Raw genomic sequence first — 136,234 nt, forward strand, 5'->3', positions numbered from 1 at the left:
CTGAGCCCAGGGGTTCAAGACCAGCCTGGGTAGTGAAACTTCAACTCTACAAAATATTTCAAAATCAGCCGGGTGTCGTGGCTCGCACCTGTGGTCCTGGCTACTCAGGAGGCTGAAGGGGGAGGATCACTTGAGCCGGGAAGTCTGAGGCTGCAGTGAGCTAGGATTACCCAGCACTCCAGTTTGGGTGACGGTGAAATCCAGTCATTTATACGTGCATACACACACACACACACGTGACACACAGAGAAAGCTGCAAGGTGCCTGTGTCGCTGCTCCCAAGAAATCCAAAATCCAGCTGGGCACATTTCCTCCGTCCCAGCAAGACCTGGCAACTCCTTCTGCGGGTCCCGACTGCCTCTGTGCTGACACCTCCACCCTCAGGGCCACACTGTCTTTTTATGAAATGTGGCAAGTGTTTGCAGCTGAACAGTTTAGTCTGCTTCCTGCCTGCTGATTTTTGGGGGCCCAAGAGCCTTTCATCACATCCCCTCTGCCTCAGTCCAAGCCAGCCGAGTTTCTGATGGTGTAAGAGCCCCTTGTGGTTCCCACAGGGCTTCACTGGATCCACAAGACCCAAGGCTCGTCCACAGACCTCCCACAGCTGTCCCTGCTTTCAGCAACTGCTTGGGTGACCCGGGGCATCCACCAGCCACAGGCTCGCCCTCCTCCAGGAGCTCTTGGTATGGCCGTTACTCCGAGCACACATTCCTGACAGTCAATCTCCTGACATCAGCATCTTCAGCTGAGAATTCCCGACGGCAGGGTGCTCACCCCTCTGCTAACGTCCTTCCCTCACTCAGTGGCCAACCTGAGCAGCGCAAGGGGCCCAGGCTGACCACCTGCGAGTGCTGCCCGCACATGGCAGCGGGACAGAGTGCAGCTGCACCTCTGCCCCCATGGACGGGGCTTTCCCTGGCTCCCGTTCCTTCCTTTCCCTCTGAGCTCCCACCTGCACCTTTAATCCCACATGTCCAAGGACGGGTGGGTCACAGCAGCTCTGACTCGTCTCAAAGCCCAGGCTGGTTCCTCCGAGCCCCTCGAGTCCCACTCGCCTCCATCCTTCTACCACCTGTTTAACAACATCACGGGCTTTTTCTATCACCCTCAAAATTCTTTCAGCCCAATTCCAAAGCCACTTCCACCTTTCTAGGTGTTTGCTACAGCAGCGCCTCATGCCTAGAACCAAAATCTGCCTTCATCTCCTGTTGCTGCAGTTGCCATGAACTTCGTGGCTGGAGTCAAAACGAACTTACCTCAAACGGACCTCACCGGGCTAGTCTGCAGGGCCGGTTCTTTCTGGGTGCCTTCCTTTCCCAGCTTCTAGGAGCTGCCTGCACTGCTGACTCAGGCCCTTCCCACGCCACGCTGTCTTCCTCCGCTGCCTCCCTGCTCAGTGCCCTTGGCTCTCCTGACAACACTGGGCCCATCCAGAAAACCTCCCCATCCTCAGGTCAGTGACCGGGAACCTGATTCCATCTGCAGCTTCCATCCTGCTGTGCTATCTAAGGAGACAGTCTCTTAGGATTAGGACACGGATCTCTTTTGGGGACCATCATTCTGTCTTTCAGAACACAGACCACAGACAGAAACTGAGTGAGCCATGGTTGCAGCTGGGGGTGAGGGCTGAGCCCTCAACACTGAGACCCCCCTCAGTGTACAGGCCTCCTGTTCACGGAGGGAAATGGAGGCAGAGGCAGGAAGGCTTGACCAGGACTCCAGGTCTTACAGCAAGAACCCATCCCAGTGGAGGACAGTGCACAGCACAGTCCCCTCAGCCCAGGAACGGGACAGGTCCACCACACAATGGCCTAGCAGCAGGCGCCCACAACGCCCAGCGCCCAGCGCCCAGCGCCAGCCCTCATCCCAGGCACCCTTCCCAAAGGAACTCATGCCCGTGACTCCCACGTGCCCTGGGGACTCTGCAGCTGCATCCTGATTGTGAGACCGGCACGAACGCGCGCCCTGGACACCTCCTAAGGCCGTCCCGCAGGCTCCACACATGTTCCATCTGAGGCTGCCTTGGAGGCTCCAGCTGGAATCCCGGTGTCCTCCTAGCCCCTTCAGCCCCAGTGGAGCTGGCCCCCAGCCCCCTGTGCCCCACAGCACTCTCAGTCCAATCTTCCACCCGGCCTCTGCTCGGCAGCCAGGCCCCAGGTTCGCCAACACACAGCGACCCAGGCTGTGTGCCCGGTTGGCTCCCTGTAGCCTCAGCCAGGAGCTCCCTGCACACCCCAGCCGGGGCCTCAGCCAGAGAGGGTGGCCCCACCAGGCCACCTGCCCCTGTTCTTGCCCTCCCTCGCTGGCGGACCTCCTTGCTACCTAGCCCAGCGCCGGTCCCTGCCTCAGACTCCTACACTCAGCCCCTTCAGTCAAGTTCTGTGGGTGTCCTGGGGCCTCCACTCGGGGTCCACGCAGAGCATCAGGAGACAAGGGCGGGTGGCACCCAGCAGGCCTCTCTCTGGGAACTGGGTTTGGCTCCAGGCACTGACTCACCATGCGGCCCAGGGTCACGGAGTCAGTGCGGGCCCTCGTGGGGAGGTGGTGGAGCAGGCGGTGAAGGCCTTAGGGTACGCGTGGATGTCGGATGAGATGCCCCCAGCTGACTCCAGCCATGTTCTGAGAAGCCCAGAGGCTGTCAGCTTTCGGGGTGGGAGGCAGAGACACGGCAGGGGAAGGGTCTCTGACCTGCAGCTTGGTCCCTGGGAAAGCCAAGAAGGGGCCTGTTGGCCACAGCTGCATCATGCAGGCTGAGCCCGAGGCCAGGGGAGCACCACGACCTGGGCAGGCCCCACTAGCTAAGGGGCGGGGGACGGACTGCCCGAGGTCACTGTGCAGCAGGCGCCATCGGCAGGGGCCCACAGTCCTGAGGTCTGAACCAACCAGGCCCTGACCCTGGAAGCCCTCTCTTCCCACTTCTCAGCCCACTCAGGTCTTGATAAGCTCCAGGCTTCAGCTTAGGGCCCCCCTCCCTGCAGCACGTGCCCACCCACTCCCAGGCTGAGGACACAAACCTGCTTGCCCCTGGGCCACGCTGTCCCGGCCAGGAATGGCCCCTGCGGCAGAGCCACTGTTTCAGGCTGGCCCAGAGCCCTCTGGAGAAGATGTCCCCAGCTTACTGCAACCACACTTGAGGGTCCCCGCCACCAGCATGGGGAGAGGCGGGGGGCTGAGGCAGCTGGGGAGAGTGAGTGACACGGGGTATGTGCTGCCTCCATGGCACCTGCAGGCTGGTTGTGGACCCTCGCAGGCAGTGAGGGGCAAGTCTGCTCCGACCCCCACTCTCGGGGCAGCCTCCGGGGTGCCTGCTCCTGGGGCTGCCCACCAAGCAAGTGGCCGGGCTGCCCACAGTGTGGGGGGGTCACCGAGACGCTGAGACGCACACAGGCTCTGACCTGAGAGAATTCTTTTTATTACGAGTGAACAGATGAACTAAGGTAAGCGGGTCTCAGCCTTCTGCTGGTGCAGCATCTCCACGCAGGGCCTCAGCCCCGTCCCGGCCTTGCCTGAGGACTGCACCATGGCCGTTCCTTGGGCATGGAGGAGGCAGCAGGAAGGGGTGACAGGAGCAGGAGCAGGTGCAGGGCACCCCACACCACAGGCCTCCCCCACCTCTGAGCTGCCAACAGCCAAGACTCCTGGCGAGGCCGGGAGAGGAGGGGCGAGAGGGAAGGAGGGTCTCTGTGAAAGCAAGCCCCACCCCCAGAGCAGAGCAGAGACCCAGGTCTGCAAATCACACCCTCCCCCCATGAGTTCCTCCTTTGAGGCCAGCAGCACCCGAGGGAGGGCAGGGGCTGCACGGAGACCAGAGAAAGGAAAACCCCACAGAAGAAAACTCAAAGCATCAGTCCTATGCGTGTCTGCTGAACGAGTGAACGGGCCCAAAGGCTCTTCTCTACAAACGGCACGCATCCATCCGACAGGGCCACAGGACACGGCTGGGGCCATCTGCGTCTGTGCAGCCCACAGCAGTGCAGCCCAGGGCCCTCTCAGACCTCACCACACGCGTGCCCAGCACATGTGTGCACACGCAGATGCAGGAGAGAACACACACCACCGTCTCTTTGCACACGTGCGCCCCTGTCCGGCCCGGGGGACTCATCTCTCCTTCACGTGGTTCTGTGCTCCCGGGCCCCCGCTGCCGGCCCCATCCCCGCTGCCCCCACTGTGGACCCCGCCGGCCCCGCTGCATAGCACCTCGGTGAGGTCGTCCATGATGGCGGTCTCTTTGGGGTCCAGCAGGTTGAACTCCCGAGCAAAGAGGATGAAGTGGACGTAGAGCGTGTTCAAGTGTCCGTGCAGCTCCAGGGCCAGCGTCTCCTTGAAGTGGGCCCAGTAGATGTGCGCCAGCACGTGGAACAGGTGTCTGCAGATCTTCCTCACCAGGGACTCAAAGGAGCTGGGGAATTCTCTGCCTGGGGAAGGCCACCGTGTCACAAGCTGCAGACATCCCTTGGCCCCAACAGAGGCCAGGCCCCTGGCACCCAGCCTGGTGGGTCTGGTACCTGCCACCCACACCTTGACCCTGCCACCCTCAGGGCCTACAAAGCCCCAGCAGCAACAGCTTCTGCCCATCAGCAGGCACCACAGGGACTTGCCAACCCCGGATCTGGGCTGCTGAGACCTCCCTGCGAGCTCAGGCTCCGGAGGCTGCACCTGCCCCGAGGGCTGGGCACTCGTTGGGCCATCCTGGCCACCTCCTCAGAAAGGGGCCTGTGATCGGGCACTCGGGCCCCCATGTCTCCCTGATGGACACCTGGGGCCCTCTCCTGGGCCAGGACGGAGGTGGCGATGGTGGCACAGCCCTCTTCTCTTGTCCCCTGCCGTCCCTCTGGCAGCACGGGAGTGGCGTGGAGCCCCACTACATCCCACCAAAATCTGGACACAGGCTCGGCGGCTGATACCCAGCCCAGGCCCCCAGAAGCTGAACGGTGAGAGCAGCATGAGCGGCAGAAACCAAGAGGGGCCCAGTGCAGCCGCATGGCCCAGAGGGCCAGGGAGACGGCCCTTGGCCCTGGCTGGGCTGACCCCTGCCCAAGGGCTCCGGCCTCACCCCACAGCCCAGGTGGCTCCATGCTAAGCAGGGGCTGGGGTGGTGCAGCTGCTGCCCTCCGTGCCTCTGCCCCTCCCAGCACAGGGGCTTGGTCACTTGCAGACATGTCCTGAATGCTCCCTGCCCCGCCACGAGGATGACCGCCCAGTGCTGGGGGAGACGAACCGTATTTTGTGGGGAACACGTCCTCATCCGTCACCAGCTTCTGCACGGAGCTCATGACAAAGTCAACGTACTGCGGGGCTGTGCACTTGACCTTCTTCCCCCGCTCGTCATACCAGTAGTACTGTCTGTGGGGACAGAGACACGGTCAGGGCATGCACCCGCTGCACACCCACCCAGCCACTGGGTCCCACCTGCTCAGGTCATCTGCGGGCAGAGGCGGCGCCAGCAGCAGAGGTGTGGCAGACTCAGGTGTCTCCCTCCCTGGGCATGCACACTGTCCCCACACCCTGTCTGCGGGGACCACACTGCACTCCATGGAGGGGTCTGCCTGCACTGACTTAGAACTACACCAGGATCACGCTGGGGACCCTGCCAGCCACATGGCTGTACACGTGTGTGATTAAATGAAAGGGGTCATCTTCATTTTCTCCGCTTCTATATAACTTCAGTTGTATTCGTTTACACAAGTGCGTGCTGCTGTTTTTCTGTTGTATTTTAAAGGCACAGTCTCCTTCTCTTCCCAGGAAGCTGTGCTGTGGCTCGTCAGCCAGGCCCCACCCTTTGGGAGAGCCCTGCTCTGACTGCCAGAAGCCAAGCCCCTCTCCGGGGAAACCAGAGGAGGGCAGTGGTCTCTGTGGGCACCTGCAGTTAACAGCCTGGCCAGGACAGGGACCTAGCCCCTGAAGGCCCAACCCGAGGCCCCCCTCTTGCCCCTGTACACCGGGCGGCCAGTCCTCATGTGAGACTCGTGGCCCCAGAGCAGGCTGGAGTGTCCTAGGGACATGGACACCCTGGGTTTGCCTCTTACTGTTGGGTCCAACCATGACAACAAAGGTGTGCTCTAGTTCATGTAAATATAAGGTGACCCCCAGTCCCTAACACCCCTCCTCCCCCAGCACAACACCAAGACCCAGGGCACCCACCTGGCGGCCACCACCCCTCTCCCCCCGCCACGGTGCTGGGTCTCAGTCCTCCAAGGCCATGCCCACAGTGACTGCCCCTGCAGGCCTGAACCAGGGCACGTTGGGGCCGATGCCGCAGCCCCACCCACAGGCAGTGGAGAGGGCTGTGGTGGGAGTGCTTACACCTGAGACACGGCCAACACTATGAGTCGGGGTTTCCTCCCTGAGAGTCAGCTCCCAGCTCACCACAGGTGGGAATGGACTACACAGCACAGAACAGTACTGGCCACTGAGCAAACGCCCCCTCCACACCATGGCCACAACCACCATAGCCTCCACTGCCCCAGCTAGACCGACGGGCAGTCTCCCAGTACCAGGCTCCACATGAACCGCTCCCACTCTCCTCATCCAGCCACGGTTCCTCTTGGAATGGCCCTGGGTGGGGCAGTGCTGAAAAGGATGGACCCAGGCTCCACTCCGGAGGCCGCTCTTCTCTTGGCCAGCTCCAAACATCGTACCCTGGGTTCCAGAGCCCACCAAGCACCTGGGGAGACGGCCCGAGGGCTGAGACAGGGCCACTGGGGGCTCGCCCACTTCCCGCGTAGCCAGAGAAGCCATCCTCCCAGCTGGACACAGGGCCTCCAGTGTCTCTGGGCACAGGGCCTCCAGTGTCTCTGGACACCCCTCTGCTGTGTCCAAGACGCCCCTCAGCCTGTGCACTGCAGGTTCCAGGGGGAGTCACCAGTTACCAAGAGGCTAGAGGATGACACTGCAAGCCCTGCATGCTGGCACCCCGCCCTCTGCAAGAGGAACAGCTACGAGGCCACCTCCCAGCACCACCAGGGCCCTAGGACAACCCCCTCCCAGCACCCACCTCCAGAACGCAAACCAGGAGCTCTCATGTGTGCCCTGTGCAGGGTTGAGTCAGGCCACCCGAAGGGGAGGTGCGGCCCCAAAATGGACAGGCCATGAGGATGGGGATGCAGTGCCCACACCTGCCTCTCAGGTGCCGTCCTCCCCCTGGGGCAGCTCTGCATGACCTTCGCGCCCACCTGCCCAGGCTGCAGGCCTCACCGTGGGCATCGCCACCAGGCTGTCAGACCCTCTGAGAATGCAGAGACAACAGTCCTTTCAGCATCTGCTCCTTGAGAACGATGTAGAGGACGCATGTCCTGGGGTTCCCAGATGGTGTAGGGGAGGCCCAGCCCCTAAGGGCCAGGCTGAGGCCCATGTTTCCAGAGCGAGGACCCAGCCAGGATGGCCCAGCACTCTGCAGGAGTCAGACACTGGCTCCAGGGACCCTGACACCGCAAGCTGACATCTGATGCACCTGGCCACAGGTGTGCGACAGGTCTCAAAACAGTGGAGGTTAGAGACGGAAACCCTTTTCCATGATGCAAACCCAGAGAAAGCAGTAACTCAGGGACACTGTGGATTGTCCCATCTGTTCTGAAAGATGGAACACCACTGTTTCCTGTACTTTTTGAATTATCAGTAAACCGTTTCTGGTATATAGTTCTAAGAATTTTATCCACACGTGGACTCACGCATTCATAACCACCATCAGGACACGCAGCGGCTTACGTGGCCCCTCACACCTGTGCTGCTGTGCCCCCAGCACCCCGGGGATGGCCCCTCAGGAATGGGCCGCAGGAAGGAATTGCACCGTGCAGATCCTCCCGATCTGGGTCCCTCTTGCACGGAGGCCCCTGGGATGCAGTCACGTGGCAGACGTGTCGGAAGTCCACGGCTCCTCACTGCCCAGACACCGCCCCTGCAGAGACGGACATGGCGTGCTCATCTATTCACCTGTGTCCCTGCCAGCAGAACAGAGTCCCAGGTGGCCACATCCTGGCCAGCACCAGTGTCCCGACCAGCATGTGGGCAGGTGGACATGGGTCTGCCCATGGTTTCAGCTTGCCTTTCTCTAATTGCTAACAACACAGGATTGCCCCAGCTGCCATCCTTATACCCTCTTTCTGCTCATTTCTTTTGCTGACAGTTGACTGGACTGTTTTGTTTTCTTACTGCTGAGTTGTGTATCTTCTTTATGTATTCTGGATATCAGTCCTTTGTGGGATGTGTGATTTGCAAATATTTTCTCTCCCAGCCTGGAGTTTGTCTTCTTTCTCTTAAAAGTGTCTTGAAGCAAAAGTTCTGACTTTTGCTGCCTAGTGTCAGGTCATAAGAATTTCCTATGGTTTCTTCCAAAAGCTTTGTAGTTTTAGATGTTTGCATGAGGCATGAGGGTTAGGTCAGTGTTTGGTTTTTGACACAAATGACTGCTTTTCCCAGCAGCATTTGTTGAACAGACTATCCTTTCTCCCTTAAATTTATTTTGCTCTTTGTCAAAACTCTGAGGGCCCCGTTTGTGTGGGGCTGTCTCCGGACTCTCCATCCACACGTTTGTGTGGGGCTGTCTCCGGACTCTCCATCCACACGTTTGTGTGGGGCTGTCTCTGGACTCTCCATCCACACGTTTGTGTGGGGCTATCTCCGGACTCTCCATCCACACGTTTGTGTGGGGGCTATCTCTGGACTCTACTGTGTTCCATGGAGCTCTGTATCCGTTCCTTCAACACTGCACACTGTCTTAATTACTAGAGTTTCACAGTAAGTCTCAAAAGTGTGAGATTCCTCTTATTTTTTCAAAATCATTGTAGCTATTTCAGTTAATTTGTCCCTCCATATAAATTTTAGAACTAACTGGTCTATACTTGAACTCTGCTGGGATTTGGATTGAGACTGCACTAAATCAACAGATCAGTTTGGGGGAGAATTTGCGTTCAGAGTCATCTTCCAGGTGATAAGCGCAGTGCGTCTCTCCATTTACGTAGACCTTCGATTTTCTGTAACAGCATTTCGTAGTTTCCAGGGTGCAGATCCTGGGAATGTCTTGTTAAGTTTATAACTAAGGATCTCATTATTTTTGGAGCTATTATAAATGGTATTTTAAATATTAATTTCAGTTTTCAATTTCACATTGCTAATATCCAGACCTATGACTGATTTGTGTGTGTTGACCTCGCTAAATTTATTATTATTTGCTACAATCCTTGAGGTTTTCCCAATCACACTATGTGTGCACAGGGATACAGCAATCCCCCCCCATCCACAGGGGATGCACTGCAAGACCCCCAGGGGATGCCTGAAGCCACAGAGAGCACCAAACCCTATATATGCTGCGCTTTCTCCTATACATACATTACTAAGATAAAGACAGGCAGATTTGATTGATTGACTGAGATAGGGTCTCGCTATGTTGCTAAGTTAGTCTCGAACTCCTGAAGTGATCCGCCGCCTCAGCCTCCTGAGTAGCCAGGATTACAGGTGTGAGCCACCACACCCAGTGTAATTTATAAACTGAGGACAATCAGTTGCAGTGAGTGGCTGGGGTCGCATCTCAGGGGGTCCCTTGCTAGTCTCCTGCAGGCTCAATGGCAACACGCTGCTGTTCCCATCCTCTCACCTTCTCCACCCACAGATCCAAGTATTCAACACGCACTGTGGCTGTCACTTTTGCAATTTCAGGTGTAGCAGCGAAATTAACGTGACTTTTTTCCCCTTTTTCACAATTTCATAAAGAAGAGATTTGTTCTTACCTTAGATCTTAGCAACCTCACACACAATCTGTTTCTTTCTACTCAGGAACTTACGCCTTTTCATCTTTAGGTCAAGGAAGCGCTTTCTGTCTTCCCTTTGGCATATCTGAATTGCCAGCATCACGCTCTTGCGCTTTGGGCCGCCTCACGTCAAATAAGGGCAACCTGAGCATGAGCACCCTGGCACTGCGGCAGTGGATCTGCACGGGGGCCGAGGCACAGCTGGGCCGAGGGAGGAGGAGGCACGCCTGGAGCAGGACGGGAGACCGCATCACGCCGCTCAGAACAGCATGCAGTTGAAAACTTATTAACTGTTTATTTCGGGAATTTTCCATCTACTATTTTCAGACCATAGTTGACCGTGGGTAACTGAAACTGTAGATAAGAGGGGCCTATTGTTTTATTTATTTTCCAATTTGGATGCCTTTTATTCTTTCTTCTTACCTTATGGCACTACCTATCTTAGGCGAGTTCTGGTATACTGCGCTTTCCAAAGAGTTGGTCCATTTAACTCAAGCCATAGAATTCAGGTGCACAGAGGGGTTTTTTTTGCAATACTTCCGTATTATCCTTTTAACATCCACTGGGTCTACAGTGATACTCCTCTTTACATCCACAGGGTTTAGTGACACTCACTCCTTTTTATTGATCATTGCATCTTCTCTCTTATCTTTGTACCTACTAAAGGTTTACCAATTGATTACCTTTCCAAGTCATCACATTTTGATTTCACTCATTTCCCCTGTTGTTTTCAAAATCAATCTCAGTGCTTTCTGTTCTTATTTACTTTCTTCTCCTTGATTTTGACTTACTTTGCTCTTTTTCTAGTTTAAGTTGGAAACTTAGATTACTGAAAGTCGTCTTCTTTTTCTAAGAAAGCATTTAATCCCATAAATCCCCTCTAGGCACTGCTTGAGTTATGTCTCACAAATTCTGACATGCTGTATTTTCCTGTGTACAGTTTGTTAAAATTTTTTCTTGAGGCATCCTCTCGGACCCATAGATTACTCAGAATTGTGTTAGTCTGCAAGTGTTTGGAGACTTTCCTGTTCTCTATTACTGATTTCTAGTTTAACTCCACCATGGTTAGAAAACTTACTTCGTATAGTTTTGATTTTTTAAAATTTGTTAAAGGCTCTTTTGTGACAGGTACGCTCCATTTTGGTGGCTAATCTTTGTGAAGTTGAAAAGATGGGTGTTCTGCTGTTGAGGCTGCAGTGTGTGTGTGTCATTTCAATCCAGCCGACTGGTGGGGTCATCGGGCTCCAGGCTCTCGCTGAGTTTGTCCATGAGGCTCTATCACTGAGAGGAGGGCTGCAATCCCCGGCTATCATGTGATTTCTACCCGTGTCTCCGTGCCGTTCAGTCCGTCTGTGTGCTTTGTGTGGAAAGCCCTGTTGTCTGGTGCACACACATTTATGGCAGGATTTCTTCAAGAGCTGCTCCTTTTCTAAATAGATAACCTTCTTATTCCTGGTCACTTCCTTCCTCGGAGTCTCCTTTGGCACTGACATAGCCACTTCTGCTTCCTTCTGATGTGTGTTTTCTCAGCACATCTTCTGTCCTCTTACTTCTCACCTGCCTGCACCACAGCACCTAGAGTGATGCGACATACAGGATGCTTATGCCCCACATTCCTATGTTGAAAGCTTAACCCCAGACGCAAGGGTATCTGGAGATGGGGCCTTTGGGAGGTGATGAGGTTGCAAGGGCAGAACGCTCATGAACGGAACTGGTGGCTCCGTCGCCCTGCCTTCCTTCCAGCAAGAAGACGCTGTCTGTGGACAGGAAAGAGACCCTCACCAGATACTGAATCTGGCTAATCAGACCCAGTGACGTGGTCAGTGTCCCCTTCCTGGTCCACAGTGGATCTTCACCTTGGACTTTCAGCTTCCAGAACTGCAAGAAATAAGATTCTGTTGTTCACAAGCCACCTAGCCTATCGTGTTTCGTGACAGCATCCCGAATGAAATACGACAAATGAGCTTCTTGTAGACACCAGAGAGTTGGTTCATTTTAAAAATCCATTCTCATAAGCTGCCCAGTCCCATCTGTCGATCTGTTAGCATTTAGGTTTTCCACTATTTGCTGTTTGTTGCCTCTGTTTCTCATTCCTTATGGTATTTCTTCTTTCCTGCTTTCTCTTGGGCCACTGAAATGTTTTTGTATTTCATTTAAATTTACCTATTCTGATTCTGAGTGCGTCTCTTCACATAAGCTCTGCAAGGCCTGCTCAAAGGGCTGTAACATGCACGTCAACCCCACATGCTCTCCATTGCACCCACACATGTGCTTCCACTGGAGCATAGCAGCTCTCTTGCCCACAGCCCCACAGGCCCCACGGCCACCACAGGCCCCACGGCCGCCACAGCCCCACCGCCGCCACAGGCCCCACAGCCGCCCTGGGAACGGCACTGCACAGACCCCACGGCCGCCCTGGGAACGGCACTGCACAGGCCCCACGGCCGCCCTGGGAACGGCACTGCACAGGCCCCACGGCCGCCCTGGGAACGGCACTGCACAGGCCCCACGGCCGCCCTGGGAATGGCACTGCACAGGCGCTGCCGGACACTGCTCTTGTCTTCTCGCACCATCACTGGCGTCTCCACAAATACTCAGTGGGAGGAGGCCCTCCTGTTGGGAGAACTCTGCAGGGAGCCTCTGGAACAGGTCTGCTGGCTGTGAGGGCTCTTGGTTTTGAGTGACTTTGGACACTGGCTGGATGCGGAATTCTGGGATGACCTTTCTTTTCTCCCCACACTGGAAGATGTGTGGGGCTTCCTTCTTCCTTCTGGCCTCCCAGGTTTCTAACAAGTGCCACGGTCATTCACTGCGGCATCTCGTCAGTACCAGGCCACCGCCGTCTGACTGCTGACAGAGGATGGCTGCCAAGGGCTTTTTCTTTGCCCCCAGTTCTCAGCATTTGGTTGCGTGCATCTGCACGTATCTGTGAGCCTTATTTGGGGTTTGCTTAGCTTCTTAAGTCTGCAGGTTTGTATCTTTGTGGGAAGTTCTCAGCCATTATTGCTGCAATGTGTTTCTGGCCCCGTCCCCTTTCTCCTCTCCCTAGGAGTCAGACATCAGCCTTTTTGGGACTGTCCTACAGGCCCCAGCAGGGAGGACACACGCCTCAATCCCAGGGCCCTCACACGACCCAGGCAGACTTGCTGGTCTTTTGGGTGGCAAGTGGCCCTGAGGCCCTCTGAGAAGTCTCCATGTTTCTCTTAGTTTGAGTGGATTTCTGTCCCTTGGTTTGAAAGGGTTCCTGGGAAGGCATTACATGCAATTAATTCACACACATCTACTACCATCATGATGCCAGCTCCAGATGAGAAGGACCAAGAGGCACATCTGGGTGGCCTAGGCCCTCCAAGGGGATGTAGGTCTGCCCAACACCACATCCTACACTCCTCCAAGAACCCCTTTTCCAAACAAACCCAGTACCACAAAACACGCAGGAGCAGAGCCTCTGGGAAGGGTGCCAGGACCCCCCTGCCCAGGAGCAGAGGTGCTGAGCCAGCGCTTGGCCACAGGTGGACACAAGGCTCTCGCGTAGCTCTCGGGTGCTGCCCTGCCACGTCAGGACCCATCTCCACGCCTGATCCACGGAGGCCACCGCTGTCTCACACTGAGCTTACTCCCCTCAAAGCCATAAGCACTGTCCCCATCTTCCTGGGCCATGCCTGGCTGTGACACCTCATTTTCCTGGGGAATTAAGAGAGTGAAGCCAGCTGTTGTCTGCACCTGCCCCAGTGTCACCCATAACCAAACCAAGCTGTGACCCATCATGGCCATGAGGGCAGGGCCCAGCAGGACTGAAGCCAAAGGGATGCCTGTCACCTGCCTGCGCAGAAGCTCTCCTTGGCTTCTTGAAGGCAGAACTCAGCTTTGTCTGGGGACCACATCTCCCTGTGCCAGGGCCAGGAAAGCCATGTCTGTGGGCAGGATGACTTTCAGGACGCACTCACAAGCACACGTTCTGTCCCTGACCTGTGTGCACTGACAACAACGGGACATCAGGGAAAAGCTTCCGCCCTCCTCAGCTGCATACGTCCCAGGCTAAGCCCAGCAGACCCAGTCTCCTCCTGCCTGCAGCCTCCAAGGCTGCCTTCAGCAACCCAGGCCTGGTGGCGCTCCTTCCTGTGCTACGCAAGTGGGGTGCTCAGGGCCACTAACCGACGCCCACTTACTGAGGAAATCAGGGTGCAGTGCTTCCAGGAGAGAGCTACCAGCACCAGGCATGTTGGACGGTCACGGAAAAGGCAGCTGAGCCCCCATGAAACGAATGGCCGAGCAAGGAGCTGTGGCCTGCCCAGCCCAGCCCTCACTGTCCCATCCAGAGCTATCACGGGAGCCAGCAGAGAAGGGCTCTCTGCAATCTTAGGGCATTCCTTCTGGAAACATCTCTGTCTCTAGAAACATAGCCCATCAACCCCCACCAGCTCCTGCACCTTCTGGGCCCCAGTGGGGACCCAGGTGGCTGGGCCACTGGCCCAGCCTGTGGCCTTTCAACAGGAAGATGGATGCCGTGGAGGGCCTGTGCCAAGACTTCTCAGGGTCTCCAGGTGAGAACGGAATCTGAGAGGACAGAAGCCTGGGGCAGCGGGGGCTCAGAGCCCACCGAGTCTCCCAAGAGAAAGCGGGCTGTAGCCAGGCAGCACTCACGTGTTGCACACGGCCATTGTCTGACACGTCTCTCCTGTGCAGAACTCCGAAATGGTGCTATACTGCAGGTTGATGTGGTGGAAAAACGTCGTGGCTAGAAGAGAAAAGGAGCCAGATGTGAAAAACACCAGAGCCGAGCCACCCCGTCCACCCCTGCTTCCAGCAACAGGTGCAGGAGCTCGGCTGGGTGAGCTCCGCCTGTCCACGGGCCACACTCTCCCCTCGCGGCAGGGGGCTGCTGAGCACCAGCCATGGGGGTCCTCCTTGAGGAGGGGCTTCGAGGAGGAGCAGGGAGGAGGGAAGGGGCCCGCCCCCAGGCCCCCGCGCACTGTTGCTGGCCAGCCACTCGTTAAGGTCAATCTCGCGGGGCAGCACCACCAGCTCCTTGAACTGGAAGTCGGTGATCCTGGCCTTGGTGTGCTCAGGCTCCAGGTAGGCTTTCCTCTCCTCCGCAGCAGGCTTCTTGCCATTGGGCTTGGCTTTGGACTTCCTGCCAAGAGAAGAGACATGGTGTGGTCTCTACGTGCCCATCAGACCCAGGGCCTGCCCATGGGGTCAGTTGTGGCCAGCGTAGGTGTACAGGGAGCTGCCGAGCCCATCGGGGCAACTCTGCCTCCCTGCCAGGCTCAAAGGACACCAACGGGACACCAACAGTGAGGCTGCTCCGCAGAGGGGCCAGTGGAGCTGCCTTGCATGGCGCCTCCTGGGAAGAAGGGCTGGCGCTCCCACTTGCCACACAGGCCCCTGCACAGAGGGCATCCTCACCCCTCACCACGTCCTCCAACCACAGAGGGGCCCAGGGTTTAGGGCCCCCAGCGCCCACCTTCCAGTTTTCCAGTGCTTTTGGAAGGAAAGGAGAAGCAAACCCTCTCACTCCTGGCTTCTTTTGAGTTGGCCAGCCTGTCCCTGCCCCTGACGCTGGTGGCCCCGGTGAAAACATACTGCAGAGCTTGTGCAGGGCACCTGCCTTCCTGGCTGGCCTGAGAGCACGGGGCCCCTGGCATCAGGCGGCAGCCTGGCCTGCAGCTCCAGTGTCCCTGTTGTCCACCAGGCCTGGGGAGGCCACAGGGTGATGAGGATGGGGGCCAAAGGTCTTTGCGGCAACCTGACCCTGTCCTTATTTTTTTCCTTTCTTGTTTTGAAAAGTTGCTAATGGTTTATTTAAGAGAAAGAGAAAGGAAAAATGCTCCCTGAATGCCAGGGAAATGTTTCCCTTTCAGCTTCTCACAGCAGATCTTCGCCTTAAAAGGCGACCAGTGCAGGCCTCTGGGGGCAGTGCTGGGAGCGGCCAGAGCCAGGCAGGGAGCAGGGGCAGGAGCAGGGGCAGGGGCAGGGCCCCTTGGCCCTGGCACTCCCACTCTGCCATCTCTCCAGAGCACAGGGCATGGGGTCTGAGGAAGAGGAAGCACAGGTGTGGACAGGCCACATGCAGCGTGGGCAGTCGGGGTCCTCACAGTACAGGGGTGGGATAGACAGGGACTTGAGCTTCCGTGTAGCCTGCAGCCCCTCGCCCCAGCACAGTGAGGCGCCCAGACTCCACACCAGCCTCTGCCAGCCACGCCCAGCGCGCCCACCACAGGGAAGGCTCTCCCCATGACGCTGGGCCTGGCCCTGACCACCGGCAGGTGGGCCTGCACCTCCCTGCCCTGTGCTCTCATAGCACACCACACCCCGCCTGGGCAAAGCCATCTCCCTGCTCTGTGTCTTAGGAGCTGTGTCAACTGGCAAGCTCCAGGTGGCAGTCACCTGGTGGTCACGCAGGGCTGCCAGCAGGAGCAGCTGTCAGCGCGCTCACTCTCAGGGTGTGCCCCAGGGCCCACTCAGGGAGGCTGCCCTACTGACAGTTCCTGCCCCCTTGCCAGCCTTCCAGGCTGGGGCTACCTTCCACCTCCGGTCCTCAGAGAGGGCTGGGCAGGGGCAGAGCCTGGAGACCTGGCTTCCCTCTCCCAGGCTCTGGCTGTGGTCAGGAGGTGGTGAGCAGCCGCAACTCCGGCACTGGCGCCTCAGCCTCCCTGCCTCTTCCCGTCCACACCTGCTCTCCTAGAACACAGAAGAAAAGTACGCACGAGGCCCTCCAGGCTGGGCCTCCCCAAGCTGCTCCCCCAGTTTCACCCTGTCCCCAGCACCCAGGGCTGGCCGGGCCCCGGAGCTTGGTGCAGTGTGAGACAAGCCTCCTGCAAGCCTACCTTCTTTGGACCCGGTCACTCATTCCCATGGGGCAGGTGGACGGGCACTGGCCCAAAGGTAGTAGGACCAAGGGGACGCACAGGACATGGCCTCTGCTCCAGGAATGGCTGTGCGGGCACCAACAGAGGGACTTCCACGGGAAAGCCCCGAACGCCTGGCAGCACCCACATCTCCCTGACCTCATGTGCCCTCCTTCCCAGAAGCGCAGGCTCTCAGCGAGGGCCCAGGCCCGGGCAGGAAGCAGTCATCCTGAGGCAGCCCATTGCTCGGTCCAAGCCAGCGGCAGCTGCCGAGGAGGCCTCAGAGCACACGACACCTCCATCACACCCTTCTCGTCCTTAGTCATTCTCGGCTTTGCCCAGTGGAGAAAACAACCCTGTGGCGCCCCCCGCAGGCTCACAGGCTCTGAAACAGGATCTGCACCGTCCAGGCCCAGAGGTCTGCCCAGTCACCGCCTCAGTGGCCCAGCTGCCCCTCACCCAGGGAAGTGCCGAGGCCCTGTGCCCTGCTCCCAGCTCCCCCTGTGCTGCTGGCTAGGAGCCCCGGGGCACAGAAAGACCAAGTCCTTGGATGTGGAGGGAGGACTGTGGGAGCAGGCCCTGGCCACAGGCAGGACAGAGATGGCGCTGAAGGGACCGGGGAGTGGACCCTGGACCTCAGCCCACCCACAGGGCTTCCGTGACCACTTGGAAGAAGCAGAAAGGCAGGTGCTGTGTGCACAGCCCCCAAAACAAAGTCCCTCACACTATTCCAACAGGTGGGCTCTGAGCCTGGGTCCTGCCTGGCAGGCACCATGCACTTGGGAGGGGCCGGGCCAGATGGAACCACCTCCCTCCTGCCTCCCACACACTCACCAGCCTCACCTCCCTCCTCCCTGCTCCAGATGCCCTGTCCTGCCCACCACAGGGGTCTACACCCTGCTTGTGGGCACCAGCTGCTGCTCTGCCAACTTGCCCATCTTACACCAGGCCTAGCAAACTTCCCCTGGTCCTTTAAGAGCCTGTCAAATGCCACCCTCCCCATTCTTGCCAGTGGTACCCATGACATTGTGCCAGTCGGCCTCCTTGGCACCCAGCACGTAACTGATCCCTACTGGGAAGTGAGGCAATCCCTGCTAGACACAAATTTGGTGGGCAAGGGAAGAGGCACAGGGAGGCATCAGAGCTGCTGGGCTCCCGTGGAAAACGCAGACAACCACACAGTCAACACACAAGGGGCCTCACCTTGCCCACAGCAGGTGCACACTGCTTCACAGGCAGGGGGAGCTGGGGAGTGGGCTGGGAGTCGCCCACTCCTCATCCACCCTAAGGGATGAGGACAGCACAACCGAGTGCCCTGCACCTGTGCCATGAGCGTCGACTTCATTATCACAGGGATGGAATCCTGGCCAGGCCCCACGGCCCACAGGAATGGGGTGCTCCAGGCTCAGAGACCCCCACTCGCCCAGAGCACGCTTGCTATGGAAGTCGAGCCTGTAGACCCTGAGGTGAGTGGGCAGCAGCAGGAGGTGGCCCTTGTCTGGCACTTCCCACCACAGGTCAACGCCAAGGGGTGGGGCAGGCACAAGCGGCCCAGAAATGCAAGTCCCCAAGCCCAGGCCTGGAAAATACGGTGACCAGGCGGTGTGTGGGGTGCAGGAGAGAGAAAGGCTCGCAGGCACCGCCTCTGAGGAGGGCGTGGTCCTTGGACCCCACTCAGCTGTCTGCACCGGGCCCCTCACGCTCCTTGGTTCGGGTGAATGTCAGTGCTGGTTGGTCCACCCAGAGCCTGAAAGTCAAGGGTCCCAGTGACCCCTTTCCCCAAGACCCGGCCAGGCAGAGCCCCCAGTAGCCACCCGGTACAGAGCCCGGGGCTCAGCACACCTTGCTGCCCAGGGTGCACGCCACGGGTGTCTCCTGTCACCCCAACATGCAGGGAGGGCACCACATGCTGGGGTGCTTGGCGCCACCCCCACCCCTACATTTCTGATGTGACCTTCTGGGTGTTGGGGGGGGGGCCTGAAAACTGCATTTCTAACACCGTGTTCTAACCTGAGTTCTCCCTGGGTGCTCATCCCACTTCTGTCACACAGCCTCAGGCTGAGCAGTGGGAAGGCCCCCCGGAGCCCCTGTCTATCTCTCAGCACAGCCTGCACTGCCCACAGGCTTTGGCCAGCTGTAAGCTGTGGAGTGTGGCTTCTTCTCTTCTGAGTTTAATTGTCTGCCCCCGCCCCCCCAAACAGGTCAGCAGCCCCAGACAAAGCGAGCTTTCACCAGCTTACTGTGCCCTCTGCAGAGAGGCCCATTGAGAAGGAAAAAGCCAAGATGGCACAAGGAACGCCCGCAGACATCCCAGACCAAACGTCCAAACAGGCAGGTGCTGCTGCTGTCCTAGAACCTCAGCCCCACGTGGCTGCCATACTCCACTGTGCCTCGGCCCCTCCATTCGTCCAGCTCCCAGCCAAGGTGGCTTCCTCATCGCTTCCTTTGAAACCTTCCTGAGCCCCAGGGAAGGGACTCCGCCCATCTTCCTTAGGGCCTGGCTGGGCTCTAGGCCTGCCTCTATGTCTCCTGTGGAGCTGCCTTCAGCATTTGGCCTCAGACACACAAGCACACACTGGCACAGGCACACACACACACATACACGCCAGTCCCCTCACACCACTGATGTCAGGCACCGTTCCTGCTTTGAACTCACGAGTACTGCCAACTTGCCCACACGTTTCCAACACCTCACAGTTTCACCTTAAGATAGGACATCCTCGGCAGGGTCACCGGCAGGCACCCTTGTGTCTACTTGTTGAGCCCTCCCTGTTGAATGCACAGGTGATCAGGAGACAGGGAAGGAGCCTATGAAGAGAAAGATGGAGCCGGGTGCCCAGGGACAGGCAGAGGCACGGAGATGCACACGGGTGCTGCAGGCCCCGGCCCTTGGAGGGCACGTCCAGCAGGCCACGCTTGCCTCACACCCCCACCAGGCAACCCCACCCGGGAGGACGTGCTCACTGCTGCAGCTGGCTGTGCCTGCCCTTCTCCCCCGGCCCCTCATGCCCACACACGGGTGCACGCTCCCACATACACGGGTGCACACTCCCACACACGCCCCTGCACACACCCGGCTGAGTGGTGTGGGCAGGGAGGCACCCCTGCAGCAGGTCAGAGAAAGTACAGGGGAGAAAAGTGTCAAAAATAGATTTTCCGGCAACATCCCTATGGCAGCCAGCACAAAAATAGGCACCCGGGAGCCCCATGCCACTTCTCTGGACAAGGCCACACAAGGACAGACTCCGGGTCACCTCTGCCTGGGTGGCTGAAGCCCCTGCCCAGGGCACAAACAGCCGCAGGCTGGGACAAAGACAGGCACACCTGCTGGCGGCTGAGGAACCACACCCTGCGGGCTGCGGGAGGACAAGGCAGGATCCTGTGCTGGCAAGGTGGGGTCAACCCCGAAGATCGAGGACATCAAGACCCGCTCCTCTCCCACAGAGCAACAGGAAGTGCAGGCGGCTAAGGAAAGCCCTACTGGGCAGGGCTCCAGAGCAAACCCGCCAGGCTGGCCCGGGACTGCACAGCCGCCTCTGCCCTGGACAGCTTGCGTGTGGCCCAGCACAGCTCGCTGCACAGCCGCTGGCCACACTGGGAGGGCAGCCATGGACACAGTCCGCCGCCTCCCCAACCTGACCTCCTGGGGGCAAGAACAGGGCAGACAGATGTGCTACACACCCCTCCCCCAGCCAGGCCGGCAGGTGTTACCTCAGCACTTTGCTGACGGCCTGAAGCACCATTTTGCAGCAGAGTCCAGTTTGCGGGGACTGGCTGGGCAGGGCTTGGTCTTCAGGGAGACTGCAGTGGTCTCCCAGCATGATGTGGGCGACGGGGAGGTGGGGAGGAGAAGCGGGGCGGGGTGCCGGCTGGCCAGCACTCGCAAATGCCTGCTGCCGGGCCCTCCAGCCTCTCGGCCCTCCACCCTCACTCCCCGGCCAATGGGACGCCTGGCGGAGACAAACAGCTGCTCCCTTTCCAGAGGCAAGGGCCGGCCAAGGCTGGTTAAATAAGGGAGCATCTGAGTCGGCCTTTTCAAAGTGGCATGGCTGTCAGAAAAGGCGGTGGGGGTGGGACCAGAAGGGAGGGGACAGGGCCGTCCTTGGCCTGCAAGAAGGACCCATCAGAGAGGTCCTGGGGTCCACCTCAAGGTCCTCTGGTGCCAAGTCCCCAGGAAAGGCCTTCTGAACACAGACAGCAGCTCTGCTGACGAGCTCCAGGTCGATGGCACTCCCCTCTCCCTTGTCCGGCCCAGCCCAGCCCAGTCAGTGCTCGGGCTGGGGACAGACAGATGGACAGACAGATGGGCCGCCCTGCCCTGCAGTGTGTACACAGCTGGAGGCACTCAAAGTGGCTTTCCTGCTGGATGGCCCCGGAGAGAGAAGGGGCTGACCAGCTTCTGCGGTGCCTGGACGGTGCTGGGCTGAGGCTGCTGCCAGCCAGGGCCACAGGGCACCCAGCCCAACAGAAATGCCCAGAGCAGCTCCCGACGGGGGCACACAGAGCGGCATGGCCCTGGCCTGCCTTCTGGCTGGTCTGCACACAGGAGACCACCACATCCCGAAAATGCAAACATCTGAGAGGGCAATGCTCTCTCCTCATCCTGAGTCAGCATGGACCCCACTGGCAGTGACAGCCCCCTGACAACACGGGGTCATCAGGAGCACCCCCCACCCGCATGGGAGCCATACTTCCTGTGCTTCCTGCCAATCAAGAGACCCCAGCATCTCCAGCCACTGCCCCTCAGCAGCCGTCCCAGCACCTCTATCGGTGTGAAGCCCTGCAGGAGCCAGGACACAGCCCGCGGTACCAGCTGCTGCGGGGAGCACAGAGCCATCAGGAAAGCAGCCAGGGCCGGCTCACCCCCATCAATACCAGCCCCCATGGGGGTTGTGGTGTCTGGACTGCACGCACACACACAGCCTGGGCGCACGGGGAGACAGCACACCGACCCAGCACAGACACGCTCTCCAGGAGCCACAGCAGGGGAGGCCGGCCCCCGCCTCCCTAAGCAGCAGCAGCAGCAGCAGCAGCAGGCCCAACAGGCTGCAGTTTCATTTTCCCCACTAGGCCAGTCCCTAAGCCACGCTCTGAGCAGTGCGGAACTGGTCTCTACAGAACAAACAGGCCGGTGAGGCTCAGGACGTCCATGTGCCTACGGGCCTTCCTCTGCCCTGGCAAGGCCATCCCACAGCCCTGTGGTGCCACACGCACCCAGGCACCGTGCTCACGGCTGCCAGTCTGCCCTCGGGGGCTCCACCAACAGCGGGGACACAGGTGCTGGCAGTCACAAAGCGGCAAAGGGAGCCACAGGAAGAGCGGGCTCCGGGCCTGGGGAGGCCCCCGTGAGTAGCAGGGCTGGGACCAGGAGGTGCATGACGCAGACCTGCCCACTCTCGGGAGGCATGGCCTGGACAGAGGAGGCCACGCAGAGGCCCAAGACAGGGAGAATGAGCTGCTGGGGGTTGGAGGGCAGAGCATAAAGGAAGCTGGGGATGGTAGAGGCTTCAGGCACAAGAAGCCAGGCAACCAGGCAAGGCAGTGGTGAGGGTGGCACGGGGGCGAGGGAACAGTCAGGACAAGGTGCCGGGTAGGGTGGGGGGAGCAGGCCAAGTGTGCCCAGTGGGTCTCGTCCAGGCAAGGCAGTGGTGAGGGTGGCACGGGGGCGGGGGAACAGTCAAGACAAGGTGCCCGGTAGGGTGGGGGAGCACGCCAAGCGTGCCCAGTGGGTCTGGTCAGCACACGACAGCTCTGTGGCTTATGCCACTGTCCCGAGAGGGCTGGGCTGGCACCAGAGGAACGTCCACATTCATCTGTGTTTGTTCACTGGGGGACACGTGCAGGGAGCAAGTATTCCTATTGATCAAAACTTAGGGAGTGGGGCAGGAGTGGGGGAGGGTGAGGGGCAGCTGAAACCCACAGACACTGAGCTACAGACACCGCACTGGGAAGAGGAGCAGACCCGGAGCAGGCTCTGCAGACTCCACGGGGAGCTGCCACAGAGGCCCGCAGGCCAGTGACGGGTGCCAGTGTGGCCTGGCCCCACCACCCCAGAAAAGGAAGAGCAAAAGCACCTTCCGGGCACAGCCAGGGCCAGGAGCTGGCCAGGAACAGAGAGCACAGGAGCGGGGCAGAGGCACCATGCAGGGGGGAGCGGACGCAACCAAGGCAGGACGGGGCAGGGGGCATGGGCCATGTGTCTGTGTCATAGGTTATTTTACCTTTAATAAGCTTTTAGTTTTAGAAAAGTGTTAGATTTACAAAGAACTGCAAACACAGAATCCCCATGGCCCCACACTCACTCTTCCTATTGCTAAACCTTACACTAGGATGGTCTGTTTGTTAACAATGAACAAATCCACGTTGACGCAGCAAGGTCCAAACTTGACTCGGATGTCTGGATCCATCCACTGCTCTCCTCAAGATGAAGCTGAGCTGTGGGTGTGGGTAGGAAGAGCACAGAGGAAAACGTCCCTCTCGTCGCCCCGTGCCCACGGCCTGTCCTGTCAGCACGGCTCATCGCGGGAGGTGCTCCCGATCTCCTGGCTGAGGTTGTGACTGTCAGGCCTCCCCATGCAAAGACACTCTCGTATTCCCCATCCCGCACTGCGCTCTCGAACAAAGCTGCTGCACGCAGCCCACACTGAAGGGGCGGAGAATACCCCTTACCACCCTGACGGAGGAGTAGCTACTGGAATTACTGGAAGTTTGGCACCAGAGAGCAGCCTCTTCTCGGTCACTCATTTATATATTCAGCCATTTGTTTATATTGGGATGAAGTCCTGGCTATTGAGGCTGCACTCCGAGCTAGAACACAACACTACTTTGTTTTGTGAATCACACTGTCTGTCCTCGGCCCTGGGGAGCTCCTGCCATCAGCTGCTGGGTCCCCTGACGTGCCCCCATCAACAGACTTTTCATTTTGGGGCATGTCCTGACTTCCTGGCACTGCAGGGCGCTCCAGGCTCCTCCTGCATTCACTGCCCCAGCCCGGGAATCAGCCCCTTCTCCAAGGAGCCCTGGTTCTTTTCATTAGAAAATATTAACAACTGGCCAGGCAGCCAGGCGTGGTGGCTCATGCCTGTAATCCCAGCACTTTGGGGGGCCAAGATGGGTGGATCACAAGGTCAGGAGATCGAGATCATCCTGGCTAACACAGTGAAACTCTGTCTCTACTAAAAATACAAACAAATTAGCCGAGCGTGGTGCTGGGCACCTGTAGTCCCAGCTACTCGGGAGGCTGAGGCAGGAGAATGGCGTGAACCCGGGAGGCGGAGCTTGTAGTGAGCTGAGATCGCGCCACTGCACTCCAGCCTGGGCGACAGAGCGAGACTCTGTCTCAAAAAAACAAAAAACAAAAAAAACCCCAAAAAACTGGCCAGGCATGGTGGCTCATGCCTGTAATCCCAGTATTTTGGGAGGCCAAGAAGGGACCATCACTTGAGCCCAAGAGTTTGAGACCAGCCCAGGCAATAAAGGGAGACCCCATCTCTACAAAAAATGTAAAAATTAGCCAGGCATGGTGGTGCGTGTCTGTGTTCCCAGCTACATGGGAGGCTGAGGCAGGAGGATCACTTGAGCCCAGGAGATTGAGGCTGCCGTGACCCATAATCACACCACTGCACTCCAGCCCGGGTAACGGAGCGAGACCCTGCCTCAAAAAAGTAATGAATGAATTCAAAACTGAGACCTGGTCAGGCACGTTGATTCACATCTGGAATCTCAAGAGCACTTCGAGAGGCCTAGGTAAGTGAATCGCTTGAGGCCAGGAGTTTCCGATCAGCCTGGGCAACACAGCAAGACCACCATTTCTAAAACAATTTTTTTTTAAAATTATCTGGGCATAGTGGCATGTGCCTGTTGTTTCAGCTACTAAGGAGCTGAAGTGAGAGGATCACTTGAGCCCCGGAGGTTGGTGGCTGCAGTGAACCATGACTACACCACCTCACTCCAGCCTAGGTCTACACAAACGAAAAACAAAAACACTAAGATCAGAGCACTGGGTGGGCTCGTTGCTAGCGGGTGTCACTGCTTCCAGGCCCTCTCAGCTGGAACACGGAGGCACATGTGTGTACACACATGCACTCATACGCCTCAATCTCCACCTACATGCGACATTTGTATCTACCAGCCCACCCCTGCAGCCATCACTGCCTGGACCACACTGGCCCCTCCACTTGCTCGTCTGTAGCCTCCCCTCCAACAAGGAGACTCCTGGAGGGCTTCGTGTTTTTAATTACTTTGTGAAAACAACAGTAGAAGGAGCTCAAAAGCTACGGAAGCAGCAAAGCAGTGCCCCCGGCACCCTCACAAAGGCACAGGGAAAGTGGGGTCACTTAAAAGCAAGCAGGAAACTTTCACAGTTGAGTCCAATGAAAATCAAGAATAGGCCAGGTGTGGTGGCTCACGCCTGTAATCCCAGCACTTTGGGAGGTGGAGGCGGGCGGATCACGAGGTCAGGAGATCGAGACCACCCTGGCTAACATGGTGAAACCCCGTCTCTACTAAAAATACAAAAAATTAGCCAGGCTGGTGGCGGGCACCTGTAGTCCCAGCTACTCGGGAGGCTAAGGCAGGAGAATGGCGTGAACCCGGGAGGCGGAGCTTACAGTGAGCCAAGATCGCGCCACTGCACTCCAGCCTGGGGGACAGAGCAAGACTCCATCTCAAGAAAAAAAAAAAAAGAAAGAAAATCAAGAAGAATAAAGAGGAGAGTAACACTCTCCCACTGACAATTAAAACATCCCAGAAAGACACACACATAACACAGACGAAGTCACACCACACAGACGATGACACACAACACAGACGAAGACATACACATAATACAGGCAGAGACACACAACACAGACGAAGACACACAACACAGACGAAGACATACACATAACACAGGCAGAGACACACAACACAGACGAAGACACACAACACAGACGAAGACACAACACACACAAAGACACACACATAACAGGTGAAGACACACAACACAGGTGAAGACATACAACACAGATGAAGACGCACAACACAGACGAAGACACACACATAACACAGACGAAGACACACAACACAGACGAAGACACACAACACAGACGAAGACACACAACACAGGTGAAGACACACAACACAGATGAAGGCACATAACACAGATGAAGACTACAACCCAATAAGACAATCAGGGAAACAAAGCAATTTAAGAAAATATTTGAGGCCAGGCGCAGTGGCTCATGCCTGTAATCCCAGCACTTTGGGAGGCTGAGGCAGGCAGATCACCTGAGGTCAGGAGTTCAAGACCAGCCTGGCCAACAAGGTGAAACTCTGTCTCTACTAAAAATACAAAAATTAGCTGGGCGTGGTGGCAGGCGCTTGTAATCCCAGCTGCTTGGGAGGCTGAGGCAGAAGAATCGCTTGAACCCGGGAGGCGGAGGTTGCAGTGAGCCGAGATTGCTCCACTGCGCTCCAGCCTGGGGGACAAGAGCAAGACTTCGTCTCAAAAAAGAAAAAAAAAAAAAAGAAAAGAAAAAAAATATTTGAAAAAAGAGGCAAAATAAGGATCAGGAATGAGAGGATAAACCATTTTTGAAATGAAGTCTAAATTAGAAAGAATACAAAAACCACCATGATGTCCAAGTAGAAGATGAGAAGGAAGAATTTCTTAAAATAATAAAGGAAAAAAGAGATTTCTGCTTCCACTCATGACAGAGTAACTGACACTGGACCTCACCTCCACTGTCAACAACTACAAACTGGGTAGAATATATGAAGTGCTTGGCTTCATACCCAGGATACTGCCGTGCAGGACGGTGGCCCCTGCGCACAGGCAATGACTGGGAACCTCCCGGGCTGCAGGTGGATGGTGAAACCACACGGGGCCTGCAGTCTGGAGAAGCTGAGGTGGCAGGGATGGAAGTCTCAAACTGCTGAGCTGTTGAAATCTGCAGGATGAGGAGGCAGTCAGGACAGAGCTGCACAGAGAAGGGACTCTAAAAACATCAACAGGGATCCAAGGAAGCCTCCGGACAAATAGCTGAGAGTGTCAGAGAGAACATCTGCAAGACCTGGCAGAGAACAGCTCTGGGAAGCGTGAGGTAGAGAGATTCTGGAGGCCACACAGGGCAGGAGACACTGTGTTCCCACACCCAGACTGGAGACACCTTGGACGAATAGATTTAACAGAGATTCCACAACGGCTGTGCCATGGGGACTGGGCTACAATAGCCCAGAGTGAGGGGTTCTGTGGACCTGGCATAATAAAGGTTAAAAACAAGCCTCAAACGGATCCTAGCTAACCAACAGCAAATTAACTGCCTGCCAGAACAAACCACACTACTCTTTAAGGGAGGAAAACAGAACTGAGACTTTCAACAACATTGCTACCACAATACCTAGTATACAAAAAAATTACTAGACAGGTGAAGCAGAAAAATTTAACTCATAACCGGGAAAAATAAGTCAACAGAAACAGGCCTAGAGATAACAAAGATAATGAAAGTAACAAACAAAGACTTTAAAAGAATGAAATAAATATATTCAACGATTTATTTATTTATTTAGACAGTCTCCTCTATTGCCCGGGCTGGAGTGCGGTGGCGCAATCTCAGCTCACTGCAACCTCCGTCTCCCAAGAGATTCTCTTGCCTCAGCCTCCAGAGCAGCTGGGATTACAGGCGAACGCCACCAAGCCCAGCTAATTTTTGTATTTTTGTAGAGATGAGGTTTCACCATGTTGGCTACGCTGGTCTCAAACTCCTCACCTAAAGTAATCTGTCCGCCTTGGCCTCCCCAAAGTGCTGGGATTACTGGCATGAGCCATTGTGCCTGGCCAATATATCCAAAGATTTAGAGGAAAGGTTGGACATAAGCAACAAAGCAATTAGGGCTCTGAAAAAAATCAGAAACTCCACAAAATAATAAACAAAAATTCCTGGAACTGAAGAATACATCGAAAATGAAATTTTTATGAGATGAAATGAACATCAGATTAGCATAAACAGTGCTAAAGAGAAGATTACAATAAAAACATCACTTATAAAAACGTGTAGAATGCAGCTAAAGCCGAGATGAGGAAGAAATTTATAAATGTTCATATTAGGAGAGAAGGCTTAAAATGAGTGATTCATACATCCACCTTTAGAAGCCAGAAAAAGGAAGTGCATATTAAATGCAAAGTGGAAGGAAATAACAGAAATCTATGAAATGAAAAATAGACAAATATTGAAGAATTAAACACAAAGTTAACCTGGAAAACTTAAAAAAAAAAAAAAAATTCGATCAATTTCCCAAGCAGACTAAGCAGAAAAGAGACAGAAAGCCAAGAGAGGAAGAGGGTATAGATTACCGATATCAGAAATGAAAGGGACATTCCTACAGTTCCTACAGATATTAAGCGGGTAACAAGGCACTGTAAGCAACTGAATGCCAAGAGAAAATGTAGATGAAACAGACAAATTTTTCACAAACACAAGCTACCAAAACTGACATACGAAGAAGCAGAAAATCTGAATTTATAATTAAAAATCTTTCTACAAGGAAATGGTGGATGCAGGCGGCTTACGGATGAACTCTACACACAATATAAATAAGAAATAATACCAACCATACACATACTCTTTCAGAAAACAGAGGAGGAGAACCAGCATAATGCTGCTGCCAAAGTGAGACAACAGCATTCCTAGAAAAGGGAAATTACAGCCCAATATCCTTCATGAATGTGGATGCAAAACTCCATAATAAAATAGTAACAAACTAATTCAACAATGTATTGAAAAGATAATACAGCATAGTCAAGAGAGATTCACCCAGTAATGTAAGCTTAGCTAACACCTGAAAATCAATGTCATTCACCACATTAATGAAAGGAGAAAAAAATATGGCCATCTCAATTAGATGCAGACACAGCACATGGCAAAACATGTGTACAAACTCTCAGCAAACCAGGAACAGAAGGGACCATCCTCAGCTGAGAAAGGACACCTATAAAAAATCTGAAGCTAACATCAAATGCTGCCGATGGAGTAAAGATTTTCCCCCTAAAATCAGGAACGAGGAAGGGGCTCTGAGCACTTCTCACTCTCACCACTCTTATACCAGCGGCACAATGAGGCCACTGTAACGAGGCAGAAAAAGGTGTACAAGGCATGAATACCAGAAAAGAAAAGGTCGTCTTGTTTGGCAGGTAACATGGTTATGTAAACAGAAAAGTCTAAGGAAACTGGGGCAAGTCTGCTAGAACTAATAAGTAAATTTAGTGGCATCACAGGGCATGAGGTCAATAAAGAAAATTAATCTTATTCCTATATAATAGCAACAAATAAATGCAAAATACAATTATAAAACTGCTATTTACAATATAATTTTTAAATTTAGGAATAATCAACACAAACGTACAAAACCTCTCACTGAAAAGCACAAAACAATGCTGAGAAAAATTAAAGACCTAAACACATGAAAAAATTTACCATGGCCATGGATTAGAAGACTCAATATTGTTAAGATGTCAATTTTCTTAATTAAATACAATCCTATCAAAATCCCAGAATAATTTCTTATTTTTAAAAGAAATTAACAAGAAGATTCTTGTTTTTTTGTTTGTTTTTTGTTTGTTTGTTTTGAGACGGAGTTTTACTCTTTTTACCCAGGCTGGAGTGCAATGGCACAATCTCAGCTCACTGCAACCTCTGCCTCCAGGGTTCAAGTGATTCTCCTGTCTCAGCCTCCTGAGTAGCTGGGATTACAGGCACCCGCCACCATGCCCGGCTAATTTTTGGTATTTTTAGTAGAGACGGGGTTTCACCATGTTGGCCAGGCTGGTCTCGAACTCCTGACCTCAGGTGATCCACCCATCTCGGCCTCCCAAAGTGCTGGGATTACAGGAGTGAGCCACCACGCCCGGCCTAACAAGAGGATTCTTAAATCCACGTGGAAATGCAAAAGGACTTTGAAGGATCCAACCATTCTTGCAAAAGAAGACCCAAGTAGCAGGACTCACACGAATTTCAAGACTTACCTTAAAGCTACAGTATTAAACACCGATATAAACATAAATAAAACAGAATAATGTTCAGAACTAGACCTACACTTACATGGTCAACTAGATGTCAACAAAAGTGTGAAATCAATCTAAGGGGGAAAGGAAAATGTTTTAAATAAATAGTTCCGAGAAAACTGAGTATCTCTGAAGAAAAAGAAACCTTCAATCCCTACCTCATGCCAAGACAGATCAGAAACCCAGACATAAAAGCAAAACTACAATGCTTCTACAATAAAACATGGAGAGTATCTGTGCCAAGCTCAAAGTAGGCAAAGATTTCCTAGAATGTAAAACGCACTAACCAAAATGTGACAAAATACATTTCATCAAAATTTAATCATACACACACTTCTATTCAATATACTGTTAAGAAAAATGAATAGGCAAGCCACAGATGGCACATATTCAACAAAAGACTTCTAGCTAAACTACAGAAAGCAGGTCTACAGTTCAACAATAAAAGAGACAACTCAACGTTTAAAAAGGGCAAAAGACTGGAACAGACATTTTACATAAGAAGACAAATAATGGCCGATAAGTACAAGAGCAAGTGCCACGCCTTCCAGAATGGCTAAACCTGCACAGACTGAGAACACCCAAGGCGCGGAGGAGGCAGGAACCAGGAGACTGATGCGCTGCTGGCAGGGCGAGGAACTACTGAGGAAAAAGCCACAACTACTGAGGAAAAGGGCTGGCAGTTTCTTAGAAAGTTAAATATGCATGTAGGATTCCATAATTCCATGGCTAAGTACTGACCCAAGAGAAACAAAAACATACATCCACATAAAGGCTCCTACAAGAACGTTCACAGCAGCAGTGTTCACAATAGCCAGAAACTGGAAACAACCCAAAGTCCACGAACAGAAGAACAGCTCAACAAACGACAGTATATCCATACAACAGAACACCACTCAGCAACCCAAAGCATAAAACCACCACTAAGATGCAACACACAGCTAAGCCCCACAGATGTGATGTCAGGGAGAAAACGCCAGAGACAAGAGCGGGGACCATCAGATTCCATGTATGTGGTGTTCTAGAAAAGGCCCAATTAGTCCTTGATGAAAATAAATCAGACAGTGGCTGCCTGTTGGGAGGGGAGGTGGCAGGCAAACAGGGCTGACTGGTAAGGCATGTGGTTTTTTCTGGGAAGACGGAAACATTTTGCATCTTGACAGGGGTGTGGGCTACAGGGGAATTCATATTCATCAAAACTCACCTAACTGAATACTTGAGATCCGTGCATTTCATTGTTTGTAAATTATATGTCAACTTCTGAAAAACTAAAAGTTTCTACAAAGGAGGAAAGAGAGAAAGCATTTCAGAGAAAGGGGCAGACAAAATTAAAGGAAAAAAAGACTTGCAACTACATATGGAAAAGGCACATGTCACCTCAGACCAACCCACACCAAGGCGTTCTAGTAATATTACTAGACTTATGACAAACAGAAAGTCCTTTGATAAAAGGTAAGTTTGCATACAAAGGAAAGAAAATTCTATTTCCATTAGACGCCAGTAACACTTTAAATCAAAAGGCTACTGTCATGGACGGAATTCCCTCGAATTCACAGGTTAAAGCCCGTACCCCCGGTGTTGTGATGCTATTTGGGGATGGCGCCATTGGAGGTAATCAGGGTTAGATGAAGTCAGGAAACAGGGTGGGGCCCTCGGGATGGGATTACTGGCCTTATACAGAGAGGAAGGTTCTAGGCAGAGGTCAGCAGTAGCTGCAAACAACACAAAAAGACAACCAAATATTATGCACCTCCTGTGGTGGAACACAGCCACCAGCGGAGCCAACTGGCCTCCAAAGAAGAAGAATGAGAATGCGATCAAGGTCTAAATCTAGCTGCCAATTTACAGGAAATAAAAAGAATGTTCTAAACAATACCACAGCATGCAATTAGCAACATTCAGACCCTGGGAGACATCACAGGAAGAGCAGGCAGGCTCCACTAACAAAGTAAGTGGACGGGAAAAAAAACAAACAGGAAGGGTGGAGTGGATCCAGAGACACGGGGCAGAGCCTGCAGCCTGGTCACCACTCGGCACCTGTGCCCATCACCTCTGGCCCAATGTCGTGCTTCAGTGTGTAAGGTGCTGTCCCTGCAGGGGCTAGCTGAGGGTGGCCCTGGAATTTGTGCTATTTTTGCAAATCCTTATGAATTTATAATGATTTCAAAATATAAAGTTAAAGAGTTTCAAAATCTGTCATCCAAGTGCAATGCATGGACCTTATTTGAATCCACATTCAACACTCTAAAAACAAGTCATGAGACACCAGACAAACATAAAGACTTGATACTCAATGTTATGAAGAAATCACTACTTTTGGTATGATAATGAGACATCTTATGTTTAAGGAAAAGAATCTCTCTCCTTTGCAGACATACAGAATAGTCACGGATGAAACATGTTCAGAATTTCCTTCAAAAGCATCTGGGTGATGCAGGAAAATTACAACTGAGTTGGGTGTGAGCCTGAACACATGGCTTTGAACACACGTACCCACCAAAATCACTCATCCTTCTTTTAAAATCAGTTCATGAATCCAACCTCTATCAAAGAAACGCACGGAATTTCTCCAGAGAGAAGCTGCCCCGTGAACACCCCAACTAGTCTTTTCCCTAACAACAGCTTTCCATCGGTTCTCCCGGCTCCTCTAAACAGCAGAGCTACCTGAGCTTAGCGATTTATGCTCCATTCCAGCGTCGCAGCCGTGATGGGGGCATCATGGGGCCACAATGGAAGAGCTCTATGTCAGGTGTGGCTCGAGGATGTGAGCTCTTCTCAGCAAGGGTGCACGCACAGCACTGCTGGCTCACAAAACTCATGTGCATGTGTGCACGTGTGTGTGTATGCATGTGCATGTGTGCCTGTGTGTGTATCAGCACAAAACCAAGAGTTCACAATGTTTTGCTTCTAATCAAAGATCACCACATGTTCAAGGAAGAAAGGAAAATAATCCCTTCCTAGGAGTCAAATCGATCCACAGGAAAAGTCCCGTAAATGGCCGAATGGCAGAATTAGTAGATGACATTTTAAGTCACGCTAACTGTATCCCATCCATCCAGAAAGCTAGAAGAAACATGAGACGTGGTAAACAGAGATAAAGATTTTTCTTAAAATCCAAACTGGACTTCTAGATGTGGGCATGAAGATGTCTGAGATAAGCACCATGTGGGCCGCTGCAAAGCCAAGGTGGTTGAACTCAAAGACACAGCAGCAGCAACTCTGCAGAGGAAACCAGAGTGGAAAAGGACTGAAAATGAACAGCCCATGCCTGAGCTCAGGCCACCTAACGAGGACAAGCCACAGGCTGGAAAACATTTTTTTAAACACACAGATCTGATAAATGACTTGTATCTAAAATAGATAATGACCTCTTACAACTCAATAACAAGAAGGGAAGTCACCCAATAAAAAATGGGCAAAAGACTGAACAGAAACTTCACCAAAGAAATGATTAGCTGAATGAAGCACATGAAAAGATGCTCAACATCACTGGCCATCAGCAAAACGCCAAACACAAGCACAGAATGCTGCAGCCACACAAGGGATGGCTGCAACCACAGGACGGCCAGGCCACGTGCCTGCAGGCTGACCACAGATGAGCATGCCACACCACGTGCCTGTGGGATGACCACGGGATGAACATGCCACATGCCTGCAGGATGACCACAGGACGGCCAGGCCATGTGCCCATGGGATGACCACAGATGAGCTTGCCACATGCCTGCGGGATGACCACGGGACGGCCACGCCACGTGCCTGCGGGATGATCATGGGATGAACATGCCACGTGCCTGCGGGATGACCATGGGACGGCCACGCCACGTGCCTGTGGGATGACCACGGGATGAACATGCCACATGCTTGCAGGATGACCACAGGACGGCCAGGCCATGTGCCCACGGGATGACCACAGATGAGCTTGCCACATGCCTGCGGGATGACCATGGGATGAACATGCCACGTGCCTGCGGGATGACCATGGGATGAGCATGCCACATGCCTGGCACGTGCCCGCCACTGTGCCGAGAAGCAGGGCCCTGAGGCTGCTGGTGGGGATGCAAAATGGTGGAACTGGAACTGCTTTAGAATGCAACTGGGCAGCTTCTACAAGCGTTAAGCCTATATCCACCTACGGTCTGGGCACTGCACTCTCAGCTACTTCATGGAAAGCACACATTTCTACTGAGACCCGCACACGAATGTTCACGGCAGCTGCAAGTGTGCTGGTCAGAAAGGAGAGAACCTGCACGCCCACCATGGGGAGGTGATGCACTGCAGCCTCAGCATCCACGGACCGCGCCTCAGCCACAGACAGGAGTGGCCTGGGAGACACACAGAACACGGAAGACTCCTACAGCAAGTGTGCTGAGTGACGGAGGCCCGGTGAACATCAGGTTCACACTGTGATTCTGTTCACGGGAAATTCCAGGAAACATAAAGGTGTGACCACAATGACAGAAGCTTGTCAGTGGTTGGGAGCGAGGAAGTGAGGGAGAGAAGTGTCACAGAAAGGCAGGAGGAAACCAGAATCCCAGGGTGATGGGTGTGTTCCTCTCCCTGGCTGTGGCGTGGCTTCAGGGATACACATGCCTATGTCCACACTTGTCAAGCCACACCCTGTAAACACAGGCGGTTCACGGTATGTCAAGCAGACTGCAGTAAAGATTTAAAAGAAAAGCAACTCCTCTCTGGGCTCCTGGCCCAGTGCCTGCCCATGGTCCCCATTAGACTAATGGGCATCTCAGACTTGAAGCATTCCTTCCAGAACTGGCTCCTCGGGTGTCCTCTGCAACTCCAGAGAGACTTGCTCCATCCTCCCACTGCCTCAGAGGAATGCGGGAGTCCTCCCTGGACCCCTCTCAGACGCCACATCCATCCATCAGCAGGTCCTCACAGCTCTGCCCACAAAACACGCCGGGAGGTGTCTCTTCCCCCTACGTCCCTCACCCACACACCCCCGTGGGCCTCCTGTGCCACTACCATGGTCTCAGGCAGGCCCCCTTTTGCCCCCACCCTCCAATCCACTCTCCACGTGACTGGGAGTGTGATCCTGGCAAGTCAGCTCTGATCCCACCCCCTGCTGCTCAAAGCCCCTCACGACTCCTGTGCTGTGCAGCGAATGAGCCTGAGTGCTCCCCACACCGCCTTTGTGCCCTCCCCCACTTCCCCTCGCTCTGGTCCCTCGAGTCTCCTCTGTGGCCTGGGCACCCAGCACATTGGCACCGCGGGGCCAGCCACCTGTCCTTTGCTGTGGCTGGAGCACTCCTCCTGAGACATCCCATGTTCCGGTCAGCCACTCGTTTCTTCCGTCTCTGGCCACCCTACCTGGCGCTCCTCAGTCTGCGACAGACAGGCACATCTGTCCAGCACTCCTGTTACAATGTAAGGCCTCTAAGGGCAGGGGTCTTGTGTCCACTATACTCCTGGCACCCGGAACAGGGGGACAGCAGGCAGTCAATATTTGCTAAATGAACAGAAGAAATGCCAAGTCAGCATCAGAGCAAGAAAGCAGCTCTCAAAGCAGAGAGGTGCTGGGTGAGTGGAGGGCAAGCGAGTGAAACCTGTCTCCCCTTCTCACCCACGTTCTCAGTCCATGCCCGTGCCCTGCAGTTGCACAGTGACATCCAGGGCGATGCTAACACCCAGGGTGCCAGAGGATCCTCAGGGGGGCTGAACCTCTCCAGCCAGGTGTGATGTCTACATGAAACACTCTGCCCCGGTGCTTGCCAGGGCTCAGTCGCCCACACTAGGGCGGATGCCAGCACTAAATGCGCACTCAGCTAGAAGGGAACCACAGCCCCAGCACTGGCCATGGCGGCGTCTGGGGGAAGCAGACCTCGGGACTTGTGGCACCTGTGCCAAGGGAAGGGACAGGGGGAGAGCCAACTACGTACCCTGTCTGTTGAACGTGGGATCTGGCCCAGTTGAAAAGGGCCCATGGCAGGGTGGCCAGCTAGGCAGCGAGCATCGGGTCTGCGGCTCTTCCCGTCCCTCCAGGCTTGCCTCCTGCCCCACCACCCTGCAAATGCACATCTGCACACACAACCACCTCCTGTGGCTGCACTGCTACCTCTCATCTGCTTCTACCTCCTTTGATTTGCCTCCAACCCCACTGCGCCTGCCATGGAGATGGGAGGCCAGGGGACGAAGGAAGGAATCCTGCACCCCTCCATGCCCAGCCAGAACCACCACCGTCTCTCTGTGCCTACAGTCAACCCTCAGCCCCGCCATCTGTTCATACTTGCGGCCTTCCTCATGCCTGATCCTGCAACGGACAATTCCGATGAAACTGAGCATTCATCACTAGCTGCAATTGTGTTAAGGGGCAGAGATGAGGGTGCCGGACAACTGTGCATGACGGGGCTGCTCTGGAGATCCCCCAGGGCTGCTGCCAGACGCTGAAGCCCCAGCCCTACCCAGTGCACAGATACACAGCTCCACACATCGCCGGGCTGGGGTCCCATCAAACCTCAGCTAGGAAGGCCTGTTCCGTGGACTACCCACGTCCTCCTCCAGCCCACCCAGGCCAGGGGCCTCAGGCGCCACCAGAGGGAGGAAGGCCTGATGGTCAGCCCCGGGGTCAGCCCAAGGTGAAGATGTGGCCATAGGTCCACAGGCCCTCGAACTGCAATGTCCTGCCTGGCGTTGTGGGGAGACGGCCCTGCTTTTTGTCCCCAGGCCTGGGCCCCCATGACTCCCACCAGGCACGACCTGCTGGCTCCTGGGCACCTGACTTTGAAGAGCCAGCATCTGACAGCCTGCTCTCCTGCAGATCCTTCTATAAGCGGATGGATGCCTGCTCCAGGCAGTACCACGCGGCCAGGCGAGGACACCCTGGCAGCCCCCAGAGCCCTGAGGGAGAAAATGTGGCACCATAGGCCATCCTGGGTTCCACCCCAGCTCCCCCACAGCCCAGGTGGGGCCATCAGGCCAGAGTGCTGCTCCTGGGGAGCTCGAGGCACAGCGTGCCGGGGGCGCTCCGGGCAGGCTTCCCTCTGAGCTCAGGTCACACGCCCTCTGCTCACGGCGAGCCCGCCACAGCCCGGACCTGTGGCCAGTAAGCCCAGGGTCTCAGTATTTGAATGTCCAAACCCTGATAGGCTGCGGGAAGAGGCGACCAGGGAGGGGGAAGGGCCTGGGATGAGGGAGGCCTGAGGGGTGAGGGGCTCAGGCGATAAAGAGGAGGAGTACTCTGGATGGCTGGAGAGAAGCATGTGCAGAAGAGAGCTGGGGAGGAGGCTTTAAATCCACCCACCAAAAGCACAGTGAGGCAGGATACGGAGAGTGGGTGAGGTTCGGCTCTGGACTTTGGCCAAGGCACAGAAAGCTGAGGCTACCCAGCCTGCAGAGCCTGTGGAGAAGGGACGGGGAGGGGAAGGCTGGCAGCCCAGAGGAGGCAGACGGAGAAGTGGACAGATCCACACAGCCCTGGGCCGCAGTCAGACATGGGCGCGAGGCTCGTCTAACAGGGCTGGAGCCAGGCCCTGGCCCTGACCTGGACGTCCTGGATGCCACACCACGCACACTCACCTGAGGTGGCACTGCTCATCCCCATGTAGAAGCATGGAATCCCTACCCAGGCCCTGTCCCACCCTCGAGACAGAAATGAGGCAGCCCCAGGTCAACCAAGAGATGCCCCCAAACAGCTCCTTCCTCTGGCTCCAGACTGGGCCCTGTCCAGGTGACCACACACATAGTCTGCAGTGCTGGACACAAGGGCAGATGACCAAGACCATAGAGGCCACAGGAGCCCATAGAGCCGGCTGCCGCACTGCACAGCTACTACCGTGGGTCCCCAGAACAGCAGGCACCCCAAAGCAGGGCCCCTGCGTGGGCACAGGTGTCCCACACACACTCTCATACACTAATGTCTACAAACGGCTGCATCTGGGGCAACTTCACAATTGGATCGGGTTCCTGGGGCAAGATCCACTTGTCAGGAAAGCACAGACAACGGCAAAGCAGCTTCTCAGTGCCTGTTACCAGTGAGCACAGCCAGCATGCTCGCCAGAGCACATGGGAAAGTCTGGTGAGGGGCCCTTGGTCTCCAAGGTCACATGGCACCCGCCGGCCCTGCGGGCTCCTGGACTTCACTGGAAGTGGCAGAGGTGGCTGGCAGGCGCTGGCCAGGGGCGCACCCGGCTGGGGTGTGGGAGCCACTCCTTGTAAGCTGCATGCCTGGGAGAGCACTCTCAGGAAGAGGTACAGAATGAGCGGCAGCCTTCTGATCGCCAAGAGAAAGCGCCACCCGCTCAGCCCTGGCTGGGGCAGCTCGTTCCTGCCTTCCAGTCACCAGGAGCCCACAGCTGAGAGCCTGCAGAAAAGGAGATGCCCCCAGGCAGACGGAGGCCAGAGAGCCCGGGGGATGCAGAGAGGGTGACTGCCCGGCCCGCCCACCCATGATGGAGCAGGGTGCTCCTAGAACGGAGAGGAGACTGGCAGGGGCAAGGAGGTGGGAGGGACCAGCCTTCAGCTGCACTCCAGACAGCATCCACTGCCCTTTCTCAGCAGCTTACGCAATTTATAGCTGAGAAATGGCCCATGAGGTGGAAAATCACAATGTCGGCTGCACCAAGGGGGATGTCAGCCCTGGGAGGGCGAGAAGAAGGGAGGTCTGGACTCAGGAGGCAGTTTTCTGGGGCCTCCAGGGCCTTGTCCATGGAAGGGCGCACAGCACCTGCCCACTGGGCAGCCCACACGGCTGGCGGCTCCTGGCACCCACGCTACGCTCTCAGCTGCCCCAGAAGCTAAGACTGTTAAACAAGTAGCACTGAAAAACCCTAGGTGACAGGAGAGCCCCATGTGTGAATTCTTCCCCACAGCTTCCTTCAGAGTAGACTCAGCCAGCCAGAGAACTCGAGGTGGAGGCTGCAGCGAGTGGGGAGAAACCCAAGCTGTGTCTGCACTCATGCGAGTCCAAGACAGCCAGGGCAGGGCACGCATGCGAGTCCAAGACAGCCAGGGCAGGGCACTCTCGGGGCTCCCAGAAGACCCCCAGGGCTTCCGCAGCAGCTGTGTCACGAGACATCCGCGGCACAGAGTGCCTAGGCTAGGCCGGGGACCTGCTCTCCTGACCACATGCCAAGCCCGGCAGCCACCCGAGGGTGAACTGAGGGGAAGGGGACTGCACTGGGGCACGGACGCCAGGCACAGACACCGAATGGCTGGCTTTGTCAGAAGACTCTAGGCAAACCGTGGAATAAAACGCGAGGGAAGGGAAAGAGACTTGCTCACGGGGAACCCTCTAAGTGCCGGGCCTCACATGAACATTGGCGTGTGCTTCCCAGGCATCCCCTGACTTCAGCCAACAGGCCGCTGCAGGGCAGAGCCAGAACAGATGTGCACAGCCTCACTGGACCCCTCCGCTACCAAGGAGTCCTTTGATTGGAACTCAAGGCTGCCTCCCTCTAAAGCACGGTCCTGTTGCAGAAAAAACAAATTTAGCCCCCCCAGCCCAACACTTCGGGAGGCCTAGGTGAGGGGATCACTTGAGGTCAGATGTTTGAGACCAGCCTGGGCAACATAAGGAGACCCCCATCTCAAAGAAATCTTCAAAATTATCTGGGCATGGTGGCGTACCTGTGGCCCCAGCTACTTGAGAGGCTGAGGTGGGAGAACTGCTTGGGGCCAGGAGTTCAAGGCAACAGGGAGCTATGATTGCGCCACTGCACTCCAGCCTGGGTGACAGTGCGAGACCCTGACTCTCTAAATAAATAAATGATTGTTAAAGGAAACACAAATGTGCATTTTAGGAACCAAACACACTGCCTTTGAACTTGGTTCCAGGACCCCCAAAAATGGCTTTTGAAGCAAGTAGCCCCCGAGGTAGGGATCGGCAACACTACCCAGAAAGGAACCACGCCCACATCAAGCTGAAGGTTGATCTGAAGGGGCGCTCTTATAGGGCCTGCCCAAAGAAGGGAGTAGCTGGGTTCTGGGAATAGCCAGTCCAAGAGCAGCGCTCCAGCCAGCTCTGAATAACCAGGCTTCAGAACCCCTCGACTTCCTCAACTGGCACCCCACAGATCTGCGCCTGCCCATTTTACTGATAAGGAAGCAAGCTCGACCGGATATTCATACAGGGTCCTGGCATCCGCTGATGGCATTTTCAGGTCTAGAAAAGAGACCCTGTACAAACACTGAAAAGTAACACTGGAGGTTCCAAGCCTCCCTAGAGTCCTGGAATACCACCTCTGTAGTGGCAGGGGTAGAGAAGGTTTAAAAAAAAAAAAAAAAAAAAAAAGGCCAGGTGCGGTGGTTCACACCTGTAATCCCAGCACTTTGGGAGGCCAAGCTGGGCAGATCACAAGGTCAGGAGATCGAGACCATCCTGGCTAACACGGTGAAACCCTGTCTCTACTAAAAATACAAAAAATTAGCCGGGCATGGTGGTGGGCGCCTGTAGTCCCAGCTACTTGGGAGGCTGAGGCAGGAGAATAGCTTAAACCTGGGAGGCAGAGGTTGCAGTGAGCCGAGATTGCGCCACTGCACTCCAGCCTGGGTGACAGAGCGAGACGCCATTTCATAAAAAAAATAAATAAACGAAAACAAAGAAACGTCTCAGGAACCACCTGAGAAAAGCTGCTCTGTGACTTCGGACAGTCAGGAGCGCTGCATGGAGCCTTGGACGTCCACCTGGAGCCTCCATATTGTGCATCAGAGGCAGGGAAAACTGGAGTTGCCAAGCAAGTAAAACCCGGGCTGGAGTCAGGGAGAGACTGCTCAGGACACACGTGTCCATCGGCAACACAAATCAAAAGGAGACCACAGACCATGAGACCACAGACCATGAGACCACAGTCTGGACTAGGAGGGGATGGGCGGATGGGGCAGGTTTCTGCAGGGAGAGCCACTGGTGCAGGGGTGGGCGTGGCCCCCTAAGCCCTGCACTTCCCCTCACACAGCAGCCAAGGCTATTTCTGTGCTGACCCCAGTGCTGGCAGCCTGGCTCGAGCCTTCACACGTGACTGTCCCCCAAGAGGGGACAGCAGCATGCGGAAGGGGAAAGAGCTTATTCCTACATGCCCGGCCCAGAGCGCGGCACAAGCCCATCCTGCCCTGGCTCACCTCCTGTTCCCAGGGGGGCACTGCCCTCCTAGTTCCCACAGCCCAGTCGGCAGAGGAAGAAGCAGAGGAGGAGAAAATGCCATCAAGTCTACCCCAAACCCACCCCTGCTCCTAGCAAGCCGGCCAAAAAGCCTCACACCAAACAGGAAAGTACCCGAAACACAACAGCTTTCTTCCACGCCACCCTGGTAGGAGACAGTGATAGCGCCTCTCTTCCTAGTGCAAGAGGCCTCTCTGCCGCAGCTGACCTGGAGGTGTCAACGTCCATGGGGCGTGGACAGGCTGTGGCGCTGCCAGCATGCAAAGAGAGGCTGAAGCAAGCCAGGGCCATCCCAGCTCTGAAAGAAGTCCCGGGCAGCGCCACAGGCCTCGTACCCTCAGACAGTATGCCTTCCAAGCACAGCACAGCCCGTGGGCCAGGGGACATCCAGGAAGGAAGACAAGGGGGGCCAGGCTGGGGGTCAAGTGTCCTCCTGGGGTAAGGGTGATCAGAGACTGCCAGGAGGCCAAGAGCCAGGTCGAGGCCATGCAGAAAGAGTCACCTGGAGCCATCAGTGGGAGGGCCGGGGACCAAGATTTTGGTATAAATTTAGAAGGCAGAGTAATGCACCACCGCACCTCCAAAACTGTCCATTTCAAGTTCAAGTCAAGCCAAACTCCGAACAATTAAAGTGGCTACTGGAGCCTGTCTAGTCATTCTCCCCGCCCCCAGCCACCACTGACTGCGGGAGGGCAAGGGCCTCCAGGGATCTCTGACCCCTCTCCCTCCTGATGCCTGTGTTTCGCTCATCCAGGAAAACCCCTGGGCTGGGGGGCAGGTAGGAGGACTTAAGAGCCATCTATCACACTGCTGAAAAAAGTGGAGGAGCCTCCACACTCACCTGCTCACCAGCAAGGCGGTGGGGCGTGGACTGATGGTTAAAACAAACAAGAGCGCTCACGATCCCTCAGGAGCTCACAGGCTCAGAAAAGCCAGGGGATAGGTGAGACCCTGCCTCTCTGTCACTGCGCTCTCCCCACCCCCAGCTTCACGGAGCCCAGCAGGGTCCAGGCTGCCTAAGAACAGGGTGGTGGAGCCCTGCCAGGCCACCCTGCCCTTCTCTGGCTGGTATAAAAACCTTGGCTGCAAAATTTAGTCCAGGCTGAGTCCCTGAGTCCCACAGGAAGGAAGCTGGGGGCCCCGGGGGCCCCACAAAGGAGGAGTAGTGGCCTGCGAGAGCACAGCCCCCACCCCACGGCCCCCTGGAGCTGGTGAGAAGTCAGCCCAAAGCGCCCACTCGCTGGCTCCTGAGGACCCCTGGCTGTGGGGACCCTCTCGGTCACGGGCCTGACCCCGGGTGCTGCCATGGCCACCTGGCCTGCAGGGGCTCAAACAGAAAAACTGGAAATCAATGTTTCTGTCAGTATTTTTTCCCCAAAAAATATTGAGATGGGTCGAGAAACAGCTTTTCCTTAGAAAAATGCCAGAGAGAAATGGAAACGTGCCCTGGCGCCTGGAATGGGGGCGGAGGGTCTCCAGAGACGGACACAACCCCCCGAGATGCATGGAAGTGACTGGTGCCCTGCCCGCCCCTCACGCTCTGGAACGGTGGGGGGAGTCTCCAGAGACGGACACAACCCCGAGAGACGCATGGAGGTGACTGGTGCCCTGCCCGCCCCCCACGCTCTGGAACGGTGGGGGGGTCTCCAGAGACAGGCACAACCCCGAGAGACGCATGGAGGTGACTGGTGCCCTGCCCTCCCCTTCACGGCCCTCAGCAAAGCCACCCACCATAGGCCAGCGGTAGAACGGGCACTCCTGATGTGCGCACAGGCGGCTCTGGGTGGGCAGGGCAGCTTCCCGGGCACACACCAGCTACACTGCAAAGGGTGTGGTCAAACGTCACTGCACAGACCCCCTTGAGGTGACAGTTCAAACAAACACCATCCTCCCTGTCCTGCTGTGGACGCTGGTGTGGGGTGCGCCTGGGGCAGGGCTCTGGCCCGAGGTGTCTGGTAAAGGGGGTAACAGGGTGGGCTCCAGAAGGCTGGGAGGAAGGCAACTGAAGACCCGGAAGCCCACTCCCAGGGGAAAAGGGCACCGGGGGGGCAGGTGGGCTGCTCCTGCAGGGGCACATTCCCCTCTAATTGGAAATGCTGTTTTGTCTTTGAAACTGGAGAAAATGCGTCACATGTGGGAGAACCCCACATTCCAAGGCAAGAGGAGAAACTAGAGCGGGAGGCGCCATGGCCCATACTTCAGATTCCTCAAGTGGGGGTCCGTGGCTGAGGCCGCGCAGGGAGGAGACACAGCACAGGGTGCCCTTGGGAGCAGAGGGGTGCAACAGCTGTCCCCACACAGGGCGAGGCCTGGCCTGGCAGCCTGGTCCCTCATGCACAGTGAGTTCCACGCAGCCTCTGCACTGGCCACCCAGCCAACCCTGACCCAGCCTTGGGCCTCAGCCAGAGAATCCTCCTCAAACCCAAGTCACCAGGGCCTGCCTCTCCCTCTCAGGGTCACGCATGTGCCCCCTCAGGCCAGCCTTGCCCCGGAGTCCTCAGCCTCAGGAGCCTCCAGACTGTTCCTCCCACCCCCAACATCATTACTGCCAGCCTTTGCCCAATGTCATCTAGGAGACCCCAGCCTCCACCTCAACCAGCGATGCCATCCGCTCTGTGTCCTGCTGGGTCCTAACAGTCCAACAGGAGCGAGAGCAGGAGCACAGCAGTGATTTTCTGCTCTGTCCTGGGGGCTGAGAACAGGGGCAGTGCTGGCAGCTGGAAGCTGAAAGCGTTTGAGTGAGTGAGCTGCTCATATACAAATAAGAATGTGTGCAAACCAATAAGAACAAAATGACCATCACCCCTCCCCAAAAAAAGGGGCAAAGAAAAAACCATTCACAGGCAGAAAATAACTACAAATGGTTAATAAACATAAGAAAATCAACTTCCCTAATTTAGAAGCACCTGAAGACAAGACCTTCGAATGACAGCCAGTGCCAGGCACCCCTGGCCGAGAAACTCCTCAGAACATTGAGAATGTAAGATGGGAATTTATCTCAAGTATTCAAACTCAGAATGACTACGAATAATAAACCTGAATGAAGCATTGCTCATAAAAGAAAATGCTGGAAACTGCCTAACATACTCGCAGGGTCTCCTTAGCAAGTCCTGCTATGCAGTCATCAAAGAGGGAGAAGAGCCCAGTGGGCAGGGACCTGGAGGTCAGCGCCAGGGCTGCGGGGGGACCGGGAGGTCAGAGCCAGAGCTGCGGGGGACCCGGGAGGTCAGAGCCAGGGCTGCGGGGGACCCGGGAGGTCAGAGCCAGAGCTGCAGGGGACCAGGGAGGTCAGAGTCAAGGCTGCAGGGGACCCAGGAGGTCAGAACCAGAGCTGCAGGGGACCCGGGAGGTCAGAGCCAAGGCTGCAGGGGGACTCGGGTGGCCAGAGCCAGGCTTGCTGGGGGACAGCTGGAAGGTACACACCTCCAGAGCTTTAGGGGTAAGCCTGTGTATTTTACTTCTTTATATTTCTATGAATTGTTGGAATTTTCCATGTTAAAATACATCATCACTACAATCAGAAGAAAAAAAAAATTTTAATTTTGGGAAAAGTGAAAAGACCGCCAAAGAAAATGCCCAGGAGGCATTTTATTCTAGTTTCCAAATTTTCACTCATCTTCCTTTTATAATTGAAAAAAAAAGTGCACTATCTACATTCTAACAGATTTTTAAAAATTACATACAGGAAAACATTTCACAGTTTCCTAAAAACTTAAACACACACTCGACGATGCCTGCCTCACTACACGCCTGGAGCACACACTCGACGGTGCCTGCCTCACTACGCGCCTGGAGCACACACTCGACGGTGCCTGCCTCACTACGCGCCTGGAGCACACACTCGACGGTGCCTGCCTCACTACGCGCCTGGAGGCTTGACTGTGAGGAATCAAAGGAATCTGGTAGTGATGGCTGAAAACTGGGTCCCAGATGCTCACTGCTGGGGAACGGGGACATCAGTCACCGAATCTGCACTAAGCTCTAAGAGGACCAACTGCCACATGTGGTGTGTAGACTCACCAGAGTGGGAAAACCACGCAGAAGACAGCAGGGCCACGGGGAGCATCCGCCCTACGTTCTAGAATGGAGAGAGCCACGCAGAAGACAGCGGAGCCACGGGGAGCATCTGCCCCACATTCTAGAACAGGCAAAACCTCCAGCAGGACGAGGAGCTTTCCTGAGGATGGCACAGGCTGCAGGCACTGCCCACACAGACCTGTAGGTTCACCAAAACCCGCTGAATTGTATGCCTGAATCACAGAATTCTGCCGTATGTAAACAACGCCTTCAACACAGCTGCTTCCAGGTGTGGTAGCTCACGTCTGAAATCCCAGCACTTTAGGAGGCTGAGGCAGGAGGATCTCTTGAGCCTAGGCCAAGACCAGCCAAGGCAACACAGTGAGACCCCATCTCCACAAAAAAATTAAAAACTAGCCAGGCATGGTGGCGTGCACCTGTGGTCCCAGCTACTCAGGAGGCTGAGGCTCCCGGGACGTTTCTATCACTGCGAATTGTGACTTTTCACATTGCAAGGGATGACCCTGGTGTGTCACCGGCCTTGCCTCCTGGGGCTGTCTGAAGCTGCTGGGCTTCTGGATGTGGCCCCCACTGTGGGTGTGCAAGATCCTGTATCATAAAATAAAACCAGCTGCTCACACGCACACTTCTCCAATTCAAGCAGAAGCTCAGAAGCTGCTGAGGCACAAACAAGGTGATGGCTGTGGAGATGGGCTGGGGGGCTGGGCGGCCAACCCCATCAGGTGGGCTCCTAGGTGGTTGGTACCACGGCCGGGATGACTCACTCCATCATTAGAACTTTCTTCTGGATGGAACACAGGACTAGGGTTGAATTTTCCCCCGTTTTAAGAAGTACACTGGTTTCCCCTCAAAGGGAAATGGTTTCCCCTCAAAATGTCTTTAACAAGTAGACACTGCACATAGAACAAGGAAGAATGAAAAGCGTGGGCGGGTACCATGAACACATGTGTGTGTCAGGACTGCAGGCAACAGGCACCCCTCCGCCAGTCTCAGCAACCGTCACTCTAGTTGCTTACACTGAAGCCAGGTGCAGCCTGTTCAGAATGTCGAAGACCCAAGATGGGCTTGAGGCAAGACGGGTGGCAGAGGTGGCCCCCCAGCAAAACACAGCTGGGGAAGAGCCCTGGGCCTCCCCAGCAGGCTCCAAGAGGTTCCTGACGACCAGGGGCAAAGTCTCATCTCTGACTCCCCACTGCTGGCGCAGCCACACACGGTGGTCCTGCCGCCCGCTGCCCACTCTCTCCGCATCCTTAGACCCTTCCTCTCTCCTCACACTCGACCTCCTCAGAACTTCCTGAAGTGGGTGCTTGGGAAGTAACTTTTTCAGAACTCACACATCAGAAAATATTTTCATTCTACTCTCACATCATTGACAGATTAACTGATGCTGAAGTCTACTCTGGAAATCCTTTTCTGACTGCATTTTGAAGACCATCTTCTAGTTTCCAGGTTGGAATTCATATTCTGGTTCTCAGTACACTGTAGATAACCTGGTGCTATGCTCTGAATGTGTCCCCTAAAGGCATGTGCTGGAAACTGAACACCCAGGTGGGGCCTGGTGGGTGGTGATTAGGGGTGGGGCTGGGAGGTGGGGCCTGGTGGGTGGTGATCAGGGGTGAGGCTGGGAGGTGGGGCCTGGTGGGCAGTGATCAGGGATGGGGCTGGGAGGTGGGGCCTGGTGGGCGGTGATTAGGGATGGGGCTGGGAGGTGGGGCCTGGTGGGCGGTGATTAGGGGTGAGGCTGGGAGGTGGGGCTGGGAGGTGGGGTCTGGTGGGCAGTGATTGGGGTGGGGCTGGGAGGTGGGGCCTGGTGGGGGGTGATTAGGGGTGGGGCTGGGAGGTGGGGCCTGGTGGGGGGTGATTAGGGATGGGGCTGGGAGGTGAGGCCTGGCGGGGGGTGATTAGGGGTGGGGCTGCGAGGTGGGGCCTGGTGGGCGGTGATTGGGGTGGGGCTAGGAGGTGGGGCCTGGTGGGGGGTGACTAGGGGTGGGGCTGGGAGGTGGGGCCTGGTGGGAGGTGATTAGTGATGGGGCTGGGAGGTGGGGCCTGGTGGGCAGTGATTGGGGTGGGGCTGGGAGGTGGGGCCTGGTGGGAGGTGATTAGGGGGTGAGGCTGAGAGGCGAGGCCTGGTGGGCGGTGATTAGGGATGGGGGAGGCTCTGCCCCAGGAATGGATTAATGTGATTCTGAAAGAGCTTGGGGCTGTGAGTTCCATCTCTTGCCCTTCCACCTCTCCCCACGAGGTGACACTGCACAAAGGCTCTTGCCAGACACGGGACCCTCAATCTTGGAATTCCAAACCTCCAAACTGTAAAAAACAAACCTCTGTTCTCTGTAAACCACTCAGTCTCAGGTATTGTTTCAGCAGCACAAACAGACGAAGGGATTTTGTTTTGCTTTGTTCTTCTCTCTGGAAGTTTTAAAAATACGCTCTTTATCCCTGGTGCCTTCTGATGTCGCCTTTTCATTCACTGCATTGGACACTGTGTGAGCCCATTTCATCTGTGAATTCATTTCTGGAAAACTGGCATTCCTTTGGTGATATCCTCCCTTCTGTTTCCTGTTCTTCCTGGAACTCCTACCAAGCTACAGTGACCCCTGCCTGATGCTCGGTTTTCGTACCTTTGCGCTCCTGGTGTCCATGCCTGATACCCTGCCCTGCGCAGTCGGCCTGCTGGGAAGGGCGCGCAGCACCATCTCCCACACCTCACTGGCTGTCCGATCCTCCTCTCTCAGGCACTCTTTGCTGTGCACTGGATGCTCCTTTCTGTACAAGTCTGCTCTTACTACGTGGTCTTTACAACTCTGAGGAGACCCACGAACGCTATGCTTTACTCTGTGGTTTGGGCTGGCTTCCTGCTTTTTCATCTGCTTTGGTCTATCTGGTGACCCCTGCCCCCTCACATCACATGTGGTGGGAGGCACTGCAGAGCTCACTGACGGTTCTAGGTGCACGGAGGGAGCTTCGCTGGGGGAGTCTGGCTGTATTCAACACCTTTCCAGCATCACAGGAAACGACTTACCAGATTGAAGGGACTCACCCAGCATCCACGTCATTGAATGCAGAGGCCACATCAGGGAACACACTGACATTTCAGAACACCAAGGGACATGGGCGGCCCCTCCTCCCCACTCCCAGTGCCCAAGGGTTTTTTCTCTTGGCTGGGGAGACTCCCATTCTCTGCTGGAGGGTGGACCTCAGCTGCTGGGGTCCTGAGGACCTGGTGTGGGAGAGGCAGATGGGGACCTCCCCGGTGGATGTGGAAAGCTGTCAAGGCTTCATGTGCAGGATGATGCCCTCCACTACGCCTGGGTCTCAGCAGACAGTGCTATGATCCCACGTGCTCGGACTAATCCTCCAGACTCAGATCAGACATGAAGGGGGTGTCCAGCTGCTTCTAAATACACCTCCAGCCTCCAGACCAGCTCTGCTGTCTTCAGCTCCACCATCCAAGGGGCTCCCAGACTCCATGGGAGCCATCCGCAGTTTCTCAGTGAAAACACTTCCCCTGCTGGTCAGATTTCAGCTTTCCTGAGTTTGCGTTCATTCCACCCGACCCTCAGCTTTCCAACTTCCAAAATGTGTCTGCTCTCATCTCCTCTGCACTCTCTGCTCCTGTGGATTTCTGCCTCTCCGAAACTCCCTGGGCGCTTATCCAAGTGGGGTCGAGAAGCAGGGCCAGCACAGAGGCTCACTGGTGCTCGTCAGCCAGAGCCCTGTCTCTCTGCTCTTCAGCGTCCTAGTGGGACGGGAGCACCCAGGGAACAGCAGGTGCACCATGACGCGGAGCCCTTCATCACCGCAGGCCACGGGGCTTGTCCTTCCCAGAGGCCCCCAACCACAGCTGCTGAGCGACACCCACACCGCTTCTCTCTTCACATAGCAGGCTCATGAGGAGTCCCGCCAAGCAGGAGCTCTGACTTCTCTCTTCACACAGCAGGCTGATGAGGAGTCCCGTCCAGCAGGAGCTCTGAGCCACAGCACCGAGTGTGCTGACCCAAGTCCACGCCTGCATGTAAGCTCAGCCATGTGTCTAATGGCAATAACTGTGGAATGAGCTCGTGAGGTTCGGAGAGTCCCACCCCGACGGGGAGAGCCACAGGGAGCCCCAATCTCGGCAGTGACCAGCTCCAGGTCCCCATGTACCGTGAGAGTGGGGACAGCGGTGGACAGCAGCCCTTGAGCAGGGCACTACCTTCAGAGGGACCTCGATGAGTGAACACTTAAACCAAGGTCGACCCTGGGGGAAATGCAGACCTCCTCCCGGTGCCCCCTTCAGAAAAGGTACTCAAACACTGGCCCCCATCATGAGCTGGGCACGGAACCAGGCATGGGTCCCACCTGCCTCCAGGGCTTGGAGCTCGGTAGGGGAACCAATCCCGGGCCCTCGACCTGAGAGGTGCCAGAAGGCCCTCACACAAGACTCCAGCACTAGGGTGGGGAGTTTAAAGTAAACAGGACAGAGTGGTTCGACTAAGACAATACCTTTTCTCACGGTCAGAGGCGAAGGCACTGATGCCAGCCGGCGCCAACTCAGGTGAGCACACAAGCTCTCTTGCCGCGGCTGCACCACATGCCTGATAAAGGGACAGCCCTGGATGTCCAGCTCCTCAGGCACGTGTGCACACATGTGTGCTGCGTAGCACTGGTACCCCATTCCTGTTCTGCCCCAGGCATCTGGCGCATTCCCCGGTGCTCACCAGCTCGACCCCCCATGAGAGACCTCACAGAGGGAGTCACACTCACGTGGTCAGGGCTCCAGAGCGGAACCCCAACCACTGTGCTCACAGCCAGGACTGGGCAAGCTGGGCCCACGGCAGTCCCTGCCCAGCGCCCAGCTCCCTCCGAGTGGCCAGCAGCGCCCTCTGGTGGAGACTGGCTCGGCCTCCGCGGCACTGCATTCCCATGGCAGTGGCCCATCTAGTCCCCAAGTCCTAGAGGAGGCCCCTCTCTCTCCCTCAGCCCTGGCAGGGTCCTTGGCGCCCATCCTCCACAGCTGCACTCCTTGGCCTTAGGGGCGCTCCTGGGAGCACAGAAGGGGATCTGCCTGGACCTTCTCAGAGGCACAGCCTTCACAGAGGCACAAGGGGCTTTGGAGCAGAGGGGGCTGCCACTTACCAACCAGACGGCCTGGGCTCAATTCCCAGCTGCAGGGCCCTGGCCAGTGACATCACCTCTCTGCATTTTCCCACCTATAAAATGGGAATGCTGACCTCCAGCATGTCCTGAGCAGGTAGAAGATTGTGGCCGTCCCCGGGGAATCCAACACCAGCCCCTGGACACCCCTGGATGCTCCTGGGCATGGCGAGACCAGCAGTCACCTCCCAGCTAACCAAAAGGAGTGTCCACGCCAACAGGGGCAGCAGTGACCCCTGGGTGCTTCTGAACACACCATTTGGGCAATCATTTTCAGAATTAACAGAACCAAGGTGACGAGAAAAAAGGCACTTCTGTGGCAAACTCTGCTCCGAGTGGCCATGGAGAAGCTGAATCTTCTAGCTGTGCAAACGGAAGGTGCCAAGTACTGGCTGCTTTCTAGGTCTCTCTAGGTCTGACTGTCATCGCCCTCCTATCAGCCCCAGGGCAGTACCCAAAACACCCACTGCTCAGTGGTGGCCACATGAATCGGAAGCACGGCATCCTGAGGCCATGGTAAGCAAATCACAGGAGACGGCTGGTAACGAGGACACGAAATATGCTCGGCCTCACCAATAACCAGAGCGGCCCGATGCATGCAAAAACACATGCCACTGATGGAGCGGGGGTCAGGGAAAGACTGGCACCCGCCCTGTAGGGGAAGGGGACAATTAGTGGTGAAATCTATCAGGCCAGAGGGGGAACAGGTGCCCGTTCTCAGACACAAGCACGGGAGAGACGAGCCAGTGCGGGCCCTGCTGCTCAAGCACTGCACGGTAGGGTGGAGTGGACCGCCACAAACAAGCTGAAAGGAGAGAGAAATCAGAGTCCAGTCCTGTTCACAGCAGAGCTGCGTTCAAATGCAGGGCCTGCAGGTGATGCCGTTAGGCAGGATCCAGAACAGAGGAGGAACCCATTTTTGTTTCAGACAAAAAAAGGAAGACAGGCATGTCCCGGTCCAGCACACAGGCCCCTGTGGGGAGGGATGGAGTCTTCAGTGCTACTTTTCATCACTGTAAGGTGAAGCATGTGACTTTACTTTTATAGTCTCTCTTTCAACAATGAAGAAAAACATAACATAAACCAAAAAATAAAACACAGAGCCAGGACAAGCCCCCCCCAGGAGAGTTGGACCGGCGCCCAGCCTCTGTGGCCCCCGTTCCAGGACAACCCCAGGCTCACTGGAGAGGATGCAAAGGGCAGAGAGTGCCCGGGGGCCAGGCCGCCCGGCCCCACCTCCCCGGCCAGCAGCACTCTCCCGCCCTCCAGAGCCACAATGGGTACATGCTGCCCTCATGTGCTGACTCCACCCCTCACCTTCTAGGGTTCAACTCTCTGCCCCTCCTTCTCCACCACCCTCCGCCATGCCACAAACAGCTCTGGCTGAGGCCACCCTCAGCTGGCTGTGTCCTCAATTCCCAACCCTGTAACACAGGGGCAGGCACCTGTGGAGGCTGATGATGGCCTCCCCTGCAGCCACCCGTCACAGCTCCTTCCAGCTCCTTCTCTCTCACACCAGCTCTTCCTGTTGTCACCGCTATTCCCACCTCTGGCTCCCCCAGGCAGCACGCTCAGGGTATACCAGACAGCTCACCTCCAGTTCACTGTGTCCAGAGATGTCTGACACAGGTACCGTGTCTGCCTCTGAGAGGCGCCCCCAACGCCTGCCATCTCTCCAGAGACGATGCCCCACCACAACTGCTCAGGGACACCTGGCCGCCATCTCCACCACCTCCCTCCCCAGAGTGAGGCTTGTCAGTTCCCTCCGTTATCGGCCAGAGCACCCCGGAAGGGGGTCGAGCACAGCTGGGCCAGACGTAACTCCCACCTCTCAGTTCCTCAGGCAGGCTCCTATCACTTTGTCCCTCCATTTTGCCACCTACATAACAGGGTCACGGTAAGCGCCCTGCAGGGTGTGGCGGTGAGCAGGGGACAGTCAGAACTCCAGGGCCTGTCACGCCAGCACCTGTGCCAGCACTGTGCCCACTGTGACTCTGCCTGATGTCGCAGCTATAGGCTTAACTGGCCACATAACCACAGAGAAAGGAGGTGGCTGAGAAACAAGGGTCCGGGGACAGTAGGAAGACGCTGCCTGCTCTGACAGACACGCCCCACCCCACCCCCTGCCCCGATGGAGCCCACCTGGCCATATTTGACAACCCCAGACAGAATGCAGAGGGACGCCGCCCTCCACAGCTCACCTCACAGAGCTCACTTGGAAGGGGACAGGCAGGACCACAAAAGGGTGAAACGCAATGGCCTCTCCCTCCCGTCCTGCTGTGTGGCCACAGCAGTTACTCTGCAGAGCCGCCAGTACAACAGCCAAGACATGGGAAAACCTCAACGCCCAATGATGGATCAAGGGACGGGGAAAGTGTGGTGCACACGCTCCGTGGTGACCTCCGCGAGACTGGCCTGCGCGCAGGGATGGCTTCACGCGTGTGACAGCAGGGGAGCAGGACCTCCGGGCCAGACAAGCCTGCGGGGAGCTGGGCCCCCGTGGTCCCTGGAGCCGCCTGCCTAGGGCTCGTCTGTACAGCCAGCTGGGCCACCCTTCGTCTCTGCAGCAATGGTTCCGGGTGGAGCCCAAGAACGTGCATTTCTAACAAGGTCCCAAGCAACCCACTGTTAAATCAAGTTTCACCTACAGCTGCCTCCTTACGTATTTTAAGTTCCACCTAAAGGTTTCTTTGTACATCGTGAACTATGACAAGTACAAGTGTAAACAGATAATAGCCTATACTTGTGCCAATCACCAAGTTTTGGCCAATCATATGTAGCTAACTGTTCGAGCTGTGTTCAAATAACGCAAATGCCGAGCGTAACCAATTGGCTGTTTCTATGTCTTACTTCTGTTTTCCGTAGGTCACTTTCCTTTTCCATAAATCTTCCCCCACAGGGCTGCTCTGGAGTCTATGAGTCTACTCTGGCTCAAGAGGCTGTCAATCCAAGAATCGTTTGTTGTTCAATTAAAGACCTTTACATTAAGTTTTTCTTTTATCACTGCCCTTGCTGGTGCCCACACCCCACCTGGGGAACCATTGCCCTATGGCTCCAGGCACACACCTGGACTCTCTGCACCTCCATTCTGGGGCAGAGATGCAGTGGGGACCAAGTGGGGCCGTGTGCACCCAGTTCTCAGCGGCACGGGGCCGGCACGCAGCAGACTCCCCTTGAGGGTGAGTGACTGTAGCAGAGGGGCTTCAATGCATGCTCTGCAGGGTCCTCCACACACACCCAGCACACATCCATCCACTGGACACCTGCCCCAGGACTGCCCTGGGACACCGAACCCAAGAACTCACTGCCCCTGCCTCCCAGGGAAGGCCAGCAAGTGAAGGAACGAAGGCCAGGACGGAAAGGAACAACAGATGTTTCTAGCAAATGCTACCGTGGACAGAAACCCAGCATGCTACAGGGGAGCAGGAGGCTGGGGTGTGAATCTGGGTCATTTCTGGGCAGCCCCTGGCCACCCGGGCAGAAGCACAGAAAACAGACTGCGGTGCTGACCAGAGATACAGGACACGGAACAGAGCAGTAAGCTATACACCAGTGAGGATGGCGAGTGCTGGAAACCTGGAGGCATTCTAGTTGTCACCACAAGGGGGGACACCAGGAAGAGCGTGTCCACAATAACACACAGTGGGCTTTATAAGAAGTTACCCCGAAATCAGGTGTTCAGGATAAGGCTGTGCTGGAAAAGGAAGCTCAGATGGAATCAAGAGTGTCCAGAAATCACCAGCTGCCTCACTTGACACAAGCTGTCTGCTCAACAGACTTCAGAATTCCCAACCTCATAATTAGTCAAAAGGGATTTTAATGCATCCATTCAGTAATATGAAATCAAGAACTATGATTGCAAAGGAGACTGAATGTTCCTTTTAAACAACGTAAAACTAAATACTATTGAATCAGTGGAGAAATGAAAAACAGAGTCTTGCTAATTTTCATTAATGGAGACTGCTTTAAAAGTCTTTCAGTTTATGACCAGCCTAGGCAAGATGGCAAGACTCTGACTCTTTAAAAAAATTTTTTTCAAAATTTGTGGGGCACGGTGGTGTGCACCTGTGGTCCCAGCTACTCAGGAGGCTGAGGCGGGAGGATCTGTTAAGCCCAGGAGGTCAAGGCAGCAGTGAGCTGTGATTGCACCACCGCACTCCAGCCTGGGCGACACAGTGATACCCTGTCTTTAAATAAAAAACAAAAAAACTATTTCGGTAAGAAATCTAGGCTGTAACAAGCCCATGTGGGGACTGCCCACTGCTTCTGCAGCTCACTCTGCTGGCCCGGGGTCAGATCCCCAGCTTCTCAGGGTTGTGTTCTGTTCCCTTTGCTCATCTCTCCTCCAGTCCCCAGGGAAGGACTTGGTCTCCATGGCGTCAAGAACTAGACTGTGAACTTGCACGTCAATAATGAGAGTGAGGCTTCCAGAGAGCAGCCCTGCTTGCTGCCCTGCCCCTCTCAGGCTGCAGCCCAGGGAGATGCCACTGAGACGCTGGTCATCGGGCTAGCCACCCCCGGGCTCCCTCCATCCTCACAGTCCCGCTCTGTGCTGGCAGTTTCCATCGAAGTCCCTCTCCCAATACGCAGCAAGTCTGATCTGCTATCACTCGCTCACACCATGCCTCCATGTCTCCCCCACGTCTCACATAAAGTAACTTCTGAGCCTGTTTCAAAGTTTATCCTGAACAGGGCGGACAGTCTGACCCCTTTGCCATCTCTTTCTGTGTGGGTGCACCCAGGTGTTTCCCTGCAGAAATGCATTCTATTCTATGCCGGGGTGAAGATGCAAGTCACTCTCAAACTGCTGAGAAAAAGACCCGTGTGCATGTACTGAGAGAGAGAAAACAGTAAGGCAGATATGGCAAAAATGCTGACACTGGCCAATCTGGGAGAAGGTATGCAGGAATTATTCACACTACTTTGGCAACTTCTAACTTTGAAATTATGTAAAAATTTAAAAATGTAAACGTCAGAAGCAGCTGGCGCCAGGAGGTGGCAGATACCCCCAAGGGAGCAGCAATGCACCTGACAGCCACTTCTCCACAGCAACGCCAGAAGCCGGAGGTCGGCAGCCTCATGTCGAAAGTGGGCTGAAAGAAAGCCAACCAAGAAAACGACACACAGCGAAAAGCTCTGCCAAGAATGAAGGACAACTGAAGGCATTTTCAGACAGAGACTGAGAGGGCGCCCCCAGCAGAGTCACCTGAAAGAAAATCCAAGAAAGCTCAAGGCTGCAGCATAAGCAGAGGAAAACTGGTCATAGACGCAAAAGGACAAACCCAGAAGGACAAAGGAGGAAGGAGAGGTACAGCCAAAGAGATGGAGCACAAAACCAGCCAACCTAAATAAATACCAGTGTACAAGTAGCATGTGGGGGTCGAAAGTGTACAGAATTTAAAACACAGCAGTAGCATGTGGGGGTCTGAAGTGTACAGAATTTAAAACACAGCAAGTGCTTACAACTCAAGAGGGGAAGTGCCCAGAAGTGGTCTAGTATCTTGGGTACTTCGGGGAGGCGGATAAAGCTGTTAATCAATATCAGACCCTGGAAGTTTAGGGTGTGCTGTAAGAAAACCACTAAAGGAGGGGTGCGCACGGTGGCTCACAGTGTAATCCCAGCACTTTGGAAGGTGAAGGTGGGCGGATGGCTTGAGGCCAGGAGTCTGAGACCACCCTGGACAACATAGTGAGACCCTGTTTCTACAAAAAATAAAATAAAGTACCTAACTTCCAAGGCAATTTGAAAGAAGGATAATTAAAAAATAAAAAGAAGAAATTCAAACAAAGCATGGGAAGATGAGAAGCACAAGCAAGATGGGAGTTAAACACAGCAGCAAGCACACCAGGTGGAAAGGGTTAACAAGGCGACCTGACACCTGCTCTAGTGGCGCGGTGTTCACTAGACATCCGCTATCACGTGCGGTGCATCTAAGGCTTGGGGTTTTCCCGGGCTCACCCCAAGGTAGACGTAGTCAAGGGCTCTTTCTCATGGCTCGGGGCTATTTGCATGTCCTTCTTCATGAGGCATCTGTTCAAGCCTCTGCCCGTCTTCTACGGGACGAGCTGTTTCTTGTTCTTTGGTGGAGCCCGTGGGGATGCCTGGATCTGAGCTCCGGTAAGTTCTAGGTATGGTAAATTCCCCCTGCAAAAGCTTTCTTTTTTTTTGAAACAGAGTCCCGCTCTGTAGCCCAGGCTGGAGTGCAGTGGTGAGATCATGGCTCACCGCAGCCCCGACTTCCTGGGCTCAAGGGATCCTCCCACCTCAGTCCCCCTGAGTAGTGGATGCCACCACATCCAGTTAATTTTTATTTATTTATTTATTTATTTATTTATGAGGTCTCACTATGTTGCCCAGCCTGGTCCTGAACTCCTGGGCTCAAGCAGTCCTCCAGCCTCGGCCCCTCAAAGTACAGGGATTACAGGTGTGAGCCACGGTCCCCGGCCAGCCTTTTCAGTTTTTGAGGAGTATCTTTGATAAACAGAGCTGCTTAATTTTAATGTAAACCAAATTATCTATCTTTTCCTTTATGATGAGTACTTTCTAGTCCTGTTTAAAAAAACTTTTCTTAACCCATGGGTCAAGAATAGCATCTTCCATAACAGTGCTGTTCAAGAGAAATATAACACAAGCCATAATCTGAGCCATGGATGTAATTTTAAATGTTCTAATGGCCCCATTGAAAAGTAAAAGAAACAGCCAAGATTAATTTTATTTAACCCAACAGATATAAAATATTTTCGACTTACGATCAATACAGAAAATACAAGATGCCACTGTATTTTTTTCAGTCTAGTGTATTTTACACTCAGCACATCTCTAGCGCTGCCTAGCTACATGGCTGGAGGCCGTGCTGGACAGCAGTTCCAGAACCTTCTACACTTAGACCTGCATTCTACTGGGCTCAATTATTCTTTGTAGGGTGTGAGGTACAGGCCAAGGTTTTTTAAAATACGGATATCTGGTTGGCCAGCATGACTTATGAAAAAGACTGGCTATCTGTGCCATCTCTTTCTTCCTGTCTTGATCACTCTTGCCAGATTTTCCACTATATTCCTGTTTTCAAAGAATCCAACTCTGGCCTCAATGAGTATATCTGTGGAAGACTGACTTTCTGCTTTGTTAACTTCTACTCCAGCCTCATTTCCCTCCAACCACCGTCTCTGAGCCCAGCTACTGCTCCAAGAGTGACGAGTACCTGAGGGCTGTGAACCGCTCCTGGCTGGCGTGCACCCTGCAAGTCTCAGCATGGCATATTTTTGTTATCTTTCAGCTAAAAAGTATGTTCTAATTTCCATTACAAATTCTTGTTTGTCCCACTGGTTACTTGGAAGTGTGCTTCCTAATTTCTAAATACTAGGAGTATCACTTTGCTGATTTCTAGTTTAACTCCACTTGGGTCAAGAGCACGCTCCAGAGGACTTCAATTCACCGAGATGAGCGGAGGTTTCGGTCAATGTTCCATCAGCGTGTAAAGGGGGCACACAGCCTGTCAGGGGTGGGTTCCCGTGAATCTGGCTTTGAGATCTTCATGCTGATTTGTGAGTACGGCCGAGCTGAGCTGCTGGGACAAAGGCCCACCGTCCCAGGCCCCAAGTCCTTCCCTGGTGTTAGCCCAGGGCAGGGGTCGAACTTCACCCTCCAACACCTTCCTGGGGCCCCGGCCATGGGGCAGCCCTGCATTCTCACCAAGGGCTGTCGGGAGCCGCAGGAAGGCAGGAAGAAGAGGAAGGACAAGCATCTTCCAGACAGTGACTAGAAAGCTCCACCTGCCCCCACCTGTGTCTCAGTCCTGAAGCTCAGGACACAAAGGAGGCTGGAGTTCAAGTGCCTGAGAGCCCACAGCCAGAGAAGCTTGCACGGGGTCAGAAAGACAGACGGGAGTCAGCAGGTCACAGCCCTGTGCCCACAACAGGTGGCGGGAAAGAGGCTCAGAGACCTGACAACAGCCACAACAAGGACATGTGTGCGCACAGGCCAGGTGTCTCGGCAGAACTGCAGACACTGGAGGGCCAGCCAGGCTGAAGCGCACATGGGCCACACAGGGTGGGGCTGGAGAGAGACAGGGGACTTCACCCCACAGGCAGTGGGGGTCCACCAAAGTGCCTTGTATATAGGAGGATGACATGTGGGTCCTCTCAGGTGGCTGTGTGGAGCATGAGTCAAAAATAAGGACATACATCCTCTCCACCGCCAGGTGCCTATGGCTATGAGAGCCTAGGCCTCAGCCCACGGAACCGCGAGCTTGCTTAGGGAATCCAGCAAAACCCTCACAGCCTTCTGGATGGAGCCCCATGGCATGGATGGCGAGGCGTGAGGGGAGGCAGGACGTGGCCTTTCTGAGCAGCAGGCTCGAGGCCCAGGACACACAGGCCACCACCACAACTTCAGGCTCTGTAACAGGGACCTACCCACACAAAAGGTCCTTATCTGAAAGGGCTCCATCCTCACCCTAGAGCCCTCCACATATCATTTTGGGGGACATTTTATTTTATTTTATTTTTTTTTGAGATGGAGTCTTGCTCTTGTCGCCCAGGCTAGAGTGCAGTGGCACATCTTGGCTCACTCCAACTTCTGTCTCCTCGGTTGAAGCGATTCTCTTTCCTCAGCCTCCCGAGTAGCTGGGATTACAGGCACATGCCACCACGCCTGGCTAATTTTTTGTAATTTCAGTAGAGATGGGGTTTCGTCATGTTGGCCAGGCTGGTCTCAAACCCCTGACCTCAGGTGGATCCACCCACCTCGGCCTCCGAAATTGCAGGGATTACAGGCGTGAGCCACCTGGTCCCATTTCATTATTTTGATTAGAAATGAAATGACCTGCCCAGGCGCGGTGGCTCATGCCTATAATCCCAGCACTCTGGGAGGCTGAGGCGGGCGGATCACCTGAGCTGATCCCCAGCCTGCTGGGGAAGGGCAAGGAAGGTGGCCGCAGGCCCCAGCATAGTACAGACTGACGCCCTTGAAGTCCACGCTGCACCGTGGGCCCAGGCAGAACAAGCCTCCCGCCCCGCCCTCACAGAGGTGCCTCGTGGACAGCCACTGCATGATAGCAAGTCCCTGGACCCAGGCCTGTCCAGATCCTCGTGGGAGTGGGATATGAGCTCCACAAAGGTTTCGGGGGGCACCCAGGCCCCAAGTCCCTGTTCCACCACCAGGGCAGCTCAGGAGCCAGGACACTTAGCTAGTGAACCCTGGGACCTGCTGCACTCCTGGGGACACTGCAGAGCTCGGGAGCCGACAAACCACAAATGCTGCTACTTAGAACCTGTGTGTCCAACAAGGAGAAGACAGCAAAGGAGGGAAGACTGCTGGGCAGGAGAGCACCAGAGACACCACCACCCCTACCAAGAAGTCTCTGAGGACAGCTGTGGGCCAGGATCCTGCATCGTTAGCACAGAGCTGCCTTCGGTCTGTCTTGGAGTAAGGGCCTCGGAGAAGCACGGGGTCACAGAAAACAACACTTTTATTTTCACATGAATTATAAATACCCAGGAACTCCCACACAATTCAGCTTGGCCCAGCACTTCTTCAGCCAAAAAGGTAGGAGGCCTTCCCAGCAGGAATAACAGAATGTACTTGAAGATAAAGGTTTTAATGAAAAAGGGTTTCTAAACCTCCTGACAGTGGCCACCTCCAGAAAAGCCCCTGGGTCTTCACGCTGACAGTGCAGGAGTGAATGTCAAAAAGCACTCCCAAGGCAGGGCACAGTGGCTTACGCCTCTGATCCCAGCACTGTGGGAGGCCGAGGTGGGCAGACTGCTTGAGGCCAGGAGTTCAAGACCAGCCTGGCCAACACAGTGAAAACCCATCTCTACTAAAAATAGAAAAATTTGGCCAGGCGTGGGTGTCTCACACCTGTAATGCCAGCACTTTGGGAGGCCAAGGCGGGCGGATCACCTGAGGTCAGGAGTTCGAGACCAGCCTGGCCAACATGGCGAAATCCTGTCTCCACTAAAAATACAAAAATTAGCTAGGCGTGGAGTATGCCTGTAATCCCAGGTACTAGGGAGGCTGAGACAGGAGAATCGCTTGAATTCGGGAGGCGGAGATTGCAGTGAGCCGAGATCGCGACACGGCACTCCAGCCTGGGCAACAAGAGCAAAACTCTATCAAAAAAAAAAAAGAAATTACACTGGCCTGGTGGCATGTGCCTATAATCCCAGCTACTCAGCAGGCTGAGGCATGGGAATCGTTTGAACCGGTGAAGCAAGCGGAGGTTACAGTGAGCCATGATTATGCCACTGCACTCCAGCCTGGATGACAGAGCAAGACCCTGTCTCAGGAAAACAAACAAACAAACAAACAAAAACCTTCCCAAGACCCCAAGCACGAGAGGAAGCAAATCCCTTCTGTGCATCCCAACGCAGAGCTCATCTCAGGAAGCTCTGCGTCCAGGTGTCCAGGAGGCAGCCAGCTGGCCAGGCAGAGGCATACCCTGGGTGGTCAGACCCATCCAGTGACTGCTCCCTGCCCTGGGCATGCCAGGTACAGCAGGGGTACGTGTGGGTCTGTGGAGAAGATGAAGCCCGCCCCGAAGCAGTATTTGTTACACATTTATGAAGGCAAGCAGGACACAGGAAACTGTTCAGCAGAAAACGCTGCTGTCATGAAGGGAGAGATGGCCAGCTTTGGGAAATGAAGGTGCCCACTCTGCTCTCAAGGAAGCAGCAAGCCTCAACTGCACACCCGCCGCACAGCCACCCACCAGCCCTAGGCAGTCTCAGGCCACACATCCCCAGAGGCCCTGTGGCACGAAAAGAGGATCTCTGAGGGCATAACACCCGACACCCCGGGGGGGAGTAAAATCACTTCTGGAGCACAGCCGGGCAGACACCAGGCCTGCACCCCCGTCGGCACTGGCGGTGGTGGTGCCTGTGGACCATCGGCGGCTTTAAGTTCTCTTGGCCGCTCCCGTTCCATCCCCTCTGACAGCTAAGAACAGGCTGAGGGCGGGCGACGGAAGTAGGAATTGGGCGGGAACAGTGGGTGGCAGCGGCCGGGGAGTGGAAACTACAGGTCACACAGTCAACCATGGTTCCCTTGCTCAGAGCCTGTAACTACCGCCGTCCACTGAGCTTCCAAGAGGGCCTCAGACTTCACCTGGGGCTTCCCGAATTCACCTGGTTGTCTGGGAGTACTAGTGTTTCTTGAGAGATGGTGAGAAACGCGGCCCTAAGCCCTCTGCGTGGCCCCGTGCCCACTGCCCTCTCCATGCTCTGAGGAGCCTCAGTGACTAAACGTGGTCCCAACCTGTACCAGGCCACACCAAAGTCCTGAACAGGTCAGTGGTGTCAGGTGCCAGCGTGGCCTGGATTTCTTCCTGACAGAGGAACTAACCAGCGCACAGCTCCAGCCACTCGGAAAGGAGGCAAGTGGGAGGCTGTAAAAGAAAGGGACAGGCCTGGCATGGTGGCTCACGCCTATAATCCCAGCACTTTGGGAGGCCAAGGCGGGTGGATCACAAGGTCAGGAGTTCAAGATCAGCCTGACCAACCTGGTGAAATCCCGTCTCTACTAAAAATACAAAAAAAAAAAAAAAAGTTGTGGTGGCGGGCGCCTGTTAATCCTAGCTACTGGGGAGGCTAAGGCAGGAGAAATGCTTGAACCCAGGAGGCAGAGGTTGCAGTGAGCTGAGATCGCGCCACTGCACTCCAGCCTGGGCAACAGAGCGAGACTCCATCTCAAAAAATAAAAATAAAAAATAAAAAGTAAGGGATGGTGAAAAGAAGAGCATCCCTCAGGCGCCAGCCAAGGGCAGGAACGGGCCCAGGGCCAGCAGGTGCCCAAGGCTTCCTGGCACTCGCCCTCCCAGGCTGCCCCCTGGCCCCCAGCTCCCCCAGCCCCCGGCTCTCCCTGGCCCTCTGGTCTGGCTTCCAGTGTACCTGTCCTCTGCCCCTCTGCAGCCCAGGGGAGTCGTGGAGACACTGCCTCAGGCTCCAGCACTTCCCATCATTTCTGCTTGGGCTTTTACTTGTCTCTTTAGGAACAAGCTCTAAAATCTTAACACTCAAGATTAATACCCTTAAAGAGAACCCATGCCAGTCATAAGAAAACTGGACCAGTTCAAGACAAAGTAGGCAAAGACCAAGCAGATAATGGCATGGCCCACTGTGCACAGAAGCATCGGCCATACCAGCCCTCCTGCAGGAAACACGGACTAAACCTTGGCACCGCTCTCTGCCTGTCAACGTGGCAAAGATCTTCTTCAGAAAAGACCAACACAAGTGGCGGGCACCGACCTGTGGAAACACCAGCACTGGCCCCACGCTCCCTTCCCAGGGACTCAGGAAGCATCACACAGCCTGGGAACGTCCCCATTCCCACCGGCAGGGGAGCAGTGGACAACTCCCCTGGGTAGCAAGAGTCCCACTACAGAGTGAGGCCAGTTTCAATGTCAAGTACAGACTATCGCTGGGTGGTAGGAGGATTTGCTTTTGATTTTCCAGGTTTTTTTTCCTGTATTTAGTGTCTCTACAATGGACACGTAACACCAAGTCCCAGGTGAGCAGGGATGTGTCCTTCTTCCTAAGGTCCCCCCCAAGCACAAGGAACATAGGACACCAGCAGGGTCCAGTGGGTCCTGGGAAGATTAATGGTTGCTGAGCACAACGACCTGAGGCCAGGCCCTGCGGAGCCAGAGGCAGGTGCGGGTCAGCCCCACCCTCAGCACCACTCCTGGACTCCACCAGCCAGCACTGCCCACTGTTACAAAAGCATCAATCCAGAGGGAGCTGCAGTGACAGGGAAGGGTCCCACTGTCCCTGCCCACGGTTCCCTCCGCCCACCCTGTGGGGCCAGAAACTCTGCTCAGTAAACCCCACCTCCCATGCACCCTTCCTTCCCTGTTGGAGACCACTGGGCCCATGCTGAGGTCCCGTTTGCTGAGTCAGAGAATGGCACTTGGGAAGCCCTATGGGGTCTGTCTTGCTGAGTAGCCAAGGAACCCACCCAGGGCTGGTAAGACCACTGCCAGTGCAGAGAGACATCTGGTGAAGGGGCGTGCAGTTCCTCCACAGAGAAGCCTGACCAAACACGAGAAAGGACAAAAGTCCATAAACAGCGGCTTCTGAAAACACTGTGGACACAGCCACACAGGAGCAGCTTATCTGCTTGTAGCCTGTTTTATACGATTTCTGCCATTTTTGCTAGGGCCAGCTTGCTGCTTGGTAAGTCCCAGGCAGTGTGGCTCGGTGGGTTCTGGGGTGCGCTCCCCATACCTCCCACAACAGTCCAGGCCAGCACTGAGTACCGACACCCCCTCAGACCGGCGACTAGGGCTCAGGAGCTCTTCCTAAATGAGGGGCTGCCTGAGCAGCCTCTCCCTAGAGGCGTCTCCTGGGCCACACTGAAGCCCTGTCACAGTGACACTGGACTGAACCAAGCTGAAAGCTTGGGTGAAGCCACAGAACACGCTGGGCCATGGCCTGCACAGGCCGACGCTCACCTGAGCGGGCGCCACGAAAGCTCAGCAATGGAAACGTGGGCCGTCCAGTGTTGGCTCTGCCTCAGCAGCCCTCGGTGGCACCCGGAGACAGCACCTGCCCCACCTGCACAACCCCATGGCCCACAGTGGTGCCGGGCTGCACGCCCTGGGAGGAAAACTAAATGGCAGGAAGAGGAAGGTAGCACGGGAGGAGGGCCGAGCCCTGCCCAGAAGTTAGAGGGAGAGAGAAAAGGCCTTGGTCTCTGGGGTGACCAGCCAGGGCCTCCTGAAGGAGGCGGGAGGACCAGGGCCTCCTGGAGCCCTCCATCCAGAGGCAGGCTGTCCACTCCTAACCACTCCCCCCCCAGATCCAGGTGGCTCTGTGACTCCCTGACCAACAGAAGGTGGCTGAAAGGATGTATTGTCTTCCAGCCATTTTCACTACGGCTCTCCTGGGATGAAGGCCGTCCCGGCAGAGGCAAAGAGAGGCCACGTGGGGAGCCCTAGAGCCCAAAGTGTGGTCTGGGACCATGAGGTTAGCAGTCTCTTTACAATAACACAAAGGTGACATGTGCCAAAGCCTTGTGGAAGCCACCTGGCCTGTAAAATTACAGCAGGATAAACACAGAACCTGACAGATCCAGCTCTTGAGATTTGCAAAAAGTAAAGCCACTCTATTTATTTGACTCTAGAAGATAATAGGTTTTTTTTTAATTTTAAAAATATTACTTATGTGAAGATATACTGGGTTTTTAATCATTTCTAAATGAATTAAAGTTGTTTTACATTCTCAATTTTAATTTCTAAAAGATGAATATTCATAGCTCAATCATGTAAACTCAATAAGGACTTTTTTTTTTTAATTTTGGAGGCAGGGTCTCACTATCACCGAGACTGGAGTGCAGTGGTGCAGCGCTCACTGCAGCCTTAACCTCTTGGGTTCAAGCAACCCTCCCGCCTCAGCCTCCCAAACAACTGGAACTAGAGGCATACACCATCACATCTGGCTAATTCTTTTTACTTTTTTGTACAGATGGGGTCTCCCTATGTTGCTCAGGCTGGTCCTGAACTCCTAGTCTCAAGAGATCCTCCCACCTTGGCCTCCCAAAGTGCTGGGATTACAGGCAGAAGCCACCATGCCCAGCCTCAACAAGGACTTTAGGGGTCCTGAGAGCAAGAAGTCCAAAAACTCTGCTCTAGGGTGAGGATATAAAACTGTGCCTGGAGAGATCTATGTGGGGGAAACTGTGGCACCCCAGCAGACATCCATGACAGCAAGGCCCCTGAGGGCTGCCAGCCCAGCCACCACGGATGGCAGTACAGGAATAACCTGTGGGGCCAGAGCCCCACCCACCAGCCCACAGATGCGGGAAAGGTGATGAGTCCTCATGTTAGGCCCAGAAGTTCCAGGGTTGGTTACTCAGAAACAGGTGAGCAGGAACCACCTACGGCCAAGCCGGAGGCTGCTGAGCCATGCCCAAGATCAGAGATGCACGCGTCTGGAGCAGCGCCTGACACCTGACCCTGGTGGCTGACCATGCGGCCTGCCTGCCAGTCCTGGGCGTGGGATGCACACCCGCACCCTGGCCCACACACTACCCCTGCCAGGGGCAGAAGAGGGGACCATGAAGTTGTGTGTTTTCTGCTGAGAGCATCCACCAGAGCAGAGCTGCTCAGGAGGGCACATGGTGCTGCAGGCCAAGCACGTCACACGCAGAGCCAAGACCACCTGCTGGGAAGCCCACTGCTGGCAGGGAGCGCAGCCTACGCACAGAATGACGCTCTCATAGTAATACTCCCCACAGAACCCTGCAGGGGTTCATTTTATTCTATATTGTCATCTTTTTTAACATTAAAAACTTGGCTACCAGTGACACTGATTATTTCTTTTAACCCACAATATTCATAAGATGGCTGCCAAATTGTAAGAGCAATCTGACCTGCCACCGAAGCCTCCTGAGCGCAGCCTGAGGTCTCCTTGCTGTTCCGCCCATCCTCAGACTGTCCCCCATGCCCACATGAGCTCAAGGGCTTTGCTGGCACAGCTCTTCAGCTCAGAGGTTATCCAGGTGATACACAGCCAGGCTCACTGGTTCCTGCTCACAGAGGCTTCCCTCCCTGCCCCTTCGTCTATTCAACTGATACAGGAGCTGAGTCACATGCGCTCCTGCTGGCTAAATTTGACACAGCCCATTCATCAAAATATTATTAAAGATGACAATCGACTGAAAAATATTAAATAAAAATCCACGTGTCCGCGGAACCATGAGGGGGAGGAGGCAAAGGCAGACCTTCTGAGACAAAGCACCAGGGAGCCAGGGCTCCCTCCATAGGCCTGCATGGCGAGTCCCCTCCCTCACTTGCACAGGTCTCATCAGCTCAACAGCACCTTCTCAAAGAGGCCTTCTAGAGCCCCTATTCAAACAGCTCTCCCACGCACCCCCTCCAGGCACCCCATCCCACACCTCCTTACTCCCATCCCCCTTGGCACTCCCGCGCGCCCCCTCCAGGCACCCCATCCCACACCTCCTTACTCCCAACCCCCTCAGCAGTGGGGAAGCTGCCCAGGGGTGGCTCCTGTTGCCTCTGTTCACGCGTGTCCAGAGCGCTCAGAGCAGGCTGCGCGCGTGCAGGCCTCCAACAGGAACCTGACTCAACCCAGATTCTCAGGCCCACACTCTTGTATTTCATGACACCGCTGCTATGACAAACGGTCCTGTCACATGTGGCACAAAGAACAGGGCACGCAGCAGAAGGGCAGACGTGCCGGGAGGAGGAACCCAAAGCGGCCGCCCATATAGAGGGCTGGCCGCAGGCTGTGGGGAGAGGCCAGGGCTGTGCACGACAAACTCAACACAGACAAGCCATGCTCACACCAGCAGCTTTCAACCCACACCCGAGCTAATTTTATGCTCCTGGGCTCACGCCCAGGCCTGGCCCCAGGATCAGGCATCCGGCTCCTCAGGGCCACCTGGCACCATCAGGCCTTTCCATGGGCTGAGAAGTCCCAGCAAAGCAGGAGTGAGGAGCTTCCGTAGACGGTGCAGGCCAAACCCCGAGACAACAGCCCCACGTGGGCTCCTGAGATTGTACTGCTGTGGGGATAGGGTCTGCCAACCCACAGCCTGCACAGCCACCATGTCTGGAGGGGAAGAGGCGCTGCTGAAAGGGTGCTTGGAAGAAAAGTCTCCCAACCAGCAAAGGTCATGGGCAAAAGGGAAACAGCATGATGCCTCCGTGCTTTCCAACCCTCCAGCTTGCCTGCTTTCTGCAGGGAAAAGCCACATACCTTTGTGGGAGCTCTTTGCGTCCCCGCCCACCACAGTGAAATGCTCAATGACACAGACCAAAATCACGACCACGCAGGGCAAAAAACAGGAGCTGCGGCACTTAACTCACTCACGTTAACTAACTCACGTTAGCCCCAGGACATCTGCAAACAACTGCAGGGATGAATGAACAGACATTCCAGCCCAGGGAGCCGTGTGCGCTGGCAAAGGAGACCTTCAAAGAGAAGGGAGCCAGGGACAGCAATGTGACTGTGGCCACAGTCCACAGGCCAAGCAGTGCCACAGATCACACGTGGCCTGGAAGCCCTGCCCACCATCTCCTTCTTTTCTCTTTAAGCTTCCCCATTTTATGTTTGTTCCAATTGTTTCTACTTCCGCCGAACACCAATGGGTGTGCCCCAGCCAGGAGAAATCCTGTGCAGAAAAAAAACAAACATGGTGAAGGCAAAGAATGGGAGGCTCTTCTGGCCAAAGACAGACGGGAACAGCACACGCCCTTCCCTTCCAGACAGGTCTAGCACCGGCAGGAGGCTGCACACGCAGTAATCACCACGGAGAAACAAAGGCCACGGCCCTGCGGCTCCCAACCAGCACTCAGTGGCCCTAACAAAAGTTGCAGTGGGCCCTGGTGTTTCTAACCCAGACCGCTGTGTGGACAAAGAAGAAACACTGGGGTGACAGGGGCATGGCACAGGGGTCCTCCCTCAAGGTGGCCTCAACACCCCTCCTCCCATACCAGATGACCGCAGCAGACCACAGCTTCCTCCGGAGAGGGGGTCTGGTGGTACACCAAGCCCCTGCTCAATCTGACAGCAGCACTTGGCAGGCAGACCCCTAGGGAGGCTGGCTTTCCCAGGGCTGGGAAGAGGCCCTCATGAGCCAGGACACAAGGGTGGCACTTGGTGGTGGCAACACTAAAGCAAAGGCCAACACTAAAGCAAAGGTGGGGGCTGCGCTGTCTCAGATACACTCGCGATGAGAAACGCAGCCCTGCTGTCTACCAGCCCCCGACCAGGGGAGGCCGTGGGCAGCTCCCCTGGTGGGCTCACCCCCAGCTTCAAGGACACTTGTGCAAGGGTTCCTAGTAGACGGTCCGAGCAGGAGAAATGGGAAGGGTGTCGCTAGGGGTTTACCGGGAGGCTCATTCTAAAAAGGGCTCCATGTATCCACGACCACTGCTTTTTTTTTTTTTTTTTTTTTTTGAGATGGAGCCTCACTCTGTCACCCAGACTGGAGTGCAGTGGCGCCATCTCCACTTACTGCAACCTCCACGTCCCCGGTTCAAGTGATTTTCCTGCCTTAGCCTTCTGAGCAGCTGGGATTACAGGCACGTGCCACCACGCCTGGCTAATTTTTTGTATTTTCAGTAGAGACGGGGTTTCAGCGTGTTAGCCAGGACGGTCTCAACCTCCTGACCTCGTGATCCGTCCACCTCGGCCTCCCAAACTGCTGGGACTACAGGCGTGAGCCATCGCGCCTGGCCAACCACTGCTCTTTTTAAGGTTGATTTGGAAACAGGAGGGGTGATGGAAAACTTTTTTTTTAAAGAAGAGGACTCTGAATGCAACACCACCCTAGGCAAACACCTCTGAAACCCAGGCCTAAGAGCACCCTGATGGAGCCCTGATGGAAAGAGGCTATTCCTGAAACCAGACCTTCTAGGGCTGCCCACTGGAGATACAGCGGACCTGGGCCAGCCAGCTTCTCCACTCACACCTCCACATGTGCTGCTGCCTCTTCCTGGGCCACCTCCTTCCTCTTTCCCTCTTGGAAAAGCCCTTCACACCTGCTCTAACCGAACCCCCTGCTTTTGGCCGCACTCACCCACTCCTCAATTTTCCTCCTGCCTGGGGCCCTTCTCTACCAGCCTGACAGCTCTAGGAAAGCGGGAATGGCTATGTCTCCATCTCTGGACCTCTGCCCCAGCACAGAGCCTGGTACACGGCAGCCCATGAACTCAGGAACCTGGGGCCCCCGGCTGAGGAACAGGCCCAGCTCACTGTCCTAAAAGTCACGGTCACAAACCGCAGATCAGTGGTGGAAGGAGAGTGGCAGATGCACATCTCCCCAGGACGGAATTGCACTTGGTGATGAAGAGGATGGAGCTGCAGACACACGCAACACCATGGATGGACGTTTGCAACACTGCGCCGCGTGGGCCAGGCACACAGCCCGTGTATTGGGATTCCATTCGCATGAGTCAGCACATCCACACAGATGGCAGGAGACTGGTGGCCACCTCGGGGCTGGAGGTGGGGATGGGGAGCAGTGCCAGTGGACATGAGGCTTCTCTGGGGCATGACAGCAAAGTTCTCAAATTAAACTGTGGTGACGGTTACTCAGCCCTGTAATTTTACCAAAAATTATTTAATTGCAAACTTAAGTTAACTTTATGGTATGTAAATTATACCTCAATGAGGCTGTTAAAAGAACTCTAGAGATTCAAGCAAGTTCAGCCTGGGTGTCCTCACAATCAGAATCAATTGTCAACCACCAGTAACATCCTCCCATGCGGCAAAGAAAAGAAAGAAAAACAAGGTCGTCATCACTCCATCCACATTCCTGCAGAGACACACACTCACGAACTTTTCTCTCGGTCAGAGAGGAGGACCCCTGAAGGCAGCTGGGAGAGTCAAGTTAGTAAGCACAAGCTAGCAGCTCCAAAGAGGCCCTCCCCACTCACCTGCAGTCTGTATTCAATCACCAGCACTGTGGTGCCACAGCCCGAGCCCACTAACCCACAGCTCACCTGCTGCTTGGAGAGTAACCAGGGCACTGGTGTCAAGGCACCGTGCGCCTCAGAAGAAGCCAGGAGAGCCCCAAGGAAGGGTGCCCGAGATACGTGCCCCCCTGCCCTGGCTGTGGCCAGCCGGAGAAGCTGCCTGGAGGAGAGGGGCCTTTCCCCGCAAACTCCACCACACTGGGCCCTGTGCAGGGCCAGCGGGAGGGCGGCTGCATTCCCATCAGTCGGGAGGGGAGGAAGTGTGTTTCCTCTCCTGTATTCCCGGATGCTCAGCTGCTCCTGGGCTGTGCGTTCCGTTGGGTAACACTGACTGCACACACACCTCTTCACAAATGCCTGTTGTCAGTTAAAGACAAGACAAAAGTTTCTCCTAAACTCCGAACACTGTGTGGTAGAGTTCCTCCCTCCCCTAGCCTCCACAGAAACCACCGCAGCTCAAGCTTCTCCTCTCCACCTGCCTACAACTCAGTGGCGAGGGATGACATCCTGTCACTGGCTGCCCAGAATGGAACAGAGCTTGTATACAAAAAGTGGAAACCGTTTTCAAGTTACGAATTACTCTTTGTAAAAGGAAGAAAGAGAGAAAAAAAAAGTTTACAGCTATTTCACCAGCAAACTCACAGCAATACCAAGCAAAGGAAACCTACGAGAAAGAGATGGTGGAGAGCCATGCCTGCAAACCTTCTCCAGAAAAGCCCCAGCCATGCTCATCGTCACCAGTCCTGACGTGCTGGGCTCTGTTCCGGTTTCCCGAGCAGGTTTCCCTGCAGGGCCCCTCTTCCTCAGGGGCGGCTGGGAGCACTGATGATAAGGCTGCTAGAATGCTCAGGCCAGGCTCTTAGCTCTTCTCCCAGTGACAAGGAAGATGTGGCTTTTCACTTGCACATCTACAGAACACTCTTCTGGTGATCAGACGAGAACACAGCAGGCAAAGGCACTGTTTGCTGCTGTCAAGTCCATACTTTGTCATCTGAGATGAACTAATTCAAAGAAATCCTTTCTTTAAAAAAAAAAACTTTTAAAACATAAGAGACCTGTACTCCCAACTACTTGGCTGACAGTGAGTGCTTTGAATTAATTAAAAATATCAAGAAATAGTCAAAAATAACACATTTCCCCAATCCCAGACTGACACCTAGTTGAAGGATTAATGGCCAACGAAAGTGCTGGCAATGACCACACAAAAGCTGCTCAGATAGGAGCAGGCTTCTTCACTCACTGCTGACCCCTCTCCAGTGGCAGAGCCCGATTAAGTGAGCAGTGAACCAGAATGAGAGAGACCTGTGGGTCTCTGCGGCTCGCTCACTCTTCAGCTTTTACAACTTATTTTTATAGTAGATGCTCAATAAACATGTGAAATGAGCAGAGGGAAGGAGAGACAGAGTAGCCCCTGGGCCCTCTCTGATCTGCATCCTTGTATACCAGCTTAAAACAGGCTCTGGAAGAAAAGCAGTACTTGACCACTGAAATGTACCTCTTAAAACAGGAAGCACAGCCAGGCGCGGTGGCTCACGCCTGTAATCCTAGCACTTTGGGAGGCCAAGGTAGGCAGATCACCTGAGGTCAGGAGTTTAAGACCAGCCTGGCCAACATGGTGAAACCCCATCTCTACTAAAATAGAAAAAAATTAGCTGGGTGTGGTGGCAGGCGCCTGTAATCCCAGCGACTCAGGAGGCTGAGACGGGAGAATCACTTGAACCCGGGAAACAGTGGTTGCAGTGAGCCAGCTGAGATCGCACTACTGCACTCCAGCCTGGGCGGCTGAGCGAGACTCCATCTCAAAAAAAAAAAAAAAAAAAAAAAAAAAAGGGAAAGCATATATTTAAGGAATTGTTAAAGAATTCATGATTCACAACATCCAATAGATTTGAAACCACGTATGCTAAGATAACTGCACTCCATCCTAATCCCACTTGAAAATCTCACTGCCCTCTTGGAATTGCCCACTTTTACAGCCAGGCAGCGGCAAACACCCCTTCCCTGGCCAGGGCCCTCTGAGGCAGCAGCTACAAGGTCCTCGTCAGCCTTCCCCTGGCACCCAGACCCAGCCTGGGGCCCATGAGATGAGTGCACCACCATCCTTCCCTGGAGGACTACTTGGTTACTAAAGTCTTAACAAGGGTCACAAGAATCTGCCCCCCAGGCTGGGCGTGGTGGCTCACTTGAGGTCAGGAGTTTGAGACCAGCCTGGCCAACACAGTGAAACCCCGTCTCTACTAAAAACACAAAAATTAGCTGGGCTGGTGGCGCGTGCCTGTAATACCAGCTACTTGAGAGACTGAGACAGGAGAATCACTTGAACCAGAAGGCGGAGATTGTGGTGAGCCGAGAACACGCCACTGCACTCTGGCCTGGGCAACACAGCAAGACTCCATCTCAAAAAAAAAAAAAAAAAAAAGTCTCCCGGAAGCTAGTATTAGTTATTTTCTGAATATTCACAATGATGACAGCAAAATCCACAAAGCATAGACCTCAGTGAGTTTAAAAAGACCCACTGCTGGTCAGCTTCCAGGCACAAAGTACCTGCTACTTATGAATGTACATAGGTAATAATCACACATTCACAAAACGCACTCAGCTGCCTCCTTGGGAACCCGGCTGACTGGGCTGGTCCCGCTGACACGAATCCCTGTGGGTTCAACTCACCCGCTCAAGAGTCTACTTCCCACTCCGAGGCCTGGGTGCTTCCAATGCAGTCCCTCCCAGTAAATGCGGAAAGCAAGCAAGCAAGCGCCTATGATTCAGAATAAAGCAAACACAGCTGTGCGGCCTCAACTCTCAGTGTCCGTGGGTTTCAGAGGCCTTGCATGAAACACCTCTCCACACTAACAGTAGCCAATATTTACCACACGCCAAGCACTGCGCTAAGCCTTTACCTTGGTCTGTCCCTCCACAACCACGCACTGCTAAGCCTTTACCTTGGTCTGTCCCTCCACAACCACGCACTGCAAGTCGTACAGTTTCCGCCTTAGGGGTGATTTTTTTAAAGCAGGTGATTTAAAGAAAGAGGTGAAGTGACCACTCACACAGCTAATAAGCGGCAGGGCTGGAACAGCAGTGTTGCCTCTTCAAGAAGCCATGAGCCGGCCGGGCGCAGTGGCTCACACCTGTAATCCCAGCACTTTGGGAGGCTGAGGCGGGCGGATCACGAGGTCAGGAGTTCAAGACCAACCTGGCCTTGAAACCCCATCTCCACTAAAAATACAAAAATTAGGCGGGCATGGTGGCGGAAGCCTGTAATCCCAGCTACTCAGGAGGCTGAGGCAGGGAACTGCTTGAACCCAGGAGGCGGAGGTTGCAGTGAGCCGAGATCACGCCACTGCACTTCAGCCTGGACGACACAGTGAGACTCTGTCTCAAAAAAAAAAAAAAAAGACATGAGCCCTCCCACCCCATGGCTGGTCCCCCGAGCCATCTGCACAGCTGCCCTGACCCCTGCACTCTGGCTCCAGGCCGCACTGGGCACTTCTGCCGTCTCTTGATTCATCCCATGCTGCTTGTCTTCCCTGGTGTCCTCGTCACTAAAGTCCACGCAATGAGATGCCAAGAACGGTTCTAATTCCTCTCCTTGGTTATCCTGACAACACCCCCCCGACTCCGCGCCCCCACGCCGCCCTTCGACTCCCAAGGGCCTGAGAGACACTGAAACAAAATGTCCATCAAGCCTTTCACCCCACTTTCTGAACTTCGGTGTCTACACAAGTCCTTCCACCGGCCAAAACCAAGAGCAACGGCTCCCCACTCCCACCCCAGGCCCCTGGAATGAGTAAGCGGACTCTGGGCAGGCGCTACAGGAGTAGCTACAGGGACAGGCAGAGATGCGCAAGGACCACGCTGTCGGGTGAAAATGCCTGTCCTTATTGTTCTTCCAAAGGAAAAAAGTTTAAAAAAAAAATCACTATAGCCAGAATAACTGCTGCGGGCAAAGCGGCGACGCTTTAGCTGCTGTACCGCTTCTCCGGTTTCCAGCAAGCTAAACACAGAAGCGGATGGGAGGGGAAGGCGGCCGCGGCTCCCCAGCTAAGAGCGAGCAGTTTCTCCGGCTTCCTTCCTACTCCACCCTCCTGCCCCGGCCGCCCGCGGACCGCAGCAAGATCTGCACCTCGCCGGGACCCTCCGCGGGTCCGCAGCCCGCAACACCCAGTCCTGCTCCCCTCCTTGGCCACAGCCCCGCGAGTACCTCAGGAAACTGGGGGTCTTTCACTTCTTTTTCCTTTTTCTTAAGGAGCTTGTCTCCACCGGTGTTCAAGTTACTTAGTCCAGAAGCGAGCCCCGCGCAGGGAGCGGAGCGGGCAGGGAAACCTGCGAGGCCCCGGCCCACCGACAGCCGGGCGCGAGGGGCGGCCGGGCCAGGCCTCTGACGGGACCAGAACCGGGCTGCCCCCGAGACTCCCGCCCCGGCCCGGCCCGGCCAGCCCAGGACAGGCGCGTCTGCTCCGCCCGCTCCGCCCGGGCCCGATGCCCTTGAGTGGCGGTGCCCGCACTGAGCCCCGCAACTCACCCGCGCCCCGGCCGAGCCCGGCCCGGCCGCAGACTCACCCCATGAGCCAGTCCATGGCTGCGCGGGGCCGCCGCGCCCGCCGCCCGACGCGATCGGCCTCAGCCCCGGCGTCCGGAAGTAAACACTCGCCCGCCCGCTCGCTCCCACACGCGCCGCCCGCCGCCGCCGGAAGTGATGCGCCCGCGCGCCGCCTGCTGGGACACGTAGTCCCGGCCTCGCACCCTGTGCTTCCTGCTCGCCGGGTGTTCCTGGCTCCACGGGCTGTCCCCGCGCACCTGGACTGTCTGCCCACACCCCAGCTGTAATTTCCCCCTTGAGCTCTTTCCGCGCTGTCCCCCACGCCCTGGACGGTTACCTCCCGCCTTTGGCGCTCCCCTTGCTCCAGGACTGTCCCTCATACCCTGGCTGCCCCCTCCCTCCCCGGCCGTCCCCCTGCGCCCCCGGCTGTCCTCTCCCACCTTTGGCCCTCTCCTCGCTCCCTGCGCTGTCCCCGCTCGGTGGGCTGTGTATCACCTCGCTCTTGGCTGTCCCTCCCCCATCCCAGACTGTCCCCTTGAGCCCCTGGGTGTCCCCATGTCCCCTGGGCGTCCCCATGTTCCCTGGGCATCTGACCTCCTAGCCACTCTGTCCTGGGCCCGGCCCACAGCAGTTATTCAGTGACTGCCTGTCACTGAGTGACAGGAAATTCCCATTCTTCCCCCGGGGAAGATGCTCGGAGGAGCACAGAATCAGGACAGGGAGAACGCAGAACCTCGGGGAGAGCGGGGAGGGACTGCTTCCCCCGGCTGAATACAGGGCGGCCGGCGGGGCTGACCCTGGAGGGGGCGAGGCCAGCTGGCCTGATGCGGTCACTTGTCTGAAGCCCAGTGGCTGTGTCACTCCACCATGCTTGTCAGACAAGTGACCGCATCAGGACAGCTGACCTCGCCCCCTCCAGGGTCAGCCCCGCCTGCTGCCCTGTATTCAGCCAGGGGGAAGCGGCCCCTCCCCGCTCTCCCCAGGTCCCCTCCTGCCACCTGGCCTCTCTCCAGGCTCGAGATGCTTAGGTATCAGGCAGGACTCTCAGTTACCATCAAGAGAAAAGCTTAGGTGAAAAGGAATTCATAACAGATCCTGGGTAGCTCACGGCATTGCCCAGAAAGCTCGAGAACTTCTAAGACCGTGCATCTGGGAACGCCTCCAGTCACAGTGGCCTCCGTTCTTAGTCCCTTCTCTCTGGCTTTGCCCCACAGTTGAGACCAACAGGTGAAACTTTTCAACCCCAGACCCCCCCGCCCCACCTCCCCGCAGCAGCAGGAGGCTGCGTGACGTGGTTATGGTCAATGGAGTCAGAACAGAAGTCGGCCAGGGAGGCTTCCCATCCGAATGAGAGGATGACGCCTCCGCAGGGAGGCGGTTTGACTTCTGCTTCTGCACGGGCAGGATACCTGGAGGGCAGGAACCAGGTATTGGGACTGCCTTGGTGGGAGGCATTGACAGAAAACAAGGACCGAGAAGACCGGAAGAGCTTGGGACGTAGATGACTCCAAAAAGCGGCCGCACCAGCCATGGGCTGCCCTTCTCCGGAGCTCTTGATGTGCGGGAAATGCAGACCCGCACTGGAATTTCTGCTGGTCACAGCCAAGCCTCTTCCTGCCTGATGTGTGAGCACAGAACTGGGACAGTAAAGGCGTCACTGCTGCAACCACAGGGCGCCAGCGTCCCGCATCCCTGAGTGCTGGTGCTGGAGATGCCGCCTCCGCCGGCCAAGCGCTGCTGCTGTTGCTGCTGCTGCTAGCATGGGCCGTGCATGCCGCTTTCCGTTCCAAGTTGGGCAGGTGCTGCTGACAGGGAAGCTGAGGGAGTCTGCCTGCACCGCCGCTGGTAGCTTCTCCAATGCAAGGCAGACCCGGCCTCCTGAGGAGGGGTTTCTTCAGGAAGTTAAGGTGCTTAGACGGTGAAGAACGAAACGGCCCACAACAGTCCTTCTATTTCGCTGCTTTGTACAAACACCGTTCTGCCCACACCTCACTTTACTGCCCTCATAGTGCAGCTGAGCCTTGTAGAGGTGAACCCCCACTCCCTCCAGGGCCCAGCCCGCAGCTTATCAGCAACAGCCAGGAGGCTGGGAGGCGTCCACTCTTGCTGCGTCGCTTTCCTGGTTGTAACACTCGTGGGAGAACATTGCAAACTTAACCAGCAAAAGCCACCGGAGATAAAATAGGAAAGACAAAGGAAAGAGGAGGAACACGCATTTAACACACAGCATCTCGGGAAGGAAGAAAAGACAGACACATGTCACCAAGGTCTGACTGTTGAGTCAGAGGTTGCAGTGAGCGGAGACCGTGCCATTGCACTCTAGCCTGGGCAACAAGAGCCAGACTCTGTCTCAAAAAAAAAAAAAAAAAAAAAAAAAAAAAAAGTGACAAATGATAAAACTGCTTGTACTGCAGCCCCAGCTAAACCTTGTTATCAATCTGGGGCACATTTAAAGCTTTTGCGCACTCTTGGGTCTCTTGCTAATTACTTAAGAACAGCACATTCCATAAGCACTGGTCAGAGAGGACAGGTTACCTTACTCGCGTGGCCAAGGTTGATGACTTCCTTCTCCCTGCTTCATGCTCACTTTGCTTTAACGAACCGCTCGCTCGGCTGGCTGCATCTCTTTACCTCGCAGAGTGACCCAACCCATCGTTCCTGAGGACGAGGAACCCTTGGTGGCCCTGCCTGCTCCTAGGTGCTGGCCTCTTCCAGTAACGGCTCCCCTGAAAGTGGTTGTCCTAGGGGATGCTTCAGGCAGCCCCCCCCCAGGTTCCATCCACATTCCTTCCTGCCCCATTGGGTGCCAGCAATCCTGGTGACAGCCTGCCTGACTTGGACAGGTTGTTTAATGTCCCTGTGCCTCAGCTTCCTTTTTAGTGGAATGGGAATGATATTAGCAAACTTGTCCTAAGAAATCCCTCATTAGGCCCCTGGTGCAGGTGGAGATGAGGAGCCATGGGGGAGCGGGTGGACATGCTGGGCACGTGGCCCCTGGCTCGGGCAGCTCTCCTGCCTTGGCCCGGCCCTCCTCCCCTGAGGATGGTGTACTGCCCAGTGCACCCCATGCATGTCTTCGTGTGTCCCGCCCAGATCACATGTGTGCTATCTCATGGTGTTACATATTGTCTGATCTGGAGCCCAGTGGCAAGCTGGAACGTGCATCTCTAAGAATCACGTTTATTTCTTAAGAGGATAGGGCTTTGCTCCAAAGCCTTGGGGCCCTCCTAGCTCGCCCTCCTAGTAGAGCTTGCCACCATCTCCACGTAGCAGTACATGGGGCACCACTGGATCTGTTGAGTCAGAAGTGACAAGTGGCCAGGTGTGGTGGCTCATGTCTGTCATCCCAGCACATTGAGAGGCCGAGGTGGGTGGATCCCTTGAGGTCAGGAGTTCGTGACCAGCCTGGCCAACATGGTCTACTAAAAATACAAAAATTAGCCGGGCGTGGTGGTGGGCACCTGTAATCCCAGCTACTCAGGAGGCTGAGGCAGGAAAATCGTTTGAACCCAGGAGGAGGAGGCTGCAGTGAGCTGAGACCACACCACTGCACTCCAGCCTGGGTGACAGAGGAAGGCTCCATCTCAAAAAAAAAAAGGAAAAGAAAAGAAAAGAAAAAGGCTGGGTGCGGTGGCTCACGCCTGTAATCCCAGCACTTTGGGAGGCCAAGGTGGGTGGACTACCTGAGCTCAGGAGTTTGTGACCAGCCTGGCCAACATGGTGAAACCCCATCTCTACTAAAAACACAAAAATTAGCCAGGCATGGTGGCAGGCACCTGTAATCCCAGCTACTTGGGAGGCTGAGGCAGGAGAATCGCTTGAACCCAGGAGGTTGAGGTTGCAGTGAGCCAAGACCATGCCATTGCACTCTAGTGTGGGCAACAAGAATGAGACAAAAAAAAAAAAAAAGTGGCAAGTGACAAAACTGCTTGTACTGCAGCCCCAGCTAAACCTTGTTTTCAATCTGGGGCACATTTAAAGCTTTTGTGCACTCTTGGGTCTCTTGCTAATTAGTTAAGAACAGCACATTCAGTAAGCACTGGTCAGAGAGGGTAGGTTAGCTACCCCACGTCTACTTCCATTTCCTTTTTCTTCTCTTTGCTTCTCCCCCTCTTCCTCCTCCTTCCTCCTCCTCTTGTTACTTAGTAATTGAATGCTGAGCAATATGACCACAGGAAAAACTATTTTACCCAGCTTCCCAGGTAGGCAACGTGGCCAATGAGATGTAAGGTGAAGTTATTGCATAGCTTCCAGGAAATCCTTTTTGTCCTTCCTGTCTACCCCAACCCTGTCCCAGTCTCCTGCTTCCTGACCAGAATAGAAAAAAAAAATGATGGCTGGAGCTCTTGCAGCCACCTTGGAGCATGAGGAAGTGATGATGGAGAGCAGAAAGGCAGAAAGAACCTGGGTTCCTGCTGAAACTCAGAACCCTCCACGACAGTCCTGATTCTCTTACCAAGGTGCTTATGTTATGTGAAAGAAATATGGATTAAATCATTGTTCTTCCAAATTTCTGCTACTTGAAGGAAAAGACAATGTCTAATTGACACATCCATCAGTGTATCATGGTGCTGGAGGTGAAACAGCCCATCCTTTACTTTGAAAAGAATGTTTTCATATTCTCAGATCATTAGATCCCCAAAATGTTGCCAAGTCCCTAAATGTTCATGGGAAATATCTCCTGGAAAGCACATGTATTTTTTTTTCTCTTTTTCTTTTTTTTTTTAGACAGAGTCTTGATCTGTTGCTAGGCTGGAGTACAGTGGCACAATCTCGGCTTACTGCAGCCTCTGCCTCCTGGGCTCCAGGGATCCTCCTGCCTCAGCCTCCCACGTAGCTGGGATTACAGGCGTGTGCCACCACACCTGGCTAATTTTTGTATTTTTAGTAGAGACAGGGTTTCACCATGTTGGTCAGGCTGGTCTCGAACTCCTGACCTCGTGATCTGCCCACCTCGGCCTCCCAAAGTACTGGTATTACAGGCGTGAGCCACCGCACCTGGCCACACATGTATTATTTAGCATCTAGAGTATCTAGGTCCTTGGATCCGGGGCCTGTGAACATGGCATCATTCATGTGATGTGATATCCTGAGAGACAATCAAAATCTGTGTGGACAAGGCCGGGCACGGTGGCTGACGCCTATGATCCCAGCACTGTAGGAGGCCGAGGTGGGCGGATCATAAGGTCAGGAGTTTGAGACCAGCCTGACCAACATGGTGAAACCCCATCTCTACTAAAAATACAAAAATTAGCTGGGCGTGGTGGCAGGCGCCTGTGATCCCAGCACTTTGGGAGGCTGAGGCGGGTTGGAGACCAGCCTGGGCAACATGGTGAAGCCACATCTCTACTAAAAATACAAAAAAAAAATTAGCTGGGCGTGGTGGCATGCACCTGTAATCCCAGCTACTCCGAAGGCTGAGGCAGGAGAATTGCTTGAACCCTGGAGGCAGAGATTGCAGTGAGCTGAGATGGCGCCACTGCACTCCAGCCTGGTGACAAGAGTGAAACTGTCTCAAAAAAAAAAAAAAAAAAAAGTCGGTGTGGACGAAATTGTGGCAGAGCAAATTCGAGTTTGTAGGACCCTGAGGCCTGAGTGGGGAGGTATACTGCCAATTTCTCCAAATAAAGACTCCCTGCTTCTGATGTTATCTGTTTATTGGGATTGAGGTGGGTGTGGCTGCCTGATCAGTAGCTGAATCATAACTGTTGATTGGCTCCAATAAGGACACCACATCTGGAAGAACAGCTGCAGTTGGAATCATTACATCTTTCAATCCACTGTCAATCACCAACACCCTCTGTCTTCTGCACAGACAAGAAGTGGGAGTGAGACTGGAATCCTAGAGGGGCCCTTTCTCTGCAACTTTGGGGTCTGGGAGGGTGGCACCCATTTCTGGGCATCTCTGGAGATGAAGGTTTGCTTTTGGTTGACAGTTTTGGCAGGAAAGTAGACCTGTAGGGTTTCCCACTCAGCCCTCTCCTCCTTCGACTCACCCATTCATCTGACAAATAGGTAGTGAGTGCCAACTACGTACAAGGACAAGGCACTTGTAAGGCGCCTGGAGAACAGCAGTAGACACAACAGACTAAAGCCTCCCCTTGAGGAGCTGCAGAGTGTCAGTGAAAAAAATAATAAAGCAGGCAGCGCATTCAAAAATGACCAGTACCCTGGGGTAAACACAGCCAGGGAGAGGGTCACGGCACGCTCAGTGTCATGGGCTGATGCGTGTCCCCTGGAAAGATAAGAGGCAGTTCTAACCCCTAGTACCAGTAAGGTCTGAAGGGGACCTTATCTGGAAAAAGAGCCACTGCAGACGTCATTTGTTGTTGTTGTTTGTTTGAGATGGAGTTTTGCTCTTGTTGCCCAGGCTGGAGTACAATGGCACGATCTCGGCTCACTGCAACCTCTGCCTCCCAGGTTCAATTGATTCTCCTGCCTCAGCCTCCTGAGTAGCTGGGATTACAGGTGTGCACCACCATGCTTGGCTAATTTTTATGTTTTTAGTAGAGATGATGTTTCACCACATTGGCCAGGCTGGTCTCGATTATAGGCGTGAGCCCCCACGCTTGTCCACAGATGTCATTTGTTAAGATGAGGTCCTGGTGGAGTGGGGGCTTCCAATCCTATATGAGTGGTGACCTTATAAAAAGGAGGATTTTAGGCTGGGTGCGGTGGCTCACGCCTGTAATCCCAGCACTTTGGGAGGCAGAGGTGGGCGGATCACCTGAGATCAGGAGTTCGAGACCAGCCTGGCCAACATGGTGAAACCCCGTCTCTACTAAAAATACAAAAATTAGCTGGGCCTGGTGGTGGGCGCCTGTAATCCCAGCTACTCGGGAGGCTGAGGCAGGAGAATTGCTTGAACCCGAGAGGCGGAGGTTGTAGTGAGCCAGGATCACACCACTGCACTCCAGCCTGGGCAACAGAGAGACTCCGTCTCAAAAAAAAAAAATGGGTCAGGGGGAGTTTGGACACAGCCTCACATAGAGAAGACAGTGTGAAGAGACACAGGAAGGAGAAGGCCATCTACAACACAAACTGAGGAGGGACACCTGGAGCAGACCCTTCCTCACAGCCCTCAGAAGAAACCAGCCCTGGTGATGCTGACAATGTCAGACTTCTGGCCTCCAGGACTGAGAGACAGTTCATTTCTGGGGATTGAAGCCACCTCGTGACAGCCCCTGCCCTTTCTAATCAGGCTCCTTCCTTCTGCCTGGCTCTAGTGCAGCCCTGGGGGCTGCTGTGCCCACTGGGAGTTCCTGGCCAGAGAAGTGAGGGGCTTGATTTTCCCAATCATGCTTCCATCTAGACTGGGGACCCCTTAGAGGCAGGACCTGTGCGGAGATCCTCGGGCAGCTGTCCTCCACTGGGGGGTGGAAAGCTGAGGCTTCCAGGATAAGGATGACCTCATGGCATGTTTCAGGGGAAAGAGCTGATTCCCCAGTCAATCGCTGACTCCAGGATGCAGGCCAAGCCCTGTGGGGTCATTCACGGACTCTGCTGTGACCCTGTCTGTCCTTCTCTCGGGCCCACTCATTGCCTTTCGGGGCCAGCAGGGGACATAGCCGGTGCTCAGTGTCCCCTCTATGTCCCAGGCTGCGCCGCCGAGAGGCCTTGGCACGGGGTGGGCCTCGTGACACACACATTCTCCTATGCTGCAGAGCCTGGAGAACAATAGCTCCCTCTCACCTCTGAGCTGGTTCTTGTGCTTGGGACAGTCCCCAGTGAGGCTGAGGGTAGCCACAGCTGCCAGCGCCTGCCTGGGCAGCCCCTCCGTCCCCAGCACCCCCATGGTTCAGCATTCCCTTTACCTCCTAGACCTGAACAGGGTCTGATTTGGGGATGGTGGAGCAGAAGCCGGCCCTGCCTCCCGGTCCCAAGGTGCTGCCAGCTCTTCCAAGCCTTCAACAAACGCCTCAGACGCCCTCCTGCTAATCGCGCTGTACCCACTGTCCTGCTCCTGCTCCCTCACTTAATCCCCAGGCAGTGACAATCCAGGGAGGAGGCCGAGGCTCCTGGAGGGCCAGAGGCTTGTCCGAGGTCACTCAGCGAGTGGGCGGGGAGCCGGGGTTCCAGAAACATCTGCTCTCAAGCCTGCCATTGTCCCACCATGACCTGCCTCCCAAAGGGATGCTCCTCCCTGGGTCTTGAGGAAACAGTCAAGGTGGTCAGCCTTGGGAGCAGGCTGGGCAGTGTTCTCTGGGCTTCAGTCGTCCCCGCCTCCCCTCCAGAGGCCAGGACAGCCCCTGCATTTGGCTTAGCTCTCCGTGGGGGCCTGGTGCCCCTGGGGTGACCAGAATGCAGGCAGGGCATGAGGATGCTGATAATCAGTGTCACCTGGGATTATGGCTGGGGCCTTCCCATGAGCCAGGTGCAGCCGAAAGCTCTGTGTGCATGACCCAAAGCAGCTGCCAGTGCTCTCTGAGAGGGTGCCCTCTGCCTCCCTATCTCCAGGTGTGGCTAAGTAAACGGGCCACTGCGGCACCACAGGGAGGCAGGTTGGGTGCTCCTGCTCATCTCTGGTGGATGCTGCTACCCACATCCAGGGCTGTCACCTGCCCATTCACGCAGGGCCCTCCAGGTCACTTCCTCCCCGAGGACCTGCAGGTGGCTGCAACAACCCCCATCAAAGCTCCTGCTAGCCAGGATACACTGAGGTCCAGTAGAGGGAGGGCTGGAGCCTCTGCTCCCAGAAAGCTGCCCTGTCCTGGCCAGTAGCAGTGGTTCATGCCTGTAATCCCAGCACTTTGGGAGGCTGAGGCAGGTGGATCACCTGAGGTCTGGAGTTCAAGACCAGCCTAGCCAACATGGTGAAACCCTGTCTCTACTGAAAATACAAAAATTAGCCAGGCATGGTGGCGCATGCCTGTAGTCCCAGCTACTCGGGAGGCTGAGGCAGGAGAATCGCTTGAACCTGGGAGGCAGAGGTTGCAGTGAGCCGAGATCGTGCCACTGCACTCTAGCCTGGGTGACAGAGCAAGACTGTCTCATATATATATACACACACACACATATATATGTATATATATAAAATATGTTTATTATTTTATACGCACACACGTGTGTGTGTGTGTATGTGTGTGTGTGTGTATATATATATATATATATATTCGAGACAGGGTGTGGCTCTGCTGCCCAGGCTGGAGTGCAACGGCACCATCGCAGCTCACTGCAGCCTCCACCTCCTGGGTACAAACAATCCTCCTGCATTGGCCTCTCAAAGCCTTGGGATTACGGGTGTGAGCCACTGTGCCCCATCTCTGAGCATATCTTTCTGGGGCACACAATTCAACTTGTAACAGGTGCAGTTACCGGCCACATGATTCAAAGCATGTAGGGTGTGCTTTACCTGAGGCTTAGACGGGGCTCATCTCCCTTGGGAATCATTCTTGCAAGGTGCCGGTGATCTGCAAATGCAGATGAGGCCTGAGGCTGGGGCACAGGCCACCTGCCAGTCGGCAAGTGCAGGATGGGCAGAGTCCTTGTCCAGACCTGGGCAGAGAGCGCTCAGGGCAGGCAGCGTCCAGGCTGCTTTGGGTTGCTCCTTGAGGCCCTGACCCCCAGGGTCACCTGCAGGCCATTCCTTGAAGCAAAGAGGTGACTGACCTGGGGAGTTGGGAACTTGCCCTTTGTGTCCCCAATGACCACCCTTCCTGCCACCCCCATCCGGCCAGGATCCACCACCCTTCCTGGCAGGTGGTGTCAGCCCCTAACAAACTGCCCTTTCAGGCAAGGACCTGCAGGTTTGCTCCCCTTGCCCTGGGGACAGAGTCTGAGATCCTTGGGAACTGGCCGTTCCCTGCCCCCTCCCCAGCTCCAGGAACTACTTCATCCTGTGCGCTTGACAGGGCGCCCAGCCCTAGGTGGGTGTGTGGTTGGTCAGGGGCTCCCGTGGCTGCAGTCGTGGGCTCCCCTGCACTGCGGGGCTTTGAATGTGCTGCTACTGTCAGGGAGGAGGAGCTCCTCTCCAAGAACTCCTGCTCATCACACAAGGCCTCTCTCACATGCCCCTTCCTCCAGGCAGCCTTCCCGCTGCCCCCTTCCTGAGTGGTGGCATCTTTTGTACACACCTGTCACAGAAACCACTGATCTCACAGTGATGACAGAGGCTTGTTTCCCATGCACTGGGGCTCCAAGGGGCCATCCCCAGCACCAGAAGGGTTCCATACATGTTAATGGAAAAAATCCACAAAAAGCAGGAACAGGAAAGTAAGTTACTGACATTTCACCCCTCCCCAATTCCCATTTTGCAGACAAGACCATGAGGCCCCAGAGGGCCCAGTGGGTGCGGCACAGTATGGAACTGGCCCCCACAGAGCTAGCCTGTGCACAGGCTCCCCGTCTCCCTATGGGAAGGAGGAGGCACCCAGGCCTGCTCCAGCTCCCTCTCCTGGATGGGGACACTGAGGCCCATTACACAGGCGGGGTACTGGCAGGACAGCTCTGCCCTCCAGGGTCCAGTGGGAGCTGCTGCTGCTCCCACAAGCCATGCAGAGCCTGGAGCCAGATTGGGAGAAGCTGTCCTGGTGGGAGCCTGTGCTCTGGGACACAGGGTGCACAGTGCAAATGGCCAAAGTGTGGCCTGGAGGCGAGGAGGGTCAGGGAGCAGTGAAGGAGCGGGGCCTCGGCCTCGTGAAGATGCACCCACACAGAAACTACAGATGGAGGCCAGGGGGCTCAGCCTTCCTCCTGGCTCTGCCTCTAGCCAGCTGGGGTTCACTATTGTCCCCTCCATCCACTGGGTAGGGACCCCTAGATTTCAGGTCCCCAAATGTACATGTCTCATCAACAGGTGCAGCAAACTCTGTAGGGAAACTTTGGAAATACAGATTCCTGAGCCCTGCCCCCACAGAGGCTGGCTGTGTAGGTCCCTGGGCCCTGCATTTAAAGATCCCCCAGGCATTGCTGGAGGGCAGGAGGGTGGGGATCCCCGGACCAGATGGACCCTGACAGCCTGACAGCTTTTACTTATCAAACCCACGCGGGCCCCACCTCCTGGGATGCCGGCTCTGCAGACTCACCTCTGCGGAGCCCATTCCCAGGACTGGTTGCCAGCAGTGTGGTGAGGGCAGTCTGAAGGGCTCCCAGTGTTGGCCACAGAGCATGCACACGCCTCCTTCTCCCACCGATACCTGTTATGGGTGGGGTTGTGCCTCCCACATTCATATGTCGATGTCCTGACCCCCAGTACCTCAGAATGTGATCTCATTATTTGGAACTAGGGTCACTGCAGATGAACCTAGTTAAGATGAGGCCACACTGGAGTAGGGTGGGTGGATGGCCTTGTAAGAGGCTGCAGCGAGGGGCTGAGGCAGATGCTTCTTCCTGGTCCTCCATGGAGCCCACCTGCCTACACCTGTAGGCTCATGGCCTCCAGACCTCGAAGAGACGTTTCTTTTCTTTCTTTCTTTCTTTCTTTCTTTCTTTCTTTCTTTCTTTCTTTCTTTCTTTCTTTCTTTCTTTCTTTCTTTCTTTCCTTCTTTCTTTCTTTCTTTCTCTCTTTCTTTCTCTCTTTCTTTCCCTCTTTCTTTCCCTCTTTCTTCTTGTTTTGTTTTGTTTTGTTTTGTTTTGAGACGGAATTTTGCTCTGTCACCCAGGCTGGAATGCAGTGGCACGATCTCAGCTCACTGCAACCTCCACCTCCCGAGTTCAAGGGATTCTCCAGCCTTAGCCTCCTGAGTAGGTGGGATTACGGGCATCTGCCACTATGCCCGGCTTATTTTTGTAGTTTTAGTAGAGACTGGGGTTTCACCATGTTGGCCAGGCTGGTGTCTTACTCCTGACCTCAGGTGATCCGCCTGCCTCAGCCTCCCGAAGTGCTGGGATTCTAGGCCTGAGACACCTCGCGGGGCTGGAGAGACGTTTCTGCCGCAGCCTCCCGAAGTGCTGGGATTCTAGGCCTGAGCCACCGCGCAGGGCTGGAGAGACGTTTCTGTTGAAGCCGCCTGGTTTGCGGTGCTTGGCTCCAGCACCCTCAGGCCACACACAATATCCCAGGGCGGCACCCTCAATGCCAGGCCCTGCTAGGAAGTCAAGGGCCGAGGTGAACATGCCCTCTGCACGGTAGGGGATTCAGAGTGCCGCCCTGCACCTGGGCTGGGGGAGGAGGTCAGAGCACACCGGCAGACCAGGGAGGGGCCCTTCCAGGAATGTGCTTTGTAAACAGCTGGGTAGGACTGGGGCGGACTAAGGGGCCTGCAGGGTCTGGCGGAACCATCCAGGTGAGGGCGTGGCGGCGGGAGAGCCAAGAACAGCAACTAGGTGTACTGCTTACCTAAGAAGGAGGGGTGGCCGCGAAGGGGGTTGGAGGCGTTGGGATGGGGGCCTAGTCAGACGCAGGTGGCCGCTGCCATTTGGCATTGCCCGGTCTGGAGGACAGGGAGAAAACCTGGCTGGAGACACAGCTGGTCACCGACTGCGTGAGTCCCTGAGGCCGCGGTGTGGGCGACCTTCCTGCGGGACCCGCAAGCCCAGAGCAGGTGCAGGTTGTGGGTACAGCTGAGGCAGCCGAAGGACCAAGGGGAGGGCCTTAGAAGGAGGGTGGGCTGGGGGCGCGGGGTGGAGACAGGGCTGTGCCTTCCTCCCAGCAGGTGGGTTCCTGACGGGTGGGCGTGCGTGCAGGGCCGCCGGCCAGAGAACCAGCCCCAGCCTCGGCGGGCGCGGGCAGCAGATGGCGCTGCCGGGCTGCACTCCGCCTCGGGTTCGGGGAGCGCCGGGTGGGGGTGGCGGGCGAGCCCAAGTCGAAGCCCGAGGCGGGAGAAGAGCTCATACTACGTCCCCCGGGCCGGACGGGCGGGCTCCGGAGGGGCTCTCGCCCCGCCCATGCGGGACAGGTGTTTGCCCACCTAGGTCCCGGACTCGGAGCCGTGCTGCCCACGTGCTCGGAGCGGAGCAGGTGCTCCCCGCGCCCGCCCTCCACGCCAGCAGTGCCTGGGGACCCGGACCCGCGAGGGGCGCGCAGGACGCGGGAGCCGAGGAGCAGCGGCGCTTTGAGGATGGAGAGCGCCGCGGAGGGCGGTCTGGGAGTGGGCGCGGCCCCGCCAGGCGTGAGGTCATCGTGAGCAGCTGGCGCACCCCCGGCGCCTGCCTCCCGATCCTCGGAGCCCCCGGCTGCGCCCCGCGGCGCGCGCAGGTTGGGCAGGTTCTGGGCTCTGGGCGGCGGGGCGTGGAGGAGCCCTGGGGCGGGATTGTGACTGGGCGCTTCCTGCGGGGTTGGCGGCCCAGACGCCGGCGCCACCCGCGCTACCCAGCGATGCTCTGGGCCCCCTACGTCGGGGCTGACCTCACCGCCTATGCTGGCGGACCCCGCCTGCGCTAATGGGACCGCGCCCACCCTACACTGGCCTGCAGCCGCCGTCCTCCCGGCTGCGGGGTCCTTGTCCTCAGGGAGGGCGGGGCCGCCACCAGCTGCCCGGAGAGGTGGGGGGACCCAAACCTCCCCTCGCCCACCCCAACCCCGTCCTACTGCCCTCAATCCTGCCCCTCCTGGAGTTTCCTGTTACGGCCCACACAGGCGAAGGGCCCCATCGGCCGCGCCTTGCCAGCCCTAATGCCCTTCGAGAGGCGGAGGCCCCGCAGTGGGAACCCGGACTGAAGTCACTCCCTGGCGCTGCTAGGGGCTCAGGGTGGAGGGCTCAGGGGTGTCCGGGAAGGGCCTTCGCCCTTCGGCCTCAAAGCCCCCCCAGTCCTGTGTTTCTGTTCCTCTTTTGGGCCCCCAGCTTGTGAGCGCCCGCTGGGTAGGTGGGCAAGAGATGACCGAGCAGAACCAGGCACCGGGGCCGTCCGGTTTGGGTCTGGCTTCCACACTGGCTGCAGTGCGCCCTGCCCCAGGCCGGCAAAGTCTCTGAGCCCCATTCCTGCCGCTGGCCGGAGGGTTGGGTTGGGCGAGGAAGATATAGAAACTGCCCCACAAGCCCCCCTCCCGCCCCCAGGACGCCGCCCCCACCGGCTAGGCGCTGGGCAGGCGTAGTGTCCACTGATCTCGCCAATCGGGCCTGTGTTCCAGGGCTGTCGGGGGTCTCCTGGGCCAGGGGCTTGACGGAGGGAGTTGGGTGGGGAGGGGGGAGAGGCACCGGAATCTCTTTCTGCTTGGGAGGGGGAGCGGGCAGATATCAGGAGGGGCCACTGCCCCGCAGATGACCCAGAGCCGAAGACCGGGGGCTGTGGCCAGCGCAGGCTCCACCCGCCCGGACCCTCGCGGTAGGGAGGCCCCGCCCACTCTCGGGCAGGTTCTTGACTTCACCCTGCTTCCCCAAACGTTTCCGGGTGCAAACGCCCCTCTGGGCTGGGGCGGGATGAGGGAGGGGAGCCCTAGAATGGAGTTTTGTTTTCCTCCTCTGGCATCAGGTGCTCAAGCCCAAGCTCCTCCCTCCACCCGCCTCTCGCCCTTCCCTGGCTTCTATTTCCAGCTCTCCTTGGCTATTTATAGCTGCGACCGGCCGGCAATTGCGTCAGTCAGGGGCAGGCTTCGGCCGGCGATGCCAATGGTGCCATCAGTGCCCCTACATTCCCCTACCCTTCCTGGGCAGTCACCTGCCCTGCGCCGTCCTGGTCGGAGGCCCCAGGTGTGTGGGGGGCGGGAGTGCGTTCTGCAGGTGCGCTCAGCCGTGAAGGCGCATGTGCTGGGGCAGAGTGGGAGGGCACTGGACTTGGTGGGGGGGGCAGCAGAATTCCTAGCGGGGAAGGGGTAAGCGGCGTCTTCCCCTTTCCTTCCCAGAGCTTCCTCTTGGGAGCTTCCAGGAGACAGTCCACTGTTCCTTGGTTTCACAGGTGGTGTCTGCAAAGACTGGGAGAGATGCCCCTGGACCTAGCACCCCTCCCCCTCCCCCCGCCCACCTTCCAGAATGAAGGCCCTTCCCTGAGTTCCTCTCCTCTCACCCCACTACTGAGGCTTCCCTCTCCCCAGCATTCTCAGTCAACTCCATTTCAGCTCCCATACCCCTTCCCTCCCTGAGGCCACCCCCAACCCAGCCCCTCTGGAGGGGGACATTGAAAGGTTCTGAAGCAAGACAAGTCTCCCTGCTCAGTTTGGAAGGACTGAAGGGCATCCACCCAGGCACCTGCCTAGTGTTTGGCAAAGGCCTGCCCTGGCATCACCCTGCTTGGGGGTGGGAGGCACACGCATGTTCCCCTCGCCCCACCAGGATCCCCTCTGAGCTCTGGTCCCCACAGTCAGGGGCTGCTCGCTTCACAAACAAGCCATCATCACACCTTCAGGGCCTAGTGTCTTCCACAGAGGCTCCTACACCAGGAGACCCATTCCCAGGGGCAGGAGTGGGGCTTGGGACTGTGGGCTGCCTTACAGGTCTAGACCCTCACCCCCAGGCCAAAAGGCTGTGCTTTCTCTGGAGGGACTATGCCGATGAGCCCCAGCTGCCTGCAGGGATAATTGAGTTTCCCCACGTGCTCCCATCACGGACACAAGGCATTTGCTGTGAAGCTCTGCTGAGAATCAGCCCCTCCTTTCCCATCCTCTGTCCAGGTCCTGCCCTGCCCTGTGCCCTGCGCCCTTCTGGGGAGGTTAGGGCACCCTCCGCTGGTGTCCATTGTATAAGCCCCTCAAAGACTCCATGGCTTCCCCTTAATAGCAAGTCCTCCCTTCATCTTGCCCACAAAGAACCACTCTTCTTAGACACTCCCCCAACCCACCTGCCATTCAGAGCCCCATCGAGATGCACCCTCTTTCCATCGGGCCTTGCCTTGGCCAGAGGCCTTCAGCTTCTGTCCGGCTCCCCGCAGGGCGCTCCTACCTCTGCCCTTTCTCCCATGCTGTGGGCCTTTGCAATGTCCTCCTGCCCTACCTGCCCCCAGCCCCTCCAAACACAACCTGGCCTTCAGAGGCCAAAACTCTCCTCCTGGAAGGCTTCCTGAGAACTGGCCCTCTTCTCCTGCTCAGAGTCTCTTCAGTTCTGAGCCCCGGAAGGGCCTTGATAAGTCCATCCACAGGAGTACAGTGGCAGCTGGCAGGGGTGCCACTGAGACCAGCCTCCAGCTCACTTCCAGGGACTGCTCGGCAGGCAGAGGAATGGTGCCTGAGAGACCAGGAACCAAGCCCAGCCCCAACTTGGCCCCTGACCCTCTAAGGGACATTGATCAAGCCTGTTCCTCTCCCTGGGCCTTGGAGAGGGTCTCTCCTGTGATGTCGCACTCCAAGACAGTTAGTATGTGGCTTATTCATTGGACATTCACTGGGTGCCTTCTGTATGCAAAGACCAGGTGCCCATCTGCAGTCCAACAGAGAATGGAGGTAAGCACACTCTGGCTTTAATGTAAGACTAACAGAAGTGCAACTAACGCAATATAACATTATTACCCACCCACCTTCACTCCCTCCCTCTCATTTACCCATCCTTCCACCTCCTATCCACCCCATCACTTATCCACCCGTCCATCCATCTGTCCACCTTCCTTTCCTTCTACTCCCTAGCCACCCATCCACTTGCCTATTTATGAATACCCATTTATGTATTCATCCATCCATCCATCCATCCATCCATCCATCCTATTCATTCCTCCACCCATTCATCCATCCACCCACCCACCCCACTCATTCCTCTACCCATTCATCCATCTGCCCATCCATCCATCCACCCATCCACCCCACTCATCCCTCTACCCATTCATCCATCTGCCCATCCATCCATCCATCCACCCACCCACACCATTCATCCCTCTACCCATTCATCCATCTGCCCATCCATCCATCCATCCATCCATCCATCCATCCACCCACCCACCCCACTCATCCCTCTATCCATTCATCCATTTGCCCATCCATCCATCCATCCATCCACCCCACTCATCCCTCCACCCATTCATCCATCTGCCCATCTATCCATCCATCCATCCATCCATCCATCCATCCATCCATCCATCCATCCATCCACCCCACTCATCCCTCCACCCATTCATCCATCTGTCCATCTATCCATCCATCCATCCATCCATCCACCCCACTCATCCCTCCACCCATTCATCCATCTGCCCATCTATCCATCCATCCATCCATCCATCCATCCATCCATCCATCCATCCATCCCATTTATCCCTCCACCTATTGATCCATCCACCCATCCACCCCACTCATCCCTCTACCCATTCATCCATCTGCCCATCCATCCATCCATCCATCCACCCACCCACACCATTCATCCCTCTACCCATTCATCCATCTGCCCATCCATCCATCCATCCATCCATCCACCCACCCACCCCACTCATCCCTCTATCCATTCATCCATTTGCCCATCCATCCATCCATCCATCCACCCCACTCATCCCTCCACCCATTCATCCATCTGCCCATCTATCCATCCATCCATCCATCCATCCATCCATCCATCCATCCACCCCACTCATCCCTCCACCCATTCATCCATCTGTCCATCTATCCATCCATCCATCCATCCATCCATCCACCCCACTCATCCCTCCATCCATCCACCCCACTCATCCCTCCACCCATTCATCCATCTGCCCATCTATACATCCATCCATCCATCCATCCATCCATCCATCCATCCATCCATCCCATTTATCCCTCCACCTATTGATCCATCCACCCACCCACCCCACTCATCCCTCTACCCATTCATCCATCTGCCCATCTATCCACCCATCCATCCACTCATCCATCCATCCACCATTCATCCATCTGCCCATCCATAAATTCACCTATCCATCCATCCATGTCTCCCTCCCTCATCCACCCATCTACTCACCCATCCAAAACCCATCCAGCAACTAAAGCTCTTGTCCTGGGGGGAGACACAGCTATAGGCAGGGCATCAAGCCTTTAGTGGACTCTATGTAGCAGTTGGCCAGTCCACCAGTGTTCAAATCTTGCTGCACCACCTACTTTGGGCAGCTCTTGGACCTCTAGGAGCCTGATTGAGTTGGTAAATGAGACCCCCTCCTTCCATCTGGAGTCTTACACTGCCCCCAGAGTCCTGAGACCTATGTGCCCCAGATGGGCATCCTAGGAGAGGCCGTCACCCACCTTCTGGAGCTGCAGGTGCTCCTGTGCACAAGAGGTAGGGGAGCACCTCGGTGCTGCTTGAGTCAGCCATCAGCTCTTTCCAGGCCTCGGTTTTATTGACTGCTAGGGGCTGCCCGAGTTATAAATAGATGTTCTTGAGCCAAAAATAGCCTTGCGGGAGCATCAGACTATGTTTCTAGCTTTCCTCCTTTTTGAGGACTCTTAAAGATGCAGGATTCAGGGACCCTACCTCCTCCTGCAGCCCCAGAGGAGGGGCTGGCCCCCTCCTCTTCCCCTCTCTTGCTTCCTCTTCCTCCCTTCTCATGAGCACTCACACACACACAGTCTGGACAGCGTCACTGGTTGGGAGGGGTCTCTGGGATGGGTATCCTAAACCTGGAAGAAGCTGCACGAACCAGAGGTCTGTGTGGTAAGGACAGATCTGGTATCCTCCACCGCAGTGTAGACAAGCCTCAGCCTGGGCTGCATGCACACTGTGAATCTTTGCCGCCTATGGCACCTGCAGCAGCCAGGTCTGCCCTTGGTCGGGGGCCGGGGTGGGGGGGGGAGGGGGGCAGGGCTCTGCAGGCCGGGCTGGGGCTGCCTCTAGGGAGAGGACCCTGGAGGCTGGGGCTGCCTCTAGGGAGAGGACCCTGGAGTCTGGGGACAAGCCTGGGGGAGACAAACCAGTACTTTCTACCACATACCCTGGTGTGCTTTTGATCCTTGTATGACGTGCACATTACTTAAGATTTGAAAAGCTGGTTGGAGGCCAGGCACGGTGGCTCATACCTATAATCCCAGCACTTCGGGAGGCCAAAGCAAGCGGATCACTTGAGGTCAGGAGATTGAGACTAGCCTGGCCAACATGGTGCAACCCCGTCTCTACTAAAAATACAAAAATTAGCCAGGTGTGATGGCACGCGCCTGTAATCCCAGCTACTTGGGAATCTGAGGCATGAGAATTTGTTTGAATCCAGGAGGCGGAGGTTGCAGTGAGCGGAGATCGCACCACTGCACTCCAGCCTGGATGACAGAATGAAACTCCATTTCAAAAAAAAAAAAAAAAAAGTCTGGTTGGAGACACTATATATAGCTAGACCCCTATTTCTGCTGGTACGTATATGCACCCACACGCATGCACACAGCACACAGCACACAGCACACATGGAGGGGCCAGGAGGGAAGCATCCAACTGTTCACGTTGGGATTGTGGGAGTGAGGGGACTGGTGGGTAACACTGAGGTTTTATATCGTTTTAAGTTATTTAAGCTTTTACTAGCACGTAACAACCAAAAAAGTTTTACACCCTAAAGGTGCAGCTGAGGACCTGTGCCCATGCCTGGCCCCCAGGGACTATTCTCAGAGCCCGCCCACGGTGTGAGCCTGGGGCAAGTTTCCAGGCCCAATACACCAGGCTCTGGCCTCAGGCCTGCCTCCCAGCAGCCTCTGCCGCCACCCTGCCCACCACCAGTCTGAAGGAAGAGGCACGGAGTCGTGGGGAAAACATCCACTTTAAGCTTTATTACAACACATTGTCTCCAAATACAAAGGGAGGGGCCAGGAGCAGAAGGTGCAGCTGCGGCGGGAGGGGCTCCAAGGGGGGCTGAAGGGCCGGCAGCCCAGTCTACAGAGACTGGAGGCTCGGCGGGGGACCTGCACCCTCTCCTCCGCTGGACTTCCCAGCAAATAACAGGAGGGGCCGGGTCCATTGTGGGGCGATCCCAATGCCAGGCAGTGGCTGGGTGGGAGGGGCAGGAGAGAGGCTTGGAGAGGACTCAGGGCTCGGTCAGGAGAAAGCCACCAGATGGGGCCCCAGCCCGCCTCCTGCAGCAATGGAGGAGGCAGTGGCCAACACAGGACCTTCGTCCCCACCCTGGCTGCTCACTTTGGGATGACCAGTGCCTCAGGAGTGGGAGCAGAGACAGACTGAGACAGACAGCGCCCCCCCAGTGGCCTGGAGAGGGGACGAGGGGAAGGGAGGAGGGGGCCCAACCAGTGGCCCCAGACCACGGTCTCCCGGACAGCACAGGGGTGGGGGGCGAGAAGCAGGGAGCCAGTGCATCCTCCTCACCCAGGGTCTCCTTAGAAACCCAACGCAACAGACAGACGGGAGGCAAATTTACATAATTAATAATAATTAACCAATAATAATAAATACTTAAACCTCTAATCCATAGATTGCAAATACAACAATGATAGCTTATTTTCTTGGGGAACAGGAGTGGGTGGGGACAGAGGGAACGGGAACAGGACTTTTGCTGAAAGGAGGGATGACAGGAACACAGGGCTGTGGGTGAAAAGAAGAACAAATAGAAAAAACAGCAGAGAGGGCGGCTGGCCGGGGCGGGGTGGGCGCCTCCCTGGCCCTGCTCCAGGACTCAGGACTGGGTCCTGCCCTGGGCTGCCTCTCCGGCCAAGCCCCTGGCCTCTTCCCACAGTGACTGGCCCCACTCCTAGACCCTAGGACATCTGAAGGGCAGGGGTCCCAATGGCCTGAGAGGGTATGGGGCAGGGGCAGCAGGCTGACCCACCTGGGCCCAAAAGCCACCTGTGTTTGGGGGCTAGCATGCCACCTAGAGAGAGAGAGCGCCCCGGGAAAGGGGTGAACAGGAGTTTCTCTCCTGAGAGGCCCCCATGGGGGTCGGGGCAAACAAGGGGGCTTTACCTGCCTTGAGGCAGCGCTCCCTAAGTGAAGCAGGCCTATCCCAGCAGCACAGGGGCTTGGCTGGCGCCTGAACTCCCTGTGTGAGCAGCACCTGCTCACAGAGCCCCTCAGCCTGCAGGTAGGTGCACACCTGAATTCCAAGTTCTGCCTGGGGCATGGCTAGGTGGGGGCAGACCTGCAACAGGACCCTAAGACCACCCCCTCCTCATAGCTGGGGGTCCAGGGCTTCCTGCCCAGTGGAGCCAGCACTGGCTAGCCAGGCCCCTCCTGCCTGACCCCTGGAGGCCAAGCTCCTCTCCTGCAGTGGTGCCACCCTGCCCGGCAGGCAGCTCTGGGGGCATGGGCAAGGGAGAAGGGAGGGCCGCAGCCCTCTGGGAATGGCCTTCCTGAGCCACTCTGTGGCTGGACTGGGGGGCTCTGGCAGGAGTTGGGGGCACTAACACCTCTGTCCTCCCCTGGGCTCCACCTTATCTGACATTCCAGAACCCCCTGCCCCAAGCCCCTACACACACTGTTCTATTCCTCAGCCCCTCTGAACATGCTGGCACCATGGGGCCCAATGCCTGTCGTCCCCTGCCAGGGAACAGCTCTGGGGCAACGGGCAGCGGGGTGCCCTCCCTGCCACCAAGATTTGGTGCCTGGAGCTGGTGGAGGGCTGGCCGCACCTCTCCGGGGCACACCAGCTCCTGCTCCTCCAACCTATGGCTTTGGTGCAGAGCCCTAGGCCGGCGCAGAGAAGGGAGAGAGCAGGGGAGGTGGGTGGGGGAAGAAGTGGGGTTCTGCGGCTCAGTTTGTGGCAAAGAAGTTTTTTTTTTTCCTTTTTTTCACCTTTTTCTTATGTAAAAAGTGCACGAAAGCTCGGCAGCCTTTGCAAAGTTCAGCAGTGTTTCCTGGGGCGGAGGAACTGGGAGGGGCCCCAGGCCTGGCACCCAGCTTGCGACTGAAGGTGGCCTCGTATTGCTTAGAAACGTTATGTTTCAGTTTAAATACCAGACAGTAAAAATAGAGCTCGAGGACCACCCGCACTGTTGCCAAATCATTGCCAGAATGAACAGCTTAAATAAATAAAAAATCGAAATATTTACTTCTCGATAAAAATCCCAGTAAAACCATTTACCTTTCTTTGCATTATATATAATATATATTTATAACGGGCCTGGCTGCGGGCGGCGGGGCCAAGGGCAGCGGAGAGGTCAGGACACCTCGATGACCTCCACGCTGCCTGAGAAGCTCGCCTGCTTGCCCAGGGCGGCCAGCTCCTCGCCGCGCGCGCGCCCCTCCACCATGCCCTCCTCGAACTCCATCTGGCAGCTGCGGCGCTTGAACTGCGTCTCCGGGGCCGGCTCCTCGTGCCAGCCGGTCCGCGCGTCCCGGGGCTCAGCCCTCGCGGCCTCCCGCCGCCGCAGGTCGCTGCCGCCGCCCGGTCCCGGGGCGCCCGCCCGGCCAAAGGGCGCAAACAGCACCCCGCCCGCCCCCTGCGCGCCCTCGGGGCTGAAGCACCAGGGCCCATCGGGCGACGGCGTGCCCGGGGAGTCGAGCGGCGGTGCCCAGGCCCCGGGGCTGGCCGGCTGGCCAGGGCCGGGCAGCCCGGGCGCCGACAGGGCCGAGAGGCCGTGCCGCGGAGTCTGCCGGGCCGCGTCACCGAAGTTCAGGCCGAGGCTGTGCGCGGGGGAGCGCGCGGGGGAGCCGGCTGGGGGTCGGGGCCGCCGGCGGGGCCGTGGGCGCGCCTCGGGCGCGGCGTCTGGGCTGTCCGGGCTGGGCGAGGGCAGGCCCAGCGCGGCCCCCGACGGGCTGTCCAGCTTGCAGAGCTTCGGGGCCTCGCCGGGGTCGGGGGGCCCGGGGCCGTCGGGCCTCCTGCTAGGGGCGTAGGCCGACTTGATGTCCAGGGAGAAGGAGCGCTTGAGGCGGTTAGTGTCCTGCAGGCGGTCCGAGGAGAGGTGCAGGCCGCGCAGGCCCTGCTGCAGCGCGCTGGTCGCCGGGGGCGTGGGGGGCGCGGGGGGCTCCCCGCCCGCGCTCGGGCCACCCTCTCTGGCAGCCGCATTCCCTGTGGCAGCGCTCTCTGAGGTAGGTGGTGGCAGCCGTGGCAGCAGGGCCCCGGCGGCAGGACTGGGCGGAGGCTCCGGCGTCCCTGAGGGGGTGCCCGGGTCGCCCTGCAGGGCGGCCAGCAGCTTCAGGCTGCGCTCGTACTCCAGCAGCTGGCCCAGGAAGTTGAAGTTGGGCGAGATGGACGGGCGCCTGTCCTTCACGAACCTGCGGGGGAGGAGGCTCAGTCCCAGGCGCCCGCCGGGGCCAGGCTGCCCACCTGATGCACCCGCTGGGCACCCACGAGCTCATGTGCGCCGGGCTGGTCTCAGGCCCTCCTCCCTTGCCAAGGGTCCTGGACGGTGGGGTCATTCTGGTGCAAGTGGGCAGCCGGGGGAAGGGAGGCGACGCTGTGAGCCACAAGTGCGCGACTGGGGAAGGCGGTACCTGTAGGCGTCGTCGGAGGACATGCCCATGGTCTTCATGATGTAGGCGATGGCGATGGTGGCAGAGCGGGAGATGCCGGCCAGACAGTGGACGATGACTTGGCAGCTGGAGAGCTTGGCTTTATCTGGGTAGGTGGGCCATGGGGGCCAGGTGAGGGCTAAGACTGCACAGCTTCTCCTTGGCCCAGGTAGGGGACCCCACCGGCCCGACTGCCAACAGTTCCGGCTACTTCCTGGGGACCCCTCCTGTGCCTGTGGCCACACCCAGCTCTAGCCTTCCTCTAGCCAGGTCCCCGCCCTCTGCCCACCGCAGACTCACCAATGAACTCGATGGACTTGTCCAGCCAGGGCAGCAGTTTTTCACAGTAGTTGTCGTTGATGGGGACCCTCATGAAGCGGCTCTCGCAGATGAAGTCAGGCTTGGGGCAGGAGTTGCTGGCGTTGAGGACGTAGCTTATTCCATTCTGTGTCATCAGATCCTGGAGGGGCGGGAGGACGGGTTGGAAAGGGGTGGGAGAAGCTCAGGGCGGGAGTGAAGGTGGAGACTTTTCCTGCCCTGCCGTCAGGAGGGCCTTTAGAATCCTGGGGTGCTCCTGGGAGGCTTGGAATTTGTCCCAGATCCCAGTGTATCCAGGGGTGGGCCCAGGAGGCCTCTCTGGTCCACCCTGGCACCCTGGGCCCGTGCGGCGGGGTGGGGCACGGCTGGCCTCCGTCTGCAGGCCCCACCCACGGCCGGTGGTGGGCTCCCAGGAATTTTATGGTTGCCTGGGTGGTGGCTTTTACCCTTTTCCCTCGTCACCATTTTTAAAACACGGGATTCTTTCAGAGCTGGCCAGAGGCCCAGTGACATCCGCAGCTTGGCATGCCAGCTCCCCGCTCCTCCCCCCAGCCCTGCCGGGCCCTCCCCCAAGCCCTGCTGTGGTCCTGCTGGGGGCATGGGTGGGGAGCCTGGGGTCCTCCTGGGCCCCCACCCATGCTTCTCCCACACCCAGCTCATCCACTGCCTTCAGCTCCTTTCCTCCCTCATCCCCCGCTCCACTGCCAAGCTGCTTCTAGAGCTCCTGCCCCTTTCCCATTGACCACCCCCCCAACTCCACTGCACACACACCTTGTTTAGGACGTCTTTCTGCGAACCCAGGTAGAGGTGAGGCAGGATGCGGGTCAGGCCCACGCTGGGCACAGGCAGGCAGGGCTGGGAGAGGCTCATGGGTAGCAGGGCAGCAGGCTTGCCCTCGCAGAGGCCGGGAAAGCAGGAGGAGAAGGTGGCGAAGCCCCCTGTAGGAGGAGGCCCGTCAAGTGGGTTGAGAGAACACCTAGGGCTCCCTGTCTGCCTAGGGTGCCCTGTCCGCCTAGGGCACCCCATCTACTGCTGAGGATCAGTCACACCCAGCCCAGACCCAAGCCTGAGCCCAGCAGGCAAGCCTCTGGCCAAGCACCTGCTCTGGCCGCGGTGGGGGGAGGGGGAACTGCCACACATTTACAGCCTGCACCTACGCCCACATTCCTCCTCACGCTAATTAGGGGCTGACCCAGCTGAGGACGCTGCTATGAGGCCCGTAAAGGTGGGGTTGAGGTGGCTGGCCATCACAGCATGTGCTGGGCCCAGGCAGGGGCGGGCTCACAGGCCACAGGGGTCTCCTGCTGAGGATGTGGGTCACACAGCCCAGAGGAGAGGCCCTCGTGAGCCCCACCATCTCCCATACCCATGGCCTGGGGCCAGGCTGGGCTTTCCTCCTTCCCTGCGCTGATGCAATGCCTCCCTGCCTCCAGCTGGCTGGGAGCCCCAGGCCTGGGCTTGGGTGCCAGGACCAGGAGGCCAGGGCTTCCGAGAGGCCCTCCCCCTCCCCAGGCATGACATCACCCTGGCACAGCCCTTGGGGCATTTGCCATCTGGTTATGGCTGTACTCCACCCAGCAGGGGAGGACGGAGAGTGGAGGAGCCCTGGGCACTGGGGGCACGTGGGGCAGGCAGTGGGCACCCACTGCACATGTGACCAGCGTGTGCTGCTGCCTTCCATACACGTCCAAGTCCGAGGCCACAGGCTGGTGGGGGGACGTCCCCTGCCCTGCACTGGCTGGAAGGACCCGAGTGTGAATCCCTGGATGTCTGACTCAGTGACCATGGGTAGTGCACACCATGGCCCTGGTCTCAGCTTCCTCCTGCCTGCCACATAGCATCGTGTGGCTCCAAGAAGATAATGAGCACGAAGACACATGGTGAAAATGCACCTGGCCGTCCCTGACCTGGCTGGGGCGACCACCGATGTGGACCAGAAACTGGGCAGCACCCACCTGGTGGCTGCCAGCTCTTGGGAGGGTGAGGCCAGCACGGCCCAGCGCCACCTGGGGACACCTTCCAGAACATAAGCCCCCATGGCAAGCTGGCTCCTGCTTGTGCAGAGCCTGAGGCAGCTGGGCTGAGGCCTGCCCTATCCCACTGGATGGGGCAGTGGAGAGACGGTGGGAGCTCAGGGCCTGGGAACCCCAGGGCTCTTTTTTGTCCTGGTTTGCAGAAGAGGCTGGTGCCACATGTGCAGCAGGTGCCCACTGCCTGCCCCGCATGCCCCCAGTGCCCAGGGCTCCTCCACTCTCCGTCCTCCCCTGCTGGGTGGAGTAAAGCCACCCTGGATAACTCCTGAGGACAGGGAAGTGTGTGCAAACCCCCAAACAGAACGCCTGCTGTGCCAACTCCCCCTGTCCCTAAAAAGGGCTTGACGCTGGGGGACTGTGGAGATGGGAGAAGCTCCAGGATGGGTGGGTTGAGGCAGCAGCCTTGGAGGAACAGTCCCTTCTGTGGGAACCTGCTGGCTGGACAGGGGAAAGCAGGTAGGTGACTTGTCACCAACGATGCCCCAGCTTGCAGGTTCCCCTGAGCAGAGGCCGGGCTGGGCACTGTAGCTGGCTTCCGCTCACTGTTCTGAGGTGGGGGAGCCCTGGATGTTCCTACTGCAGGACAGCCCCGGGTAGGGGCAAGAGCTGTACCACTTCTCTACAGACTCCTCTGGCACCTGCTGCCTCTCCTCCTCCCCGTGGCTCTCCCAGGGATTTTGTGCCTTACTCTCTGCTTTCTCCAGGGCCTGGCCAAAGGAGGAGGTGGTGGTGGTGGTGGGGATTCCATCAGAACCCTCCCACCTCTCCCAGAGGAGATAAAGGCAGAAGAGTCTCTGGACAGGTGCAGAGAACTGACAGCTGTGGCAGCAATTCCCCAAGAAGCTTCCCAGGACCTCCCCAGGCGGAGCAGGTAGTGTGGATGTCCCTGCACACCCCACTGTGGACGCCAGGCCTAGCAGGGACCGAGGCTCCAGGGATTTCAGAACCACCCAGGCCCTGGAGGTGAGTGATAAGTGAGGGGTGTTGGGGTTCAGTGGACCCTTTGTAGGTCCCAGAACTCTTTGGGCCCTGGGGAGGCACCCCTACCCCCAGGCATCTCCAAAGGCGCCTTCCCAGTATCCCTGCTCCCTGACTTGGGGGTTGCTGGGGCGGCACCTGCAGTTCACCTGCTACTCACAGTGAAATCCCAGACTTGAAAAAAGGCGTGTGTACCAGGACATGTGCCTGCCCCATGCCACCTGGGAGACCCCACAAGCGCTTATGGCCACAGTCACAGACGCACTTCTGCCCGCCACCTCCATCACCCCCAGACTCCCCACCAGGGCGGGGGCTGCCACCCCACCCACTTGCAGTGTAGTCGCCCGGCCAAGGGTCCAAGGCCCACTGCGGGCTGCTGCTTAAAGGGCCAGGCCCCTCTCCCATCCCTCGCCACTTGCCCCCCCCGACATCGTGAGCAGCGCAGCTGGAGTGGGGGAAGAGGAGCGACAGGGGGACGTGGGGTTCACAGCAGTCCTGGGACCCCAGCACAGCCTGTCCCACCACTGTCTCTCCCGCTTCCCGCAAACCTGCCCTGCTGTGGGGAGGACAGAGGCTTGGTCCTCACATTCCGGCCTCTACTGTCCCCGCAAATGGACCAAGGAGCTGTGTCGCCTGTGCCGCGGGATCCCAGAACGTCCCTTCTCCTGGGTGAGGGGCAGCACGCCTGCCCCACCCAATATATTCTTTTCCACTCTCCCTGGTTCTTCACAGAGCCAGCCCAGAGCAGGGGCTGTTCCCACTACAGGGTGGGAGGGAGCCTGAGGGCAGAGCCCGTGGGCCTACTTGGGTGTCGCCATGAGCCCACTCTATACCACGGGGCCTGGGACTCCTTGGCAGCTGCGCTTCTGGAGAAAAGGGGACACAGCCTCAACCTTGCAGGGCAGATGTCAGCACAGAAAGGCAGCTCTGAGGGTGGCATGACCAGGCCCTGGGAGTGCCCTCCTGGCAAATCCTAGCCCAGGCCCGGCCCCTCCCATGCCCACACCCACACCCATGCCCACCTGCACACCCATGCTGTCCCACCCACCAGTGCTGGGTGAGGGCCCCAGCCCCCCGAACCGTCCCACTCTGGCCTCGAGGGAGACAGGCCCTTCCAGGCTCGGCACTTTCCTGGGATCCGCCTGCGGGTAGGGAGGTGCCACTCTGGGACACTTCTCAGCCTCCAAGAAGAGCCTCCTGGCTCCCATTCCTGGCTAGGGCAGCAAACTGGCCCTTGGGAGGGGTCCTGTTACACCTGGTGAGCTGTAAAAAGCCCCAAACTAATCTCTCCCTGCCCCTCCCCCCCCCCCCCACCAGTTCAGCTCTCAAACTGGACCTTGGGGAAGAGGGTTGGATCAGAGTGCGTCATTCTGTGGCTTCTGGTTCTGAGAGTTCACGCATATGCACACAAATCTCAAATCTCAACCAGACAAGCACAGGTGAGTACATACACAAATATACCTGCATGTATATACATGCATATACACGTACATGCACATACGTGCACACACAAGCACGCATATGCCCATACACGCACACAGGTACATGCACATACGTACACGCACACACACACATGCATGCACACACATGCATGCATGCACACACATGCATGCATGCACACGCTCACGTACACACTCACAGAGGCAGATGCTGGTCACCAGACGCCCAGAGCCATGCACAGACGCACAGACACCCTCTGACCATGGCCACCCAGCAGTGCAGGGTGCTGGTCTCACACACAGACAGGTGGGGAGGGAGCCTGGCCTCAATGCTCTTGCCCAGGACACTGGACCACCCTCAAGCCTCCTGGGTGCCCTTTAGGTCCCAGGACATGGCATCTCGGGAGGTCGGTCTGGCCAAAGCGGCTGTCACCCCTTCATCCCCCACAGCCACCCTCAGGCTGGGTGAAGGTCCCTGCTTCCACTGGACGCAGGGCCAAGGGCCTGGCTTGGCTGCCCACTCCTCACCCCACCATACCTGTACCCCACAGTCCCCCATACCCTCTGCTTGCTGGTAGCAGAGGCCAGGCAGAAAGAGCCTGGACAAAGACCCCAGACCTGGATGGGGGAGGGTGCACGTCCCTGGGACAGGGTGCACAGAGCTCCACCCGGCTCTGGGACCTGGGCTGACCCCAGGAGGTAGATTTTACAGACACGCCCTCAGCCACAGCCCAAGGAAAGAAAGAACCCTCTAGGAGCACGAGTGTGTGAGTGTATATGAGTGTGTATCAGTGTGTGTAGTGAGGTGGCTTCCCTGCCTCCAGGGCTTGGGGCCAGTTGCCCAGGCTGCTTTTGGGCCACAGGGATCCCTGGGGGTTGTCTGCTGGGACCCAGGCAGCAGCCTTGATGCCAGGCTGTTGCCAGGCAACCTGCACTCAGCTGGGCTTTCGGGGGCGGGGGGACTTCCTCGGGACCCCACGGCTCCAACTGAGTTTCCAGAGGATGGGGCCTCTGCCTCCCGCTTCTGACAGGAGCTCCGGGATGGGGAGGGGCTCCCAGCCTGCATGCCTTGCCCTACACCTCTGGAGCCCAGCTGCACTGTGAGGTTTCCTTCTGTGTTGAGGATAGTCATATTGGTGGGTTCTGAAGTGTGGGCGTCCTGGGGAGAGGATGGTGGGGCCTCAAGAACCACAGATGTATGGAGATCCCCCCGTGCCCAGCGGACGCCTCCCTGATGCCCCAGCCCCAGCCCCAGCTGGGGAGCAGGTGCCTCGGGGAGGCGTAGGTCTCGGACTCACCAGTGAGGATGGCCACGCTGTCGAAGCAGCCATCCAGCTTGCTCAGCAGGATGGAGAGGAAGCTGTCTGCGGCCAGCACGCTGGCGTCCCGCGTGCTCTGGTCATAGACCACCACATCCTGTGGCTCCGTGGCCTCCACCTGGGGGCCATCGGGCAGAAATCAGCATGCCGCCTCCACCTATCGATGCCCTGGCCCCTTCCCAGCCACGCTGGCTCAAGGGAATGGTAAGGGCATCAGATGATGGGAGGCAGGCAGCTGTCACCTTGCTGCCTGGAGGGGAGGGCAGGTGCGGTCACACACCTCACACACTCTCCTCCATCTGCCAGAGGCCCAGGTGCACACACCCACACCACACAGCAGGCCATGGGGGCAGGGAGGGGTGGGCTCCTGCCCTGTGCAGCTGTGCCCCCATGCCATGCACACGGGTGAAGGGGACGGACGCTCTGGGCCAGGCCCGTGTGGAGGAGACACAGGTGAGTGCGATCAGAGCCCAGGATAGTACCTGGCTTGCTCCCAGGGTGGCGGAGGGACAGAGAAGCTTGGCCCTGAAATGGATGCCTTCTGCTGTGGGCTCTCAGTGGGGCTAACTCTGTAGCCAGCAATTCTGCTCCTCACCCTATCCCCTCCCCAACCCCCAGGGGAGAAACAGAGGGCTACAGCAGGACCCCAGGCCCCTGCACCAATTCTGGAGGCAGCAGCTGGAAGCTGGGTTCCTCCTGCCCTCCTCCCCCACCCCAAGGGCCGGCCCAGATGTTGAGCTGCTTTTGCTCAGACAGCACCGGTGCCCCCGCCCTGCAAGCACACTCAGCCCTTAAGCCAGCTGAGCCGCCAACCCCAGGCTGGGTGACGTCACCGGCAGCCAATGGGATCGCACTCTGCTGGGAGTCCTTGCTGGGGGTCATTAATCACCGGATTCCCCTTGTTGGAAGCCAAAGGGAGCCGATTCTGGCCTTGGGGCGGGCGGACTCCTGGCCAGTGGCCATCCCACTTGAGTCCTCCCATGTCCCAGCTCCGAACAGGGCCTATCAGTGACCCAGACCCCTCTCAAAGCCTCCAGGGCCAAGAGCTTGTCACCCTTGTCCCCTGCGAGGCAGTAGAAGGAGGAGGTGCCGCCATCTTCACAGGTCAACAGCCCCGCTGGTCCCTCCCCAGCTGCATCTGATGGTCTTGGGCAGAATGAGCTGTCCTTCCCCAGAAGGACATTCCTGGGGGGCCACAGAGAATTCTGGGTCCCCGAATATTCTGCGGGCTGGGGGGAGCTGTGGGACGGGGACACGGACTGCTCACGTGTGCCTTTTGACCACCCCTCCTGTCCTCACAGCAGTGGAAGTAGACCACACAGCTGTCCCTGTCCCGCGTAGGCTGGCTGGGCTGCCCCCACTGCCATGTGGTCACACCTTGCTATTCTGTTCACTGCTCCCCTCTGTGAGCCTGGGTTGGCCCCGACCACACATTCCTATCTGCGTGGGGAGGGCCCGGCACCTCTGTGCAGGAGCTGAGCGAGGAGGCCCTGGAGGGAGGGTAGGGAGGGGTGCTGCAGGCGGGGGCGCGGGGGATGCCCTGAGCAGGTGCGACAGGCAGCGGTGAGAGGCAAGTGCCAGAGGGGGCTGCTCCACACGTCCCTGGCTGTGACCCCAAGGAGTCGAGTTTGGACTGGAGGGCAGAGGAGGGGGGAGCTGCCCGAGCTGAGAGCCCCTTAGCCATGGACCCTGGACGTGGTGCATGCCTGGTGGGCAGTGGGCTGGGTACCTGGCTGCGTGCAGCCGGCTGGATGAGCTCCGCAATGGTCACCTTGCCCTGTTGCAGCCGCCGCTTCACCAGCTTGGAGCAGCAAATGTTGACGGAGCTGAGCACATGCCAGCTGTTGTACTCCACGAAGGAGCGGCTGTCGATGACCAGCGGCCCCCCAGGCCCGCCCCGCAGCAGGCTGGCCAGCTTCTTGGCATCCATCACCTTCCTCGGGAGCCGGTCTCCGGCCATGGTGGGGCAATGGGTGCTGGGGAGGGTGACCCCTGAAGTGAGGAGGGGCTGCTCCAACGGCCCAGGTGTGGCCTGGCGCTGGGGGTGACCTAGCACATGGTGCTGGACCTGCAGGGATAGGGGGATGGTCAGCAGTGCTGCAGGACCCCGGGTGGCACCCAGAAGCTCCCCAGGACAGATCAGAGCTGGGAGCTGCACCTGCCAGGACATGAGCCCAACATGTGCCAGTGGGAACCCTTTTCCCTCTGGAGAGACCCCGTCCAGGTCACAAGGCCAGCTCTCAGCAGGATGCAACACAGCAGAGGGGGACAAATGGGCCCCACAGAGAAGGGTCTGAGGGCTGGATGAGGCCAGGGGTCCTTCCTGTGGGTTCACGGACCCTTAGGCATTCCAGAACATTCCATCTCATCCCTGGGACACAGGCGTCTCCCTGCTGTGACCTCTGCATCTTTTCCACCACAGGACCCCCAGCAAGTCAGGGGTCTGGACTGCGCCTCACCCTCCCTCATGGTCCAGCTCTCTGCCCTCCTCTGGGCTTGCTGTCCTCACACCTGCCCCTCTCTCCCTAGCACAGCCCCAGGGAGTCCAATCCCCGGAGACTTGACTCCAGGGCAGCTCCGTAAGCCGATAATCCAGCCCCTGGTGGATGGTGGCCTTGACACTGGAGAGTGGGCTCCCGGGGGCAGCCGGATGGCAAGCGGGTGCGGGAGGGGCTCAGGCACGGAGGCATGGCTCCTTTGCCATTGCTGCCCTCCTGGCCTGCAGGCTGAGGTTCAGTGTGTGCCACGTGCCTGCCGGGGGTGAGTGCCCAGCTCCTGCAGGGGCGTGTCACACCCACAGAGTGCCCCTCCCCTAGCGGAGCCTGGGGTCTAGGGGGCTCCTTCAGGGGCTGATGGGGCCCAAGATGGGAGGGGTGGGGCAGCCCTAGGAAGAAGGTCAGTGTCGGGGACCCCGCAGGTGCCAGGCCCTCGGCATGGCCTGCAAAGGCCTCAGACTGCCAGGTGGGCAGGTGGAGTAGGGATGTCTGAGGATGGAGTCTCTGGAAGCCCCTCCTGCAGGCTTGATGACAAGTCTGTCACTGCCCCTCTGCCGGGCCCCATCTCCCTGTCACCTGCCAGGACTGGCCTTCCTCTGGGTCCACTTTAGACTCACAGCCCCTAAGAGGCACACAGTGTTAAGGATGATGAGTTTGCTTTAACTATGAGGAAACCGAGGCTTGGGGCAGGGGTGGGACCTGGGTCACACACAGATGGGCACTGGGTGTCCCTGCAATGCCATCTCCTCTGTGCCCCCACGGCTACCTGCCAGTCAGGAAGTTTACTCCACCCAGCTCAGGACTGAGGGAAGCTAGGAGACAGATGTACCCTGGGCCCTGCGCTGACCGGGCTATGGTGGGCAGCAGACCCTCAGCAAGCCAGACCCCCAAACCACAGCCACAGGAGGCACTGGTGGGAGGCGCCCTGAGGACACCTGTGCACTGCAAACAGCAGGCTGGGGACAGAGGCCACCACCATTTCTGGACTCTCCAGGTCAGCTCCCAGGCCGGCGGGGGCCAATGGGAGGGTTCACAGAGCAGCAGGTGCAAGGCTGGTGTGGACCTCATCCCTGGCCCAGCCCCGACTCCACACTGAGGGGCAGGTCCCAGCTCCTTCCTGCTCAGGAGCCCCAGCCTCGCACTCACTCTCCTTCTCCAGACACTTCAAGCTTGGCCCCTGCCTGGCCCCTCCCGCCTCGACTAGGCCCAGGCATCTGTGCATTCCCATCGCCCCTCCTGCTGCCAGAGGCCAGGGAAACACCTGGCTGTGGATGGGCAGCCTCAGCTGACCCCGCGGCTGACACGAGGGATTGCAGTGGCACCTGGTCAGCAGGGCCTCAGGATCCCACTCAGATAACGTTCCTGGGCCGGTGCTCCAGCCTCCACCACAGGGTGGGGAACGAGGCCTGGGAGCCCTCTCCAGGGCCAGACCCAGCAAGTTCAACAGCAAAAGGGCCTGCTGCCTGCCTGCTGTGGAGGGTCTCTGCCTGCCTGCCAAGGGGGTCCCTGACTGCCTACAGGGGGGCCTCGATGAGCTGTTTGTCCTTCCTGAGTTCCACCTGAGCCTTGCACAGGTGGTGAGAGGCGAGGGCCCAGATGTGTGGTCCTGGTGAGACAGCGGCTCCAGGTGCCCCATACGACACCCAAGGGCCCAGCTCAGAGACCCAGAACCCCGAGAAGGCCGCAGTGGCAGGGACACTTGGGCTGGGGGGTCTTTCGAGGAGCCGCCCCAGCCTCAATGTCCTCATCCGTTAAGTGGGGGTGGATTCTCTCTCACTGAAAACAACAGAAGCAAATACCCCCCAGTGCAGGGAGGACGGCAGGTGTGAGTAGAGGCCCTCACCCTCCCTGCAGCCAGGGCCTAGCCTTCATACAGCCTTGAGTCCTGATGCTGCCATGAGAGACCTCGGTGCAGCCAGCCAGGTCTGAGACCCAGAGGGAGGGAAGGGAGGAGGGCAAGTCCAGCTGCAGGGCGGTGGGCAGGGGCTGGAAGGGCAGGAGGATGGGTCCTGGCCTTCACCTGGCCCTGCTCTGCCTCCTAAGCAATGCTGAGCTGGAGCTGGGCCTATCACCCACAATAGTATTGTTATTTGCAGCCAAAGGGGATTCATTAGCAAGTTAGCACCTCCGTTGTCACCATGGCAACAGCAGAGGTGCCAGGCAACCGCCGCTCCTGCGGCAGCCACCACCATGGAGCAGGCTCCTCTGCAGAGTGGGCACGCGCCCCTCCCTGCTCTCTCCTACCCACCCCAGCAGGTGCCCGGCAGTGCAGAGCCCAGTCCTCAGCCCCTCCGCTCCTCTGCCCTACCTGGTTCTAACCTTCCTTCCCACTCCCAGTACCTGCTGTGCCCAGCACGCTCCCTGCAGCTCACTGGCTCCCCGCCCCCTCAGAGGCCTTCTCTGTACTGCGAAGGGCTGGCCAAGTGCCCCCTCCTGCAGGAAGCCTCTGTGCCATGCTGGCCTCTGGGAGAGCATCCTCACCCACAGGGTCTCCTTGGACCTACAGCTCCCAGGGGGACATGTCCCTCACCTCTGTCTCCCCAGATGCTAAAGATCGGGGCTCAGCTATGCCAGGGATGGGGCAGGTTGGGTGGGGTGGGGAGCAGAGACACTAAGGACAGTCTGGTGCAGATCAGCGGGGCCAGCACCGGCCACGTGGGACCAGAGGTAACAAAATGCAGATGGTGTTGGTTCCACGCCTCTCCTTTCACGGCCCCACGTGCCAAGCCCTCCTGAGTACCTGTGGCCCTGCTATTCCCGTGCCTAGGGCTTGGGGGGTGAGAGGCAGGGCTGGGGACAGGATGCCCCCTAGTACAGCCCCATACACCTTCTTCAAAGGTCTTTGAGCCCAGGAGGAAGCAGTTTCCAAGTCCAAAGTCAGAAGAAGACTCCTCCCAGGCCCACACCTTCCAGGAGGCACCAGGCAGCCACCCTCCCCTCGGAGACACAGCATGCCTGGCTCCGGTGTTGCGTGCACACTGCCCTCTGTGCGTGCCAAGAACACACCTCTTTGTACACCCACTCCACACACGGGGCTGGTGCTCCTTACCCGCAATCCACCTGCCCTGTGTGCAAGTACCCACGCATGAATATGTGCACACACGTGGGCTGGACATACACTAGAGTACACGCATGTCCTTGCCCTCTGTATGCAGGATCCCCTGAGAACCCCAGGACTCCGGTACCCCAGGGGTCAGCTTCAGACTCCTTACACACACGAGCTCCCACATCCAGCGCCTCTATGCAGCACATTCCTGTCCCTGAGCACAGATGGGACCAGGGAGTCCCGGGCCACCCCCACCTCTCAACTGACAGCATCCTTACCACGTTACCTTCTGCTCAGCATCTAGAAATGGGGACTCACTACCTTCAGAGACAGCTGCCAGGACTGTCAAGCATGGGGGGATGGGACTGTGTCTCCCTCTCACACCTAGGCAGGCTCTTGGAGCTGTCCGGCTCACTGTCACCCAGGGATGCTTCTGGAGGCAGAAATCGTCACACTAAGGAGGCTGAGGAGAAACTGGTGGGTGGCGACTCTGGGAGGCAGGGACCCTGCACTCACACAGGTCAGCTCATCTTCCCTCACTGGGCTCCCCCAAATGCCCTCATCCCTGCCTCCCCTCAGCTCCCTGGGCTAGTGGTGCAGGACCCAAGCTGGCCTACACTCTGCTCCGGTGGCCTGGGGAAGCTGTGGACCTGGGAGAAAGTGGGGTGGGGCTGGGGGCTCCCTCCGATCCCAGGAACGGGGTCCGGGCAGGGCAGGGGATGGGAGGACTTGGCACAAGGGGCCGTGACAGTCGAGCCTCAGAGACAGACATATCCAGGTTCCCTCCCTTCCCACCAGACCTGTGTCCGTCCTCCTGGTCGCTGTGCCACACACTAAACATCAGGACCAGTGTGGGGCTTCCAAGGTTCACTGACCTGAGCAACTCCGGCAGAGGGGGCCTCAGCCGGTGCCGTTCTCATGGCCAGAGTCCAACCACCTCTCTCTCACTGTGGGTCTGCCCCTTTCCCTGCCTTCTGCAAGAAGTGACACCTAGGTCTCCCCAGGCCCTAGCTGATGCCCCCTTCGAGGCACCTGTCCAGTGGCAGCCTCTAGACCCTGACTTCAGCCCCAGCCTGAGAAGAGAAGGGTCCTGGAGCAGAGACTGACTCTAAGCGTCTTTCTGCACCTCCGTTAATGGGACTTTATTCCCAGAAGCCTCCCCAAGGACAGAGGGCACCAGGGGAATAGAACCTGCCCAGCCACACTCGTGCAGCCCCAGGCTGGCTGCAGCAGGAGGTATTTCAGCGAGACTTCAGGATGAACTTCCAGCTGGGGTCACATGATCTGCCATCCGCATCCAGTGCTTATTAGCAGTGAATGCATGGGACTGTCCTCCTGGTGTAGGGCTGGGGCCTGGGGTGCTACATTCAGCCCTGGACCGCCCTAGGTGCAACAGTATCCCTGGGTGGGCTGTGCCAGAAGGGAGGGAAGGAAGAGTGCCGGGGCTTGGACCTCCCCTCAGACCCCCCGCTGGGGCACAAAAGGAGCTTCCCTGGCCTGCAGCACCCCACCCCCACGCCAAGCTGCACAGCAAGAGCACTGCGGAGCCACGCTACATCCTGCCACCCCCTCCTCCATCCCACAGCGTCCCCGCCCCCCATCACTGCAGCACCAGAGCCCCTATTCCCCTCAGCAGAGGCCAGTACACCCCGGAGCAGGGAGACGGAGGCAGATTCTCCCAGAAGGGGTGACCCTGTTGGGGCTGGGCCTATTGTTGTCTCCTCCCCTCCAGGCCAGACTATTAGGTACCCCCACCTGGTCTGCTCCGCATCTCAGGCTGGGCAGCTGGGCCTAGCCAGGTGGCTGCAGCAGCCTGGCTGTGCCAGCCCCTCCCCCAGCGCCGCGGCTGCCTCTGCAGCAGGCGGAAGGGCGCGGGGGCTTTATCCCTCAGGAGCCTGCTAGGCACCCCAGGGTGGGGATGCAGGGCGGCCTGGACATTGGGGGCATGGATATGCAGCCCTCTCCCCCGACAGGGGAAGGCCCCTTCCCGGGTGTCCCAGGCCAGAGGCCGTCGCGTCCCTCCCACGGCCGAGGCTCCACACCTCCAGGACCGACTCCGGGCCAGGGTCCGCCTGCTCCGGTTCTGGCCCCCGCGGGGGTGCCGTTCGGGACGTCGGGGGCTCGCGCAGATCCGCGCTGGATCTCAGGCGGCCCTGGTGGGTCCTGGATTTTTGTCCCCCACATTCCACACCCAAAGAAGGAGCTGCGGGGAGAAGGGCGGCAACGCGGCGGGCGGGCGTGGGCTGGGCCCGGGTCCGCCGGGCGTTGCGGGGGGCGGGGAAGGGGCCTCCCTGTCCCGGGCGTCCTGGCTGGCCGTGGCCGCTCATTCCGGGGCCGCCTCCTCCTCCCGGACGCCCACCGGGTGCCGCTGCCCCAGCGCCCCCGACGCGGCGCCCTCCGCTCCCCGGCCCGGGCCGGTGAACCCCGTCCCCGGCGCCCGCCCCCGCCCCGCCGGCGCCTCCGCTCACCTCGCTCGCGCTCGCCTCGGGGGCGCTCCGGGGACCCGCGCCGCGCTCAGGGCGCCCGCTCGGCTGCGCCGTCCATGGGCCCGGCGGGGGCCCGCGCAGCCGGGGCAGGGGCCGGGGGAGCGCGCGGGCCGCGTCGCCGTCGCCGCCGTCGCCGCCGCCAACGCCGCGGGGAGCGCTCGCTCGGGCCGGGGCGCGCGCACTGCGGGCGGGCACGCGCGCTCGCGGCGCGCATCCCAGCCCCGCGGCTCGGCGGGCGCGGCCGGGCGGTTCCGGCGCGGCTTGGGCTCGGGCTCGGGCTCGGGCTCGGGCGTCCGGCGTCCGGCGGGGCGTTGTGGGGGGAGCCGGCTCGGCCGCCGCGCTCGGCCGCGAGTGACAGGCCCGGGGCGGAGGGCGGGGCCGCCGGCGGGGATGAGGTCATGCCGAGCGAAAAAAGCCCCTGACGTCACCTGCAGCCAATCAGCGCGCGCGGCTCGGGGGCAGGTGACGTCAGCGGAGCCCGGGCTCGGGGTGAAGCTGAGGCGGCTGCCGCGGGGGGGGGCGGGGTGCAGGGTGCGGGTGGGTCGCGCTGCCGCCGCCTTCCGCCCTCACCCCGGGACCGGCTCTTAAAGGGACCACGCGGCGTCCGGGACCCCGCCTCCAGGAAGCCCTCCCGGCCTCGGGCCCCGCGTCACCCGGGCCCCCCCGTCACCCGGGCCCCCAGCCGCGTCGCACAGACCCCGGACGGTCCAGCTGAGCGGCTCCGGGCGCGAAGTCCTCCCCCCGGCCCGGGCAGGCGCCGGCGCCGCTCCCCCCTTCTCCTGGCCTTTGTTGGCGCTGGGCCGCCGCCGGGGAGCCCTCCCCAGACCCAGGCGCGGCGTTTTACCTGCAGCGGCTGTGCTCGCCCCGCCGCGACCCCCGCAGGACGGAGCCGGATCCCCCTGCACTCGGGCGGACCTGGGACCCTCAGAGGCGAGCCGGCTGCCTCGGGTCACACATCCGTGAACTCCGGGGGCGGGCTCCCCAGGACGCCGTCGCCCCCCACGACCCCCAGCCCTCCCGCTTCCGTGGAAAGCCGCCCCGACGACCCCTGTGCGGGCTGTTGAGGGGCCGCCCCCCGCCGACCGCTGTGGGAACACCTCCGCGCGTGCGGCGGGGACGCGGCGAGTCCGGGGCAGGAAGAACGCACGGGTAATTGCACCTTCGGCAGGTGTTGGGCGGGAGCAAGGGGGTCAGACTCGCGCTACAGGGGGAGGGCGGGGGAGGCCTCGCTGTCCTGGAGGAAGGGGACAAAGACCCCTGCCCAGGAGCCTGGGAGCCTTTGAAAGTAATGATTTTTTGGGGGGGGTTGTCACGAGACACCCCAGACATTTCTAAAAGTCCCCCTCCCCGCTGCCTGGTGGAGAGGGAGCGTGGTGGGATCCACCTTCTGCCCCCGAGTCCCCCAGCCAGCCCGGGCCTCCCAGGGTCACCCTGGGGCTCTGAAGGGGGCTTCGGTCCCTGGTTGAATGAAGGGCCACAGAAAATGAAGCCGGCGCAACGACCGCATAACCCTCAGTGGGCACCAGGACCCCGGAGCTCAGGGTGCTAATGGTGATGGCTGGGGGTGGGAAGGACTGTGGGCAGCAGGGGGTGCTGAGCGGGGTTTGGGGCTCCCCCTTTCCATACTCAGTTTTCCTGCCAGCCTCAGAGCTGAGTACACAGTTGGCGATTAATAAGCGCTTGCAGCTCCCTTCCCTGGCCAGCCTGAGGGGAGCGCCAGTGGCCCGTATGGGGTGGGGGTGGCGGTGGAGTGCGTCCTGGCGCAGAGCTGGCACACAGCACAAACAAACGCCTTGGCGGGAGTGGGTCTGTCCCGGAAGGAAGCCCTGGGAGCCCAGGGGTTATTGGGGTTGGGGCTGCGCCCCAAAGCGGGAGGGCCCTGCGAGAAGGGAGGCCCTGGCTGGAGGGGGACCCTGGGACTGGAGGTGCCGGACCCGGATGCGTGGCCAGGTGAGTAGGGCTGCGGGATGCAGCCTTGCTGGGTTTGAAAAGTGGGGGAGGTTTGGCCCTGGGAGGGGGCAGGAGGATTCAGGCTGAGACCCGGAGGGGGCGAAGGAGGTCCTTGAGGAGGCAGTCACAGGCCTGGAAGGATCTGGGACCCGCAGGCATGGGAGCTGTTGGCCATTAGATAGAGGGGCTGTCGCCTGGGGAGAAGCCTCACCTGGCTTGTTCCCCCTGCCAGGTCTAGGTGAGCCCGATGGGCGTGTCTTCTGCCCAGCTGGGATGTGGCCAGCATCTGCCTGTGGCCTGGGAGTGCCCATTGTCCCCTAAGAGCTCTGGTTATACCCTGGGCAGCTACTGGCCAGGCTGGAGCAGGTGGCAGGCAGTGACCTTTAGCCCCTTCTGGAGGCTCCCAGGGGGTAGTTTGGAGGGGAATACGGCTCCCCTGGAGGGCCTGGGCTGTCCCTGGCGGGCGGGGTGCCCTGGGCCGCGATTGTTATAATCCTCGTGGTCATTTTCATGCAAATAGGCACTGAGAGCGTTAGGTTCTGCCCCCAACCAGGGTGGCGGACTAGGGAGGTGGCACCCTGGAGAGGACGGTGGTTTTTCTGCAGCGCTGCTGCTTGGTTCCACGTTGCCTTTGCACCCAGCAGGGGCCGGCCTGGGCGGTGGGCTCAGGGGCCTGGGTGCCCGACCAGGTCAGCTCAGCTCAGCTCAGCTCGACGGCCGCACCGCCTCCCGGCACAGGTGTGGACGGGGGTGGGAGGCGCGACCAGGGAGGGGGCTGCGGTGTCAGCCCCGGCCCGGGCCTTTAGACACCGCCTCGGGGGTCTCTGGGGCTGGGGAGGACCTTGCGAGGGACCAGGGAGGCGCCAAGGCCGCGGCGAGGGTCGTGGCGGGGCCCAGCAGCCTGGGGCGGGGACGCGCGCTCCGGGCAGTGCAGGTGGGGTCCGAGCGGGGCCGGCCCGGCGGTTCGCGCGCGCCCTCTGCCGTCCGCAGGCCGTGGCGCAGGCTCGGCCGTCTGAAGCTCCTCTCGCCTCCGGGAGGACGTCCAAGGTCGTTTCTTAAAGCATCCTTATTGTGTAGAAGGAACAGTGGGGTTCACTTTTCTCGCTAATGTGCATATAATTGTTGCAACTAATTATGTGTAGCAAATCTGCATGCCACTATTTTCCCAACTTTTTTAAGTCAAGGCATAGCTAACTCAATAAAATGCCCATCCCAGCTGTTCAAGTAGACTTGTTCTCCAGTTATTTCTTTAAAAACCGTATTATTTTTTATTGTGGTAAAATACATGCAGTAACATAGGGTGTACCATATTAACTATTTTTAAGTGAATTTGGCAGCATTAAGTACATTCACTTGCTGTAACCGTCACCACCACCCATCTCTGGAGCTTTTCGTCTTGCAAAACTGGAACTCTACTCTGTCCTTATTAGATACCAACTTCCCAACCCCCTCCCCAGCCCTTGGCACCCATTATTCAAGTAGATTTTTTTTTTTTTTTTAACGGAGTCTCATTCTTGTCGCTCAGGCTGGAGTGCAGTGGCACGATCTCAGCTCACTGCAACCTCCGTCTCCTGGGTTCAAGCGATTCTCCTGCCTCAGCCTCCCAAGTAGCTGGGATTACAGGCGGCCACTACCATGCCCAGCTAATTTTGTGTGTTTAGTAGAGATGGGGTTTCACCATGTTGGCCAGGATGGTCTCGAACTCCCGACCTCAGGTGATTCTCCTGCCTTTGCCTCCCAAAGTGCTGGGATTACAGGCGTGAGCCACCGCACCCAGCCAGTAGATGGGTTTTGACAACTGTATATGTAGTTTTATCACCACTGTAATGAGACCTAGAAACTTTATTATCCCAGAAGTTCCCTGGTGCCCTGTCCTCACCCTCTGACCTGTCACCGTGAGTTACTGCTATCTGTTCGTACACTTTATAAAAATGGAAACAATGGAAACAAACAATGAGAGGACTTTTGCCCCTGGCATCTTTCACTCAAGGAAATACTTTTTTTTTTTCCAGACAGAGTCTCTTTGTTCCCCCAGGTTGGAGTGGAGTGGCGCGATCTCAGCTCACTGCAACCTCCGACTCCCGGGTTCAAGCGATTCGCCAGCCTCAGCCTCCTGAGTAGCTGGGATTACAGGCGCCCGCCACCACGCCCATCTCATTTTTGTATTTTTTAGTAGAGATTGGGTTTCACCACGTTGGCCAGGCTCATCTCGAACTCCTGACCTCAGGTGATCTGCCCACCTCAGCCTCCCAAAGTGCTGGGATTACAGGCGTGAGCCACCTTGCTTGGCCTTAAGGAAATACTTTTGAGATTCGTCCACATTGCTGCTTTCCCACAACCTGATGATAATGTCTGTGTGGTTCTGTATTTCATGAGTGTATGGCAAGAGTCGAACCAATTCTTTATTTTTTACATATTATATTATTTTCATGTTTGGGCTATAAAAAACTGCAGCAGGCCGGGTGCGGTGGCTCATGCCTGTAATCCCAGCACTTTGGGAGGCCCAGGCGGGTGGATCATGAGGTCAGGAGATCGTGACCATCCTGGCTAACACGGTGAAACTCTGTCTCTACTAAAAATCCAAAAAATTAGCTGGGCGTGGTGGCGGGCGCCTATAGTCCCAGCTACTTGGGAAGCTGAGGCAGGAGAATTGCTTGAACCCGGGAGGCGGAACTTGCAGTGAGCCGAGATCACGCCACTGCACTCCAGCCTGGGTGACAGAACGAGACTCCATCTCAAACAAAAAACAAAAAAACAAAAAACAAAAAAACTGCAGCAGACAGCATCCTATTATATATGCTTTAAAAAAAAGATATGGGGTCTCTCTATTTTATCCAGGCTGGACTGAACTCTTCCTGGGCCTGAGTGATCCTCCTGCCTCAGGCTCCCTGTAGGGGAGGTTATAGGCACGTGCCACCACACCCAACTCTTACATGTTTGTAACACACTTCTCAGATTATTTTTCTTTCTTTCCTCTCTCTCTTTCTCCTCCATTTCCTTCATTCCTTCCTTCTGTTCTTCTGTCCTTCCTGTCTTCCTTTTCTTTCTTGACAGGATCTCACTCTGTCACCCAGGCCAGAGTACACTGGTGGAAATATAGCTCACTGCAGTCTCAACCTCCTGAGCTCAAGGGATCCTCCCATCACAGCCTCCTGAGTAGCTGGCACTACAGGCATGTGCCAGCATGTCCAGCTAATTAAAAAAAAATTTTTTTTGGCCAGGTGTGGTGGTGCATGCCTGTAATCCTAGCTACTCAGGAGGCTGAGACACCAGAATCGCTTGAACCCAGGATGCGGAGCTTGCAGTGAGCCAAGATCGTGGCACTGTACTCCAGCATGGGCAACAGAATGAAACTCCATCTCAGAAAAAAAAAAAAAAAAAAAATATATATATATATATATATATATATTTGTAGAGGTGAAGTCTCACTATGTTACCGAGGCTGGTCTCAAATTCCTGGGCTCAAGCAATCCTCCTCTCTTGGCCTTTGGCCTTCCAAAATGCTGGGATTACAGGATTATTTTCTTTCCTAGTTTTTTTTTTTTTTTTTTTTTTTGGATGGTGTCTCGCTCTGTTGCCCAGGCTGGAGTACACTGGCGTGATCTCAGCTCACTGCAACCTCCACCTCCCGGGTTCGAGTGATTCTCCTGCCTCAGCCTCCTGAGTAGCTGGGATTACAGGAGCTTGCCACCACGCCCTGCTAACTTTTGTAGTTTTAGTAGAGACAGGGTTTCACCATGTTGGCCAGGCTGGTTTCGAACTCCTGACCTCAGGTGATCTGCCTGCCTCGGTCTCCCAAAGTGTTGGGATGACAGGCTTGAGCCACAGTGCCCCCTGCCCCCACCTTCCATGTCCCCAGATATTGCAAAGTTGCCCTGAGTGGGGAATTCTAACACACACCTTGCCAGCAGGCTAGGAGAACTCCATTTAAAACCCTTGCCAGGGCTGGGCATGGTGGCTAACACCTGTAATCCCAGCACTTTGGGAGGTTGAGGTGGGTGGATCACCTGAGGTCAGGAGCTTGAGACCAGCCTGGCCAACGTGGCGAAACCCCATCTCTACTAAAAAATACAAAAATTAGCCGGGTGTGGTGGTGGGCACCTGTAATCCCAGCTGCTTAGGAGGCTGAAGCAGGAGAATCCCTTGAACCCGGGAGGTGGAGGTTGCGGTGAGCTGTGATTGTGCCATTGCACTCTAGCTTGGGCAACAAGGGCAAAACTATGTCTCAAAATAAAATAAAACCCTTGCCAACACTTGGGATTTTATGCATTTTGATTATAGCTGCATTACTTGATGGATTGACTAGGAGGACACTGGAGTGTCTTCTCACACAGACTCCATATTTAGTTTGAAGACGTCCTTCTATATTGCTTTATAATCTTCCCCAGGGAGGCTTTACGGTCTTCCCATTGCGTATATTACTCCTGAGCTTATGATTTCGGTTGCTTTGTGAAAGGTTATAAAAACCACGATTTCTGATGTGTTGTTGCCTGTCATGGGCTGGCTGTCAATCACCCTCTCTGACTTCTCTTACTCCTCCAAGCAGGCCGCCTGTAGGTTCACTTGGATTTCCCAGGTAGACGGCCGTATCATCTATGAATCTGCACTTTCGTTTCTTTCCAAACCTCACATTGCTTGTTTCTTTTCTTTGTCATATTGCATGTGCTGGCATCACCATTATAATGCTAAGTGGACATGGTGATGGTGGGAGTCTTAGCCTCCATTCCCTAGAAAGTAGCCAGATGCAAAGCTCAGTGCACACGTTTTCTGGAAGGGTGAATCCTAGGGATGCAAGCATGAGGGAGGAACACACTGAGCCAGGGAGGAGGTGAAGCTGGGGTGAGGCTGCTTCTTACTCAGCTGCTGTGGCTTTTTTGGAAGTTGCAGCTCAGCTGGCCACATCTGCACGCCCTCTCCTGCGAGACCGTACGGCGATGCTGTACCTCAGAATGGTCCACAGGGAGGAACAAGGGAGAACAGTTTATCTGCAAGCTCCTTCCTGTCTTCTGCTCTCGTAGGTCAGAGTTGCTCTCCCAGGGAATTAAGTTCCCTGCACCTTCAGGTGGTGTTACTGGCCCCTCTTGGCAGCTGCTGGGCAGGCCAGAGTGTCTGAGGGTTTGGGGAAGCTGGAGTATTGTGCGGAGTGAGAGAGAGATTCATTAAAATTCCCAATTATTGCTATACATTCCCAGTTATAGTCCCAATTGTATTTGTGGATTTATCTATTTCTTCTTTTAGTTTTGTCAGTGTTTGCTTTATATGTTTTAAAGCTCTGTTATTTGGCACATAGAAGTTTAGGATTGTTTTCTGTTTGGTTGCATGAACTCTCCTATCATCATGAAATGTTATCTCTTCTAATAATGGTTTTGTTTCAAAGTCCACATTGTCTGATCTTACTATCATTATACTAGGTTTTTTAAAACATTAATGTTTGCCTAATATATCTTTTTAAAATTCTTTTGCTTTCTGTCTTCCTGGATCTTGATATTTAGGGTTTGTTTTTTCTAAACAACATGGATTTTATTTAACTTCTCTCTGTTTTGTTTTATTTTGTTTTCCTTTTTTTTTTTGAGACAGAGTCTCACTCTCTCACCCCGGCTGGAGTGCAATGGTGCAATCTCGACTCACTGCAGCCTCTGCCTCCCAGATTTAGGCGATTCTTGTGCCTCAGCCTCCCGAGTAGCTGGAATTACAGGCATGTGCCACCACATCTGGCTAATTTTTTGTATTTTTAGTAGAGACGGGTTTCACCATGTTGGCCAGGCTGGTCTCAAACTCCTGACCTCAAGTGATCAGCCTGCCTTGGCCTCCCAAAGAGCTGGGATTACAGGCATGAGCCACCGTGCCTGGCCTAATTTCTGTCTTCTGTTAGCTTCCGGGTTATGTATTGATTATCCTTAGAGATGGTTATATTTATTTATTTATTTTTTTGAGATGGGGGTCTCACTCTGTTATCCAAGCTGGAGTGCAGTGGCATAATCATGGCTCACTGCAGACTTGACCTCCCAGGCTCAGGTGATCCTCCCACCTCAGCCTCCTGAGTAGCTAGGACTATAGGCACCTGCCAACACACCCGGCTAATTTCTGTATTTTTGGTGCAGATGGAGTTTCGCCATGTTGCCCAGGCTGGTTTTGAACTCCTGGTCTCGAGCAATCTATCTGCCTTGGCCTCCCGAAGTGCTGGGACTACAGGCATGAGCTTCTGCACCCATCCAGAGATTATAACTTATATCTTCACTTATGATAACATATTATCAGTTAATAATCTCGTATCTTCGTAAACAAGGCAAGAAACTTACAACTATTTAATTCTGTTTATCCCTCTCCTGACTTCTGTGCTGTTGTCATACATTTTACTTCCACAAAGTTTAAAAATTTTACAGGACATTAAATATTGTTTGTTTGTTTGTTTATATATTTTGAGATGGAGTCTTGCTCTGTTGCCCAGGCTGGAGTGCAATGGTGCGATCTCGGCTCACTACAACTTCCGCCTCCCAGGTTCAAGCAATTCTCTTGTCTCAGCCTCCCAAGTAGCTGGGATTACAGGTGCCCACCACCATGCCCAGCTACTTTTTTTTTTTTTTTTTTGAGATGGAGTCTTGCTCTTGTTGCCCAGGCTGGAGTGTAGTGGCATGATCTCGGCTTGCTGCAACCTCCACCTTCTGGGTTCAAGCGATTCTTCTGCCTCACCCTCTTGAGTAGCTGGGACTACAGGCGCATGCCACCACACCGGGTTAATATTTTGTATTTTTAGTTGAGATGGGGTTTTACCATGTTGGCCAGGCTGGTCTCAAACTCTTGACCTCAGGTGATCTGCCTGCCTTGGCCTCCAAAAATGCTGGGATTACAGGCGTGAGCCACTGTGCCCAGCCCTTGGCTACTTTTTATATTTTTAGTAGAGACAGGGTTTCACCATGTTGGCCAGTCTGGTCTTCAACTCCTGACCTTGTAATCCACCCACCTCGGCCTCCCAAAGTGTTGCGATTACAGGCATGAGCCACCGTGTCTGGCCCTTGGCTACTTTTTATATTTTTAGTAGAGATGGGGTTTCACCACGTTGGCCAGGCTGGTCTCAAACTCCTGACCTCAGGTGATCCGCCCTCCTTGGCCTCCCAAAGCACTGGGATTACAGGTGTGAGCCACTGTGCCTGGCCCGATCATAGTTATTTTAAAGCCCTTGTTTCCTAGCTCCAGTATGTGGCTTATCTATATCTGCTTCGACTGTTAGCTTTCCGCATGATTATCGATCACCATTTCCTGCTGTGTCCTGTATCTCTTGCTCTCTGTCAGAGGTATACCTCAAAGCACTGTGGGGGTCTATATCTAAGGACCGTGGGGGTCTATATCTAAGGACCGTGGGGGTCCATATCTAGGGACCGTGGGGGTCTATATCTAAGGACCGCGGGGGGTCTATATCTAAGGACCACGGGGGGGTCTATATCTAAGGACCGTGGGGGTCTATATCTCAGGACCGTGGGGGTCTATATCTAAGGACCGTGGGGGTCTATATCTAAGGACCATGGGGGGTCTATAGCTAGGGACCGCGGGGGGTCTATATCTAAGGACCGTGGGGGTCTATATCTAAGGACCGTGGGGGTCTATATCTAGGGACCATGGGGGGGTCTGTATCTAAGGACCGCAGGGGGTCTATAATCTAAGGACCACGGGGGGTCTATATCTAAGGACCGCGGGGGGTCTATATCTAAGGACCTTGGGGGTCTATGTCTCAGGACCGTGGGGGTCTATATCTCGGGACCGTGGGGGTCTATAAGGACCGTGGGGGTCTATATCTAGGGACCATGGGGGGTCTATATCTAAGGACCGTGGGGGGTCTATATCTAGGGACCATGGGGCGTCTATATCTAAGGACCGTGGGGGGTCTATATCTAGGGACCATGGGGGTCTATATCTCAGGACCGTAATGGTCTATATCTAAGGACCATGAGGGTCTATATCTAAGGACCATGGGGGTCTATATCTAGGGACCGTGGGGGTCTATATCTCAGGACCGTGGGGGTCTATATCTAGGGACCGTGGGGGTCTGTATCTAGGGACCGTGGGGGTCTATATCTAAGGACCGTGGGGGTCTAGCTGCTCTCTTCCAACAGCGAGTGCATGGCCCCCCTCTCTAGTGCAGACAGGGAGAGGAGATGAACATTTCGTCTACCCGCCCAGTTAGGGATTGGGCCACTTCAGTCAATCGTCCCTCTGTGTGGCTCTCCTGGAGTTTTGGTTAGGAGCCTGGCCAGTCCGTGTCTTCTCATCCCTGAGAGGCTGTCAGAGAGTCACTTCTTCCCCTGAGCTATTACAGGCTTAGCTCTTTAGTTGTCTGCTCAGGCAGCTTCAAAATTTGGAAAATGTCTTAAGGGCCAGGTTAACCTGTGCCTGGGGCGGGACCCCTTCCTCTAGAAAAGCTCTGTGTACTAAGCTCCACAGGGCTATGCAAGACTTCAGCGCACCTGCAGAGGCCTCAGGCCTCACTTCCTAGCCTCCCCAGAAATTTGCAAATGTCCCAGTTTTCTACTCCAGCCACTGTGGTTGCCAAGAGCCCTGCTGGGTATTTCTCCCAGTAGAATTCCTCTTCCCCGGTGGGACCGAGGCTCAGCTCATACCCAGCACTGGTTAATTCCTTAAAGGGAGAGAAGCCGACATTCAGCTCATCTTGGAAGGGCTCTCTCTGAATGTTTTCATCTGGTTCTTGTTGCTTCTACAGTTCTCCAATGTCTTTTTTATAGATACATTTTTCCGGTATTTAAAAATAGTGGGCCGGACGCAGTGGCTGACGCCTGTAATCCCAGCACTTTGGGAGGGTGAGGCAGGTAGATCACTTGAGGTCAGGAGTTTGAGACCAGCCTGGCCAAGATGGTGAAACGCCGTCTCTACTAAAAATACAAACAAAACAAAATTAGCTGGGCGTGGTGGCTCATGCCTGTAGTCCCAGAGACTCAGGAGGCCGAGGCAGGAGAATAGCTTGAACCCAGGAGGCAGAGGTTGCAGTGAGTGGAGATCACGGCACTGCACTCCAGCCTGGGCAACAGAGTGAGACTCCATCTCAAAAAGAAAAAATTGTGGTAAGATACATACGGTAGGATTTCCTGAAGTTATTTATTTATTTATTTATTTATTTTACCATCTGAGTTCAGTAATTAATGTGGCCTTCTCTGGTTGCTGCAGTGGGATTGCTGACCTTCCATATACATCCCTTCTGGAATGTCATATTTGCATTCTTCTGGCTTTTTTTATTTGTTTGTTTTCTGTTTCTTTTTTTTTTTTTTTTTGAGACGGAATCTTGCTCTGTCGCCCAGGCTGGAGTGCAGTGGCACGATCTCGGCTCACTGCAGCCTCCGCCTCCCGGGTTCACACCATTCTCCTGCCTCAGCCTCCTGAGTAGCTGGGACTACAGGTGCCCGCCACCAAGTCCGGCTAATTTTTTGTTTTTTCAGTAGAGACGGATTTTCACTGTGTTAGCCAGGATGGTCTCAATCTCCTGACCTCGTGATCCACCCGCCTCAGCCTTCCAAAGCGCTGGGATTACAGCCATGAGCCACCGCACCCGGCCGCCGGCATCTTTAATTCAGACTGCCAGCTTCCAGAACCCTGAGAAATACACTTCTGTTGTACGTGCCAGTCCATGGTGTTCTGTTACATCAGCCCAAAGAGAATAAGACCTCGTGGTAACAGGCCATGATGACCCCCTAGTGATTGCTTTTGCCTGATCAAGGCAAGGCACCCCCGCCCTGAGCCAGATGCTGAGAGGGTGTGGTAGGGGCTGCACAGCGAGGGGCTGAGCCCGGTGGCTGCTAGTGCTCCTGCCTCTGACCGCCACCATGTATCCAGGATCCCTGCTGGCCAGGGCGCCCACCTGCCTGCTCCAGTTTGGTTCAGGACAGGTGTGTGTGGTTCCCAAGGGACCCAGTGCAGCCACAGTGGACCCCCACCTGCCTCCAGAGGGAAATAAACAGATAAATATACCAAGACAGCTATGGGGTGCTGGGGTGAGCGGTTTATTGGATGTTTAAAGGACAGGGATCTGAACTCCTAGTGACTGCAGAGTGAGCGAGCACCCTGGGCTGTCCTGCAGGGCTGTCCGTGCTGGATGTGGTGCCAGTAGGCAGGGCTTGGGGACAGGCATTTGCTGCAGGTGGCTGGGGTGGTGGGGGGCTGGTCTCCAGATGCCTGGAAGGGAGGCCTTGAAAGTCATTCTTCTTGGATGCACGGGCCCATGGCATTTCTTGGTAGAAGGTCAAAGAGAAGTGTTCATGCTTGGCAAGGCAGGAGGGTGGGAGATAGGGCAGTGGGTGGGGAAGGAGAGTCTGGCTCACTGGGTGCCAGGAAAAGGAGGTAAAGGCTGGGCAGGAACCCCTGGCCATGGTAAGAGTCCTGCAAAGCCAGAATTCAGATCTTGCACTGGGAGCACACGGGGACACAGCAGCTGGACTGGGAGCAGCAGGGCTTGCAGCAGCTGGACTGGCAGCAGGATGACCCACAGCCTGAGGAACAGCAGCAGGGCTTACAGCAACTGCACTGGGAGCAGGATGACCCACAGCCTCCCTTAGACCCCCCACAAGAGCCACAGCTAGAGCAGGAACAGCAACACATGGGCTTGCAGCAGCAGATGGGCACACAGCAGCTGGAGCCGCAGCCCCCACGGCCGGAGCCACAGCCCCCCTTGGATCCCCCACAAGAGCCACAGCCCCCCTTGCAGCCTCCACAGGAGCCACAGCCCCCCTTGGAGCCCCCACAAGAGCCACAGCCCTCTTTGCCACAGCTGGAGCAGGAACAGGCTGGCACACAGCAGCACACGGGCTTGCAGCAGCAGATGGGCACACAGCAGCTGGAGCCACAACCCCCACAGCCAGAGCCACAGCCCCCACAGCCGGAGCCACAGCCGCCACAGCCAGAGCCACAGCCCCCACAGCCGGAGCCACAGCCGCCACAGCTGGAGCCACAGCCTCCAGAGCAGCCGCAACAGCCCATGGTTCTGGTGGGTTGAGGGTGGAGCAGGTAGAGGAGCTGGTGAGAGAGAGGTGCAGGTATGGAGCCCCCTGAGCCTGGGCCCTTTATATCCCTGCCCAGGATCAGGTGTGAGGCTGGGCACATGGTCATTTCCTGGTTCCTGTTTATGCCATTTTTAGGGCCCCTTTTTCTTGTTTCCTCTAGAAATCCGCCCCTTGGTGTATGAGCTGCTCAGTGGGCCACTGCTGTCTTGCTGAATCTGTGTCCAGACTTAATGGAGGCCCCCAAGGGTCTAGCCTCTCCCTGTTGACTCCAGAGTCACATTGGATTTACAAAAGCATCTATTTTAGGCCAGGCATGGTGGCTCACACCTGTAATCTCAGCACTTTGGGAGGCCTAGGCAGGTGGATCACTTGAGGTGAGGGGTTGGAGACCAGCCTGGCCAAAATGGTGAAATCTCATGTCTACTAAAAACACAAAAATTAACTGGGTGTGGTGGCTCACATCTGTAATCCCAGCACTTTGGGAGGCCGAGGCAGGCGGATCATTTGAGGTGAGGAGTTGGAGACCAGCCTGCCCAACATGGCACAACCCCATCTCTACTAAAAATACAAAAATTAGCCAGGCGTGGTGGTGCAGGCTTGTAACCCCAGCTACTTGGGAGGCTGAGGCAGGAGAATTGCTTGAACCCAGGAGGTGGAGGTTGCAGTGAGCAGAGATCACACCACTGCACTCTGGCCTGGGCAACAGAGCGGGACTCTGTCTCAAAAGAAAAAAAAAAAGTGGTCTATTTTAGTTGAACAGATCGTATAAAGAGTAATATATTTAAAAAATGTAAAAAAAACCCTACTCAACTTGGGAAAAAATGGTGTAAATAAATGAAGTCTCTGTTCATCCATCTCTCCATATTGTTTCTGTCCCACCCTAATAATTTCTTGAATTTGGAATTTACCACTCTCGTGAAGGTCCTCACACTCCTACTTAATATGTATGTTCCTTTAAAAATGTTCTGTGGCCAGGTGCAGTGGCTCACGCCTGTAATTTCAGCACTTTGGGAGGCTGAGGTGGGCGGATCATTTGAGTCCAGGAGTTTGAGACCGGCCTCACTAACATGGTGAAACCTCGTCTTTACTAAAAATACAAAAATTAACCAGGCATGGTGGCATGTGCCTGTAATCCCGGCTATTTGGGAGGCTGAGGCAGGAGAATCGCTTGAACCTGGGAGGCAGTGGTTGCAGTGAGCTGAAATCACGCCATTGCACTCCAGCCTGGGTGACAGAGTGAGACTCTATCTCAAAAAAAGAAAAAAAAAGAAAAAAAAAGAGAAAAAAACATTTTACATGCTGAAAACTTTATGTAATGGGTATTACACTGTATTTCTCTTTCTGTAAATTGCTTTTGAAAAAAGTAGGTGTTAGGCTAAAGAGATTTTCTCTAGGAATACATATGATTTATTTGTTTTCTCTGATTTCTAAATATACATTTACTTATCCATTTATTTGTTGATGGACATTTTGTTTCCTTTTTGTTGCTATTTCAAGCAAACTGCAACTTTCTTGCCCAAAACGCCCCCTGCAGGTGTGCGTGCCTGAAAGTCAGGAGATTCTTGTTACCAAGCTGTCTTCCCAAGGGATCCTCCCAGCCAGCTGCTGTCCAACCAGCATTGCCAGAGGGCTCCTGTTTCCTGGCACCCCCACCAAAACTTGCAACTGTCAATTTACACCCTTCATGTGGGTGTGTAACACAGTGTTACACACTGTGGTTTAATCTTCCCTCTTCCTAGTTACTAGCCATGCTGTGCCTCTTTCCATATGGTCACCTGTCATTAGAGTCTCATTAATTTCACGTCCTTGGCCCACTTTACAAAATTGAGATAGTTATTATTATTAATTTTTGAGATGGGGAGTCTTGCTCTGTGTTTCAGGTTGTAGTGCAGTGGTGCGATTTCGGCTCACTGCAACCTCCGCTTTCCGTGCTGGAGCAATTCTCCTGTCTCAGCCCTCCGAGTATCTGGGATCACAGGCGTGTGCTATAATGCCTGGCTAATTTTTGTAATTTTAGTAGAGTCGAGGTTTCACCATGTTGGCCAGGCTGTTCTCGAACTCCTGACCTCAAGAGATCCACCCACCTCAGCCTCCCAAAGTGCTGGGATTAGAGGCAAGAGCCACCACACCTGGCCGAGATCATTATTATTTTTATTGGTGTCTGAAGTTCTTTGAATTTTCTGAATTCTTTTTTTTTTTTTTTTTTTTTGAGATGGAGTCTTGCTCTGTTTACACGCTGGAGTGCAGTGGCATGGTCTTGGCTCACTGCAGTCTCTGACTCCCTGGTTAGAGCAATTCTCCTGCTTCAGTCTCCCAAGTAGCTGGGATTACAGGCATGTGCCACCACACTCAGCTAATTTTTGTATTTCTAGTAGAGACAGGGTTTCACCATGTTGGTCAGGCTGGTCTCCTGACCTCGTGATTCACCTGCCTCAGCCTCCCAAAGTGCTGGGATTACAGGCGGGAGCCACAGTGCCCGGCCTTCTGTTTCTTCTTCTTCTTCTTCTTTTTTTTTTTTTTGAGACAGAGTCTCGCTCTGTCGCGCAGGCTGGAGTGCAGTGGCGCGATCTCGACTCACTGCAACCTCTGCCTCCAAGTTCAAGCAATTCTCCTGCCTCAGCCTCCTGTGTTTCTTCTTGACATAGATGTCATTTATTCTAAGTTTTTCAAATTTATTGGGATGTGCTTTTCATAGTTGTCTCTGTTTTTGAAGATGGGATCTTGCTATGTTGTCCAGGCTGGGGTGCAGTGGCCATTCACAGGCACCATCATAGCTCACTGCAGTCTCGAACTCACTCCTGGCCTCAAGCGGTCCTCAGCCTCTGAAGTAGCTGGGACTGCTACAGACTACCACATTTGACTACTACAAATCCCTACCACGTGCCACCACACCTGGCTTAGTAGCCTGTTATTTTTAATAGCTGCTAAATTTGTCATTATTTGCTTTCTTTTCTTTCTTTTTTTATGACAGAGTCTCGCTCTGTCACCCAGGCTGGAGTACAGTGGTGTGATCTCGGCTCACCGCAACCTCTGCCTCCCGGGTTCAAGTAATTCTCCTGCCTTAGCCTCCAGAGTAGCTGGGATTATAGGCATCTGCTACCATGCCTGGCTAATTTTTGTATTTTTAGTAGAGACAGGGTTTTGCCATGTTGGCCAGCCTGGTCTCGAACTCCTGACTTCAGGTGATCCACCTGCCTTGGCCTCCCAGAGTGCTGGGATTATAGGCGTGAGCCACCGTGCCCAGCCTATTTGCCATTTTTCATCCCTGCTTCAGGTTATACATGCTCTTTCTCCTGCCCAACCCTTTTATTCCTCTTTGGTTTTGCTAAATATTGTTGATTATCTTTGTCTTTTAGAAGACCAGCTTTTGGTTTTGTTGATTCTGTTTGTTGTATGTATTAAACGTTTTTATTTAGTTCTGCTCATATCTTTATTTTCTCCATTGTTGTTTTTGCACTTTCTCAACATGTGGCTGCCGGGGTGCGTGACTGTCTGCTGGATGTGGACTGTCAGGCCAGGAGGCGTGGGATAGAGAGTCGCTGCCATCTGGGCTTTCTGTCTCTCCCTCCTTCCTTCCCTACCTCCCTCCTTCCCTCCCTTTTCTGCAGTCATTTTTATCCAGCTTCTTTCAGCCTTTCTGCAAGCTTCCAGGTGAGGGCTGTGTCTTGTGACTACTGTGGGGCTGCTTAAAAAGCTCTCATGTTTTGGGGTCTCTGTTCTTTACCCAATGAGCTAAGCTCATGGGGTTTGCTGTGATTTCTGACATATGTGGGCCGCTTCCCGCCACCCTTTGCATTTCACCAGCCTGTGGTACTGCTTCCTTCCCCTCTTCTCTTAGATGGAGTTTTTAAGGTTCTGTTTTTGTTTTTGTTTTGTTTTGCTTTGACTGACTTACAAGTTAAATACGCTATTCCCGTTTTTAGCAGCAACCTTATACATTTTATGTGTATTTTTAAACAAACGTTGTGTACACGTGATGGCCCTCTATTCCTCCTCTGCTGAGAGTTGTGCAGGGAGCTGGGGACAGCTTCTTCCCCTGCCCAGCCCCTCCAGTGTCAGGTGCGGGCGTTTCTCCAGCGTCTTAGCTCCTCCCGCATTGCTCATCATTATTTATTTACAGTCAGTATTTGCTTAAACTCGCCACACATCCACCAACAACTCTAGGCGTGGTTCTTGCTTACATCATACTTCTTCCTTCTAGGCTCAGCTTCCTTCTTCCTGAAAACATCCTCTGGAAGTTCCCTCCTGAGCATTCATCAGTAGACAGTCTGCATTTTCACATGGAGGTGGCCTGTTTCCTGCTCCTCCCGAGCATTCATCAGTAGACAGCCTGCATTTTCACATGGAGGTGGCTTGTTTCCTGCTCCTGGGCTCAAGCCATCCTTTCTCCTCAGCCTCCCCAGCAGCTGGGACGACAAATGCACACCATCACACTCAGCTAATTTTAATTTCTGTGTAGAGATGGGGTCTCTCTAAGTTGCCCAAGCTGGTCTTGAGTTCCTGGGCTCAAACAACCCTCCCACCTTGGCCTCCCAAAGTGCTGGGATTACAGACGTGAGCCACTATGCCTGGCCTGCCCTCACTTTTGAATAATGCTTTGGTTGGCACAACATTCCTCAGTGCTTGAAAGATGTCACTGGCGGCTGTTTCGTCTGTTGCTGCCGTCCGTTTCTCTGCCCCTCCGCTGGAGTCCCCAGCCTTCTGAGTCTGCTGTGGAAGCTGGAGCTGCCTGGCCTTCTGTGTCCACTGTGAAAGCTGGAGTCTCTGGCCTTCTGTGTCTGCTGTGGAAGCTGGAGTCCCCAGCCTTCTGAGTCTGCTGTGGAAGCTGGAGTCCCTGGTCTTCTAAGTCTGCTGTGGAAGCTGGAGCTGCCTGGCCTTCTGTGTCTGCTGTGAGAGCTGGAGTCTCTGGCCTTCTGTGTCTGATGTGGAAGCTCGAGTCCCCAGCCTTCTGAGTCTGCTGTGGAAGCTGGAGTTCCTGGTCTTCTGTGTCTACTGTGGAAGCTGGAGCTGCCTGGCTTTCTGTGTCTGCTGTGGAGGCTGGAGTCCCTGGCCTTCCATGTCTGCTGTGGAAGCTGGAGCTGCCTGGCCTTCTGTGTCTGCTGTGGAGGCTGGAGTCCCTGGCCTTCCATGTCTGCTGTGGAAGCTGGAGCTGCCTGGCCTTCTGTGTCTGCTGTGGAGGCTGGAGTCCCTGGCCTTCCATGTCTGCTGTGGAAGCTGGCTTGCACATTTGATTCTCCCATCTGCTTCATGCCACGTCCTTCCTGGACCGAGGGTTCCAGTTTCCACCTTGGGAGACTCTCCCCGTCTCACCTCTCCCAAGTCTCTCTCATCTCTAGTTGGACAAATGTCAAATCTACTACATGTCCCTATATGTCTTTTTTTTTTTTTTTAGACAGAGCCCTGTTCTGTTGCCCAGGCTGGAGTACAGTGGTGAGATCTTGGTTCACTGCAACCTCCACCTCCCAGGGTCAAGTGATTCTTCTGCCTCAGCCTCCCAAGTAGCTGGGATTACCAGGCGCCTGTCACCATGCCCAGCTAATTTTTTTTGTATTTTTAGTAGAGAAGGGGTTTCACCATGCTGGCCAGGCTGATCTCAAACTTCTGACCTCATAATCTGCCTGCCTTGGCTGCCCAAAGTGCTGGGATTACAGGCGTGAGCCACCGCGCCCGGCCCCCATGTGTCTTTTTTTTTTTTTTTTTTCAAATACAGTTTTATTGAGATAAAATGTGCGTATACAGTTTGTCCATTTAAAAGTCCACAATCTGGCCAGGCATGGTGGCTCACACCTGTAATCCCTGCATTTTGGGAGGCTAAGGTGGGCGGGTCACCTGAGGCCAGGAGTTCAAGACCAGCCTGGCCAACATGATGAAACCCTGTCTCTACTAAAAATGCAAAAAAAAAAAAAAAAAAAAAAAGGGCATGGTGGTACACACCTGTAATCCCAGCTACTTGGGAGGCTGAGGCAGGAGAATGGCTTGAACCCAGGAGGTAGAGGTTGCAGTGAGCTGAGATCTCACCACTGCACTCCAACCTGGGCAGCAGAGTGAGACTCCTTCTCAAAAAAATAAATAAATAAAGGAAGACCTGCATAAGTGGAGAAATATATCATTTTCATGGGTGGAAAGTCTTAATATTATAAAAAGTTAATTTTCTTTTCTTATATTCATACATTCAATGGATTTTATTCAATTAAAATTCCAGAAGGATTTAATTCTGAAAATTCTTCCATAGATCTAAAATTTTTGTGCAAACTTGTGAATAACTGAGACACTCCTGAATAATATTCAGAAGGGGTAGTCTCTGCCTGATATTAAAGCATAATAAAGTCTTAGTTAAAACAGTTTGCTACTAGCACATGAATGGATAAATAGTTAGAAGTACAGAACAGGAACCCAGAAAAGACCCATCTATTGCGGAGCTTTAATTTTTTTTTTTTTTTTTTGAGATGGAGTTTCACTCTTGTTGCCCAGGCTGGAGTGCAATGGCGCGATCTCGGCTCACTGCAACCTCCACCTCCCAGGTATAAGCAATTCTCCTGCTTCAGCCTCCCGAGTAGCTGGGATTACAGGCATGCACCACCACACAGGCTCATTTTGTATTTTTAGTAGAGATGGGGTTTCTCCGTGTTGGTCAAGCTGGTCTCAAACTCCTGACCTCAGGTGGTCCACCCACCTCGGCCTCCCAAAGTGCTGGGATTACAGGCATGAGCCACCATGGCTGGCCAGGGGAGCTTTAATTTTTAACAAATTGAATGGGGAAGATGGCTCACTCTATGCAGAAAATTAAAGTTAGATGCCTACCTCACACCCTGTACAATCCAGATGGATTTAAGACCTAAAAGGATATGTAAAAGTGAAAGGAAAATATAAAAAGAGTGGAAGATAATATAGGAGATTGTGTTTATTATCTTGGGGTCAGGAAATGAATTCTTAAATATGATCCCCAGAACATAAACAGTAATTAGGAAAATGCTGTATTTAACCACATCAAAATTACTGATATATGTCTGGATATCACCCCACATAAAAACCATTAAAAGATGATTGGGGCCAAGCATGGCGGGTCACCCCTGTAATCCCAGCACTTTGGGAGGCCGAGGGCAGATCACCTGATGTCGGGAGTTCGAGACCAGCCTGACCAACATGGAGAAACCCCATCGCTACTAAAAATACAAAATTAGCCAGGTGAGGTGGTGCATGCCTGTAATCCTAGCGACTTGGGATGCTGAGGTAGGAGAATTGCTTGAACCTGGGAGGTGGAGGTTGCGGTGAGCCGAGATTGCGCCATTGTACTCCAGCCTGGGCAACAAGAGTGAAACTCCATCTCAAAAAAAAAAGATGATTGATCAACTGGGAGAAGATATTTGCCATTTGCCATATTTATAGCCGCTAGAGGCTAATGTCTATTAGCCTGAACATCAACAGAAGAGGATAGGAGACCCAGTAGAGAAGTGGGCAAAGCATAGCTATGGGCCACCCACAGATGGCTAGTGAGGACGCGAAAAGACCTTCAACCTTATTTTTAATCAGAGTTAAGCAATGAAAACAAAACGCCCCTCGTTTCTGAAGAGAATGAAAACCCCTGCAGTCTTACTGACATTTTATATTTAGTGCGTGGTATTTAGTGAGAGGTGTGAGCGGCGATGTGCTTACCTGCGGCACACAGCGGGAGTCATGTGACTTCTGCCTTTCAAGCACGTACAGTGTAATGGGGTCCATCCATCACACAAGTATGCTAGCTCTGTACACAGCCTTGAGGAGGAGCAATATTTTTGGTTGTTGTAAACTGCATTTTTTTTTTTTGGTATGGCCTTTTGATTCTGGGAAGCATATTCATTCTATGACTATTGCCTTTTTAGATCATGAAAGCCTCATTGCATACTGATGAAGAAGATGTAGATATGGCACTGGATCAACGCTTCAGTCGCCTTCCTTCCAAAGCAGATACTTCTCAAGAAATCTGGGGCCGGGCGTGGTGGCTCATGCCTGTAATCCCAGCACTTTGGGAGGCCAGGGCGGGTGGATCACAAGGTCAGGAGATGGAGACCATCCTGGCTAACACGGTGAAAACCTGTCTCTACTAAAAATACAAAAAATTAGCCAGGCATGGTGGCGGGCACCTGTAGTCCCAGCTACTCAGGAGGCTGAGGCAGGAGAATGGCGTGAACCCGGGAGGCGGAGCTTGCAGTGAGCCGAGGTCGCACCACTGCACTCCAGCCTGGGCGACAGAATGAGACTCTATCTCAAAAAAAAAAAAAAAAAGAAATCTGTTCTCCCAGGCTCCCCATTTCGCATCCCACTCATCGATCATTGAAAACTCATTCCCTAGGTTCACCACTCCTGGGTGTTACGCTGAGGAATGAGGATATTCATCATGGTGGATGATATGGCAGCAAAGAGCTCAAAAAAGGGTGATGGATGTGGGAAATGGGGGGCAGGAATCTAGTGGAACACACTTCAGTGGCCAGAAATAATGCATTGTATTTTCATGTAGCGATACATGCCAAAAGCACCCGATTTGCTTAAAAGGCGAGAAACAGAACAGAATTTATAACCATCATGAATGTAATAGCATACACAAGGCTGGACGCAGTGGCTCACGTCTGTAATCCCAGCACTTTGAGAGGGCCAGGCAGGTGGATTACTTGAGTCCAGGAGTTCGAGACCAGCCTGGGCAACATGGTGAAACACTATCTCTACAAAAAATACAAAAATTAGCCAGGTGTGGAGTGTGCGACTGTAGTCCCAGCTACTTGGGAGGCTGAGGCAGGAGGATCGTTTGAACCCTGGATGTGGAGGTTGCAGTGAGCTGAGATTGCACCGTTGCACTCTATCTCCAGCTTGGGCAACAGAGCAAGACCTGTCTCAAAAACAAAACCAAAAACATACACATTGAAAAATGCTACATATTTGTCATGACTATGTGCAAATGTTTGCAAATAACTTATGGAAGATGAATTGGAAAGATACCTGCAAGGATGGATGCCTATGGGTGGAGAGGATGATGGGACTTAGGATAATGATGGAGAAAAAAGTTAAATAAAAACAATGACTATATAGGATTCATTAGCTAAGGATTCTGATCTATAAAATTCTCAGCACATATATGATGCATACATATGTATATATTTGTTTTTTTTTTTTTTGAAATGGAGTCTCACTCTTGTTGCCCAGGCTGGAGTGCAGTGGCGTGATCTTGGCTCACTGCAACCTCTGCCTCCTGGGTTCAAGCGATTCTTCTGCCTCAGCCTCCTGAGTAGCTGGGACTACGGGCGCGCCCCACCACGCCTAGCTATTTTTTTTGTTAGTTTTAGTAGAGATTGGGTTTCACCGTGTTGGTCAGGCTGGTCTCAAACTCCCGACCTCAGGTGATCTGCCTGCCGTGGCTTCCCAAAGTGCTGGGATTACAGGCATGAGCCACTGCACCCAGTCAGGCCTTTGTTTTTATTTTGCCTACTATTAATATAGCTTTCTTTGCATGTTATGTCTTTTTCTACCCCACCTTTTATTTTACATTTTTGAATCCTTATGTTTTAGATGCAACTTTTGACTTTACATATACATTTTGTAAGAAAACCAGTCTAGCAATCTTTATATGTAAACTAGAGCATTTTATCCATTAACTTGTAATATAATTACTGAAATATTTGGGTTTAACACCTATGTTCTTAGTCTGAATTTTCTATTGCATCACCTGATCTATATTTCTTTTTCTCTTCTATTCTTTTTGATTAGTGCTTTTTTATTCTAGTTTTTTTTTTTTTATGTAATTGACTGTCATACACGACTTTGGTTAGGAGTCTTGGATCTTTGCTTCTTTTCAATTTTTGTCATTCTCTCTTGAATCCTTTTTAGCTCTTCATTTCTTTTTGGTTTTTCAAATTTATTGTACTTTTTTACTCATATGTTTGTCCCATTTTAGACTTTATTTCTGGAGTGATTTCTTTTAACTCTAATTTTCTCTTGAGTGATGTCCCCTCATTTAGCAATTCTTCTATTTATGGCTTTTGTTGTTCATTTATGTCTCTTTTTTTGAGATGGGGTTTCACTGTTGCCCAGGCTGGAGTGCAGTGGCAGGATCATAGCTCACTGCAGCCTCAATCTCCCAGGCTCAAGTGATCCTGCCACCTCAGCTTCCCTAGTAGCTGGGATTAAAGGCACACACCACCATGCCCACTTAATTTTTTAAATGTTTTGTAGAGATGGGGGTCTCACTATGTTGCCCAGGCTGGTTTTGAACTCCTGGCCTCAAGTGATCCTTCTGCCCCGGCCTCCCAAAGTGTTGCGATTACAGGTGTGAGCCACCGCGCCCGGCCTTATTTATGTCTGGTATCATTTCCTTTCATTGTTCATTAGCTCCTTTGGAAACGGTAGGCTACCACTGTGTTCTGTTTCATGGCAGGCTTTCTAGCTTTCTTCCACTGCCTGTAGGGACTTACCGAGGGCCCTTACACCCACTCACCACTAGAGGGAGGAAAACCTTCCCCACTTCGGGAGCCAAATTCAAAATTCATGCTGTGCTTTTCCAGCATGCACCTGTTGGCTCTTTTGAGGTTCCCCTGTTTTCAGCTCTGTTAGATGTTTCTTTGCTTTCTCTTGCACAGACACTGAAACCCTGGGGGACTGTGGCTTTTGGAAATTTATCCCCACCTTCTTGTACTTTTAGGTTCACCGGTTTTTTTCTTCAGACACCATCTCACTTTATATTGCCCAGGCTGGAGTTCAGTGGTGCGATCACAGCTCACTGCAGCCTCAGACTCCTAGGCTCAAGCCATCCTCCCGCCTCAGCCTCCCAAGTAGCTGGGGCTGCAGGTTTGCGCTACCATGCCTGGCTTACCTGGTTTTGTTATAAGTCTCCAGCATGCATTTTTGGTTTTGTTACCGAGTTGCTCGGTGTCCTGTGGGCTGTGGGAATGTACAGGGCTCAACTGCAATGTACTCTGCATTCATGTCTGCTGCCACCTTCTGGAGTTTCCCAGTTTGGATTTTTGAGTAAACTGTCTTAAGCAGCATTTCCTTTTAACCTCATGAAACTAACAATAGCTATGTCCCCTAGCAAGATGCACCTTTGACACACTTTTATTCCCTCTTCTAAAAGTGGTTGAATTAATCTAAGCCTTTATTTCTAGATTATTTCATTTTTCCTTACATTGCATCTCTTTTATCTCAGAAATTTGTCTTGGAAATTCCCACTCTGTTCTTCCCCGGCATTATCAGCAGTCGCTTAGATCTGCTTAGATCTTAGATCGCTCAGATCTGTGGGTGTTCTGTGGGAGATCATTTCTCACCAGCGCTCCCTGTGTGCTGTCTTCCCTCCACCTTTTCCCTCCGGGTTCGCTTGGCTGGAGATCGTCCTCAGATCCCTCTTGTCCGCTCCTCCCCAGTGAGTGATTTCTAAAGCCTTGCCTGTGACACTGATCAGAGAACAGGCTCAGCGTGGTGGCGCGTCACCATGAAACAGATGGACTTGGCTCAGGGTCCCCAAATGTGTCACTTCCCAGGAACTCCCCTTTCCTGCCGGGAGACTGAGCTCCAAGGACACCTTGGGCCATTCTATAACTTCCTGGTTACCTTTAGTTATGGAAAGCCCGTTGACCTCATAATTCTAAAAGGTGAATTGAGTGTTTGAATCAGAGCGCGCTGGAGCTCAGCGGTGCTTCACTCCTCCCTCCCCTGATCTTGCCCTGCCTGGGTCCTTCCAAGGCCCCAGAGGAGAGTGGGAAGCTGGAAGCCACGGGTCTTGTGCAAAGCCCTGCTTGGCTGGTCATCAGTACTCAGGGCCCGCCTGCCCCTCAGCGCCTCTAGGGTGGGCATTGAATGCCGAATCCTCCCCGGGCTGAGCCCTCTTCTCCTGCAAGCGGAGACTGTGAAGATATTTGAGGCTGAGAGGAGAACAGAAGGGAATGGCAGATTTTTTTGTGAAGGTACCAGGCCTGCTGGCAGGCGTTTCCCAGCTTAGCTGACAGATCAGAACACAGAATCAGTCACTGCACAGGAAAGGGGTTGGACAGAATTGCACCAAGTGTACAGTTGGTTTACAGACCTGAGAGGCTTTATTGCAAGGAAATTCATTCATTATTATTATTTTTTTATTTTAAACAGATGGAGACAATAGGAAGGAAAGAGACCTTCCTGGTCACAG

The 136,234-nt window shown here is 55.7% G+C and overlaps 3 protein-coding genes and 1 pseudogene across 4 annotated transcripts; 1 reads left to right on the top strand and 3 right to left on the bottom strand.

Annotated features, from left to right (window-relative positions):
* Positions 1 to 3,391: 3,391 nt before the first annotated feature.
* On the bottom strand, positions 3,392 to 74,054 carry MOB2 (MOB kinase activator 2). The gene is made up of 5 exons (XM_024255741.3): positions 73,914 to 74,054; positions 14,717 to 14,877; positions 14,388 to 14,481; positions 5,219 to 5,343; positions 3,392 to 4,415 (listed from the first exon to the last, which is right to left on the bottom strand). The coding sequence occupies exons 1-5, from the start codon at positions 73,928 to 73,930 to the stop codon at positions 4,099 to 4,101; spliced, it is 714 nt and encodes a 237-aa protein (XP_024111509.1). The 5' UTR covers positions 73,931 to 74,054; the 3' UTR covers positions 3,392 to 4,098.
* Positions 74,055 to 93,938: 19,884 nt separating this feature from the next.
* LOC100936081 (uncharacterized) lies at positions 93,939 to 94,838 on the bottom strand. Its single transcript, XM_009246009.3, is given in 2 exon segments — positions 93,939 to 94,661; positions 94,663 to 94,838. Coding segments are annotated over 2 exon segments (621 nt in total). The 5' UTR covers positions 94,699 to 94,838; the 3' UTR covers positions 93,939 to 94,076.
* Positions 94,839 to 95,310: 472 nt separating this feature from the next.
* Positions 95,311 to 111,206, bottom strand: DUSP8 (dual specificity phosphatase 8). Of its 2 annotated transcripts, XM_024255383.2 has the most exons (7): positions 111,125 to 111,206; positions 104,845 to 105,183; positions 103,095 to 103,233; positions 98,118 to 98,284; positions 97,329 to 97,488; positions 97,011 to 97,134; positions 95,311 to 96,791 (listed from the first exon to the last, which is right to left on the bottom strand). In XM_024255383.2, exons 2-7 carry the CDS (start codon positions 105,073 to 105,075, stop codon positions 95,735 to 95,737), a joined length of 1,878 nt encoding a protein of 625 aa, XP_024111151.1. In that variant the 5' UTR covers positions 105,076 to 105,183; positions 111,125 to 111,206; the 3' UTR covers positions 95,311 to 95,734. The 2 variants fall into 2 exon arrangements, with proteins under 2 accessions (XP_024111151.1, XP_054380073.1); XM_054524098.1 differs by lacking the exon at positions 111,125 to 111,206 and having other exon boundaries at positions 104,845 to 110,216.
* An 11,713-nt stretch (positions 111,207 to 122,919) lies between these two features.
* LOC100445357 (putative uncharacterized protein DDB_G0291608) lies at positions 122,920 to 125,898 on the top strand (annotated as a pseudogene).
* Positions 125,899 to 136,234: the final 10,336 nt, after the last annotated feature.

The sequence above is a fragment of the Pongo abelii genome, chromosome 9 (assembly GCF_028885655.2).
Source record: "Pongo abelii isolate AG06213 chromosome 9, NHGRI_mPonAbe1-v2.0_pri, whole genome shotgun sequence".
In the NCBI taxonomy this organism is placed as follows: Eukaryota; Metazoa; Chordata; class Mammalia; order Primates; family Hominidae; genus Pongo; species Pongo abelii.

Coding starts and splice junctions, on each gene's coding strand:
- MOB2 (XM_024255741.3), bottom strand. Junction 14,482..14,716: donor CGAGTGGCTGGCCAGCAACA/GTGCGCGGGGGC, acceptor TTTCTCTTCTAG/CCACGACGTTTTTCCACCAC. Junction 5,344..14,387: donor ACAATGGCCGTGTGCAACAC/GTGAGTGCTGCC, acceptor CTGTCCCCACAG/ACAGTACTACTGGTATGACG.
- DUSP8 (XM_054524098.1), bottom strand. CDS start 105,285: ATGTCCTGGCAGGTGCAGCTCCCAGCTCTGATCTGTCCTGGGGAGCTT. Junction 103,234..104,844: donor AGCCGGCTGCACGCAGCCAG/GTACCCAGCCCA, acceptor GATGGCCCCCAG/GTGGAGGCCACGGAGCCACA. Junction 98,285..103,094: donor CAGCGTGGCCATCCTCACTG/GTGAGTCCGAGA, acceptor CTCCTCCTACAG/GGGGCTTCGCCACCTTCTCC.